The 143,501-nt window shown below is 45.8% G+C and overlaps 3 protein-coding genes across 3 annotated transcripts; 2 read left to right on the top strand and 1 right to left on the bottom strand.

The window, feature by feature from the left end:
• Nucleotides 1–47,325: 47,325 nt before the first annotated feature.
• On the top strand, nucleotides 47,326–53,342 carry LOC311153282 (histamine H2 receptor-like; the record flags this gene model as incomplete). The annotated part of the gene is given in 5 exon segments (XM_084204976.1): nucleotides 47,326–47,340; nucleotides 47,342–47,411; nucleotides 47,519–47,792; nucleotides 50,805–50,981; nucleotides 52,670–53,342. Coding segments are annotated over 5 exon segments (1,209 nt in total).
• Nucleotides 53,343–55,859: 2,517 nt separating this feature from the next.
• EIF2AK3 (eukaryotic translation initiation factor 2 alpha kinase 3) lies at nucleotides 55,860–98,747 on the bottom strand. Its single transcript, XM_084204318.1, has 17 exons — nucleotides 98,420–98,747; nucleotides 91,649–91,778; nucleotides 76,646–76,840; nucleotides 74,914–75,044; nucleotides 72,692–72,926; nucleotides 72,278–72,440; nucleotides 71,258–71,395; nucleotides 70,594–70,716; nucleotides 69,823–70,043; nucleotides 69,327–69,439; nucleotides 68,141–68,263; nucleotides 66,778–66,927; nucleotides 64,987–65,755; nucleotides 60,903–61,070; nucleotides 60,266–60,367; nucleotides 57,997–58,059; nucleotides 55,860–56,967 (listed from the first exon to the last, which is right to left on the bottom strand). The coding sequence occupies exons 1-17, from the start codon at nucleotides 98,680–98,682 to the stop codon at nucleotides 56,791–56,793; spliced, it is 3,264 nt and encodes a 1,087-aa protein (XP_084060444.1). The 5' UTR covers nucleotides 98,683–98,747; the 3' UTR covers nucleotides 55,860–56,790.
• Nucleotides 98,748–105,542: 6,795 nt separating this feature from the next.
• On the top strand, nucleotides 105,543–125,639 carry RPIA (ribose 5-phosphate isomerase A). Its single transcript, XM_084204768.1, has 9 exons — nucleotides 105,543–105,796; nucleotides 111,278–111,338; nucleotides 113,373–113,428; nucleotides 117,209–117,268; nucleotides 118,047–118,111; nucleotides 118,434–118,502; nucleotides 119,007–119,148; nucleotides 119,604–119,703; nucleotides 124,468–125,639. Exons 1-9 carry the CDS (start codon nucleotides 105,614–105,616, stop codon nucleotides 124,563–124,565), a joined length of 834 nt encoding a protein of 277 aa, XP_084060894.1. The 5' UTR covers nucleotides 105,543–105,613; the 3' UTR covers nucleotides 124,566–125,639.
• Nucleotides 125,640–143,501: the final 17,862 nt, after the last annotated feature.

Genomic DNA, 143,501 nt, shown 5'->3' with positions numbered 1-143,501 from the left:
CATAAGCAGTGATGAGATTTCAGCCATCCTCTGCTGATGGATGGTTTTTGAGGGATTATCAGGGACAAACAGTTGATTGTTTTAGCAGGTTACAGCACAATTGCCCAAAGATTTGGAGCACCACGACTGAGTTCACCAGCTGCCCTTGCCTTCTGCACGGAGGATTGTCTGTGCAAGGAGTTTGGCTTTGAGGGCTCAGTCCTGCAAGTGCTTTAGGTGGCTGGAGGAGAGCAACAGGAGCCCCGGATTTAGGCTGAAGAATGCTGCTTGTTTCTGCTCACAAGAAGTCATAAATGCCCCACCAATTTATCAAGAAAGCAGGAGAGAAGGATGAAATAAATAACTCCTAAATAACGAATAAATTTAACTAATAAATAAAAATGTGGAATGTGGCCACGCTGGACTGCTGCACTGCCACAAAAGTTCATGTTTTTACACCCAAATGGGTGGCTGACCTCCTGCTGACAGAATGGGCTGTCAACACTCCTCCCTTGAAGAAGAATCTCCTCTTTGCACTCTGTGTCCTGGTGGTGATAACCTCAATGGAGATTCCCAGATTAAACCCTGCCTCTTCCACAGGCTGGGGGTCCTGCTTACCCATCACTTCCCTCTTTCAACATCCTCATGGGGGCAATGAATCTTATTCCTGCCCCAAGGAGCACTTGTCAGGCGCTGGGCTGCCAGGGAGGTTTGTCCTCCTTGGCCATGTTTTTGTGCATGGAGTTGTTAATAGCTGGGTTGGTTCCCCCAGGTCCTGCCAGGGCCCAGGGCAGCCCCTTGCACAAGGGCAGCCCAGACCTAGAGAGAACTCTTGTGTTTCACAGGAGGAAAAGACAGCAAAAATGGTCACTTAGGGCCAAACTGAGGTGAAATTGATCTCTGCATCGTGTCCTGTAAGCAACTGCAGTCTTACTGAGACTACAAGATTGACTTTCCAGAGGTACCTCTGAGTACAGAGGGAATGAGCAGCAGGAATCTGCACATGCCAGGTACACAAATCTCATTGTTTTACATTATAGCTGAGATCCTTGGCTCCAGCTTAAACTCTTCCTGTGTGATTTTAAGGGATCTGAGCTCAGCTATCACACATTGGGCCCACTGGCAAATTCTCCCAAGGTGCCACTCAAACACATGAATGTCTGCCTTTGACTTTCTGGTCCTGGCTGATGTGCACTTTGCTTTGTGCAGATGTGGAGAGGCCAACAGCACCAGCACCCTCTGAATGCCTTCCTGGATGTTTGGAGTTGCCATTGCCTTGAGAGAGAGGGGCACTGCCATTCAGGTGAATGGTTTGAGCTCCTGACTCTGGGAGTCTGAGCCATCATCTCCCTGGAGTATTGTGAAAATAAACCAATTATTTAAGAGTAATTTCCTCCTGCAGGTGTTTGTTTGGTCTTCAGCACTACCTTGTGTCTCAGAGATGTGCAGACAGCTGCACAGAGAGCAGCCATGCAGGGCACAGCCTTTTCCACACCTGCATTAGCAAAGAGGAGGCAAAAAAGTTCTCTTGGAGGCAGAGGAAAGTGAGAGCTGCAAGTTTGGTTCCTCTCCACTTCTAATTGGGGTTATGCTGGCAACTATCAGCCCCATCTTTTGATATTTGGGAGGAAGAAATGGGAAACTGAGCAGCAGTAGTGGGCTGCCCCTGCACAAACCATTCTGGCAAAATGCCTTTTAATTTCATGTGAGCTGTGCCTGCGAGAAGACGGAAGGATCAAGCTATCATCAAGGAAGATTAGGATTTGGAGCCAGGTTTTGGAAATTGTCTCCTATCTGGGTAATGAATCAGACACCTTAGGTTAAATTCGGATCCTACTGAATAAGCATTTTCCTTTTTTGTGTTTACCAGGGCCAGGATTTCACCCCTAACTTCAAATATTCCCAAACACTGCTGTGCCTGGGCTTGGAGCTGGTTATCAGTGTTACATCCTAAAATTGTATCTCATTTAGTTTATGCTTGTATGGCCTGATTTTGCTCCCCATTATGGGGATTCCAATGCTGACTTCAAGATGATGGGACAGTCCTTTTTTTACTCTGCTGTATTAGAGAACAGAGATATTTTTAAAGTGATTCCTCTTAATTTTTTGTTACTCCAGGTAATTCTAGATTGCAGGCTTGGTTTCATTTACCTCAGAAATAGAATCCATTTTCTCTGCCCTGGAAGGAAGACACTCTCAAGGGCTTACTGATATTTGTGTGTTTGACTTTAAGGCAGAAGTTTGTTCCTAATTAATTGAATAAGTGCTTTAATCCCTGGCCTGAGGGCTTCCCATAGAGCATTAGCTGTATTAAGAAGGAAATGGAGTGTAATCCCTTTAATATAAGCACAGGAGAACATGAGAGTTTCACATTTCTGGAAATAGTTTCTTTCCTTGTTGCCTTATTTATTCTAATATAAATTTGCATAAAATGCAGTGAGGACAAAGGGCTTCTCCTCTTTCCTGACACCAGTGCAGAGCTGTCAGCAGCACACAACCCTTGCCAGAGCATCCTTGGGCTCACTGTAAAAGTGTGCAGAGGGAAATAACTCGTGGAATTCAGCTCATTCTGACGGTGCCTGTGAGCACAGGTCTGTGACTGGCTCTCCTCCTGGAGCTGAGATCAGGTGAGATCAGCTCACCTTCCTGCCCCATCCCCAGCCTTCACCACTACTTGCATCACTGTAGTGGCAGAGAATCTCATTTCTGAGCCAATGGCTGCACTAGGCTCATGAGCTGCTACAGAAATTGGACTCTTGGGTGAGATTCAGCTCATGAAACTTGATTTATTTCAGCCCCAGCTATGTACCTGCACTGGTCACATGAATTGTCCTAAATGAACCAGGAGGTCAGGAAGGGTCAGCTCAGAGGGAGATGTCCTCATTGTGTACAGCCAAAATTAGGCAAGACCAGTCTTTTGGGGAAAGACCAAACCTGGTCAAGGCTTGTTGTGTTTTAAGGACTAAATACTGCTCTGTGTATCTGGTGGGGTGTTCCTCCCTGTTCATGGGACAGAGTTCTCCATTTGAGCATCCCCTGCTGCCTCATCAAAGGAAGAGAATCGCAGCATCTGAAGTGTCTTCAGCTCAGTTCAGGTGTCCTCAGCCACCCTCTGAGCCCAAGTGGAGATCCCTGCCTGCTCTAATTCTGAGTGCTCCCCATCCTTCCATGCAGGGAGGTAAGGATGCTTTCCTTCTGCTCAGCACACTCACAAAGTAATGTCTTCTCCTCAGTTTCCCCACCTTTTGCTCACCTCTTCAGCAGGATTTGGGGGGCAGGTTTCAAGAGCTCACAAAGGGCAGGCTTTGTCCTTCTCCTGGCCACTTGTCCCCAGCATGGCTGGCTGCAGCTGGAAAAGCAATAGCAGCTCCCCAGCATGATTGTTGGGTGCCTTCTCCTCCAGGAAACAACGCCACCCCCCTCAGGCTCCCCTTCCTCCAGGGTTCTGATTTCAGTGGTGTCACAATGGAGTTTTCCCTCGACCCTGGAAACACAGTGACCACACAGGCATTGCTGGATCCCACCACTGATGCTCCTGCTGCAGGAGGGGTCACACCTGTTCCCCCTCTGGGTGATTTTGGGCTTGCTGGTGCTGGGATGCCTCCATCTCCTCCCTTCTGAGTTCCAACACTGCATCCCCTGAGGTGTCCATCTCCTTACGTCCTGCTCGGGTATGTTTTACTTTGCTGAGGTTGGCTGAAATCAGTCATACTTGGCCAATTTGAGTATTTCAGCCCCACCTGAATCCCCTTCCTCCTGCCTGTAGCCAGCTCCAGGTCTCCAGTTCCCTTATCCCTTGAGGTGGGATGGAGGAGGAGACCCGGTCTGCTGGTTTTTAACTGAGTGGTTTCTCTGGCCCAGGTTCCTGGTTCACCATGGAGATGATAAGAGATGCAAAGGCATGGAAGGTGAAGTACACACAGGACTCTCGTCCTCACTGGTGTTTCAGTAGTGGGTTTGGTGGGTCTGCTGGTCTGGGAAGATAATAGGAATTGGTGACAGTGGAATTCTGCATCCTGACCAAAGGCAAACATCGACCTGGGAAACCCGGAGTGAAATGTCAGAAAGAAAGGATGGAGAATATAAAATATATCCTTGCCCAATGTGGGTGGCTGGTGGCAAGGCACACAAAGCCCTCCCTAAGGTGCTGTGTGTTGCTGCAGCGTCCCCAATCACAGGGACATGGCAGCTCCTGCCAGGGCTGGCCAAGCCACCCCTGTGTGGTGGATGTGTTTGTGTGACAGTGGAGATCACAGTGACCCTGCAATCAGAGCTCACCTGCCCCAGCCCTTGCACTGATGGGTTATCATTGATGGGTTATCATTGATGGGTTATCATTGAGGGGTTATCATTGATGGGTTATCATTGATGGGTTATCACCGATGGGTTATCATTGATGGGTTATCATTGATGGGTTATCATTGATGGGTTATCATTGATGGGTTATCATTGAGAGGTTATCACTGATGGGTTATCATTGATGGGTTATCATTGATGAGTTACCATTGAGAGATTGTCATTGATGGGTTATCATTGATGAGTTATCATTGATGAGTTACCATTGATGAGTTACCATTGAGAGGTTATCACTGATGGGTTATCATTGATGGGTTATCATTGATGGGTTATCATTGATGAGTTATCGTGTTTAATGCTTCAGCATAGAAACAGCTCTGGAGCCAGCCTGAAGGCTCATCTCAGCAGCTTTCCTGGCTCCTCCAGCAGTGCATGCTGAGGGACAAAACACACAGCCAGTGCACTCTCTCCCTAAAATCCTCCCCCTGTCTCCCGAAACCTGCACTGCAGGGATTTTTGGTGTTAGTGCAGGTGTCACTGCCTTTGTATCCCCTGGCAGAGTTTTCCTCCAGTTTCCCCAATGGCTTTGCAGAATGAGCATTGACGTTAGCCAGCTCTTTAAATATGTGATAAGCACACAGCAAATGTTGCTGAGATGGAAGATGGAAGCGTGTGCTGATTTAACCTGAGTGATGCTGGACCTCAGCAGCTGATCAAAGTATTTCAGCAGCTCTGCCTGGGGCCATTTGGGCACTCAGAGGAGGGTTGGGGAAGGCAGGAGGAAGGTGTTTGTTGCAAGGGAAACCCTGGGACACGAAGAGCCCCACAGACCATTGCCAAAAGTGTGTAGGACCATCCCAGCCACCCTGCTTGGGGCTCTACAGAGGAATCGCCCTGTTGTGCTGGCCCCAGGTGGTCCAGAAGAGCAGCTCATCCTCTCCTGAGCTGCTAGGGACCATTTTGGGTTTGAAGGCTTCCCCCGAGGCTTAATGCTGCCTTGTGTTTGCTCCTCTCCCTCCCAGCTGCCCGCCGCTCTGGACAAGTACAAGAGCATCTACCGCAAGGACTTCTGCTGGCACGACGATTATCGCTCACCCATCCAGGCACACGTCCCGGTACCGCGCTCCTTCCCCTGCCCTGGATCCCAGCCCGGGCTGCCAGTTCCCCTCCCGGCCCAGCTGTGGACGGGGATGGTGCCGCAGGGGTGGCTGCTGTCCCCAAGGCTGCTGTCCCCAAGGCTGTCACCCACCAGCAGCTCCCATCACGCCCAGATGCCCTCGGCTTGTGCCCCCGTCCCTCCTGCGGGAAATCCCCCTGGCACCCTCCGGTAAAGCTGTTGGTGGGGAGTGATGCTAATTACACTCATTAAGTCAGGGCACTAACGAGCGCTGGCTGAGCCGGTGCCGGAGCCTTGGGCTGCGCCTGTTCCCTGCGGGGCTGCTGGGAACCCATCCCTGAGCGCCTTGAGGAGGGGGATGCCTTTGGGATGGAGATGGCTCCTTGCCCTGACACGGGCTTGAGAGGACTTCTGTGGAGAAGCTGGTTTTTTCTTCTTTTTTTTTCCTTTTTTTTTTTTTCAGTTTTTTTCCCCCCTAATCTCCTTGCAGTGCGAGCGACCCCCTGAGCTATTTAATCTGATTTGCCTCGCTCCGCCTGCCCTGGTTTAATTGCTTGTGGCAGCCCGGTGGGGACAGCTGCGTTTGCTCTGGGCCACTGCGGAGAGGTGGCGGGGGGCACCTTGGGCTGCTGCACTGCTTGGGGCTCAGAGGCTCACCAGAGAGGGGGAAAAAAGAAAAAAAGTTGGGGCTGGGGAGGAAAAGGTGGGGACAACAACAGAGAAATCATTGTGAGAGTGTGCACACCGGGGCAGAGGGGCACGCTGCCATCCCTGCCCGGGAGCAGCCTGGGGAGCTCTCTCTCCTCTCTCCTCTCCCTCTCTCCTCTCCCTCTCCCTCTCCCTCTCCCTCTCCCTCTCCCTCTCCTCTCCCCTCCTCTCCTCTCTCCTCTTCCCTCCCCAGCCTTAGGTGGCTGCTCTGTCTCCAGCAGCCCGGCTGGCACGGCAGGGTTTAACCCCTGCCTGCTGGAATGCACTTTCCAAGCCGTGCATCTTCATTTCTTTTTCTTTTCTCTTTTTCCTCTATTTATTTCATTTAAATTTTGGTTTTGGAAGGCTGCACACTTCTTTTGAGGTGCTGGTGTAGCCTGGGAGGTAGGAAGGAAGGAATCTGCCTGTTTCTCTTGGGTTGCAGCTCCCTTTGGCTCCTTGCTAATCCCCAAGAGCTGCCAAAGCAAGCTGTCCCACTGGGCAGTGTGATGATGAGGTACTCGGGAGGCCCAGGTTTCCCTCTTGGCCCTGACAGGATTTGTTCCTTTTTAAGAGGGTAAAACAACTGGGATGTTTTTATCTGCAAAGTTTTGGGCACTAACCTGCTCCCAAGGGGAAGGGGAACACCTTGGGTTAAGGAAGAAAGCACTGGCTGGTGAGCCATCCCCACCAGGGTCTCCTGGAGGCTCTTGTCCCTCTGGAGATACCTCTGGAGAAGCTCTGGCCATCCCCAGTGGGGGAAAACCCCAGACACAGGTAGTTCTGCAGCTCTGCAGCCTCCACCTGCCCTACTGTCAGCCTGGCAAAGGAAAAACCATTTGGGGATTGCCCTGGCAACCCTGGAGTTTGAGGGACAAACAAACCCACAGAGACCCAAAACAGCAACAGACAAACCCTGTGAGGATGCTCCTTGCTGGCCCAGCAGCCTGGAGTTGCTCACAGGAGGTGAATCCCTTTCTGAGCCCCTCTGGAGAGGCTGGATGCAGCAGCCACACCAGGATCCTCTTCAGCCTTTCCCTGACGTGAGCCCTGGAGCCATTCCTGCTTCTGCCAGGGCTCCCTCCCTCCCTCCCTCCCACTGCCCACCCAGGGCCCAGCAGAGTCCCAGGCTGTAAGATGGGCAGACAGAGGAAGCTGTGCTGGTTCCTGTGCTCCAGTGGGAGCCCCAGAGCTGCTCTGTGACTCCCCAGGGATGCTGACCCCAGCCCAGCCCTGCCTGCTGGACCATGCTTTAGCAGCTGCCCTCCCCAGTTCCTCCCTCTCCATTCACGCAGGATTTTTTTCTGCAGACACCTTCATACCCTCCTCTGGAGGGCCTCCCCAAGTGCTACCTGCCAGAGTGCCAGCCCTCTGACCTGGCCCCAAGGTGGGCAGGGAAACTGGAGGTTCTCGCCGAGCCCGTGCACGACCTGAGCTGCTGCTCGCCCCTTCCGCCTCCTGCTCCGACAGAGGAAGCTGAGGGTGAGCCCTGCTGGTGGCCAGGCTGTGTCCAGCTGCCTGAGGGATGGTCTGCTGGGCCTCTGCCAGCCCCCCAGCCCTGCCCTGGGCTGGCTGGGCACACAGGGATGGATGGCAGCATCCTGATGGGGCTGGGCTGAGCTGGGCAGGTTCACACATGGACACAGCTCCCTCTCGCCAGGAATATGCAGCTCGCATGGGTGTAGGGATCTGGGGTTTGGAAACATCTTGGTGCATGAAGAGCCACTTCTAGCAAGGGATTTATCTTCACCTCTCTTCATCTAGCTCTGCTGGGATAGAGGGAGAGGCGGTCAACCCCACAGTGCAGAAATGCAGGGAGGGAAAAGGGCTCTGGTTGGGTGCGAGGGGTTTGGGTGGTTCAAAAAACCCTTCTGCTAAGGCTGCCTGTCTGACAGCAAATGTGCTGGAAGGCAGCCCTCAGGCACACCATTTCACAGCTGGATTGCATGGATTAAAATACTCATGGAAGTCAGGAAAAGAAAAGGAGTGGTCACCAAGCATCATTCTGACATGCTCAGCCATCCCAAAGCAAAGATTTTCCTCCGAGTTCCTGCTTGAGAGGGAAGAGGGTGTCATTGCTCAGCAGTGCTCCAGAAGCAAACAGGAGACCTGGCCAGGGATGTCCTCTCTGTTCCCTGAGCTGATCTCTCCCAGTTGGGATGCCTGTGTCTGGATCCTTCATGATCAGAGGGGAGCAAAGACACGGCCATCCCCTGGAGCTTAGTGCCACCTGACAATGAGGTCAGCTGAGCCCTGGTGGGTTTTCCCTCTCCACTCCATGGAAGGAGGGTCTGGACAAGCAGCTCAGACAGATGTGTCTCCACATGGACTCCACTTCCCTCTGAGGGCTGCAAAGATCTCCTTGCCCAGCCCATCTGAAGCTGTCTTATGCTAATGACAAAACTCCTGCGGGCTCTTCCCTCCCTGCTCTCCCCTGTGTGTCCCAGCAGTGCAGTTTTTCTCCCTCTCACACACAGCCCTGCTGCAGAGGGTCTCCTTTTAGCAATGTGGAGGCAGTGGGCTCCTTCCCCTTGCTTTGCACCAACATAAATCCTTCCCCTACCCGAGTCATGAACCACTAAAATGGATGCACCTCAGCAGAGCTCTGCTGAAGGGACTGGGTCTCCCCTGATTTTTGCCAGCTGGGACTCCAACTGACCCTATCCAAAGGATTTGGGTGAGTAATTGATGGTGATCCCTGACTAATTCACCTTTTTCTCCTCCTGTGTCTCAGGGGAGTCGGTGCCAAAGCAGCCACCACCTACTAACACGGTCACCTACCAGCAGTTTGCCCAGGATCTGTACAAGGAAGTGCTGTTCAATGCTGATAAATACAAAAATAAGAACCTGAGCTCATGTATTGTAATGCAAGGTCAGTGGATGGAGGCTGTGGAAACTGCCCTGTGTGAATAACTGGTGGCCTTCAGCCTGGTTTTCTGCTTTTTAACATAATTCCAGAAGAGACTGAGGAGGGTGAAGGGAAAATGAGTGACACAGGAAGGGTTCACAGATCCCCTGGAACCATCTGCCCATGGGTGGGGAGAAAGCAGGGGAAAGAACAGTTATCTTCTAGAAGAGGTTGGAGTGTTGCAAATGGTGTTTCTTTCACCCCAATTTCCAGACAGCCCATCCCATGGACCACAGCTCAGTGGGGTCTCCCTGCAAATATTGTCATAGGACAGGAGCTGCTGCTGGGTTGCATTAACAGTCTGACATGGCCCTGCACGTGTGAGACACCTGTGACCTCAGCCTCAGTGAAAGCAACAAAAATACTCTACTAATTACTCACTATAGGAATATGTAATTTTTAAAACACCCAGAAAATCTCTCTGCAATGGGTGGCTCTTCTTTGTGTGTCCTCCCTGCATGTTTATCCCCACTTTGATCTGCTTGATCAGAAGGACACACACTGAGCTGTTCACACACACGAGACATCTCTGGAGACTCTGGTGGGAGGGAGATGATGCCTCTCCAAATAGGGATTTTTGGGGAAGATATTCCAGCAGATGTGATGGTCCTCAGTTAAGGGTTAAGTGAGCCATGAATCTCTTCCTTGTTTAGTCCCCGATGAGTGGCAGGATGGAAAAGAAAATAGTATGGGAAAATGTCTACCTGGTTCCAAGTCAATGCCCAGACAGGAAGATCACAAGATGCCATTTCCAGGTCTGCCTTGTGTGGCTTCCCTCACACAAGCTATAGAAAGTAAGGGCTGAATAATCTCATCTAAATGACCTTATCTACACCAGAGAAGCAATTCCTCCATTTTCCCTTGGGGAATCCCTTCATCATGGTAACTCCAACAGGAGAGCTGGAAGCACCAGCAGCCAATGGAGCTCAGGGGAAGGGGGAGCACTCAGGCTGTGCAATATAGGAGACAGAGATTAAAAAAAAAATCTTTAAATTATTTGGACTCTCTTTCACTAGACTGCATTGACCTTGATTGGAAAAGTATCTACACACAAGATTTTGTGCCCCGGAGAGGAATCTATGCTGGACTGTACACAGAGGAGATAAGGCCTTCTATTTTCCCTGAGGATGCCCGCTTCAATGAGTAAGGGAGAGGTGGGATGGGAGGAGAGGGTGGCTGCTGGGACTGGGGGACAGGCTAGGAGTAGGTCAGGGAGGTTTTGCAGCTGCTTGGCTTTGGAAGGTGTTTCTCAAGCAAATTTCTCCTTGTCCGTGTTATGCAATGAGTCCAAGGAAATTCCCTCGGAGACAAATCCACTCCCAAAGCCTGATCAGCCTTTTCTTGAAAAGTTTTGCCAGGGGGTTCATAAGAGTGGGGAGACAACTCCTGTGACAGCCTTATCCCTGTGGAAAGATCCCCATGGGGCTGGGGCAGGAGGCATGTCTCATCATTCCCATGCCCAGGCTTCCCCTGGGAAAGGGCTCTCTCCAATCAAACAGGGCAGGAGCTGTTTGCAACGTGACTCATCTGCACACTATGAACCAAACAGGCATAAACTGCTCCTCAGCTCTCATTTCTCACTGGAAAGGCAATTCCTCCCCGCTGCCTCATGCCCCCCACCTTCCCCAAACACACATATATTTCAGCTCTGCTCTGCAGATTTTAATCTGTGATCCTGGAGTTGTATGTGGGATGGAGACCGTGCCTGTGTAATGGTTGGTCCAGGTGGGAGAGGGATCCTGGTGACAGCCATGTGTGTTGCAGCATCTGCCCCATTCCTGATGGACACAGGCAGTTCCCATCTCCCCCATCCCACCTGAATGTGCTTTTGTTTGCTCCACACAGATTCCTGGCTGGGTGGCCAAAGACATGAACGGGTCTTCTAAATCGATGCCAAAATTATCCCAGAGTAGGTGGTGTAGAGAAACCTCTCCCTGACACCGAAAAGTTATTCCTTTTAAAGGGCATCCTTGCAGTATTGAGGGATAAGCGAGATAAACACCTAAAATGCCAAAAAATAATGAGAACAAATAACTTATTTTACAGTGAAATCAGCTATCCCCAGAGCTGTTGGTGAGGGGAGGCAGGAGGGCAGGCAGGTCCCTTGTCCCGCCGCACGAAGCACAGGGTGGAGGTGCTCTGCTCATGCCCTTCTCCATGTCCTCTGCAGGGGCCGCTGGGTGACTGAGTATGGAGACAGCTACAGCATCTTCCTGAAGAAGCTGGACTGGTCCTCTCCCATCTCTGCCCAGTGGCTGCCCTTCGGGAAGGACGACCGGTGGACGCCGCGATGGAAACTGGCCGGGAACTGAGTGCGGCCAAGGTGGCTGTGGTGAGCACCAGCATCATCCATTGTGGCCCTCAGGGCTGGGATTTCAGGGGCTGAGGCAATCCTGGGATCTGGTTCAAGCTACCATGAGAGCTGAGAGTTTGGCTGCTGGAATGTTCTGAGCAGCAGCATTTGTCCCAGCTCCGTGCGGGAGGGTTGGGTGAGAGATGACATTCAAAGGTCCCTTCCAACCAAAGCCATTCTGTGATTTTCTGGGCTCCCAGAAAGTGATTTTCCAAGCAGATCTAATGAGGAGAATGTTTTTCACCATGAGGGTGGTCAGACACTGCCTGGAGACTGGAGAGGTGGGGGAGATGGTCACTGGGTGACAAGGCTGGCTCTGAGGAGCCTCTTCTGGGCTGGCCCTGCTGCACCAGGACTCCTACATTATTGCACGTTTTTTCTGATTTCTTTTAGGATGTGTTGTTACCTGTGTTCTTTTAGGATGTGTTACCTATGTTGATTACAGCTCTTTGGCCCTCCAAGCTGCCTGTGTGAACCTGCTCATCAGAGACCCTGAAAGCCTTGGAAACCTCGTCACTACCAAACCCACCGTGTGTCTGTCTGATGTGAAATGTTTGGCAAAGACTTCTTTAAGTGCAAATTATGATTAAAATCTCCCATGAACCTCAGCTTTTATCATTGTCAGAAAATGTTTTTTTTGCAGGGACAGTGGAGGCTACAGAGCTAAAATCACCCTGGCAGTTTCAATTTATGTACTTTAAAGAAAACTTGATGGTAAAACTTTGAGCAAGAAGTAGTGTGTGTCAAACAGCATTGTTGGTGTTACTTTACTCTCTAAAACCGTGTCCACTTACAGGGAGGGAAATATCCCGTGTTGTTCAGGCCAGCTGAGTACCAGCCTTGCAGAGCTCCTTCCCCTCCTTTACATTTAACAGCTTATTCCAGATTTTGGACATCAATTTCAGCTAACGCTGGGCAATCGGGAATTGAATTTGCCGTGTCCGTTGGGGATTTTTATGTTCCTGGAAGGCTCAAGGCTGCTCCCAGCCTGAAGATGGCAATGGAGAGCCGCCGAACCCAGGGCTGGAAAGAGCTGACAGCCCTTCTGCTGCGCCTTTAGTGACCTGGGTCTTCTAAATCGATGCCAAAATTATCCCAGAGTAGGTGGTGTAGAGAAACCTCTCCCTGACACCGAAAAGTTATTCCTTTTAAAGGGCATCCTTGCAGTATTGAGGGATAAGCGAGATAAACAGCTAAAATGTCAAAAATAACGAGAACAAATAACTTATTTTACAGTGAAATCAACCATCCCCAGAGCTGTTGGTGACAGGACTTGTGTAGACACAGCAGCACACTGGTGCCTGCCCCAAGTTAATGATCTAAATCTACAGGATTTAGCAAAATGATGTCTTGGCAGGGCCAAGCTCCAAGCAGAAGATACAGGGAAGCAGAATGGCCAGTGCTTCTCAGAGCTGCTCTGGTGTGGGGCACTGCTGACCACAGCTCATGCAGCATTTGGGATTTCCACTGCAGCTGAGTGTAGTGGACTGGTGGCAATTTTGGAAGACAGAAACAATGAAACTACCTTTAACTTTAAAAATAGGGGGAAATACTTGCTTAGATCAGAGAGGAGACAGAGTTTGACTTCTTTGAGGAAAATGAGACCATGAGAATTGAGATGTTCTTTAGGGAAATGTGTGCTTTTACACCATTTAAAATTTACCCTGTGGCCTTACTGATAACTTTCTCTTGTTAAAAAGCATCATTTTCCTGTCTCCCCATGCTGGAGCTGGGCTCCTCAAACTGATTTCCACTCTGCTCTGCTGGGTTTTGCTGCACTGATGGGGGCTGTGTCTAGCTAAAGTTCTCAGAGCACATACACAAGGTAATATCACTAGGAAAAAGCAGATTGCTAAATTTTAATCACAACCATGGTGGGGGAAAAAATGGCTGGATAAGAACCTTGGGTTTGTGCTGTCAGGAGCACTAATGAGGATATTCAATCAGGCAGATGGATGCTGGGTTTGCTAAAGGGGTCCTTAAGTTTGTGCCAGGGAGAAGGAAGGAAGCTGCTGATGTTGGAGATAAATGTCCTTCCTGGTTTCTCTGGCAGCATCCTGGCTCAGGTGCTTCCCAGATTTGGAGACCAGGCTTGGAGATGCAGCTTTTGAAAGTTCAGCCCCCACAAAGGATCCAGCCTGTTGCATCCTCATCTCCTGCCATTCCTCTTCCCAAAATTTTCTTTCAAACCTTTGTTTCTCCAGCCCTCACTGCCCTTTCCAAACACGGGTCTGTGTGTCATGGCAGGGATTGCTGTAAGTGCTTTTCCCCCATCTCAACTCCCTGGGAATGGGAACTGTGATGGTCCCAAGGCAGTTCAAACACACCAAAAGGCTCTCACACCTCCCCAGGGGTCACTGCTGCAGGCAGGGGACATTCAGGCTGGGTGCAAATATATCCAGATGGCAGAAGGGAGCAGACACAGGATCAGGTTTTCAATTTTAATTTTCAAATTGCACCCAAGGCTTTTCAGAACAGGATCCTGAGGGACAAACGGTTAACACTGAGGAGCACTGGGGTCAGAAAGAGGTGAGAAGCTCTAGATAATACTGGCTTTACCTGAACACCATCCTTTTCCAGTCCTTTTTCTGCAGCACCAGGATTACACCAGCCATGAGCTCTACAGGGTTCCAAAAGTGATGCAATCAGGTTTTACAGAAGTAACAAAATCCAAGAGAAAACCCCTAAAACAACACAGAGAAACAAGTTGGGCATGGGTCAGGAAGTGGCTGGTGGAGATTAGGAGAGGTTTTCCAGGATCCTGTTGCCTCATTGATGCTATGGCTGAGGCATATTTCTTCAGAGTGTTTGGTGCTTCCCTGTGTCCAAAACAGAGGAACATCCCTGGATGGAGGCTGCTCTGGTCTGGGGAGAACTCACTGGAGCCATGAGCAGGTCAGTCAGAAACATGTTCCCTCTCAGGACACTCAGTTGGTCTCATCACAAGAAGCACAACTCAATGAATGTCAAATTTGCAGCTTTCCCCCCCAACTTCCAGCTTCAGAAAAAACAGGTTTTCATTAAGGCTGAAGTGATGCTTTCTACCTGAATGCCTTAGTGCCATCTCCTGGGTAGAAGGGGAAATTCTCATTTTGGAAGTGGAACTGAAGTCCCTTGGCTGTTCAGCCATTAGAATCCCAATTGGCATCAGGGCCCCACACTCTGCCTGGTCCTGCTGGGCTGCTAAAGGATTGTCTTGCTTGGGATTCATAATGGAGATGTCTGCTCAGGGAAAAGGATGCTCTGTGTTCATCCCTCATCTTCTTCACGAATTTTGAAGTAGCATTTTTCATCTTTATTTTTATCTTTTCTATTTCCCAGCATGGAAGCACTGACTGAGCTCTACATTTACTTCATGAGTCCTTTATGGAAAAATTAATTCAAAATTATCATGGGTTAATCCATTGATGACTTTCTCCACTTTGAATCTTTCTAGAACTCTCCACAAATTATCCCATTGTACATCAGAGGTGCAAAACATCCTTATTGAATGGCTAAATGAATTTCACAGTGCTGAAAGACAGGCTAAAATATGTCTGTGGTCATTCTGGCCACCACTACAGAGCATCCACTTCACCAAGGAATGACTGAACCCCCAGATGTGTTTGATGCTGCCTGCTCCCTGCATGGGAACAGGCAGAAATCCCACAGCAGCTTCCTTGGAAGAGCCTGCTTGGGAAGAACTGGTGATTTGTGTTGTAACAGGCACAAATTTCCAGAGGTGTTTTTACAAAGGTAATTAGAGGATTCATTTAGCCCAGCAGAACAAAATATTGGTGGTTGGGGTTTCAGTGGGGTGATGTGACATTTATAAAAGAGAAGCACCTGCAGTAAATGCTTGGGCACCTTCACTGCTCTGCAAACAGCACTGCCCATGAATGCCACCACATCTTTGAAGGCTGCAAGGACATTCAAGGGCTGATCCTCAGCCCCATCACTGAACAATCAACTTTTCCTCCTGTTTTGGACAAAACTCTTCCCATGGCTGCCACCCAACTCACAATTGTGCAATAAATCATTCAGCAAATGCTTCATGGTAACAGAGAAGGAGTTAATGATGCAAATCCACACCTGCTGCAGCCAGGTCAGCCCTGCCCTTGGCTCAGCCACCAGCCTGAGCAGAAGTTATAAGCAAAGAATTTGCCAATCAACACGTTTTGCTAAATTGAATTTTGTCAAGGGAGGGTGGTCAAACAACTCTGTGTGAGTGGTGGAGTTTTAATGGCACTTTCTTGGGCAAATGATGGAGTTCAAAAAAGCTGGAAACAGAGAGGAGTGTGAAAGGTTTACTGCGATGGCAGTCCAGAACAAAAGCAAGTGCCAGCCGCTCCTCCCATTTTCTCTAAAGTCAGGTCTTTTGCTTTCCAGACTCAGCTGGCCTCATGCCTGTTTCCACACTGTTTCTGTGCTGTTTCTTGGCAGCTCAGGTGCTGTTAGTGCTTGGGAGCAGTCTGCTGGGCTTGAATTTGAGACACAACCTTCATAGACGTCCATAAACCATTAAAAGTTCTTCACTGCCTTTATTTGAGCTTGCTTAGATGAAGAGGGTTTCTTTGCTTTGGTTAAAAGCCACATGAATCACGAATAGCAAGTGAAAGGGGATGTCTTGCTGGATGGGATGACTCTGTTTTTGGTGTACAGATCTGTCTGATGCTGCTGCAAGATAAAAGTGAGTTGTCTTGATTTCAAAAGACAGGTGCCTGCTAAGGAAGGCAGGAGCCTCCCCTGAAATGGAGAATGCAAACCCTCCCCACCCCTCCAAATTGCTATGAATTTTCAATTAAGGGGCTCTCAGGCAAAAAAACATGGGAGCAGGAAATAACAGTTCTTTAATAGGGAAGGGAAAAAAATAAAAGGATAAAATAAACCAATGCAATACACTAGAAAAACACTGACAGAGTCAGAACTCAACCCGACACCCTGTGGGTCAGGGTGTTGGTAGCAGTCCAGTTGGAAAAGGGGCTGCAGCCCTCCTGCAGTGTCAGGTGTGGTTCTGCTGGAGCAGAAGAAGAAAAGAGTGTATTCTTCCTCCACAGATCCAGTGGAAGAAGAGGCAGCTGCTGTTCCTCTGGGGAATCCAGTGGAGAAGCCGTGCTGGTGTGTCAGAACCTCCAGATTATATCTGGGTAGCAATGCTTGGCTCCTCCCTCTGGGCTCACATCTCCCAATGGGATGCTGCAGTTCTTATCAGCCATGCAGTGACATCCAATGGCTGTTATCAACAGATGTCCCCTCCCAGGGAAGAGTGATTGTGATCACTCAGAGAGGGAGATAAGGAGAATTACCCACCTGACACAAGACACCTGCCCTACAGATGATAACTGAATACCTCTTGCCTTGCAGTCTGTTACATGAGTTTACAGCTGTAAATGGCTGCAGCTATAAATGACTGCATGATGATGACAAGTCCTCTGCATGCACCTGTGCTCAGTTCAGAGGTGGCTTCCAAGAACTTTGCCTCCTCAGCTCTCCTCCTTCTGGAAGGAACCCCACTCCTGCTGTCAGGGCCCAGGGAATGGCCTGGAGCTGTGTAGGGGAGGTTTGTGTTGGATATCAGGAAAAGGTTCTTCCCCCAGAGGGTGGCTGGGCACTGAGCAGGCTCCCCAGGGCAGTGGGCACAGCACCAGCCTGGCAGAGCTCAGGGGTGTTTGGACAATGCTCTGGGGCACAGGGGGGACTCTGGGGGATGGGGCTGGGCAGGGACAGAGCTGGACTGGGTGATCCTTGGGGTCCCTCCCAACTCAGCTTGTTCTGTGATTCTGTGGTCAGCTTGAAAGCTGCTTGAAGGATTTGCCTCCATCAAATATAAACTATGCTGGCAAAACTGTAAGAATTTTCCACTGATACTATTTTATTTTTGTTTTTAAGTTACAAGCAACATATTCTGTAATATATTTTTCAGTTCTCCTTCCATAAGTTCAAAACAAAATGTTTCAACCCAGGCTCATGCTGACCCACATATTTTACTTTCCTCTTCATCTCCTTGGTCACTGGACCTTGAAAAAAATTGGGGTTTGGGTGGCCTGAGCCTTTCCTCTACCTTGGAACTCACTCTTGGACACATCTCAGGAGTTCTGGGATCATGTGGCCTTTGCAAACCTGAGCATTGCTGCCCTCCCTGTGAGCAGGGGTGATATCCAGCCAGGCCTATCCCCCTTAGGAGGAGCCACTCTTACATGGAACTAAGCCTGTATAAAATATTTTCCTTTATAAAAAAGCAATTGTTAAATGGAAACATGCTGTAATATTTGCAAATTCAGTTCTCATCCTTCCATGGAAACATCCAGCTGTGTGTGTTACTCAGCAGGAAAATGATATGCCAGAGAAATATGAAAAATAAGTAGATTTTATTTTTCTATGGGATAGATATCAAGGGAAAATATTCTCATGGGTGATGCTTGATGGCTCCTGGGGATGATGCTGATAATGAGTCAATTAATTAAGCAGGTCAGCAGGGCAAGCAGTCCCATGAGGAAGCTCCTGCTCTAACCAACATGTGAGGGTCTGCCAGGCTGGCAGCTGCTCCTTCCTCTGCCAGCAGCTCCTGAATTCCATCACTGCTCCCACTGTGAGATTTCACTGGATTTATCCAAGGAATGTGTGTATGAAAGACATCAATAATGACCAAAAGTGAAAACAAGCACTTGAGTGTTTCATATCAATCACACTGCCCCAAAAGCAGATACAGGCTGTGACTGATGTGACACCTTTGCAATCACCTGCACCTTCTTCAATTCAGCTGTGACAAAAACCTGCCTTACCTGGAGAGCCAGATCAGCTGCATTGCCCTGCAGGTGACAGAGGAGCTCCCAAAATCCCATTGCATCTCTCACTGTGGTGGTGGTGGGTCCACACACCCTGAAAACTGCATCCAAAGGCTGCTGAAAAAAAAATTCACTTATTTCAAGAGGCTGAGACTTTGTAAAAAAATAAATTAGGAAAAAAATTAGAAGTAAATTTAATAAAAGTTAGAGAGAGGAGACCCCTGATGTGACTCTTTGCAGTCCCACAGCTGAAAGTGCTCGCTTTCCCCATCGCCTCCCCTGCCCTGTTTCTGGCAGTGGTCACAGCTTCCTGCAATAAAATCAACAAACCCAATCTTGCTGCTACAAATCCCAGCCTGCAGGTTTGAATTCTGCCTTAGCCTGGCTTGGCAAGGTGCTGGTGCTGAGTTAGGCTTGTTCACTGGTGCTGAGTGCCAGGTGTGACAGGGCAGTAAAGGTGGCACAATAACAGAACCCTCAAAAATTGGGGCACTGGCTCCAAACAGAGCCCCAAACCTTTGCAGACACCACCACTGAGGCTTTTGGAAAAGTGTGAATCTTGAGAGGTGGGAAAAATTGCTTCAAGACTAGCAAAGAAATCAAGAAGTGGTGGAAAGCAGAAGAGCTGAGCAGCAGCTGGTGTGCTTGGGGAATTGGGTGCCCCTCTGAGCCCGTCCCCTGCTGCCTTGGAACCCAGCCAGTGCACATATCAGGGGTGGTGGGTACCCAGTGCTGCTTTGTACCAGTCCCCTGTTTGCCTAATACAAAATAAATGGGCTTTTTTTTTGTTCCAAGTGGAGCTGTGCAAGCCAGATGGAGAAATGCCAGCTCTAATTCTTTGGTTTTTCATACAATTCTTTCTGATCCCAATATGGTGGTTGCAGGAAAAACATCCAAGCTACATTTCTGCAGCTCTTGGAGGATTCTAATATCTGACTCCAGTGCTCTCTGGAGGTCACCCTGGTGGGACAGGAAGAGCATTGGTGCTGTGGCTCTGTGGGATGGAGAGCTTGGAGCTGCCCAGGGGAAGGGAAGGAGTGCAGGGTGTGGGAACCAGCCCATCCTGGCCGGGAGTGAGGTGTGGGGTGTCAGGTGAGTGCAAGGTTGGGAAGTTCTGTGGTTTCAGGAGCAAGTTGCTCAAGGTTAAAAGAAGTGTGGGAATAGTCTCTGGACTGAGTCAGGCCTTTTCCTTTCACTGGCACATTTCTAGCTTTTGAAGAAGAATATTGAAAAACAGAGGGACTGGAGAAAAGACAATACTTGGGTTTTTAGAAAATTGTAACCTTCTTTTTCCATTCAATCTTGATTTGGTTATCCACCTTTTTCAGGGCAGAATCAGCTGTCCCTTTAATCAACATAATCCTAACCATGCTAGCAGGGGGAGTTTGGTGAAACACACCTGAATTTTCAAATAGTTTTGTGGCCAAATCATTTTTTCATCCTGAAGGAAAACTGCACTGCAGGAGAACCACTCTTCCCCAAAATTTCACCTCTGGGAAGGAAGGGAAAAGCTCCTGAGTGTGAACCCCAAACTCCCAGGCCTGCAGCTGGTGGGGAAGGACAGATGGATGGATTTGGGATGCTGCTGGGCATGGGACTTGCACGACAGGACAGAAATCTGTGAGGCTGGAGATGAAACTCTCCATGAGTCACTCAGCTCTGCAATGCAGGTGCTTTCCTGCCACTCTTCCCTCGCTGTTTTGACCACTCTTCTGGGGATGACCAATGTCTGAGTCACCCCTCATAAAGCTGCTCCTGGATTCACATTTTCCACGCTTGCTGCACATCCTGTATTTGATGTTTTCCCATTCAAACACTGCTTGTTGGGCTGTGTTCTCCTCAGAGAAGGCACCAACCCACTCCTTCATTTGTGGATCACTCAAAACTTTGACCAATATGGAAAATAAATAATCTTGTCTGGGGAACAGCACTGAAAGCTGATTTTTGGGGGGTTGTTTTGTTTAGCATTGCGTTTTTATTATCTTTATTTATTGTATTGTTTCCACATTTAACCAGACTATGGAGAATGGTTTTGAAAGGAATCCTGAAGGTTCTTCTATGATGCTAAATCAGAGGGCCAGGGAAATCAGCTGAAGCCCTGGAAGAGGGTGGTCCATGTAAGTGAATTTGTGCTTAGCCCATGACTCAGCAAGACAAAGCTGCTGTAGAGGATCAGTGACAATTGGTGTGGATGACAGCCAGACCTGGCTGCCCAGCCTCGTGGCCAGGGTTTGGGTTTGGGCATTTTTCTCTTTAGCACTGTGTGGATGTTCCTCTGTGTGTGTGTGTGTGTACCTGTGTGTGTCCCAGCAGCTCGTGCACCCCACCTGCCAGAAATCCAACATCCCAACTCCTGATCAACCCCTTGTGCATCATGCCAGACCTCCTGCAGCCTGTCACCATCAGCCACTCTTCTGTCACAAACCATCCATTAATTCAAGGTTTTTATCTCCTTGTTTAACGCTCCTGGCAGAGCTCTGCTTTGGGAACTCAAGATTTAATAGTTGGCACCTTCTGGCTGCACTCCTTACTCTGTGCAGAACCTCTTACTGTGAGCCAACCTCTGCCCACCTTGTGATACTCTCCAGACATTATTCAGAGATTTATTTAATGTTGTTTCTGGTTTAACAACAACAAACACCCATCTCCTCCAGCCTGCACCGAGGAGTTTTTCTGGCAGCCTGGATCTGAGGCAGGATGAGCACATGTGTGACACAGCATGGCGTGGAGCATGTTTAACTGCTGCATTCCCAGATGGGGGCTGATGAGATCCATGAATAATGCCAGGAGCATCCCAGCAGTGCCTGCCTGCCCTCCACCTCCAGCTCAGCAGTGATTGCTTTGCCAGGCTTGGCCACACAGCACAGCACACTGTGACAAGGAGCAGCACTGCTCTGGGGAGGAAAGCTCAGAGCTTTAACCAGGGAACACAAATCTCCACTGGCAGCTGCTGGGAAGGATGAAAGTTTGACAAGAAAGTCTCACAGATATGTGTGCTCAACAGAAAGATTTTTGAATGTGGAGTCTGAAGAAGGAATAGAGATGGAAGCAAGTTTTGATATAGAAGAAAAGAATTGCTGAGCCAGTCTTAGTGGGTAACCAAGGGGGCAAAGGGTGTGTTAGTTAGAAGGGGTTTTTATGACTTAGAGCAAGGGATAAACCCACCCCAAACAAGAAGATGTTTTTACCAAGCAGAAAGAGAACACAGGCAAACAAGCCTGCTGATGTGGCAAGCAGGAAAAAATCTCAGAATTTTCCACTGCAAGAAAACTGAAAAACTTCTGGCTTAAACTGTAATGTACTGACTTTTAGTGACTGGAGAACAGTAACATGAATATGGTAATTATAGCAGTTATGACAGGCTATAGGTAAAAGTTAAGGTATAGATTGGTTCTGCTGGATTGAGATGCTCAGCAAAGAAAAGTCTATAATGCATTGTAACCTAAACTAAGGGTCTCCAGGCCTGCCTGCAGCTGGAGCTGACAGCTGTGGGCACAGCTCTGTCACCCACAACCCTGCACTGCTGTAACACCTTGGATACAATAAACTGCATTTTGGAGAGCTGCCTGGAGTCCCGCATCCCTCATTCCGGCAACTTGTGGAGTTTTTTTAGTGTGATTTTCTTTTTGGTTGTTTGGTTGGTTTTGTTTTGTTTTGTTTTGGGTTTTTTGGGTTTTTTTTTGTTAGGGTCAGAATTAAATGTGTGAGATGGTATTTTTTGTTCGGACTCACATGTTCATTCATTTTTATTTATATTATATTTTTACAAACTGTGAATTTCACAGTACTTTAACAAAATAAAAATGGAGCTTTATCTGTCTCTCTCTCTACAAGGCTTTTTAAGGATAAGTTGTCCAGTTAAGAAATGACACTTAAATTGTTTTTACTTTTAACTCAATAACTAACTACTCATGGCCCTCAGTGTGGGCTTTTTAATTTAATTACACAATACTACTTAACCAGGGTTCCAACAGCAACTCATGAAATCTGAATTTTCCCTCCCATTCCATGTCCAGGGTTACAGCACCTGGATGCTGCAGACGCCTCTTAGGGCTCACTGGTCACTCTGCAGTTATAAAGCACTTTCTTCAGTCAGTCCATTTATTAGTTTTTTTATTGATATTAGATGTTTATTAGTTTTTGTTTATATTATATTTTTACAAACGATGAGTTTCATAGTACTTTATCAAAATAAAAATGGAGCTTTATCTCTTTCTCTAAAAGGCTTTTCAAGATAAATTGTCTAATTAAGAAATGACACTTCAATTATTTTTACTTTTAACTCAGTAATGAACTACTTGTGGCCTGCAATGTGGGTTTTTTTATTTAATTACACAATACTGCTTAACCAGGGTTCAACAGCAGCTCATGATATCTGTGTTTTCCCTCCTATTCCTTGTTCTGTTCATGACCTTTTCCTTTTCCTTTTCCTTTTCCTTTTCCAGCTCAGCCAGGGCTGACTCCTGATGCTGGGATCTGGTGGTGAGGGCCATGGCTGGGAGGAAATGACACTTGGATAGTTGTGGAAAAGCATCTGAAAAGTTAACTCTGTCCATTTGTTCCAGATTGCCGGGCAAGAGGTATTCTGTTACCATCTGTAGGGCAGGTGTCTTTTGTCAAGTGGGCAATTTTCCTTATCTCTCTCTGAGTGATCACAATCACTCTTCCCTGGGAGGGGACATCTGCTGATAACAGCCATTGGATGTCACTGCATGGCTGATAAGAACTGCAGCATCCCATTGGGAGATGTGAGCCCAGAGGGAGGAGCCAAGCATTCCTACCCAGATATAATCTGGAGGTTCTGACACACCAGCACGGCTTCTCCACTGGACTCCCCAGAGGAACAGCAGCTGCTGCTTCTTCCACTGGATCTGTGGAGGAAGAATACACTCTTTTCTTCTTCTGCTCCAACAGAAACACACCTGACACTGCAGGAGGGCTGCAGCCCCTTTTCCAACTGGACTGCTACCAACACCCTGACCCACAGGGTGTCAGGTTGAGTTCTGACTCTGGCAGTGTTGTTCTAGTGTATTGCATTGGTTTATTTTATCCTTTTATTTTCCTTCCCTATTAAAGAATTGTTATTTCCTGCTCCCATATTTTTTGCCTGAGAGCCCCTTAATTTAAAATTCATAGCAATTTGGAGGGGTGGGGAGGGTTTGCATTCTCCATTTTAGGGGAGGCTCCTGCCTTCCTTAGCAGGCACCTGTCTTTCCAAACCAAGACACCATTTGTTCACCAAAACCAAGTTTGTAGCTGCTATCAGATAAAAAGAATGAAAACATTTGTTTCTCAATTTAGAAATAGAAATTTCTTCGGTTTTTCTATTTCCCAGTTTCTTACCAACTTGGAAAAGGCACCAATGGGCCCCTATTTAAAGGGACAAATGATGGTGAACAACAGAAACTAAATATTTAAAAAGCAAACAGGCTTTTTTTGCCTAAACACAGAGTTGGAAGGATAAATTTAAAACCCAAGCACTGAGTTGAAATAGGCTCTGTTTTATGTGTCAGAGTATGAAATGAATAATATAGACTGCCTCTTGCCACAGTTTTTTTATTCCACATTTATCCCTGCCAGGGAAGAGGGTGAATCATGGGAGGAGGATCAGCCAAGGGTGACACTGCCACTGTAACCTACAAATGGAGAATTTTTGAAGTATTAAGGGGCCAAAGCTCTGGCTGTAGGACAGTGGGCTGGGCCAACAAAACTGAAAAAGGAACAATTCCCACTAATGCTAATAGATTTCACTAATGCTAACAGATTTCACTATTGCTAATAGCATTTTTGAGTGCAAGGTGAGAGGAGAAACCCTTCACAAAAGTTTGAAAAGATTGATTACATTGTGATTTTTCTTTTGTCCCCCATTCAGGCATTAAGTGCTAGCAGTATTCCTGATTACAATGGAAAATTTTGTTCCCTGCTGTGGGGAGAAAAGTAGCACTGAAAGCAAAACACACCTGGCAGACACCTTGAATATGGAACATTTTATCAAGCACTGCATTTTTTTTTCTTTTTTAATTAATCTATTTCACAGTCTCAGGTAATCACTTTGCAACTTCTCAGTAGTCTTGACTTTCAAAGGAACTTTATGCTCTGTCAGTTTCTATACCCCTCTAAAGAGCATGGGAATGACATAAACCTCTTGGTCAATTGTCCAGTGCTGTCTTGCACTTCCCTTTCCTAGAAGGCAGTTACATTAAAAACATTCTTTGTTCTAAATGTAATTCTCTAAATGCAATTCTCCTGCATGGAGAGAGGAGTCTAGAAAATGTTCAAATACAGACATTTTTCTTCTTTGAGAAGATATGAGCCCTTTATTTTTGTTATAGTTTTGGCCTTACAGAAAAGCAATTTCACCTGAAGCTCACCTGAGATTAATGTATCTTTATAAAATATTCCCATCCTTACTTTGGAGATGTTTGTTTTTCACTGTACACAATTTGTTTTCCAACAGAACTAAAAGTATTTTTGTGTTTTAGTGGCATTTTTCATTTTCTATCAAAATCCCTACACTAAATCAAATTTATGAAGACTGTAAATGAGTTTTCCTATCCCTAATAACAAGCATGGAAAGCTGGATTTCAGACTCATCCCACTAATGGCAATTTTTTCTGTCTCCTGCTGTCCCAGTATGGGATTTTGTGTGTTTTGGGTAAGCACAAAACAATAAGAACACTGAAGATTCATTTTGTTTTAAAACCAACACCATTGTTCACCTCTTCTAGACACCCCACACCTAAGCCCCCTCCCAGGACACTGCACAGAGGAGGCCCTGTAACAGTTCATTTTATTTTATCTTTCTTTATTGGCTCTCTCCAGGCTTTTTTTCTTTTCTTTTTCTTTTTTTTTTTTTTTTGCCAGGCTCACTGCAGTTTTTTAGAGCAGTTTGTTTAAAACATGGATTTATCATTCAAGTGGTGGTGGGTGCTGGCTCAGATCAATTACTGCAGCAGCTCCTACATTAACAGAATTGCAGATATTGGCCTGGCAATCCACAGAAGCACGATGCCCACAGATGAAACCCTGCTTCTTTTTAAAATGACAGCATTTCTGTCACAGGGAGCTGGGGAATATGGTCAATACATAAATCAGCACGTTGGGAAAAGGAAATGGAGTTGCAAGGTTCTGCTCTGTGAGTTTCAATTCTGTGACTCAGGCAACTCACAGGCAAAGGTTCAAAATGTTATTGGGCTTCTGTTTGTAATACAGGGGCTGCCAAACTCTGCTGATTGCTGTTTTTCTTAATAAAAAGAAAATAAAAGGAGACATTTAATATGCAAGATTCTCCTTCTAATGCATTTTAATTAAAAACTTAATTGGTTTGAGCTAAGTATTTCTGAACTCTGGCAAAGTAAATGAATATTTAAAGCTCCCTTGGGGCCATCCTGACAAGCACAAGCCAGAAAAACAGGATTTCCTTTTACCAAAAAATAAAGGCTTTTAACAGAACACCATGTAGCACCAGCAGGCAGAAGTCTGAACTGGGCAGTGGTGAGGAATCTGATTTGCAAGGAGGTCTTTTCTCTTGCCAGAAACTCTTCTGTTTTCTGTCCCCTAACAAATGTTTTTATATTTTGTTTGGGGTTTTTTGGGGGTGGGTGGGGTTCTGTGTGGTATTTTTTGCTCTATTTAATGGAGTAGCACTTCCCAGGCAGTGACCTCACTGAAAAGCACTAAAATTGCTCTAATTAGAGCAATTTTTGGCACACCCTGGGTGTCAATTAAAAAAGGGACAGGATACAGTACTCTTCATCAATGCTCTGTGCAACATGAACTATATATTTAAACAAAAAACTAGAAAACCAAATTATCAGAGAAAAACCATCTTCAAATGCATCTTCATTTCTGCAATAATCTACATAAAATCTGATGAATTTACATAAAATCTCATCTATGAAGGGACCTGTTGCTAGAATGATGCCTTTTTTTTTTTTTTTTTTTTTTTTTTTCCCAGAGTTGTGGCTGCCCCAACCCTGGAAGTGTCCAAGGACAGGTTGGATGGGGCTTGGAGCAGCCTGGGACAGTGGGAGGTGTCCCTGCCTTCACCCCTCACCTCATCTGCAGGAAGGTATTTATCCCCCAAGCTGCAGGAAGGTATTTATGCTCTGCTCCCAGTTACTGGAGCAGAGAATGTGAAATGCTTTAAATTCAGTGCTCAGAGCCTCCCTGGGCTGTGCCCATCAGTGAGAGCAGCAGAAACTGGCAGCACCTGGTTGTGCTGCTTGGGAAGTCTTTGCTGCCTGTGGTGGTGGTTTCAGATCAGGTGGTTTTCCTCATTTTATTCCAGGAATAATGTGGGATTCGGGCTCCAGTGCCAAAGGACTCTGCTTCAGCCACAGTTTTAATAGACAAGCACTAATTTTTGACTGTGAATTTCTGTAAAGTGCAGCCCCTTCCAGCTCATTGCCCAAAGGCTCCTGGGGAGCCTCTGCCAGCTGTGATTTTTCTTTGGGCTGCCTCTCCTGGCTTTGGAAGGGGAGAGTTGCACAGCCTGAGTGACCAAGAGCAGGGAGCAAAGCTTTGCTGCAGGTGCTGCTCACAGTCAGACCCAGACATGAGCCAGAGCCTCCAGGAGAGCCTGGAGGTCACTCTGACCTTCATCTGCTTTTGTGGCTGCCCCTGGTTTGGGAAATGTCACCCTTGTGGCTATGGATGGTGTCAGATCTAAAGGGGGTGAGCGGCAACTTCATCACAAAGGTCAGAAAAATACAGTTTTGCAAAGAGAAGAAAATACATGAAATCAGCTTATAACCTGGTCTTTTATTACCTGGTTCCTTTTCCATATTCAGATTTTACTTCTTTACCTTTGTATAAACTGATTCAGTCAAGCTGCTAACATAAATAGCCTGGATACCAATTCTTTGAATCCAACCTATATTTATCTGGCATAGGTCATATTTATCTAGCACAAGTCAGTGTCAAATAAACAAATATAGCCTGGCTTGTACATGAAAAACAGAGCAACCAAAAATGAGTTTTGGTATTACAGAGTAGCAGTGGAAGGCAGACATATTGTTATGGGGAGAGGAGGGTTTTGGTGGTCCTGAGCAATCAGTCTGACACAGCTGTCAACATTTTTGGATTTTGTTCCTGAGCTGTTGGCTAGGGACAGCACCTGGTGCACCATTTTATGTGAATTCCTGGGAAAGAATTACTGAGCTGGGAGAATAGGGGAAAAGGGGCCAAAAAAGCAAATATGAGAGAGCAGTGAGATGATGCAGAGATCTGCTGGGTGGGTATGGCTGTCTGTGTTACAGATGGATATTGAGATGATTTGCTCTCACAATTAAAAGATAACTACTGTGTGAATATTAAGAAAAGCTTTAGTGATGTATGGTTATGTTATTGTAGTTTAGATGTTCTCTGCTCTCCCCACAGTTCCCTTTCCCCTGTGCTGTTGCCATCAGACACCCTGGGCTGTCCAGGACAGGCACAAAGAAGCTGCACAGGTGTCCCTTGCATGGGGCAGGTGGGAATGGAAAAGCTCAGGGGCGCTTATGGGGTGAGGCATGGCAACACCTGACCTCCAATGCAGTCACAAGAGAGCAGCTTCCAGTGATAAATGGCACAGAAGGGCTGAGTGACAGACTCTGGGAGGGGCCAGGGCTGGCTGATGCAGCCCCAGGGGTACAGAAGACTGAGCTCCATCTTGAAGATGAACCAGCTGTGTTGTATGCATGAGGGACAGTTCCCAGCTTTTCCTTTATGTAGTCCTTTTGTTGTATTTTTGTTGAGGTTTAATAAACATTTTTAAATTTTCAAAGTGAGCAGTTGTCTCTCACACTAGGGACAGCACCTGGTGCACCATTTTATGTGAATTCCTGGGAAAGAATTACTGAGCTGGGAGAATAGGGGAAAAGAGGCCAAAAAAGCAATCTTGAGAAAGCAGTGAGATGATGCAGAGATCTGCTGGGTGGGCATGGCTGTCTGGCAGGGCAATGTGCACACACTCTCACCCCCCAGCCCAGTTTCTGTTGTCCTCATCAGTGATGAGGATTTTCATTCCCTTCCCCACTTTCTTTATATCTGTTCCTGGAAAAGATGAGCTTTTGATGGATTTTTGTCCTGCCCCTGAAGAGCTGTGTGATCCAGCTCAAAGAAGTTCATCATCCTAGCAGACAGGATGTATTTTCCTCTATTCAGCCTCTCCTATATCCCAACCCACAGATGAGTTTCCCTCTCTCCTGCTCTTTCTGAGACCCAGCAGGTGCAGTTGTGGGGTGGCAGAGGGCACAGCTGGGCACAGCTGGGCATCCCCAGCAGAGGTGCCAGCATGAACACGTGCCCTTAGCAACCCACCAACATGTGCAGTGATTCCTGCTGCCCCCCAAACTGTTCCAATTTTTCATCTGCCTTCCCCAGCCTTGCAATTATATTCTATCCCTTCTCTTGCCAGAGAGAAAGGATAGAATATATATATAAAAATATATGTATTATAATATCTATTATATATAAAACATACCCATATATATTATATATAATATATTTATATCTAGATATAATATATAGATATATTATATATTATCTATATATAGATATATATCATAGATAATATACTTTTATATAGGGATATAATATAAAGACATATATTATATAGCTCTATATTATATATATAGAGACAGTATATCTACCTATAATATAGGTATAATATCTATCTATCTATCTATCTATCTATCCCCAGATTTAATGATCAAGTAATATTCATACATCCTGCCAAAAGAAAAATCCTTGCAGAATACCACCTGATTTCCAACACATGCTTCTTTAATCTCCCTGGGGCTTCCTTATCTTGGGAGCCAAGCAGCATTTCCAGAGAGTGATTTCCCATCTCAGAGGAGCTGCACGCTCCTCCTCCTGCTGCTGCAGACACATCCTCGTTTCTGCAAACTCCTCCACAGGCATTCAGATCAGGTGTGTGCTCCCAGCACCACCGCGGGCAATTATCCCCCCATTCCCGCTGGAACAGCGAGCCTTTGGCTGCTCTGATCAGCTTTCCACCCCTGGAGCTGTGAGGAATTTTGCAGCTTTAGTTAAGCTGAAAAAGACAAGCAATGGGATGGTTTTTTACATGCAAGTGCACGTTGCTTAACTCGTGTAAGTACAGTGGCAAGGGATGTTTTGTTGTACAGCTCTAAAGTACTTTGTAACTCTAATTATGATTTTAGATGTAAAAGTTTTGATAGGTGAAGTAATGGGGGTGGGAGGGAAGGTAAATCATGTCCTAAAAAAAACCCAAACCAAACATCTTCCACTAGACCAGGTTGCACAAAACCCCATCCAACGTGGCCTTGAGTACTGCCAGGGAAAGGGCATCCACAATTTGCTGCCAAAAAAAAAAAAAGTTTATAGTTCAAGCTTTGAGTCTTGTAAATAATTTTTAGATCCTCAAGTGAAAAGCCATAATAAAATGTGAAATATTAACCTTGCCAGGCAACATTTCATTCTTCAACTAATGAACCAAATCAGTAAACAAATCCTCTCCTAGATTCAAGACGAAATTCCTGGGAAAAAGAAAAATTATTAATTTGTTGTTGCTGGGCTCTTCAGCATAAGATACTCTACATCGTGTCTGTATTTATGCCACTCCACTGTCTCTGGGTGGGCAGTGATAACATTTGAAAGAATACCTAATTAAAGCTAAAAATAAACCACAGATCTAATTGTCAAATGAAAAAAGCACAGCACAGCTTTTCATAGAGAAGAGCACAATTTCCCAACTCAACATAGGATGGCCTCACATTTAAACTGGGCATAGTTCTTTTATTGTCCAAAATCTCCCTGTCCACATGAGTATTTCCTCCTGATTTGTAATTTTTTACTGTGAAACTTCTCCAAAAATCATGCATCACTGCCCCGATGCCATCCAGCAAGATAAAATCTGTGCTCCAGGCACATGGAAGGAGCTGGGGAAAGCACACAGTTCATTTCACACATTTCACACATTTCAAACATATTTCACAGCTCAGGAGCTGTCCCTAGCCCAGCCAGGAAATGCCGTGCATGTGAATGGGACTGAGAGCAGTGCTTCAGGGACTAAACAAGGCTTTAATCAAGGGATTAAACTTCAAAAATTAAACAGCAAGGGGATGCATTTTCAAACGGGACTGTAAAATTTAAGTGAGACTGGCTCTTGTCAGGACAAGTCCTGGTCCATCAGTGCCATGGAAGTTGAGGAAGAGCACTTGAGAAACCCTGTGTTTCAGAAATTCACTGTCCATCCCACTGTGAAAGGATGAGTTTCTTCAGAGTTCTCCAGGGTTTTCGAAGTAGCTTTGATTTTAAAAAAAGTTGTTGTCTTGGTTTGAAAAGACAGGTGTCTGCTAAGGAAGGCAGGAGCCTCCCCTGAAATGGAAAATGCAAACCCCTTCCCTCTGAATTATTATAATTTTGAAATTAAGGGGTTCTCAGGCAAAGGTATGGGAATAGGAATAACAGTTCTTTACTAGGGAAGAAAATAAAAATAAAATAAACAATGCAGTAATACAAAACAAACCACTGCCAGAGTCAGAGCAGTCCCTGTCCCCTGTGTGTCAGGGTGGGGGCACAGCCCCATCCCAGGGGGGCTCAGCCCTCCTGCAGTGCCAGCTGTGGCTCTGCTGCAGCAGGATCCTGCACAAGGGGGGAGTTTTCCTCTGCAGCTCCAGGGCTGCTGGAGATGGGCCTGCTCTCCCTCTGGGAATGCAGGGCAGGAGAAAGCTGCTCCTCTGGGAATGCAGGGGGCAAAGGCTGCTGTGCTGTTCCAACCCTCAGATTGTATCCAGGTAGGAATGCTTGGCTCCTCCCCTGGGCAGAGCATCTCCCCATGGGATGGTGGAATTTGATCAGCCATGCAGGGACACTCACTGGCCATGGACAGAAGATAATTAATAATTAATGGCCCATGAACAGCAGAGATCTCCTGGAGGGAGGATTAGCTGTGGAAGAGATAAAGAAAAAACTGCCCAATGAACAGAAGAGAGCTGCCCCAGCTCTGACAGATGGCAATGGAATACACATTGCCTTGCAATCTAGAGCAGCTGTCTACTTATTAAAGCCTCTTTGTATCAGATCCATCATGTCTGATGTTCTGAGACTGAGACTTACTCCTATGATCTCATCTTCTGCTCAGCCCAGGGTGCTCCTCTGTGGCTCTGGTCTGCCCTGACGTGCGCAGAATCACAGAACCATGAAATGGTTTGGGTTGCGAGGGACCTTAAAGATCAGCCAGTTTAAACACCCCTGCCATGGGCAGGGACACCTTCCACTGAAACAGGTTGCTCAGAGCATCATCCAACCTGGGCACTTCCAAGGTTGGGACAGGCACAACATCCCCAGTAAAACTGTGCCAGGGCCTCAACAACCTCACAGTATAGAAGGTCCTCCTAACATCCTCCTAACCCTGCCCTCCCTCAGTTTGAAGCCATGTCCCCTTGTTTTGTCACTCCATGTCCTGTCAAAACTCCCTCTCCAGCTCTTTTGTAGCCCTTTAGGTGCTGAAAGAGGTTCTAAGATCTTCCCAGAGTGCCCCCCTGTTCTTCTAAGTTTTTCTAAGCCTTCTGATGTTTACATTTTTGTAATGGAGTTTCTCACGCACTTTTCATGTAAATAATGATTGTTTTGCACTCCTTTCTAGAAGAAGAATAAAAAGACTGTTAGTTTAACCAGTGTAACTAGAGAAGTAGCAATTTCATCCTCCAATCCATAATCAGTTTTCAAAGTCCATAAATATTAGAGTTCAGAAATAAACTGCCCTCTTTTTACCTTAAACATCTCAGCTGATGCTTGTTGCTCATTTCATGTCCTATTGAGACACCAGAGCCTTCTCCTCTCCAGGTGAGCACCCCCAGCTCTCCCAGCCTGTCTCCACAGCAGAGGGGCTCCAGCCTCTGAGCATCCTCCTGGCCTCCTCTGGAGTGGCTCCAACAGCTCCAGGTCCTGTGAGGTCCCAGAGCTGGACACAGCACAGCTGGTGAGGTCTCAGGACCTGGTGTAGCCCCAGAGCAGAGAGGAAGAGGTGCTGTAGAACCCAGCAGGACCCAGAAGGGCCCTGGTCTTGTAGTGGGGTTGGTGAGGAAGGGAAATGCATTTACTGTGCACCCTGGTGAGGGTGTCCAGGGTCCCACTGTGGTGTAGCAGAAACTCTCCTCCCACCACCTGGTGCAGGACAGGGATTTCCAGCCTGGCTCCTGCACAGGAGGTGCCCATGAAGATTTATTTCAGACAGGGATCTCCTCTTTTACTTTAAAACAGGAGGCCCAAGTGATAAATGAATAAAGGGTTTCACAGCCATTAATTTAAATTACAGGCTCTGTTTCTTCATCTCTTCTGGCTGTACAAATGGTATCAGCCTGCAGCAGGGATTGCCACTGAAGGCACTGGATTGTCCTTTAGTGTTTTGTCTCCTGCCATGCTTCCTGCACACAATAATCCCAGATGTCCAGTGAAATCTTCCTCCCATCTTCTCCCAATTACTCAGCCTAATCCTTGCCAGCCTGTAATCAAGCCAGGCAGCCTTGTGAGACACTAATGTGTTCTGTGATTGTAGTTTGCTTGCCAGCATTTATGACATTTGCAGACAGTGGTGAGTCATGCGAGACAAATGGTTAGTGCTATCTGTTTTTTTATGTATGTATATAATTAGATTTTTCAGCATGACAGAAAAGAGCCCCTGTCCAGCTTGTCAAGAGAACAATAAAAAGGAAAAAGAAAATTTTCTTTGGCAACTTATTTCAGCTGACGAGTGGTTCCGATGATGTTTCTCTTTTTTTTTCCCCTCAGAGTTATACAATAATTTCAGCACTGTTGCTAGAAATACACAACAGAGCCAAGAACCAGGATTGTTGGAGGCAATTAAAATATGGCAGCTATTCAAATAGATTCAGTGTCCTGATACAGCATGTAGGATATCCTGAGTTTTCTCCTCCAGTGGTTTTGTCTGTGGGTGTTTGTGCTCTCCTCTCTCTCAGGACACTGTTTTGTGTATCAATGGTGTCTTTTCTTCCAAGATCAACAAAAGCCTTTGCAACTCCCCTTGCTGGTCTGTGCAGCAGATCTCTGGTGTCTCCTCAGTGGGATTTCTGACTAGAATTATAATTTTCTCCCTCCCTCACATCTGACATGGTCTAATAGATAGCACACAGAACCAGAGGCTTTGCCTCAGACCATGATGTTGAGTCATTGTGCAGTTTTTGGCAGGCAGTGAAGGCTTAAAAAATGTCCACTCATTTCTGATGACTCAGTTTGAGCATTTTCATACCTCTTGGGCTTGAATTTTCTGGTGGTCTTTGAGAACTCAAAGCACACACTGAGCTCAACCCTGCTGCAAGCCCAACCCAGTCTGGATACTTAGGAATGGAGGAGCCTGTAATTAGAGAGCACTTTGGGGAATGTTACTCACTGGGTTTCAGTTTGAGGATAAAAATACCAAGGTTCCTTCTGGACAAAAGGGTTTCTGTTTGCACAACATGACAATCCTCAGGTGAAAATGCCATGGTGTGAACATGGCAGGGAGCGTGACCACGGTGAAACCCTGACCCTCTGATACCTGGGACATGCCCTGTGCAGGGAAAAACATTTTGCTTAGAAGTGCCATCAAATTTCTGGGGAGATCTCCCACACAAATAAAAGTCATCTGCCCAACAGCCACAGGGAGATAAACAAGCCACTTCAGAGATGTGAGCAAGCAATTCCATGGGAATACCCAGCAGATGTGTGCACACTGCAGTGCAAGAAATCCAGAGCTCCCAGAGAGTCTCCTGATGTCTAGCAGCTGTAAAAATCATTATTGCTTTCAGGTAAACTCAGGCACAGCTCCCTGCCAGCCTTGGATACCTCTGCTTGCATTACAGGATATGTCTCTGCTGGATTTTCAGCTGGTGTGACGGGACAGTGCTCTGGCAGTATCAGATCCATTATCCCTCTCTGGGATGGAATGCCCAAGGTCTCCCCTAGCAGTGGTGAAGGTTCAGCTGGAATTGTTCACTCCTGTGTGGAGTGACACCAGAGTGTGGCTGAAGTGAAGCTGCAAAGAACAACTCAGACATTCAAGAGCACTCAGGAGCTGTCGCTGCTGCAAGTCAGGAGGCAGAGCTGAGCCATTTCTTTGGATGTGCTTTTAGGGCTTATGAGCCTCAAACTCTTCTCTAGCTCCAGGGAAAATCCATGACAGAGCAGAATTTGGACACAAAATTTCATGTTCTGATTAACTCAGTTCAGTACCTACAGCCCTGCAGTTTGGAGGCTGTCAGCAGAGTTCTGGGGACAGTGACCAGAGGTCCCTCTGGAAAACACACATGGCTGGTTTGCACCCATGGGAAACTCATGAGGAGTGACAGAAAAAAGATTTTGGAACTAATTTTCATCATCACTTGTGGTATTCACACACTCTTTGAACAGAGAGAGACATAACCTTCTCTCCCAGGATTTTTCCTGGGGAAGGCAGTGGGAAAGCTGAGAGAGAGAAAACAATTCTTATCTCTACTTGCTGCTCCTGTTGTCTGGCACATGTGGAATGTGTTATGGAGATTGTTTACCAAGAGTGATTTGTTAATTGGACTCTGGTGATGGTTGTTTGGGCTGATTGACCAATTATGTCAAAGCTGTGTCGTGACTGTCTGGTAAGGGTCACGGGGTTTCTTTAGTAGTATAGTTTAATATTAGTATAACATGGTTTATTATAGTATTAGTGTAATATAGTATAGCTCAATAAAGCATTTGTTCAGCCTTCTGAATCACTGGAGTCATTGCCTGTTATTCCCTGGCTGGGGGCTGCCTTGAAGCTGTAATCAAGGAGTCAGAGTTCAGAGGAGTCAGGGGCTGTTCTCAGCAGTGCCCTGCAGAGCAGCCCTCTGCACTGCCCTGCTCTGTGCCAGAGGTACATCAGCATCCTGAGCACCAGGAGAGACTGGGCTGAATCCACACCAGGCTGGGAGATGCCCACAGTGTTTTAGGGTTTGGGTTCTGAAGATTTAAAGTGTGATTGCTCTCCTTCCTCTCCCAGTGGGATTGATCCAATGACCCCAAATTGCCCTTAAGACCAGAACCATTGAGCATATCCATACAAAATTCCTGATATGCACAAACACCAGCTCTCATGAGCCAGTTTATATTCTGAGGACTGTTTTTCTTTTATTTTTTTCTATAATTCTACAATTGCATATCCATCTTACTGCCTCGAATTAATGGGTGTGATGATAATAAATGTCTAATAAACTATCTCAGGCTCCAGTAATTCCCATGGATTTCACCAAGAATGTTTTGAGTCTCTCTAGTTCCCTTGATAGTGGGGAGGATCCTGATTTTTTAGCAGTGTGACACAGGCTGCTGTTCAGCTGAGGCACACCCAGAGACATGGAGATTAAAAGTGGTTTAAAAGTGTATCAGCATAAACACTGCTGGAAGGTAATGGGAATACCTGTATTATTTATTTCCAGAATATCAATTGCATACTGTTAAGACAGAAAAAATTAGGAGTGCATATCCCCTAGATATCCATTGGAAAGAAGAGAAACCACTTTTGGGGTCTGAGGGGCAAGTGGAAGCAGCACAGAACAGCTGAGCCTGCCACAGGCAGCAGGAGCAATCATTTTAGGAGTGATTATGTCAAAGTAGGAAGATACAAATCCCACCTGAAAAAGAAAATATAAATTAATATAAATATAAATTAATAAAAAATAAATATAAATATGGGGCCTGATGAAGGGAGAAGGAGAGAGAATTTTTCAGGTGGAATTCATCAAGCACAAGGAGTGCCTCAGATACTGCAGCACGTAAGATACTGACAAAGCACAACCAGGGAGAATAGCAGGGATGGTGTGTCCAAGGAGCTTTCCCTGCCTGGCTGGTGACTCAAGAACTTCCAGAGGGATGAAGTGAGAGTGCCAGAGCAGCCTGGCACAGAGCACAGCCCCAGGCAGCTGCCTCTGGGCCCTGGGGCTGCCACACAAGTGGTCAGCAGGCACCTCCAGAGGCTTCTGCTCAGAAACCCTGTCAGCCAGCAGCATTAGGAAAGAGCTGTTTAACAGCCCAGACAGCTGTTTGTACAGTTCCACATCTGGCTAAATCAAGCAAATGAATGCTCCTTTCTTCCTCCTCCTTCTGATGCTGCTGCCTTAAGAAGGAGCTGGATAAGAGGCAGTGTTATCAGGACAGGCTCCCCCTCAAGAGGCAAACACCAAAGCTGCCACCCTCCTGGGGCTATTTGCCCAATGCCATGTGATTTACAGGTCCATTTTATCCATCATTCTCTGTGCATTTTGTAAATCTCTGTGCACAGTGGGGTTATCACCTGCCACAGCAGCATCTCCACTGCTGAACCATGAGGTCTAAATCCCACCAGGTTTCCTTATGTGCTTCTACTTGGCAACACAACACGTTGGCCTGAGCTCCTTCCCTCCTTCTCAAGGGATTTAACAATGCTGTCCACGTGGCCACAGAGTGTAAATGAAGCCTCAAACCATTCCTGAGTATTCCCTGCACCACCTTATTTGCCAGTCTAAGGAGCTGCACCTCAGTGTCTGCATGTCTTGGTTTAAACAGACAGGTGTCTGCTAAGGAAGGCAGGAGCCTCCCCTGAAATGGAGAATGTAAACCCCTTCCCTCTGAATTATTATAATTTTGAAATTAAGGGGCTCTCAGGCAAAGGTATGGGAATAGGAATAACAGTTCTTTACTAGGAAAATTAAAAAATACTAATTCAATACTACAAAAAATCAAATTAAAAAAAATGAAAACAAAAGAAACAAAGAAACAGAAAACAAACCACTGACATAGAACAGGCCCTGTCCCCTGTGTGTCAGGGTGGGGGCACAGCCCCATCCCATGGGGCTCAGCCCTCCTGCAGTGCCAGCTGTGGTTCTGCTGCAGCAGGATCCTGCACAAGGGCTGCTGGAGATGGGTCTGCTCTCCCTCTGGGAATGCAGGGCAGGAGAAAGCTGCTCCTCTGGGAATGCAGTGGGCAAAGGCTGCTGTGCTGCTCCAACCCTCAGATTGTATCCAGGTAGGAATGCTTGGCTCCTCCCCTGGGCAGAGCATCTCCCCATGGGATGGTGGAATTTGATCAGCCCTGCAGGGACACTCACTGGCCATGGACAGAAGATAATTAATAATTAATGGCCCATGAACAGCAGAGATCTCCTGGAGGGAGGATTGGGTGTGGAAGAGATAAAGAAAAAACTGCCCAATGAACAGAAGAGAGCTGCCCCACCTCTGACAGATGGCAATAGGATACACACCCCCATTTCCAACCTAAGACAATTTTATACAGGCCTTTTATCAAGTCCTAAGAACTCTCTACAAATCTGTTTCTCACACCTGTTCCAGCCCCTGCACCACCTTATTTGCCAGTTTTTGGAGCGGGCCCTCGGTGTCTGCATAAACTACTCTACTACTTCTCAAAGTTTTAAAGATCAAGCTGCTTTTGACACGTGAAAGGATCCAAAATGTGCATTTCCTATTACCCTCCTTGTTGTAAAGGCCAGAAAGCTAAATAAACTCAATTTCCCCTCATTGCTCCCTTTTAATGTAAATATAATGAAAATATAATGTAGAACCAGAACCACAACAACCCATGAGACAACATCCCAGGAAACCCTGCTTGACAATACCCTTGAATTTCCAGTAAATGGTAAATTTTGTCATGCTTTTTTCTGATGGTTTGTGACATGCTGACAGGTGAATTGATCACATTGATATGAGTAGCTGACACAGCATTTGCAGCACTCTGTCCAGGCCACTTCTTCTTGCTGTTTTCTCTCTCCTTTGTCATTTATTTTGAGACTGGTGCTTTGGAAGAGCTGCAGTTCTTTGCTATTATTCTCTACTCTATAAAAACTCAATTACTGGAGCCTGACAGCCTGCCTGGAATCCAGGAGGACAAAGCAGGGCCCAGCCAAAGGAAAGCCAGGACCCAGCTGTGCCACCCTCTGGTACCACAGAACCCTCCCAGCTCCCAGGGATGGGCAATTAACAACAATTAGGGAAAGATGCAGCTTCCTTTGGGAGCTTTGGAGCAGCTTTTGCTCTGAATTCAAGGGAATGGGGGAGAAGGGGGTTTTGGCAAGGCCATGTGCTGGTGCTGAACCTGGTGGATACAACCCCATTGCCAGTCCAGGCTGGGGGATGAACAAACCGGGAGCAGCCCTGACAAAAAGGATTTGGGGTCCCTGCCCACCACAGGGGGATTGGAACTACATGACCTTGAAAGGTCCATTCTGTGATTCTATGGGTCTACAAAAAAGTAGGTTTTAGGAAGGTTCTGTCAAAAAAAAAAAAAACAACCCAAACCCCACCACAAACTAGATGTTATTAAAAATCACAAGTTTTTTCTTGTTTCTGCAATTTAATATATTTATTATGCTTTAAATGGATTAATAGGATACAAAATATAATTGATATAAAATGTGTATATAATATATATACTTTAGTTCTATTTGTTGATGTTTGTTTGTCAGCAAATGGAGAAATAAAAGACCTTGGTACAAGCTTTTAAGTAAAACTTCTACCCCTTTGCTTATCTTCCCTGGTCAGATGCTCCTGTTCGGTTCAGTGGCATTAATGGAGTGAGGAAGGAGATCAAAAAGTGGCTTCAAGAGCTCAGCTTTCAAAGAGGCTGGTGAACCTTTACTTCAGGTTTGAAAATTGTTCTTTTTGATCAGAAATAAAATCTTTTGCTCAAATTTCAAGTTTTATTAAAACTTTTAAAAATTAAATGTAAATTAGAAGACAACTTTAAACACAATAATTTAAAATATTTACCTCAAAGTTGTCAAAGCTGTTTTTTTCAGAAACACATGGAAGCTTATCTTGACTAAAGTAATGGAATCAATGTAACTTGACAGAAAACTCTGGTTCACACATTACTTATTTCTCCTGCTTTATAGAAAATATTTTGTTCTTATTGAAGGAAAATACAGGGATGAGGGTGTGTTTGCCTGTGATATAAACCATCCTCCTTTCCTTTCCTTTCCTTTCCTTTCCTTTCCTTTCCTTTCCTTTCCTTTCCTTTCCTTTCCTTTCCTTTCCTTTCCCTTTCCCTTTCCCTTTCCCTTTCCCTTTCCCTTTCCCTTTCCCTTTCCCTTTCCCTTTCCCTTTCCCTTTCCCTTTCCCTTTCCCTTTCCCTTTCCCTTTCCCTTTCCCTTTCCCTTTCCCTTTCCCTTTCCCTTTCCCTTTCCTTTCCCTTTCCTTTCCTCCCATAATTTAAAGTTTTTCAAATGAAAGATTTAATTAAGTTTAAAGGGCAATCTGCTAATTCTGAAGCAATGAATATGACACAAAATGACCCAAACATGCTCTTCCATCACAGTTTGGGTGTTCATGTCAGAGACAAGCCTGAGAGGCCAATTGCCAGCCAGGAGCTGAACTATTCCAAGGAGAGGACAATAAATCTGAGTTTCTTTACTTTCCACCGACCCTGATCAAGAGATTTCCTTTTGAAAAAAGGAAATACATTGAAAAAATCCATTGAAAAAAATTCTACAGCGTCATTTTTGGTGGTGGGGAAGCCAGCTTTCAAAACCTTTGCAACAATCTTTGGAAAATAAATAGAAAAGGAGCCCGACGTGCCGATGGCAGCAATTCAGTGTGAAGAGCCGATGCCTTTGAGCGGGATTTGGGGGTTGTTTTAGGACAGGAGCCAGGGCCGAGGGTACACCGCACTCCTTTGTGTGCGACATTCACCCCAGCACTCAGAGAACCCGGTTTTTACACTTGTTCTTGCCGAGCTCATTTTCTGCCCCTGAGCCCCCCGAGGAGCCCGAGAGGCGCCGGCGGCTCCCTGAGCCCGGACCGGGACTGGGACTGGTCCTGCCAGGCCAGCTCAGCCTAAAGAACTCTCTGCCCAGCTCCCAAAATCCAGCACCCACCATCCCAGCCCTGCCAAAATCCGTCCCAGCCCTGCCAAAATCCGTCCCAGCCCTCCCAGCCCTCCCAAAATCCGTCCCAGCCCTCCCAAAATCCATCCCAGCCCTCCCATCCTCGGGGACAAGGCACATCGGAGCTGGCCAGGTGACATCCCACCAACCTCATGCCAGAGGTTCTTTCTCCAGCCCGGGATATTTCGGATTTCTCCCATTTAGTTTATGAACAAACCACCCTGTTTGGCAACAGGGGAGCCGAACCCGCGGAACGCCTCTAATTCTTTATTATTGTTTTCATGCGTCGGGTCACCCGCGGCTGGCGAGGGGGAGTGGGAAGGGCTGGTTTGGAAGCAGGAGAGCAGAGAGAAGCGTTTCCACGCGGAGCCCCGACTCCCGGAGGGAGAGAAGGAAGGAGGAAGGATTCCCGGCTGAAGCCCCGTTTCCCGGAGGGAAGGAAGGAAGGATTCCCGGCTGGAGCGGGAGGAGCGGGCGCTGCGGGGCGGAGAGGGAGGGGGCGGCTCCTCCGCCTGCCTCGGTAAGTGCTGCCGGCGGAATCCCCATCCTCATCCTCATCCCCATCCCCGGGCAGCTCCTGACAGCCCTTCCCCGGCCAGGGCTGCCGCTGCTGCTCCCCGCTCCGGGTGGGACCCCCTCTATGGCAGGCTGCCCCAGGCACGTCCTGAGCCCTCTGCCCAAAGGACACCCCCTTCAAACACGGTCTCCCCCTCGGGAAGGGTTCCCCCCTTTTCTTCCCCACCTCCAAGACAGATTCCCTCCGCGGGCAAGCCCCCAGCCCCTCTCCGCGCCGACCCCCGCTGCCCGGGGCTGATGCTCCGCAGCATCCTCGGCGTGTTGCCCTACCTGGGCCCGGGGGTTTCGCTGCCCTGGGGCTTGGGGGTTTTGCCCCAAGAGGTTTGGCGGGTTTCACCCCAGGATGGGTGGATTTGGCACCCCGGGGCTGTGGATTTGCACCCCGGGGGTAGGGTCTTTGTACTCAGGGCTTGGGGGGTTTTGCACCCCAGGGCTTGGGGCTTTTCCAACCCAGGGCTTGGGGGGTTTTGCACCCCAGGGGTTGGGGGTTTTGCTCCCCAGAGGGTGCGGGTTTTGCACCCCAGGGGTTGGGGGTTTTGCACCCCAGGGGTTGGGGGTTTTGCGCCCCAGAGGATGAGGGTTTTGCCTCCCCAGGGTTTGGGTTTTGGCCCCCCGGCTCAGTTCCCGATGCCGGTGAGCACCCCAGTGTTTGCAGCGCGGGTTTGACCTCGCCTTGAGTTTCGCTGCTGCGATGTCGCCCCGGTCTCTCCTCTCTCCCGGGGCAGGCAGCGGCTGCCAGACCTGCTGTGGCTGTGCAGGAGCGTTCCCGTCTGCCGGGGGCTGATCCCAAACGCTGTGCCGGCTGTGGATGAGGATTTTGTCCTGCTTCGGGGCAGGAGCCGCCATCCCCACGCAGCCAGGCTGGGAGCGGCTCCGTGGGGAGGGATCCGGGCTGGCCCGAGCCCCGGGTACCCCGCGGCTGGGACAACGCGCTCCGGGCTGGGGACACCGCTGGGCTGCTTCAGCCGACACTTCCCAAGGTAAGGATGCTGGGGTTTGTCGTGTTCCCGACCCCGCGGCTCTCCGAGAGGCTGTAGGAGCGCAGGTTTGGGGGTGGAAAGAAATCGCGCCCTGGGAAATGCTGTCCTTCGATGGGAAAGTCGGAGAGAGGGAAGGAGAGTCAGTGCAGGGGCTCGGTCGCTGTGTTGTACTGGGGGGAGCATCCCCAGGCACTCTCCCCCTCCTTTATCGCCACCCACAGCCTTCCACAGCCGGACAAATCGCTCGCACAGTTGGACAATCACCGAGCTGCTGCAGTTTTCCCATGGGGAGGAGGAGGGAAAGGTGTGCGAGGTCCTGGGGCAGGCGTCGTTCCCTGCTGGCTTGTGCCTGATTCAGCAGAGCAGCAGAGCCTGGCAGCAAATAATTCCCAGTAATATATTTCCAGTTTTCATCATTCCTCTAAGATTTTAAAGTGCAGCCAGGCTTGAGATTGCAGAGCTTCCTCCCTCCCCTGTTCCTTGCCATCAAAATATGCCTTTCTCTGATGAAATTAACCTTTTGCTTGGGATTCGTCTGCTGAATAAATTAGGTCAAACTTTCTGGATATTAAAGGGGAACAGAAATGGTGGAGTTGCTTTGCTCAGGCAGCCTCAGAGCAGAATCCAACCCACAATTTTTTGAAAGAAGGTAAAACCATAATGTAAAAAAGAACAAAACAACCCAGTGCAAACCCTAAAGCATCTGAGATCCCCAGGAAACCTGGGAAGATCCCACATCTTGGTACAACTGGGCATTTACCCCTTTGGTTTAAGAGGGCCCTTACAGGAAAGACTGAATGACTGATGCTGTAGAGAGATTGGGCTGTTTCAGCAGTGTGACCACCCGGGCTGCTGCAGCTCACAGGAGTATTTCAAAGCTCCAATATTTCAAGGTGAGGAAGTGCATCCCTGGGAAAGATGGCATTTCCTGATTTGTCCCAATAATTTCCACAGAGAGGTTAAGATGGCATCACCCCCTCCTTCCCTGTGCTGACAATTCTCCAGGCAGTTTGAGAGCAGCACTTCTTAGTTAACTTATTTAATTTAGCACACTTTAGATAAAGGTTGGCTTCTCAGTCAGAGGCAAAAGGATCCAGACATCCACCTTGGGCTGCTTGGCTCTGGACTGTGGATGAGATTCCAGGGACATTGCCCAGGGATTCTAAAAAGGGATCAGGAGCAGCAGGATCCTGTTGTCTGCACCCTGAATTAGAGTTCAAGGTTCAAAACTGAAGTTTCAAGAATCCATCACGCCTTGTTTTTATGGTTGGAGAAATGGATGTCAGATAAAGACAGCCTTATTTCCAGTCCCTCAGCCTTTGTGTTGATAAAAAGAAAAAAAAAATATGACACAAGAGTGTGTTGTGAGTGTGGGCACATCTGCCTGCTGGTTTTGTGCGCTGTCACACTCCTGGATGTGTCCTGCATGAAGGATAATGCTGCTGTGAGTGTTTCACTGGAGGAGACCTTTGAACCCAGGCCGGTGGCTGAGATGGTGCTTGAGGAGCACAAAGAGCTGGCAAAGAGGAGTTCTAATCACCGTGTCCTAATTCTGCTCCAAGTTTGAAAGAGGTGTGTGTTCACAGAGCAGTGTGAGTAATGATCTGCTTTAATTAGAGTCGTTCTAACGCTGATACAAACTTAATGACCGTGTGGGAACAGCCATTCTTTGCAGGAAGGTGTCACTTCAAAACCTTCTTGTTACATCTAAAAAACCCCAAATAATTAGTCCAGGATTCTCATCTATCATTCTCATCTAACCATGAACAAAAATTTGATCGTGATTTTTAAAAACCTGAAGACCAAACGTTTTAAACTTTAATTTTCAACATAGATATTGTTTTTGGTTTTTTTTTTTTTTTTTTTTTTTTTAAACATTGATTTTTCATCAAACCTGTTCATATCTTAGGAGCTTATCCCAATGCTGCATGCTCTCCTGGGAGAACCTGGAGTTCACTGGCCATGTCCATGTGGATTTCCCACCTGTATCCATGTGGATTTCCCATCTCTGTCCATTCCCTGTCCCTGTGGATTTCCCACCCCTGTCCCTGTGGATTTCCCCTCCCTCTGTCCCCAAGCTGTCTGTGTGGAACACAGGAAGGAGAACAGCCTGAACGATTCCTTCTGCCAGGAAACGTGGCTGCATTGAAGCCCAACTGTTCCACAGGAGCTCATCCAGCCTGATGACACCCTCAGTGGAGCTGTTAGAAAGAATGGCACAGATTATCCTCTTTCTTAGCAATTATGGGAGAGCTGGAGAATCGATATTTTATTATTTTATTTTGTTTTATTTTGTTTTATTTTGTTTTGTTTTATTTTATTTTTATGGGGTGTTACCAGGATGTGGGATGTTGTCCAAGGAACATTTTCATTAGCACTGAGGTACTTAAGACACCCTGCAGACTTTCAGCAGTGCTGGCCCAGGGGGCTGCCTGAGATGATGTCCAAAAAACTTGCTTGTTCTCAGTGTTAGAGGAGCAGGAGAGTTTCAGGTCTCAGCCAGTGGCTCCCAGCTCCAGTGAGGAAGAGCTTTCCTTCTTTTTCTTTTCTAGACAGCTTGGGTCTTCTCTTAATTTTGCTTTTCATTTTTTATTTTTTACTTGAGAGAAAGGAAACCATTAAATCCAGCAAACAAACAGAAGTCAGGGGATGGAGCTGAGGATTCTGAAGGATGAGCAGGTGCATGAGCTCATGATTACATCCAAGGACAAGGTCACTATTGCTCTCAGAAGATGCAGCCCAGCCTCACAGTTGTGTAGGAATGCTTGGAAGAAGTCAGCAGGTGGAAAACAAACACCTGGCTGGAGTAGGCTGCTTGGAATTCTGAAAGGTTTTCAATATAGTCCTGCATGGTGGGGCTGTTGAGGAAATGTAACAGTCCTGAGTTAAGAAGGAAGTTCCCTGTGTGAAAAGATGTGGGAAATAGATTTTTGGAGATCTCCAAATCCATTTCCCACATTAGAGTGCTTGTGTGAAAGGTGGCATGCAGGAGGGGTGAGTGCATGGTGAGCTACAGGGAGGTCAGGGATGCTCTTAACAGGGATTGGGGTGGGATGTGTGGGGTTCTGGAGATGGTCAGTCATGGAGTGGGGATATTTACAGGCTAAATAAAGATTAACCAGGGCATGAAGGATAATGTCTGACTCCATTAAGTGAAAAAAAGTTTTTATGAGACTCATTGAGCATTACAGTGGAAGAAAGAATTCAACTGAGGAGTGATGGGGATTTGAAAAGATGGAGAGAACCTAATTTCCGAATTTTGTGCTATTTTCCCATCTAAAGCAGAGGATTCTGGGCAGGAACAAGACCTTTGGATGGCCACAGCCCAGTGGAAAGGGCAGCTCAGTGCCACTCAAATCAGCAAATCATGTCAGGATGGTGGTGAAAGTGGAGCAGGACAGAGCAGAGATCATTCCCTGAGGTAAATCCACAGAGCATTTACCTCTTGGAGCTTGTTTGGAGTTCTGGTCCTTCTCAGAGGCTCAGAGGAGCAGGAGGGATGGGCAGGAATCCTCTGAGTCCCTGTGAGGAATGAGCAGGTCGGCAGGTGAGGAGGGAGCTGGTGGGGAGTGACAGAGGCTCAGAGTGGCACTGAGGGCTGGGTGGGGATGGGCTGTGTGATGTCTCTTCCAAGGCAGGGACCAGAGGCACCCAGTGAAGCTGGTGGCAGGCTCAGGACAAGCACAGAGTGTCACCAGCCAGGGGCTGTGTACATGTGTGAATTCTTCATCACTCAGGGTCACCAATTGTGACGGTGATCACAGGGTCTCAGGATGAGGGAAGAGATGAGAAAGTTGGCTCCATGTTTCAGAAGGCTGATTTATTATTTTATGATATGTATTATATTAAAACTATACTAAAAGAATAGAAGAAAGGATTTCATCAGAAGGCTGGCTAAGAATAGAAAAGGCTTGGACTGACTGAGACAGTCTGGACAGCTGGACTGGGATTGGCCATTAATTAGAAACAACCACATGAGACCAATCCCAGACCCACCTGCTGCATCCCACAGCAGCAGACAATCATTGTTCACATTTTGTTCCTGAGGCCTCTCAGCTTCTCAGGAGAAAAGATCCTAAGGAAAGGATTTTTCAGAAAATATCCTGGCTGCATGTACAAATCACAAACGGGACAGGACTGTTGGTGTGTAAATGTGCCTTTAGTTGTTTTATTTTCCAGCATCAGTCTCATTCCATGGTTATGACAATGGGAAGATGCCAGCAGCTCACATCCCAGGCAGCAGATTAAGAACTCAATGTTACAGCTCACTTTAAAAGTTTTTTGATCAATCACACAAAAAGCAAAAGCCCATTGACAGTAATTCCATCCAACCGCTATAAGCACACGTACCTTTGGTTAAACCATGCTTGTTTATTTCAAATACAATACCTGCTTGTAAGCCTTGAAACACAATGCACAGAGCTCCATTATCAAGCTTAGAACTTCCTAATATCTCACTAGATAAACTTTTCTGCAGCTTAGGGAGTTATTTTAGACAGACATTAATACACAGACCATTTTTCTATTTGTCCTTACTTTTCTACTTCTTACATCATTTTTCTGCTGACCTATCTCATGGCTACTGCCTAGCTCTAATCACAGTTCTGCTGTCTCTGAGGCTGCCTTCTGCAGCTTTCCCAAAACCCTCTGATTTTAGGATTCCCACACAGAGGTGTTCCTTGCAGGGTGCAGAGCTGAGCCGTGGAAGTTGTTGCTATAGGAGGTGATGGATGCTAAAAGTTTGCTGGGGCAGAGGAGAAGCAGGACAATTTCATGATTCAGAAATCATTGAAAACATCTTAAGAGGTAATTCTGGACCATAGGCTGCAGGAAGGACAAAGAGATGTTGGGAACATTTTTCTGCCTTGTTCTTACACCCATCCTAAGACAAAGTTTGGCCCCTGTGAGTTGAGGCAAGTTGGGCTACAGGGATGTTATCCAGGCCCACCCTCACACTGCACTCAGAAGGATGCCCTGGAGATGTGGGATTGACCTGAGGGTACTGTGGAAGCAGATCCTGATCACAGGAGAAGTAATGATATTTATATATAACAATTTTTCATCAGGAAATATTTCTATAACTCTCTTTTCCCCACAAGTTTTGTCTTTGTGTTCCCTCAGCTACACCAGTGAGCTTTGAACTGGAGTTTTTGCAGGGCATCATTCCCACCTTCCCACCTACCTGTGGCACACTTTGTAAAGTCTGGAACTGAGCTGTGGACATAAGCATGTGGATTTCCCCAACAGAAAAAATCCCCAATTAAGGAGTTGGGAGCATCCAGGCACAGAAGGAACATGACTCTGGGGTCAGGGCTGCACCTGAGACACCTCAATGTGATCATTCTCCAGCCCAAATCATTCTGGAATTCTACAATTCTGCTCCCTGTGGAGCTGCTGGCAGCCCTGCTTGGCTGGAGGATGGAGCTGCCCACTGTGGTAGTAAAAACCCCCTGAACTTCAGAGTCTGAAAAAGCACCAGGACAAGCCAGGGCATAGCACAGCCTGAACAGGGGGGCTGTGGAAGCAGCCAGGCTGGTCTGGGGGTGGCAGAGATGGTGATGAGAATATAGAGCCACAGAATGGTTTGGGTTGGAAAGGACCTTCAAGATCATCTAGTTCCAGCCCCCACATTATGTGGACTTGGCATGCTGCTCAATGGGATTTAGCCCAGCTGCTTTAATTTTTGATTTCAGTTGTTTTCTTTTCCTCTCTCTGCTCTCAGTACATTTCTATTTTTTTCTGGTCTCATGCTTCATCTGATGATGCATTTTCATTTACAGGAGGGCTTTTAATTGCTGTGAAGGACTTCAGTCAATGCTTCACATTTATCCTCACCCTCAGGATTTCAGACACTTCTAATGGGCTGCTAACCCAGGACACAGGCACAGCAGGGCATGTGGATTTTTCCTGGAGCAAATGAAGCACAAATATTATTTCCATCCTCCCTTTCCCACACCTACAAATCACCACTGAGGTAATCCTGCTTCTCCCCTTTCGTCTCGTTCAGATTTTAACAGGGGGAAGATGCTGACGGACAGGAACGGATCCTGGCTCTCCAATTCCTCCTCTGCTGCCTCCTCCTTTGCAAGGGGAGGGGTGGGGCTCCAGGAGGTGCTGGTGGGGTTTGTCCTCACCCTCATCGACGTGGTGACCCTGCTGGGGAACACGGTGGTGTTCCTGTGCCCCGTGGTGGAGAAGAGGCTGCGCACCGTCACCTACATGTTCATCATGTCCCTGGCCACGGCTGACTTCCTGGTGGCCTGCCTGGTGATGCCCTTCAGGTGAGGAGTGCCTGGGAGCAGAGGAGGACAAATGTCCTTTCTCCCTGCTCTTGGAGCAATTGGCACCCTGCTATTTTCTGAAAAATCCTCTTTGCCCAGGATTTTCTCCTGGGAAGCTGAGAAGCCTCAGAGAGGAATGAAAACAAAAATTATCTGATTGCTGCTCCTGTGTTTGCTGCTTTGGAGCGTGGCTTGGACATTGTTTACCAACAGGTGAATGCTTGATTGGTTCCATGTGAATTGTTTTTAATTAATGACCAATCACAGCCAGCTGTGTCAGGACTCTAGCAGGAGTCACGGGTTTTTATTATTCATTCTTGTTTAGCCTTCTGATGTATCCTTTCTCTATAGTTCAGTATAGCTTTATTATAGCATAATATACTATACTATACTATACTATACTATAATATAATATAATATAATATAATATAATATAATATAATATAATATAATATAATATAATATAATATAATATAATATAATATAATATAATATAATATAATATAATATAATATAATATAATATAATATAATATAATATAATATAATATAATATAATATAATATAATATAATATAATATAATATAATATAATATAATATAATATAATATATGCTGCTCCTCTGGGGAGTCCAGTGGAGATGCCGTGCTGGTATTCCAGAGCCTCCAGATTATATCTGGGTAGCAATGCTTGGCTCCTCCCCCTGGGCTCACATCTCCCAATGGGATGCTGCAGTTCTTATCAGCCATGCAGTGACATCCAATGGCTGTTATCAGCAGATGTCCCCTCCCAGGGAAGAGTGATTGCGATCACTCAGAGAGAGATAAGGAGAATTACCCACTTGACAAAAGACACCTGCCCTACAGATGGTAATAGAATACACCTTGCCTTGCAATCTGGAACACTTCACTGTAAGAAATAGCTTCCTCCTATCTATTTTGAATCTACTTTTAGTGATGTTTTACTTCAACAACAAAAATACAAAGGGGAGCAAAGATGAGAGCACGGCTGGTGCTTTGTGCCCCTCCTGAATGTCCTGGTGCTGCCTGGTAGGGAGCCCTGCCAGCTCCTGTGGGCTGAGGAATGGCCCCTGCTGGCTCCACCAGCCTTGTCCAGCCCTGCCAGCACAGGGGCTGCTGTTCCTCACTTTCCTCCTGGTTTGGCTTCACATCTGTGCTGCTCTTTTGGATTTCAGTTTGCTCCTCAGGTGCCAGGTTATTGTGTGCCAAAGGGAAGGAAATGATCTTAGGAGGCAGTTTGGCTCAGGAAAATGTGGCAGAAGGGAAAAACAATTTTGTCCTTGGTGTCTTAATTTCATAAGAGTAAGATTTTTCTTTTGTTCCTGTCTTGTCTGGTTTGCAGGGGTGAGCTTAGCTTGTTGCCTGAGTACTCCAGCCAGTCTGTCATTTCCAGGCTGAATATTTCCAGCTATTCTTTGTAAGCAAAAGGGCAAGGCAGGGGTGACTTCATTGTGTGGGTTTTTTTGGCTTTTACTACTCCTTCTTATCCAGCAGCATTTCCAAGCTGCAGAGACTTTTTACCTCAGAGAAGAGGGGTCAGGTATCCATCACCCCATGATGTCAGAACATCTGCAGGCCAGGTGTGTGCAGGTGAGAACTGGGCACCTGCTCACCTGGGATCTGTGTGCAGGGCTGTCCCCACAGCAGCACATCTCCATCTGGGAGGGCAGGGCACGCCACAGGCTCTGCAGCATCTCTGGGGGTAAGGAGGGCTCTGAGGAATGGCAAAACAGCCCCCAAGTCCAGTGCTGAACCCATGCTCCAATTCTAATGCCTCATTTCCCTCTGCAAAAGAGCCATGGAACCTTTCCAAGTGTGTGCTGTGGGATCCTCCATGCTGCCCATGGTGTAGGGACAGGCTCTGCTGTGGCTTGCTTGGATTTTTGCATGGAATCCCACATGACCAAGGGCTGCTGAGGGCTGGGACCCTTCAGCAGCACTGCCCCCACCTACAGCAATTGCTGTGCTCTGGAACAGCATTCACAGGTCGGTTTAGTGAACTAAATGTGTGTGCTGAGAGGAGATGTAGATCAGGCATTGGTTTCTGACATCAGGTTGAATCTTTCCCCCTTGCTGGACACTGCAGCCCTGGGCTCACTGTATTTTCCCAGCAAGCTGGGAAGCTACAGGATAATTAAAGCTTTGCAGGACTAGGGAGTTACTCATCAAATTCACTCTCAATGGTGATTTAAGCAGCACCTCGGGAGCTGCAGAAAGCTGGAGAAAGAAAGAAGCAAATGGCATCTCAGTGAACGCTATAGAAACATGCCTCAGCCTTCCTACAGCTGCCATATGTTCCTTCCTTCACTGCTCACTTCTCACAGGCCCCTCTTGACTTTGTTAGAAATATTTTTGGTACTGTGTCTGTTTTTGCTGGTGTGTTTACCTTGCTGAGGCATTTATGAGCCTCATAAGGTACAAGCTGCACAGGCTTCCTCCTAGGATGTTGTTGTTTTGTATTTATTTTAACCAAGAGTGGAAATCCTTCCTGGGTTTGAAGCATTGGATTGGGTGTGAAGTGAGTTTCTTGGAGATGTCCCATGCCCCAAGAATTGGGGAGAAATCATAAAAGACTGTGCTGTGCCAGGCACTGGGAAAATGCTGTGATAAACAAAGCTGTGCAGATAAATTGGGGGAGATTTGTGGGGCAAAGCACCTCTCTCAAGGCACTTAGGCTGCAAGAAGCACAGGTTTGCTCTTGTTCAGTCATGCTCTAGATGTGGGGTGCTGGCACTGTCATATTTTTTGGAAAAATCCCCTTGCCCAGGATTTTTCTCCTGGGAGAGAAGCCTCAGAGAAAAAGGAAAACAATATTATCTGATTGCTTCTCCCTGTTTTGCTGCTTTGGAATGTGGTTTGGAGAGTGTTTATCCAACAGGTCGGGGTTTGATTGGTTTCATGTGAATTGTTCATACATGTGAATTGCTCATACACCTGCAGGGACCGCACAGAGAGCCCCTCCAGCTCTGATTTCCGCCTGTTTTCTCTCCCAGCATCATTTACGAGGTGACAGGGATGTGGCTCTTTGGGAAGCTGTTCTGCAAAGTCTGGATCTCCTTCGATGTCATGTTCTGCACTGCATCCATTGTCACGCTGTGCTTCATCAGCCTGGACAGGTACTGCTCTGTGGTCACCCCCTACCACTACTCCAGGAGGATGTCCCGGGGCAGGTGAGTGCAGCTGCTCCTCCTTTTGGCTCCCTCCAGGCTGCCACTTGGCCATGGCCTGTCACTGTCATATTTTCTGAAAAATCCCTTTGCCAGGATTTCTTCTCCTGGGAAGCTGAGAAGCCTCAGAGAAAAATGAAAACAATAATTATCTGATTTGCTTCTCCTGTGTTTTGCTGCTTTGGAATGTGGTTGGAGATTCTTTATCCAACAGGTGCTTGTTTGATTGGTTTCATGTGAATTGTTTTGGCTTAATGACCAATCACGGTCAGGCTGTGTAGGGACTCTGGAGAGAGTTTTTCATTATTATCTTTTAGCCTTCTGTCTGTATCCTTTCTCTATTCTTTAGTGTAGTTTTAGTATAGCATAATATAATATAATATAATATAATATAATATAATATAATATAATATAATATAATATAATATAATATAATATAATATAATATAATATAATATAATATAATATAATATAATATAATATAAGCCTTCTAAGAACATGGAGTCAGATTCTCAAATCCTCCTCCGTCCGGAGGACCCCGAAAATACCACAATGCCCTACCTTGGTCTGAGGCTGGATGAGCTGAGATCATTCAGGTGCTGCCCAGAAGCAGAGTGATGTGGGGAAAGGAATTTTCACTATTTAAAACTGCAGAAAATGCTTAATGTGGTGTAGGAGAGGACAAGGAAGATGCAGCTGAGGGGTGGATGGTGCTCCTGGGAGAATATGTATTGAGCTAAGGAAGGGTTGCAAAATGGGGTCGAAACCAGTGATATGGGCTGAGATGAGCCTACACGTTTTTCCCTGCGCAGTCATTTCACAGGAATTTCATAGGATCACAGAATGGTTTGGGTTGGAAGGGACCTTAAAGATGACCTTGTTCCATCTCCCTGCTGTGAGCAGGGACACCTTCCACTAGACCAGGTTGTTTGAGCCTTGGCCTTAAACATTTGCAGAGATGGGGAAGGACTTTGAAGAACTTCTAAGGACTAGGTGAAAGGAGACCCAGGAGGATGCATGTAGCAGTAGTCCTCCCTCTCTTAAACTCACCATCTTTTCTGAAGCGATATTCAGGGAAAACAAGGAGAGTTCCTGAGCTCCCATGAGGGTTTCATGTGAAAGGCTGAAATAAGCACTGCAGGGTGGGGAAAATCATCTGAGGGTGGGCAGAGAGGATACTGCAGCAGTACTTTACAACACGGTGGGTTCAGGCATGTTTTCCCCACTGTCACTCTTGCTGTGTGTGATTTGTGGATCACAGGCAAAGAGAGGAGGGGGCTCTGTGGCCCCCCTTGCAGATTCTGCCATGTGGTGTCCATCAGCTCCATCCTCATCAGGCCCCAGAGAGTGAGATAATGGCCAGATACTAAAGCTGAAAGCTAAAATATCTACGTGCTGATGTTTCAAATACTAACAAACATCTGTAAAACCTTTCCTCATCTTTTCTCAGCCAGCTCTGAGAGCTCCTTAAGCTGACCCCAATTCTGTCAACTACAGACCAATTACCCAGTTGTTAGAGATATGCAAGTCTGGACTTGTTACAGTCCAGCTTTTTCCCTTCTCCACGCCCTGCTGGACTGCTCAGCAGCGATATCCCACACAGGTTACCATGGGGATTGAAATGTACTGGATGTTCTCAGCCCAAAATTACTCAGACCCTCCCTCCCTTCTGCATCTCTTTCCTTTTGCAGATGCATCGTGATGACCTGCACGGTCTGGGTATATTCCTCCCTCATTTCCTTCCTTCCTGTCATGCAAGGCTGGAATGAGATCCCCGGGGTGGACTTTGATGCAGGCAGGGAATGCATCTTTGTCACCAACTGGGTTTTTGCCATCGTGGCTTCCGCCCTGGCCTTTTTCCTCCCCTTCATGGTCATGTGCAGCATGTACTTCTTCATCTACCGAGCCTCCCGCCTCAAGGCCACCCGCATCATGTCCCAGACGTTGGAGATCCACTACCACCCCAACAGCAAGAGGCAGAACCACCTGCAGCTGGAGAACAAGGCCACGAGGACCATCAGCATCATCATCTCCGTGTTCGTGCTGTGCTGGCTGCCCTACTTCGTGCTGAACGTCTGGCTGGCGGCCAGAGGCAGCGACTCCACCAGCACCGTGCTGCTCAGCACCTTCAAGATCATCACCTGGCTGGGCTACTGCAACTCCACCATCAACCCCCTGCTCTACGCCTTCCTCAACAGGGACTTCCAGCACGCCCTCAAGAAGCTGCTCCTGTGCAGGCGCAGGTCTCAGGTGGACGTTGGGGAGGACATGGTTTCCATAGCCACGTTTTCCAAGACTGCTCCAGAGCTGGAATACAGCGCGGCGGTGCCCAACGGCGCCCTGAAGGGCAAACCCAAGTCATAGGGTGCAGCAGCAGTCGCTGGAGGTGGTGATACAGAAAGTGCTGGAGCACGTCCCAGTGGAAGAACAAAGGGTAGGAAAATAGGGGAAGGAGGGGCTGGAATATTACAGCTGGGGACAATACAACAAAGATGCATTTCTTCACCTTCCACAGTTTCAACAATGAGGAACTCAGATATTTTAGGGGCAATTTGTTATGTATTAATGGAACTAATTCATTCCTGGATAATTATTTTTCTAATGAGCATTTTCTAAGACAAACTCAACCTTCATGTTGGGTAAAAAAACCAGTATGGTACAACGTGACCTTTGTGCACATCTTGGTGATTTATGTCAGGTGGGACAGTGTTTCTTATCAAGGCACTGTAGCTCTTCATCTCGAAGTTTCATTACAGATTTGACCAGTTTTAGTAACTCCACGTGTGCCAGTCTCTGTATGGAAATTAGAGGAGGGATGTGCTCACTTCCTAAAGAAGTACCACTCTGCAGCCTGGGCTGTTGCTTAGGGTTCAGCTCATTGGCTTCTGCAACACCTGGATATTCAGAACTTTCCATGGCCTTCTGTGAATTATCTGTGGGTTTCCTTGTTAATTCTGCAAGGGGACATTCCCTGTGGCAGACCCCAGGAGATGACAAAGACTTGCTGTAACAGCAGGAGCACTGCAGTTTCAAAGCCACAGGTGGCTGAAGATGGGATGTGAGCAGGAATTATTACTTGTGTGTACACTATGGTATCTACCACAGAGACATTAAAAAATCATGATAATTGAAATGATTATTTTTACTACTCCCAAGTGCTCGTCTGGACTTCCAACAGCACTGTCTCTTGCAGGAAAGGCACAACTGCCTCACTGAAGGGTTACTCTGAAAAGCTAGCAGGGGACTCCTCAGAGGCAGCAAAATGCAGTAGGACCTGCCTGGAGCAGCTGAGCTACTGAAGATACCAGCACAAGGGTCAGGAGCTCTGTCTCAAGAGCCTGGTAGAAAAAACAGCCCTGACCTGGGGTTCAACAGTGGTTCTCCTGTGAAATGACTCTCCATGGAGAGGGTGAGGTGTTCCAGGCCCTACAACTTCAGAAGCAACATGGAAGTGGTAAATACCTACACCTTCTTCTGGGGGAAGCGTTCCGTGGGCACAAGGACAGGGCAGAAATCCTGCTGCTGCCAGCCAGGTTATTTTGATAGAACAGGACAAGGAATGGGGTTTCATTCCCAAGAGCCATGGGGAAGGAAAGGAGCTGAGGGATGGCAATATCCTGTGAAAGAATGGAACAGCACAGCAGAATTCCAGGCCAAAGCTCTTTTTGCAGGGCTGTTAGCTCGCAGCTATCCCAGTGGAGTGTTCTTCCACAAAACAGCTGGCAGGGAAGTACACATCATTCAAAGGAAAACCTCCCAGATTAGAGAAGAGCCTTTCTCTGTCAAACCCTGGAGCAATAAGGGACAAAGACAGGGACAACACACTCCAGTGCTGAGAGAAGCAAAGACTGACCAGGCAGTTCAGAGCTGAGCATGGCCAGATGCTTTTGTGGCTGGGCAGGGACCCCACAGGGGAGGACTCATCCACCCCTTTGAGGGCAAATGTAACATCCCAGAATATGCAGGCACACCTGGTGTGAACACATATGCCAGTTCTGGTACTGAAATGCTGCAGGGCCCTTGGAACAGGCAGTTACCCACATCCATATATACAGCAAGTTAAAAATACCTTAATCCTCATTTCCTGTGCTCCACCTGTAATCACTGAGCTAGCAGGGAAGGCAAAGAGGCTCCACACGTGGCCATTTCACTGTGCTGCTGATGCAAACAGGGACATCCAAGAGAAGAGGACACAACTTTCCTGTTTTAACCCAGCTAAACACAAATTCTGTTCCTGATCAGACACTCACTGCAGCATTCTGGTTTCACCTGGACAAGCCAGTATCTGGGAGAGTTATCCAAGAGGACATGGAAGACAATCATTGTAATCTACTTCTGCCTTATCATAAAGCTGCAGGGTGTCAGCTGGTTTGACTGCTGTCACAGTGTCACACCACAGCAGAGTCATCCCCAGGAGGATTTGAGTCCAGTATCTTTTTAGGAAACTGTTCTCAGACACTTGAACAAATTTAAGACTGTAAAAGAGAAAAATAAAATTGTACAAGAAGAGCTCTAACAGCATAAGAGTTATCCCTTCTCTCCTCTCTGCTGAGCAATTGCATCTATAATCCACCCAGTTTAGAGCTTAATTCCCTCCTTTCTCCAGATCCTGCCTCCCTTCCAAGCAGCACACTGGGCTTTGCGTCATCACACACGCTGTGGCCAGTGTGAGACAGGGAAGCAAAGGAAGTTTCAGGAATGCAGAGCCCATCCTGTTCCCACTGCACAGGGCTGCCATCTGCAGCACACACGGATGCAGGCTTCCAACAGAAGCGACTACTATTTTGTCTTATAAATAAAAAAAGTTTATTAAATCATTTAGACTTGAAAGAAGTCACAATAATCAATGCACTCAACAATTACAGCAAGTGCATCCTGTACACCACCAACCCAAATGGATTGATTCTGTATTTTATAAATAAAAATTAACATATTTACAGTGAGAAATAAAAGCATGGCATTAGGCAGTTAAATTAGCAGATTACACAAATGCCCACCAGTTGATGTTTTTTAAAAAGTACAAATCTACAAGATTACATACGACATGTATGACTTCATTGTTTTAAATTTTCAGAATCACAACATTTTTGTACATAATTTTGACTATGGCTCTTCCAACCACTGCCTATAAAACCCCCCATTTAATGGCAAAAAGCCCTTTTTCCTTCTCTACAGCTTCATCCGTGTAAGATGCATTCCCTAAGATCTACTGTAGTGCAGAAGTATGAAATTATTTCCTCTAATCACAGGCTATGGACAGTGACAATATGTACAACTATGGTACTTTTTTGCTTTAAAAATAGTGCAGATTCCCAGTTTACCCACCAGGGACAAAAATGGAGTCAAAGTTAATTTCAAAATCATCTTCATTTCACCAAAGAGCAAGTGACCCGGATAGACACTCACTAGGCTTAGAGACTGTAATTTGCTCTATAAAAATACAGTATTTTAATTCTATTTACATGTTACAGATCTCTCACTCACCCAGCAAGCTGACATTTACAAGCTGCAAAAAAACCCAAGAAACCCCCCCCAAAAAAAGGATAATGGAGCACAACATTGGCAAGCACAGCAGCTGGACCTGTCCGCTTAGGAGAGCAAAGGTAAGGAAAATGGAATGTGAAAGGTTTGGTTACTGGGCTTCCTTGGCTGTCAAAGTAAACAAAATTCTGTCCAACACGTCTTATACATTAAACATGGCAAAAAAAGCTGAAGTAAACTATTCCCAAGATAAACATTCTGCATCATAGGATCCTTCTGCTGAACAATCCCTGTGAAACCTGCTGAGTGGAAGAAGTGATCCTGAGGATAGTTATTTGCTTGGTTGTCTGGAATGTTTATTTCCTGATAGGCTCATTGTCCGTGACCTCTGCCTGAGCACGGGCTTGGGTGGGAGCTCCAAGTCTTCAAAAACGGGATTTTCTATGATTGCTGCAGCCTCTGGTCGTTCAGTGGGACTTGGAGACAGCATGTCCTTCACCATGGTGTACTGAAAGAAAAGACAACACATATTAGATGAACCAATCCATGAACTCTTCCTCCTTTCATCTCCTGGCTTCAGCTGTGGCTGTGTGAACTAGTGGAAAGTATCCCCAGCTGCTTTCTGAGTTATTTGGTTGTTATTTGGCTCAGTAGTTAGATGGGCACTAAATATGTTAAAATGTATCACTGTGCATCTCTTAAAGTATCTTTACTGTCACTGGACTCAAGGTTTAATAGAGTTACAAAAAACTTCACATTATTTGCAATCAAAATGAAATATATGATACATAATTTATATGTAATTTTTAGATTCATGTTTAGCCATCACATATTTAGCCACACAATTTTTCTCGTGGCAAATTGGAATTTTTCCTTTAGATATACAAGTAGTCTGAATATTTGTTTCAAATTTAATCAGAATTAGTGTCCTGCTCCTGCTGAGCACAGCACATTCAGCTGTAGAGCAGGAAAGACTGGTCTCATTTGGCCACTGGTCTGAAGCTACCCTGAACACCTGAAAGCACCTCAGCTATTTTCCAGGGAGGTTTTGTACATCACCTCCTCTTTACCTGCCACCACATCACTTTACAGACCTGACTAATGAGAACACAGCACAATTTGCTCCTGTGATTTCCCTCTTGGGAGGTCCAGTTTTGGAGGGGATTCCATACAGCCACGGTGCTACCATGAGCCTCTCCTTTACCTGTCTGAAGCTTTGCACTTTCTCTTTGGGAATATGGAATTGTTGCAGGAAATCATGACAGGATGTATGTGAAATGAAAGACTGTATGTGACAAAGGGAAGCCAGGCAAAAATGTATTCCTGGAAGAACACTGTGACAGAAGTGTCATTGTGCCCATTATTGCAACATTATAGCTTTGAAATGTAGAGAAGTACTGGGATAGGGAAATGCATCTTAATAACATGAAAGCTACCTGGTTTCTCCATTTTCACCTACAAAGCAACTGGAAAGCAAAGGAAAAAAGCTACAATTCTTAATGAAAAGGCTATAATTAATAGCATCAGCTGTACCTACCTCTTGTGCATATTTCTGAGTGAACAATGGTGGAAAATTCAAATTTCGAACATCACTTAAGGTCTGTAAAAATATGAAGAATGACATGTAACTTTTCCAAAATATCATTCCTTAGTAATATTACCCTACCCTTCAAAAATATGCAAATTATGCAAAGAAATCAGCCTGCTGGAAAGAAAATCCTTTGTTTTAAGGTGTTGCTTTAATGGTTAAAAATCACCACCTAGTTGAAGAGGTGAGTTGCTGCGTCCTTAGGTATTTGAGCCTGCAACAGGAGGAGTTGTGCTACAAGAATTGTCATCTTTGCAGTTTTAAATCAGTCAGACAGATGAACTTTCTCACTTTAGCTGAACAAAATCAACAAATCTGTGCACCACCCATAACTCCAGGATGGCCTACACCAGTATTAAGACACATGAAATGATTGTCTCTGCATTACCAATGTAAGCACCTGTCTTTGTTTAACATTTAAGGAGGAATGAGAAGATTTGTCAGCAGTTTGGAAAGCAGTTGTGTTGGGTATTTCTGTGCTCCTTTCATACAAAGGCCACTGGCTCCATCTAGTGACAGTGTTTTTCCCACGTTCAGCCAGAAGTACAGTATTTAGAACTTCCAATTGTTTTTGAAGGATGTCCTTTTACAAAAGTTTGAGCACAAAATACAAGAGTTCTGAAGTTAAATCAAAATTAATTTCACTATTACTCTACTGGAAATATAAAGTGACCAGTTAATAGTGATGGGCAACAGCCAAACTCCTGTTCAAGAGAACTGAGTTTGATGACATTAAATGCTTCAGAAAACTTTTCTCATTTTCTGTCAGTTCAGTCTGCATTTAGTGATCTGTTTTCCAGCATGTCACTTGGAAATAAATTGCACTGCTCTGCTACTGACTAACTGCTCACAGCTTGAGACAGAGGCGGCTCTCACGCTCCACCTCTGGGGATTTTTCCAGCCAGTTGTCACAAATTCCTAGAATTTGCTGGGTTACTTGGTCAGGCAGAGCATGTTTTGCTTCAGCAAGCAGTGCTAATGCTTGGCTGATGCCAATGAAAACCTCAGTGTAACAACTTAGAAATAACTACTGAAGTAGCCAAACTCCAGAACCCAGCAATGAAAGGGCAGGGGTTTCTTTTTAGCAAAAAGAGTGAAATGACAGTGAAAATCCAGGAAAGTCAGGGCACTCTTTTAACACTCTCTTCAAGTAAAAAATTCAAATTAGATGGAATTTAGGTTTCATTCTGATCACTTGCTTTGCTTCTATTCTTAGGAGAGAAACTGGAAGGGCAAAGCCTGTAATCACTGCTGCAAGAAATCTGAGAATCCAGGATGGCTCTTTTCCAGGTATTTTGTTTCAGTAAAACTGATTTAGAGAAATTGAAACTGATTTCAGTGCCAGAGGTTACAATTAAACACCAACTCCTCCTCTAGACTGTACTCTTTGTTTCATTAAAAGCCAGAGCATCTTAATCAAGAGAATGGAACAGATGAAGCACTTGGTCAGGCTGCTGTTCAAGCTGCTTCTGACTCTGCTAAACTCACTCCATCTTCACCTGAGAATGTAACGCCCCCAAGCACATTCAAATGACAAATATAAGTTTTAATGACTCTTTCCTAAACAGGTCACTGGTTGTCACAGAGGAGAGACCTCTCTGGTTGTAGCCCCTGTCCTCCATGAACTTGCTCCTGAGCAAGATGGATCTCACATTTTAACAGCAAGCAGGAGCTGTAATGCACCATCAAACATCCCAAATTCACATCTGCTGCAATGAATGGCAGCAGTTATGGGAAGATTGTGCTTGAAGCTGAGCAACACTCACAGCTCAGACTCACTATAGGAAAAGGAACAGCCATTTTTCACCAAGTGCTCTGGGTGAAAAAGCACTGCAGATGCAAATGAAGGAAGAAATAATCAAAATGCACAGCATGGCTCCAATTCTTGAATCAAAACCAAGCTGGTAGGCTTAAAGTCACAAGCTATATTTATTGCTTGAGTTCTTGGATATTGTAGTTCAATAGTTTCTCTTGGCTTCACAACAGAGGAGCTTTGTAAAGAAATTAAAGCCTCAATTCAACCACACACATTAGGAAGACTGCACTTTATTTTCAGTGATTCAGGGGGTCTGTAATAGGCTGATAAAGAAGCTGTGCTCCTAGCTGCAAGGCTTTTCTCCAAAGAAAACAGGCCAGGAACCTCTCGCCAGCATTTCACCAAGCAAATAGCTGTTTTATACAAATGCTCAAACTGAAGATAACCCAACATCACACATACCTTGACCCTCTCCATCTGTGTGCTGAAGGGGTAGAGCAGCTCAAAGAGAATCAGTCCCAGAGAGAAGATATCCACCTTGTGTGAATAGGTGTTGCCACAGATCTGAGAAGGCAAAGTCAGGGTCAGGGCAATCAAGCTACTGCATGCAATTCTCTACAAAGTAAACATCACCCTTGCAAGTTCACCTGTGCAAGTCACCAGCCCTGTGCAGAGCTGGAAGCTGCAGCACAGGAATGTTGGTGAACTTCAGCAATGAGCACCAGGGAGCAAGGTTCTGATCCTCAGCTCCTCTGTACCGCAAAGCAAAATGTTTCACCTTACTTAACCTCATGCACAAGAGTGTGTCCTTCCTCAATTAAGTGGAATTTTTTACAGTTACCTTCCTATACTGCATTTAAAGCAAGAAAAATGAATGCATTCAGTCTGAATAATTAGCCACTGTTTTTGCTATAACAAATATATACATTTAAATATTCATTTTGGAATTCAATTTAGCTCAAAACTCTTATTTTGATGAGAAAGAATTTAAGTGACTAGATTGCAATGGTTTACTAGGAATGCCTGATCTTTGAGCTCCCAAAAATTCAGGGCTCTTCTGGGCACTGCCAAGCACAGCTTGAGAGAAGAGAGCACAAACCTGTTCCGGGCTCATGTAGAGTTTGGTCCCTACTTGTCCTGTGTGCCTGGCATAAGCTGGCATTGGGGTCAGAACTGATTCCTCCTCCTCATCTTGGTCCATAGCAGTCACCAGGCCAAAATCCCCAACCTTTACTATGTCATCCATTGTGAAAAATATATTGGAAGGCTGAGAAAACAGAGAGGTGAAAAGGAAAAAGTAATTAACAAACAAATGTCTGTGTTTCAGTGGTTATAACACTTGGTTCTCACTCAAAGCTGTCAAGGTTAAAAACACTCATTAAAGTGCTGAAGAATAGCAGTTAAGAATTCTAACTATTCATGAAAAAGGAATTTCTCCTGCATTATCCACTGTCTCTCCCTGAAGCTCAGACTGCTCATTTCTTGTCATTCAGCAGAGGTTTACCAGCAGCACACAGCTCTGCTGAGGAACACACACAGAGTCAGCACTGCTGGGAACAGCACAGGTAAGTGATCCAGCCCACATGACGCTTTCACACCACATGCTGCAGTTCCATCTCCTGGGCTTTTGCATTTTAGTCATTAAGTGCTAAAGTAGTTTGCTGGATTACTAACCAGCCCACAGCACATCATCTCAGTGTTCAATTACAGATGCAATGGGAACAAGGTCTGCTTTTCAGTGTAACTGAGCATTTTAGCATGGAAACAGCTGTTTGCATAACAGAATTAGAAGTTTGTTTTTGATAGCAGCTTAAGAACTTTGCAATTCATAGAGGCAGCAACAGTGATGATCTGGCTTAACTCTCCTTTAGCTTGTTTGCCACACACCTCCATCCTTGGCTTAGCCTACTGATGAAAGAGACTGAAACAGAGCTCTCCCTTGGTCAATGGTGTACATCCAAGACAATTTTTCAAGAACTTTGCCTCCTGGCTGATAGAACAGTGCCCACCAAAAGAATGATTATTCCCTTGAAATATAACCACTTCAGCTGGTTACAAATACAGACAAATACAGAGTTTGGGGGGAAGAACAGACTGATCCTGCAGGGGGAATGAAGCAGCCGGATGCTGCACAGGGCTGAGCTGTGAAGAGGCAGGTGGGGCTGGGCAAGGTCCTCTCAGAGCTCCTGGGCCCTCAAGGCTGGGAGAACATGGGCTGTGCTTTGCTGACATCAGCCCTGCAGCAGGAGCAGGCAGACAGACAGACAGAAGGCAATAGTTTCCCACAAGATAAAGGACCATGTTACAAAGTCCATCTGACTTCCTCAGTTAAAGATAAACCTGTGTGTGCACAAGAAACAAGACAGAGAAAAGGACTCTTTTCTGAGGGAAGCTCTCAGGAAAGCACAAGAGAAACAGTTCCACAGTGCCCACATCCTGCCTCTGCCTTCTGAGCCAGGCCTGATCCCCCACTGTATTTCCCTGTAATGAATGTCCAGCCCTTTGGAGTCACAGTGCATTCAGGACACAAAAGCCACTGCCCAGTAAACCCACAGTGTCTCCAGGCTCTGGCTGAAGCATTTACAGAACATCCACCCTCAGTGCACACCCACAGGGTTAGAAGTTTTGATATCAGAATTTTAATGCTCAAGGAATAAAATCTTCATTAGGAATTTGTATCCTATTGCCTTGATCTCCATTCTCCTCCTACAAACATAGAAGGCAAGATTTGTCTTCTTCCTGGGGAAAAAACTCCTTGTAACAGAAAGTTTATTTTAATACTTCTCTGGCTGGACACTGACTGTCTTTGAACAGGCTGCCACATAGTTTCTACAAATAAGGGGAATGGACTCTCTGCTATTGCAAAATACCAGCAAAGAGAACCATCAAGGTCACATTTAGGAGAATAAAAAAGCCTAAGGCAGAAGCACCTTTATTTAAATACTCAGCAGAGTACAATCAAATATAACCACCCTCTAGTTTAGTTACCTTGCCACCTGCACAAAGAAATTTCTCTCCATATTCTTCAGTCAGAAAAAGAATTCTCATTTTTTCACATGAATAAGCTTCTCATACATCTGGAATACTCTGTTTAATTCAATTAATGCTGCAAAATGTATCCAAGACTGTTCTTGCAGTTCTGTGAAACTGATAATTTCTTTTGAGCTGCCAAGCATGACCGACAGCTTATCCTAGGAATAACAGTAAATTCACTTGACAGGCAGACTTTTGTTTCTGCACTTCATTTTCTTCAAAAGAATTTGAACTCTGACCTCTTCACTTGCCCACATAAATTCCTGCCATCTTGTCATTGTGGTATCCCTGATTAGCAGGAGCCTAATTAATGCATTTTAATGTGCACTGTTAATTTAAATATTTAGATTACTTCTTGGATCTTTTAATATGCCCTTATAGAAATTTATTTTCACACAGATCTACCAGCTTTTGTTGGTGCCAATGGGAGCAAGCACTGGCCTCTGCTATCACTGAGCTCTGCCTGTAGCCAAGCCAAAGTAACTTTGCAGGTTATTCAGTTGTTGGTCCTGGCACCAAGTCAGGGCTGCATGACCAACCTCTTGGCCAAATTACAAAACTAGATGAGATCTCTTCCTAGGAGCTTCTGAAAAGTATAGAAAACAATTAAATAAACTGGCTGTTATTTTGACCAAATTAACACATAACAGACAAATAAACTTTGGGATCCAAGAATAACATCTATACAAGCACAGAAAGTTTCCTGAAGGAGGAAGGTGTTCATCCAGAGAGATTGTTTCCAAGTTATAGCAAGTAAACAAAATTAAATCTCTTGTTCAAACTGCTGCCAGCACTGAACTTTTAAGATGTTCCAACAAAACACTCCCCACCTGATTAAGACAAATACAGTTTTAAGAGCAGAGGTACATAAAGTTTACTGAACAGTGAGCTCAGTGAAGACTGCAGAGGGCTACACCTGACAGTACTGTTAAGAAAGGTTATTAATTAACATGTCTAGCAATGAATTAGTACAGGGATTTAATTACTTTTATGGTCAGTTTCTCAAGCACTAAAGATTTGTCAGATAACTGGTTCAAGATAATTGCCTAATGCTGATGGGAAAAGAAAATACTTGGAAGGGCTGTTAGGGTTTTTCTAACTCTGACATTTCCTTTGAGGATTATTTAATTTGAACCTCCTTTTACTGGCACATCTGACATGGTATTTTTTAGCTTTTGCTTCTGCTGATGCCAAATTACCATCTGAGAAGCCACAATCATTTCAGAAATTACTCCACTGAGGGAGGCTACTAGTGCCTCCTCAAACAAGCAGAGAGAAACAGAACTGTCCACATTTGGCAAAAGGGATCAATTTCTCAGAGGTAGGGCTTATAAAACTAACTTTGGCTGGGCTCTTTAATTAAATTTATTTATTTGGTAACACATACTGACACTTCCAGTGCTTTAAGTTAGAGCAAAATCAGGCACTAGCATAGAAGGATCATGAACAAAATGAAAGAAAAGGTACAATTACTCCTGACTTCAGTTACACTAAACACCAGAGGTGCAAATCACCTTTCCCAGTCCTCCCTGTGTGGATGCTATGAGACATGAAAAATACTGTGAATCTTTCAGAAAGCTTCACTGTGATAGCTGGCACTGGCTCACAGCTCTGCTCCAGGACAGTTTACATTTCAATTCCAGAGAACTACTGCTTAATTTTTACTTTCTCTAACCAAGAGTAACACTGCTCCTTTTAGGCTATATTGCTATAGAAAGAAGGAAAATACCAGAATTAGAATCACAGAATTATTTAGGTTGGAAAAGACTTTTAAGATCAAGTCCAACTACAAGCTCCACACTGCCAATTATCTGCTACACTTGAAATACTAGAACAGGATCCAAAATAGATTTGTCATACAGCTTAGCACTGAACAACCCTGTACAAAGAACATGAATTAAAAATACCATAGGACAAATGCCACTGATCTGTGCCAGGTACAAGAAGTCTTGCTGTAAGAAAGACTTTAATTGCAGTAACAAGTGATGAATATTTATTTCCTGGAGCACTGCACCTTCAGATTATTGCATAGACATTAATTCAGCTTTTTTAACACCCATGCTGAGGTCACTGAGAGGAGTCAGCTATTTTGGCAGGCTTTGTCTGCAGTGCCACATTCCTCCCACACACAGCAACCTATGGATACAAACCTTGAGATCCCTGTGCATTAATCCTTTGCTGTGCAGAAAGTCAACAGCTTCAGCAATCTGCAGAAAGATCTGCAGACACTCTGTCCTTTCCCTCTCCTCTATGGTGCATCTTCTGCTCATCCAGTCTTTAAGGTTCTCTTTCCGGCAGAGCTGCATCTGGATGTACAGATACACCTTTGGAGAGGTGGGTTTCACTTTTTCTGCAGTGTTTTTAGAAAGATCCAGGCTTAAACTCGTTGGCCTTGGAGGAGAAACAGAGAGGGGACTTCCTGAAGCAGATTTCTTGTTATCAGATTCCTTTGTACTTTTCCCTTTATCCTCAAAAGGACTCTCATTATGTGAAACATCAACTTTATCTTCCTTACTGGAGGCATTTCCACAGCCAGAATCCTCAAACACAATAGAGGAGGAGGTCCCTTCCTTCAGATGTACAACAGGAACAGCTGAAGAACAAATTTCCAAGGAGGGTCCCAGCTCATTACTGTTGATGGTACTGTCTTCTATATCACAGCCTGTAAGGACACTATCCTGAAGGTTTAATAGTGGATCTTCTGAGTGCTGCAAGTCCCTGTTGTCCGTGTCAGAAAATTCCAGAGGGGAAAACTGGCTTCCAGATGAATCTGACTGACCACAGGGTATCCCCACAGATCTCACCCTCTCTGATGAAGCTGCAGTAACTTCAATGTGTTCCTTTGCTGAAAATGGCTCTGTTGTGATCTTAAATGATGGGACATCCATTGGGCTAGGAGAACTGAGTGGCCAGTCAGTGCTGAAAGACAAAGTAGAGAGATCAGTACTAGAGAAACTGTAGTAGATTCCAATAATTTCACTAGAAATGCACTTCTGAAAACCCAGATTTTAACAACTGCTACCCCAGACACCTGCATGATACTGCAACAAGGAGTGACTATCCAAGTGTGGGAATCACCAATAACCAGGATTTAGCATCTGTGTCTTAGCAAGAATAACGTTTTCTCATTGAGATAAAAGTGTTGATAAAGGAATATTTAACAAGCTCTACTGCCTGCATTCCTAATGTGCAATCAGGCTCATCTTCAGTTTAATCCAGCCCTTTGGAACACGCACTGCAAGGACTATTTAAAGTGCCTTGGAAGAATTACAGCTGTGAAATGTTAATTTGATGCCTGAAATATAAAGGTCGCTGTACTCTAAAAATTGTGAGGCATGTTAAGATGTTATTGTGAAACCACCCAGCAGTCTTGTATTAGGCCTCATTCTGGAAATGCCAGCATACACCCACTTTTTCCTCTCTCTTCACGTTCTCTACCTCCTTTATCTAATTTTCCATTTTTAACCTACTTCTACCAAGCTTCACAAATCCTCAGTCTGATTATCCCTCATGAATTTCTAGTGAAATAAATTTATTTAATTCTTGGAGTACTGTATCAGGTTCATCTAACTCAAGACAATGAAGAAGAAGAAAGCAGTAGAAAGGAACAAAGAAGGCAGAGATGCCAAAGTTTCCAACTGAATCACAGCACCAATGCTCCAACCTTCCAATCACTAAAAGATTCACTTACACATGTTCAATTAAGAAGCACATAATGTTTCCTAAGCTGAAAGAAGGACCTTAACACAAGAGAGGACCCATAAATTAAGAACTTTATGCAGAACTGTGATATATTTTTATCTGTTCAATTGAAAAGTTGGCAGGAGTTGACCATCTCTCTCCCAGACAGTCTCTCCATCTTCCTGGATCCTCTACCAGTTTTCTAGTTCTCTTGACACACAATCTCCAATTCAATTGTTAAAAAGAGCCCCATGAGTTACCTTTCATCTTTTAGCCACTGCTCATCCATCTTTTCCTGCCATCTCTCAGGGGGAGCTTCCAGCCATGCATTGAAATACCGAACAATCCCTGGATGCTCAAGCTTAGCCAGAGCCTTGACTTCCCTCATCACCTTCTCACGAGCCAGCTCCCTGTGGTTTGGGGTGAGGAGAAGAGACATGGTCACAAAAAGCAACAGCACAGCACAAAAATTTCTGCAAAGGAATTTAATCAAAGCTGCCCCAGTGTACACCAGGCCAATAGCATTGCTTTTCACATCAAAACAAAAATATGTCTTAAATTCCCCAGAGTAACTCCTTTAGCTTATAAGTGTGGAGGAACAGAATGTGCTCATAATGGCTCAATATTTAGTCTTCCCTTTTCACATAATTACAGGCAGCAAAAACAAGAAGAAATTAATCTTCCCCTTAACTGTTCTCCAGGATAAAAAAAAAGATTTTAAAGAAATATTCTACAGGGATGTAGAAGACACTGACACACAAGACAGACAACAATACCTTAGTATTTGTTTTTTAACTGGCAATAGGTAAGGAGGTTGCATAAGGACTATTTCTGTTCTGTGGACAGGAAAGCAGGCAGCCTCCTGTCTTACTGACGGAATTTATCTCTCTTCATAAGACTGTAACTGGATCAAATTAAGTCTGATGGTTTTATTTAATAGCTTTGAATATGCTTGGAAAAGATGAATTTAGGCTACCTTAAGTTTCTGAACAAAACCTTTAATCTTAAAGAGTTAGGCTTATTTAACACATTCAAAAAAATAGTAATTCTAGATTTCATAGCTTTACCCCCTCCCTCTTGCTGTTCTAACTTGAGATTTTCAGCAGCAGTGTCTCCCATCTCCCACTAAAAGGAAGTGCTGCAAGTTCTGGGTAGGGTAATCCAGCAGCATGGCTTGACCACCTAAGACTGAGAGAAAAGGTTGGGGTTGTGGGACCAGAAAATGAAAAAATTGGGCAAATGGAGACAAAAAAGAAGGCAAGGGAGAGAGAAAAGAAAGAGGAGGTGGAGTAGGAAAGGTAAGGAGAGGAAGGAGAGAAGCACATTAACAGCACTACAATAACTGGTCCTGTTAGCAAAGGCTCCATTCACCAAGGAAATCCCTGTGGAGCAGCAACCCCACAAAGGGATCTGTGATGCAAGTGTTTGAGCCAAGCAGGTCAGCTCTGCTGGGACTGCATATGCCAAATTCTCTGTGCCAACACTGAGACAGCCCCCCGTTCCATGAATGTCATTCACCCTAATGAAATATCAGGGAAATCAGTTCAGGAGCAGATGGCTCTGTGCAGGATGGGATCCCACCATTCATTCATGATTCCGTGTCCCAACAAATCCATTCAGTACCTGTTGGGCAATCGGATCCTCTTGATGGCATAGTTGCAGTCATCTACTTTATTTCTGGCTTCAAAAACCACTCCAAAACCTCCACGACCCAGACACTGGATTGGTTCAAAATCTGTCAGATATCTGGGAAGAGAGGGGTGTGAGGAAGGGACAGAAGAAGGGAGGGAGGATAGAGGAGAAAAATGCATTAGTATAGATAGAAAAATAAAGTCATTTATGACCATGACTGAAGTAGTTTTGTACAGGCAAAACATGTGCAGAATTTGGTCTTTTTCCCTGCTCACCCACTGTGAGCAATTCCCTATCTATGAAATGGATGGGTGCTAAATCTGTATTTATGCAGAGCCTATCACAGGCCAGCAGGGTCCATTCTGCATGCACTGGACAAACTGGAGAGGTTTTTCAGAATACCAGGTTGCATGCCTACTGGATCCTGAGTATATAGCCCATGTTTCTATAGCTGAGTATTTTCTAAATCATGATTTAATCCTACCCCAAGTAACTGTTTCTGCAACTAGCCCTTCTAGTCCTGACATTTTCCCTTCCTCACCAAAAATCAATCAATGCAAAACTAGCACAACATCCCATCCAAAACACCACTGTTCTTATATATGACTACTTTTCTTACTCCTCCTCATTTTAAACACTCCAGTTCTAACTTTCATTGAGTTACAAATGTACAGGAAATGGTCCCTTTTGCTCTCGAGCATAATGACATGCCCCTATTAAGCCTTCTGTTTTAACCAACTCCTTTGTAAAACCAATAAATGTTTTATTTCAAGTTTAGACTGTTTATTCTGCAGAGTATATAAGATGTCATCTGCTTCCATCTGCAACTGCCTTTCTCTTCCTTACACCATAAACACAGGAACAGATGGAGTAAACACTGATTAAGAACTACAATGATCAATCTCCCATTCTGCTTATCAACAAGAAGTATGAGAGCAATACTTCTGATCACATGAACCTGTTGACTCTCTGGAATTTCTGAGACTAATCATAACTGCAATCTCCCATGAGTAACGGGGTCACAGAGTCCTTTGTGCCAGTTGCTGATTATCCTGGGAAGCCTGAGGACTGGGAGTTCCTAGGTGAGAACAGGTGACCACCTACTCTTTCTATCTCCAGAAAGCATTAGTAGCCACTGATTAAACACCTTGTTTATGTTGTGTTGAACAGACCTCACCTTGACACATATCCAGAGTTCTTGGCATCACTCCAGCTGTTGTCTTTAATGTCTCCACAAGTGGGCTCATACTTACAATCTGTCTGACACTGTGTTTCAGACTCCTTCCGCAGCTAACAAGGATTTCCAAAACAAGAACAAAACAAACAAACAAACAAAATCAACTCCTTGAGTGCCTGAGCCTGGTTTGTACCCTAGATATGGCATTAAATAAATATCTCCAGACACGTCAGAAGCAGTCTAATCTGCTTGCTGAAGCAGTTAAGCAAATTGTATGTGGCAGCTGGCAGCCTTCACACACAGATTAAACAATAAATTTAGGCTTTTGATTTTGTTATCTCATTAGTTATTAACTTATTAATATTACTCATTGCAGAGCCCAAACTGACAGAAACAGCTAAAAGAATTCCTTCTGTATTTGGGATTCTGAAAAAATGACTCTGATTCTGAAAATGACTCTGATTCTGAAAATGACTCTGATTCTGAAAAGACTTACTCTGCTGTAAGGGTGGGGGTGGAAGAGTTTGCGCACAATGAAGGTGGTGGCCACGATACAGAACAAAATGGTGCCAACAATCTCCTTCCACCAGTGCAGCAGAAGAACAGGATCCTTTTTGCGAATGTTCTTGTAATTTGTGTCATCAAAAAATCGAACCGTGATCTGGTTGCTGCGCTTGTTTCTCTCCCTCTTGTAGTAGGGTAAGTAATAACCATTATCTGTGTATAAAACACACAAAGAGAACATAGATTTATACTTCTAGGTATTTACAAAACAACTTTGGCTTCTCATTAATAGGTCTCCTCAACTGACATGACATGGGGTGGTTTTTTATTTCCATAATTTAAATAGCACCAAAGCAAATTCAGTTAATTAAGTTTGTGGACAGTAACTAGGTCTCCCTAGCTTTGGACCAGAATATCTTCCATATGGAAAACTTGTGACAACCACCCTGAGTCTCCAGCACTGCCAGTAAATGCTGGAAAAAGTAATTCCCAAGATTTTTCCACTCCAAACAACTTTCAAGGGCAACAGCAGCACACACAACAGCTCTTCAGTGGCAATTCCTGGTACTCTGCTGTGCTTTATGTGGCACTAATTGTACCTACATTGCAATCTGGAAATCCTACTTTGGGCAATAATTTCCTAATTCAATAAATATTTTAAAAAATACCCATATTTAAGGTCTAGCAAATGGTCATTTATTGAAAATCCCAGATAATAAAAGCTGGGTATTTGAAACACTTCAAAGTCTGGAAGTTCACCTACCATATGGGTACTGCAGAACTGACAGTGCTCCATTGCTGTATTCCTCATGAGAATACTTGTCATTGCTGAGACACTTATCAAACTCATCAGAGCCCACCAACACTGGAGTCCTGGAAGGAGACTCTAAGCACAGAATAGACAAAATTCTCTGAGCTTTATTTCAAGTACAGACTGCTTATTCTGCAGAGTATATAAAATGTCAATTGTTTGTAAAATTCTGTTCTCACATTAATTTAAAGAGAACTTCAATTGCATAATCTTACAAAATGCCTCTTGAATCAGGTAATGAGAAGTAAATTTCATAGAAGGAAACATTAAGAAAGGTACTTTAAGGTAACAGTTACTTAATAATTCTCCCCTTTGACAAGTCAATTCACTCATATTCACATCACTGCAAAAAACTTTTTCCTCTTTTTGTTGAAAAATTTGATTAAGAAGACCCAACATTTAATTACTAACAAAGACTCTGTCAAATCCATAGTAAAAGAAAACAGACATTAAATATTTGATGAGAAAAAAATAAACACTTCATAAAGCACAAAGGTATTTCTGAAATAGTTTACAGTTGGAAACATCACACTAGTTTGAAACATACTGGAAACCAGAAAAATGCCCTGTCTTTTCTGAGCTAAGGTAATAAATTAAACTCTGAATTGTTACTTACGGATTAAAGGTTTCCATTTGATTTTGGGAAGAGGAATAATTGCATTATCATTCCTGGATTCCAGAGCCTTTGGGTTGGTTGGGAATTTCTCATAAATTCTGACTGATGATTGAAGATACAACTGGCCCCTGAACATACCTAAGTAATAAACAAGGAAGTGTATTACTCTTTAGATTTTGTTCTCTTCAGCCCTGGAATAAAACTGTCCAGTCAAAACACGTGGTTAACAACATTTCTGAAAATATTCCTTCTTATTCTGAGAACCTGAGATACTGACTCTGATTGCTAAGCTGGATGAATTCCAGTAATATCTTCCCTCTGTTCTAGGAAAGCAAGAGTTCAGAACATCTCATTTTTACTGCTCCAAAGCTGGTGCTACAGGAAAATGCCAGTAATTTTTAAGAGCTATAAAGGAGTTTGGGATTTGCAGAAGTAAGACCTCATTCAAACTTCCTACCCTTGTTAATGCTGCACAAAATAGCCATTACCAGGAAGGCTGCAACAATCTCTCTTCTTCCTAGTGTTATTCTTCATCTGTTAGTCTAACCATTAACTGGAAAGCTACGAGGTGCAAAGACTTAGAGAAAAAGGCTGAAGGCAAACCAAGTCTTAGGAAACTAAAGCACATTTACCTCCCAGAGACAGACAGCTGAGGAGGAGAATCTCCAGCCACTCCATTTCAAATTGTCACAAACCACATCCAATGGATCCTGACAGCTGGATGAAAACTAAGCCATGTAAAATCTTATCTGAATTTTTCTCACAGTATGTTTCTGCAATCAGTGTACAAATTAATGGGCAATAAGGCTGCTTTATTAGCTGCCAACCTGTCTTATGAAGTTTCAAGACTTTTAGTCATCTCCAATGTACTGAAACTACAAAGCAAAGAACATTTCAGAATCAAGATGGAAAAGATTTATGGGTTTGAAATCTACCAGTACAAAAAGACTTGCTTTACTACAACCTCAACAGAGAAATGAATAATGTTTACTACAGAAAATGCTGCAGTTGGTGTCTCACCCAAATAGACACTGGATTCTGTGGCCCCTCTGGCAGCTTCCACAAGATCTTCTTCATCCTCTGGTACCTCGTTATTTGCTGTGTAAGTTGTGTCATCAAACAGACTGATTGGAATTACTTTGCCATCCTTAAGCAGCCATGCAGAAGCAATTGGAGTGCAAAACTGAAGAGGAGAGAGGTAATTGGAAAATGAATGTTGTATTAATGAGCTATTAAATAAGAATAAAAAACAAAGTGCTTAAATTTCTTGTTTAAATTTTTGTAACAGATGCAGCAGCTCAAAGTCAGAACTTCAGTTAAAAAATTACAAGCAGATGTGTGCTCCTTTACAAAGACAGTGCCTGAAACCAAAGATGAAAGACATCTTCAAAACATCTACTTTTGTGATATTTAATATTCTGTCTTTCCCCCTACCTGGTATTCCCATTCCAGATGTCCTCCTCGTCTGTTAAAAGCCATCACCTTCCAGTCAGCCACAGAGACCTTTATCACTGTGTCTTTCATCATAGCTTCCTGCTCATCCACCTCTGAAATAATTTTTGTTTCTTCTTTGTTCATAGTTGATTTAAAATCGCTCTCAATGTATCCTGCTCTAGTTTCAATATCTGGGACATAGCGCAGCTCAAAGTGACCAACACTGAAATTCCACCTCAAAGAAAAAGAGAAAACCTTTGTAGAAACAGTTTTTATATTCCAAGGAAGCCCCAAGTCCTCTGTGCAGAAGTTTCCTAAACTGAATTATATGTATTTGGCCCATATTTTCACAGTAAACTCTCAGACTGTCAAATGAACAAAACTGTACCAGGAGGGGAGTACTAATCCAGAACAAAAATCAAACAAGCTGAGAAATGTTGTCCAACATGATGGGTGAACTGAGAAAAAAACTGGTAAAGTAGGGCCAATGGCACTTAAGGTTTAGTGTATGAAGGGGGAAATTAAAATCATCGAGTACTAGAGCTGGGTCTTCCTAGTAAGAAAACATTCTGTAGCTGATGAAAGCAGCAAGTACAAAGCTGTTAGGAAGCAGCATTCTAACAAGCCATTTTTCTCTTCAATTATTAAGTAGATTTAACTGGAAATGTAAGATTTTTCAAACTGGGAAAGGGACTATGATTTTTTTGTTTAACCCCAAACACACCCTAACATAGGTCCCTTGACAGGTACTGCATGAAACCAGGACTGCTCATGTCCCATAGGTTAACACCAAACAAAGACAAATGTATAATGAAATGTGTAAGGAGCACCGTTTTCTTGCACAGCAAAAACCTCTTCAATTCTTGTAAACCTACAAAGATACAGACAGGAAAAGTGTGGCATGTTTGGACAGCATGAAGGTGTAAGTATTTCTTGAACAGTATATTTGGGTGCCTAAAGCTTCTTATCAGTCTGGCAACTACCAGGAGCCCGAACTGGCACTTTAAAGAATTTATACCCTTATGGTAAAAGTTTGGCATATTTTATACATTCAGTTGATTTATTACAGACAAAACTTTTTTTCCTCTGCATTAAAACCCCAGATGTTTCCTACCCATTCTGTGTTACCAGGAAAGCAGTTCTGTTTCTCACCACAAAGAGGAGGATTCTGGGACACAAGACTAAATACTATGGTTTTGACATACCTCTCCTGGCTAATATCTGTCTCCAAGAAACACAGAAACCAAGATTTATCCTCTCAGACATCTGATCTGCTACTGAGTTCTCATTAGGTTCTCTCTGATAGGCTACAAATTCACAACTTGTCACATCCTGCTGCAAACAGAAGAGGGAGCAGGGGAACAGGGAATGACTGATTCTCCACTATGTTGCTGGGCAGTTACTTGTATCTATGTACAGAACCCATATTTTTAAGTCTGTTTTATGAAGTGGGTTTGGTGTTTTTTTTCCAGAAAATATGTAATTTTCTGTAATTTTACAGAAATCTTGATGTATTAAAAGTTCAATATGACAGCATTAGAAAAATCACAGATTGAATCAGTTTCTACAGCTTAGAAAGAACAAACCACTGACATTATGGAATGAACAACATGAATTTAAGAATGGTTTAAAATAACAACTTAAAATGAAAACTTAAGATATCATGTATAACCCCCCTACTCTAAGGCAGTTACCATTTGTACAAAAAGAACCTTAAAGTGAGTAGTTTATAAGAAGACTTTCAAACTGTCTCCTCTTGTACAAAATCAGCAGTTAGAACAAACATTAGAGTGACATTTGCCCTGTGCAGTACAGCAGAGACAAACTTTTCTGAGGTGTGTCACCCTGTTCTTCTAAGTTCTTCTAAGCCTTCTGATGTTTACATTTCTGTAATGGAGTTTGTAATGCACTTTTCATGTAAATAATGATTGTTTTGTATTCCTTTCTGGAGGAAGAGAGAATTAATGGACTGTTGGTTTGACCAGTGTGGCTGGAGAGGTGGCAATTTCATTCTCCAATCAATGGTCACCTTTGGAATTCTATAAATATCGGAGTTGAAAAACAAACGCACTCTTTTTTGCCTTAAACAGAGCATGAGTGTCGCTCATTTCGTGTCATACTGCACCAAAGGTGAGCAAGGACGAGGGAAGCAATGTGATCTGATTCCCATCTTTTCTGCCTCACCAGCTCTACAGGACTGTTCCTGAGCAGGTCACACTCACTTCTCGTTGCCACTGCGTGGCCCCACAGCCCGGACGGTTTTCTGGGTGCGGTGCAGCAGCAGCGTCTCCTCCTGCTCGCTCTCCTCGTCGTCCCAGCGGCGGCAGCCCACGGCTGAGCAGATGTACTTCACCTGAGAGACAAGGCAGGCTCACATGTGACACTTCAAAACAAACATCATCAACAGCAATATTCAAAGCTAACAATCCTTAGAGCCTGCTCCTGGCTGGCAGGCAATTTGGAACTCCATGACTTTAGATGTTTGGCTGGAGGGATGTTGAAAAGCCTGGTTTAAGAGATAACGGCTTTTTAGAACAAAAACTTTCAAAGGATTCTAGAAAGTTTACAGTCTGTGGTATTTTGACTACCACTTGACTGTGTTTTGCATGTACTTCTAACAGAAAGAAATCTGAGCTCTCTCTTTCTCCACAATTTCTATGGACATCAAAAGAACATTCCTGCAAGACCCACAGCATAATTCTGCTTTCATGTCATATTTATCTCAGCATAACTCTATCAGCTTCAAATGAAGTACTATTGATTTATATAAAATACCACAAAGCCTTCCCCCTTTGCCTTGTCAGTTATCAAAAGGAAAAGAAAACCTTAATTAACTCTCACAGTCACAGTTTCCAACAGTCCCAATCTCAAACAGAACTTGCATTATATGGGCAATGCCAGAGAGATGAAACTGCCCAAACTCTCAGGAAGGAAGAGTCAGGCACTGTTTCCTCTAAGAAGCAGCTTTGCTACTGTGAGCATAAGGCAGGAATCAAAACAGAAATGAAAATTTCCTCTTTTGAGCACTGAAGGAGGAGGAGGCTGTTAGTGCACAGAGCTCTCTGCTACCTTTAGTGAGGAAACTAAAAAAGGCATTCATGAACTCTGGTTTGGGGTCCAGGCTCTTTATCATTAGTGATTCCACACCATACCACAGAAGTGTTCCACATTAAAATGTATGGTGAAAATAAAAAAAACAAACAAACAAAAAACCACCCTGATTTTGTTGAAAACAAACACTGGGAACTTTAATTTTTTTAACTGAATCTATTTTTAACTTGTTTTAAAATGCAACATTTCTGAATTATCAAATGTCTGTTCTTCACTACACAAAGTATTTACAAGCACTTCAGTGACATCTGACATTTAACTTAACTTTTAAAATATAAGGAGGACTTCTGATAGTAAGCACACTGACAACAACTTAAAGTCCCTAACTTTTGCATATGTTGAATTTTTTCTGTTCTCAGTAGCTTGGAAAATCTGAAATTAGTTTAAAAAAAGGTGTCACCTAAAGCATTAATTGATACACAGTGAGCTGAACTGCAAAGTCTCCTTCAAGCAGAGCCAGATGATAAAGCTGAACTCCTCCCACAGAAAGGCATCATCCCTCTTATCCTCTCACTATGCTCTGGTCCCTTGTGCTGGCTCTGGCACTCCTTGATCCCCTGCTACAGCTAACCCAGCACAAAACTAACCTAGCAAAAAGTGAACAGTGCTCTGCTGGGTTAGCAAATGGTGAGACATGGGTTATAGCCAGCACAGGGGCCCAGCAGGAGCTCCCAGGCAGGAGGAGATTGCAAGGCCATGCCACCTACTGCAGCCCACGAGGCTCAGGTTCTGTGCCCTGCATTTAAACTCCTGAGCTGCACCACAGTTTAAACCTCAGGAGTTACCTGTTTGCAAGGCAGAGCTCAAAACACACAGCCACAAAACACCTTTTCAGGCTCTTACCTTCCCTGAATAGGAGCTCAGCCCATAGGTGGTCAAAGACTTTCCCCCAACCAAGACAACATCCTCGCCGAATTTGTAGGATGACTCGAGCAGAGACTCAACGGTGAAAGGAACGGCCTCCATGCTCCCCCGATCCCGATCCCACTGGAACAGGTCCCCATCCAAGGAAGGGATAATGATCTTGTTTCCAAACACCTAAAGTAATTGAATTCAAGGTTAGCTGTTGCTTTGTTTTTTGAAGTTTTTCTAAGCCTTCTGATGTTTACATTCTTATAACAAACTTTCTTATGCACTTTAGGTTAATAACTTGGTTTGTATTTTTTTAATAGAAGAAGAAAAATGTGATGAACTGTTGGTTTGTCCAGTGTCATTGGAGAAGCAGCACTGTCATCCTCCAATCCACTGTCACTTTTAAAAATCTATAAATATTAGAGTCAGAAATTAAACACCCTCTTTTATACCTTAAAAAGTTGCATGTCCGCATCATTTTATTTTGTGTCCTATAGCAACAGTTAGCTATGATTTAACCGTAATTTTAATTATTTACAACCATGATTTAAAAGCACACAGACCCCAAATGGCAACAGAAATGCTGTATAAGCAAGGCTAGTGCGTTATGCTCCAGTGTTCCAACGGTTTTGTATCTCAGAGTCCTATTAGTTTTATATCTCAGCATCCTATTTTTCAAAGTTATACTAAAGACAGAAAACTTTCAGGCATTCAAATCAAACCCATGTTTCTCTATTCTTAGTTTAAAAACAGTTCAGTGTGTGACACTTCTTCAAAACATTTGAAAGCTCGATGAGTTGACAGGTTTCATCCAAAACTGTAGAAAATATGATGTGGGTTGAAGCATTCTCCAAGAGACAGGCACTGGTTAAAGTGCAAAGTTTTGCAGATTATTTGGGATAGTTTCAAAATAGAGTAACTTTGAAAGTACAACTAAGGCTGTTTTCATGATTAATGTCTATTTCAGAATATCCAACTTTCTGTAAAGCAGAGGGAGCAATTAATACTGAGATCAGAGCTCACATTTCACCTTTGCCTCTCCAGACAGTTAAATCTGACTTCTCCTTGGAATTTCCTATCTTTAAGCACTGTTCCTTTAAAAATTGCCTGGCTTTTCCCTAAACACACAAGTAAGGAAAAAAATCTTCACTGGGATACAATATTTCACCCATTACACAGAGATTTTGCAGGAGATCCTAGTTCAGAAGTATGAGTCATTGTCAGTGAGTACTGAGGGACTTATTATGAAACTCATTATCAGCATGATGGACCATAACTAATGCTGTGGAGCCACAGTGGCTGTGCACATCAAGAACACTGAGAAACTGTAATCCACATAATCTTAGCTTCTGAGGATATGGATTAACATGGGAGATTTTACTGCTTTTTCAGAACCTCTGGCCATTTGGGCAATATTCTTCAACATAATTACATTAAATTCGTATACTTGACACATTAGGAATTAAAGACTGCTTCTGGTACATGTGTATTAGCCACCCGGAAAAAAATGTTCCTGCTCAGACTCCAAAACACAGATGTGTATTACAAAGTGGTACAAAAGATGCAGGAAGGTTTCTTCTTGTTATTATTGCTGGAGCTACTGTGAGGATCTGAAACCACATCTCCTGCATGATTCAAATTCCATGTAACATGGAATTTTTATTCCTCTTACTGGGTGAGAGTCAAGCAAACAGCATTCAGTAAAGTTGGGATTCACCTGAACAGGGATTGAAAGACAGATGTTGTACATGTATGCATGTCATGACTAGTATCTCCTCATACACTTATTCAACACACCTCATTTACAGAGAAATTCAGGTGGGTTACTCCACACTGCTGGTATTTAAGGTCCCTAAAGGATCCAACACCAATGCTTTCCAGCTTTGAAAAGCCTCATGATGAGAGAGAGAATTGAAATAAAAACTCCTCTCAGGAGCACAACGTGTAATTGAAGAGATGATAAAAATAAGCTCCTGAGATTAGCTGTGAAGCTCTTACAAAGCAAAACTAGGTGTGTTCTTTCCCTCAGATATTTACCATATGGCAATAAAGGCCAAACGTCCTGGAAAAGACATTGCATGTGACACACAAATGCTGCATTATGTCCTACTACTGGGGAAGAAAAATAAACACACACAGCCCTATACACACACACAGAAATAAACCAACAAAAAAGGAAATATCATGGTGGGGAGTGGGGTATGTCATTTGTAGAGATCACCTGACTGGTGGAAAAATAAAGCAAATAAGGTTTGTATAAACATTCATATTCAAGAGCAATCTTGTGGTCTTGAGAAACAAGAGATTGAGAAGATTTGGAAAACACATTTTTAAACCCAAAATGCTAGTGCCAAAATTGCAGCTGTAACCATGCTGGAAGTACCTTGTTAAAACATTCAACACAGAAGAGTAATGCCACAAAACGTTTCTGTAATATATTCTTTCAGAAGCCCATAATAATTCTGATGACAACTTTTAGCCCGTGCAGCTGTTACTTTGCATTAACAAATCCTCTGAATGGATCTGCACATGATCCATACACATGCAAGTAGTCTGAAAGCCCAGCCAGTATGAGGTACTCTGCCCCAGGGGCTGGAGACCGTTCCATGGTTTGTGAAGAATGGAGACAGGGCTGTAAACTGCCCAGGAATTGCTGCTGAGCAAGGAAGACTGTCTGTGGGCAAGCTCTGGGGACAATGTGACACACGTCACCTTGCGCGCCTGCCCTGTCCCAAAGCTCTCACTCCTGGGCCCGAGTAGGAAATTTTCTCCCAGCAAACAACACACACACATTGGCCATTTCTAGGAACCACACCCGAATTTCCAAGATGCATGAAGCTGACCCAGCAGCACACACCTGTATACTCCCCAAATATGGATCAAATCAGGTTATGGCTTTGAAAATTCCCTGACAGTGGCGCTCTGCCTGCTCCAGTGCTGAAACCTCGGTCCCCTTAAACTGCAGAGGACAGCTGACACTGTTGGGCAGCTCTGCTGACCACCTGCCCGTGCTCCCAACCTTGAAGGCATCCACAGGAGCAGCACGTCCTGGGTGACATTGGGAGGGAAAAGCTGAGAAAAATCACAGCTGCTGTCCATGAACACATCAGCAAAGGGAGCAGGGGCAGTAGGAAGAGCTGTTGCATTGAAAGTCAGTGCTGGAATAGGAGTGGATAAGGTTAATCTGACCCTAAGTGCAGGTGAGACATGTGGGTTACTGACCATCACAAATGAGCTATTTCACTACAGAACCAGAACAGGGCGGGGAAAAAAATAAATCACCTTCTTTTAAGATGACTTTATTTATAAATGGATTATGTGACACAGTGCTGACAAGAGGTAGCACCTGATAACCATGAAGGTCTTCTTTTAACAAAATAGCTTTATTTGAAGAATGGGACAGGCATGCAAATGTGCCACTTGCAGGTGCCCACATACATGTGTAACAAAAGGCATTTGTGGCCACTTGTGGTGACATCCGTTTTCAAAAGAGCAGTTCAGCCAGAGGCTTTGGAAGGACATTAATAACAACAACTGTCTGAATTATGCAGCTCATTCTCTAGTACATGAGAAGCAGAAAAGGGACTTTCCTTGAAAGTACTAGCAACTAGCATCGGCATGCAGCTCAGGTAAAGGAATGACATCACCCTGTATCTCAAAAGCATTACCTCATCTCCTAATCCAAGGAGTGAGTCACCCAGGCAGTCAGCTGCAAATCTCTTGGCACAGAAAATGTAGGTTACCACGATGCACTTACACATTCCTCTGATCTGTCAATGTAAATAGCTATTTGTTCAGCTTCACTGGTCAGCAATATGGCACATAATTGTTAAGTGGCTCGTCTTTCAGAAGTAACACTTAAAAAAAGCCCCCACATTAACTACGGAGCCCTAAACGAGCCGCTGCTCTTTTGCTCATTAAGAGTTTGCAGCCCAAGTTCTCCATTGGCTCTGCGCGGGGCTCTGCAGCCCTATCAGCGGCGCGGGCTGCGCAATCTCCAGGCCGACGGGTGAGGTAATGCAGTTTCTAAAAAGCTTCCACAAAAAAGCAAAAAGCCATAACGATCCGGAGTGGCACACGCTTCCAGGGAATTTGCTGTCTAGACTCTTTACTGGAAAGGAGGGCACCGTACGCCAGGTGCCACGGCAGGTTGGTCGGTGCAGGAAGCCGCTGATTTACAGCGGTGCAGAGAAGAGAAAAAGAAAGAAAAGGAAAAATTGTGTAAACAGAGATCAAAACAAGCTGAAGTACTAAAGCTTCCAGGAGCTGTTTAACAGCAAGCGCGACATTCTACCCCCTTCCTAACGCTCTTTATCGTCTGAAACAAAAATCAAGCCTGCTCACGTGCAGACACATCTGAGCCAAGTCTGGTGCCAAAACAGTCAATATTATTGTTTACAGATGGGCTGGACTATCTACTGACTCCAAGGAAATAACCACGCACAAGTGAAATATTATCCTTAAAATAGGATTTGATGTCTTTATGTTTTTCTAACACTTCTGCTTGTAGTTTTCAAATCTTGCTGTTACTATAAGCTGCAAGAACTCCATTCCAATTACTAATTAACTAAGATCAACCTACATGATCTGAAGTGATAAGGGTACCAGTTTTTTTCTCCTCTATGATTATCCCTACAATAGGATCACTGTAACAAACAGGATCAAAGCCAGCATCAAGCATGGTTTTAAGAAAACTACTTCTCACTGAGAACTATGTCTTTTAAGCCTCTTTAAAATTAATCTAGGCAACATATTAAAAGTCACATATGGCAGCTTTATTCAGAAGGGTAAAAACAAGAGTCTGCACAAAGAAATCTGGGAAAGTCAAAGCAAGCTGGTATGCTCCACATTAAAAAAACAAACAAAATAAAACCACAAACCCATAGACAGTAACACAGGTATTACTGTAATTGTTTACAGATTTTTCAGGTGATAGATATAGATATACATACACACACAAAATTTTTGAGATGTTGCTAATTTGGGCTAGTCTGGAACTGATTTATTGTCTGCTCTTTATTAGCTATGCCTGCAGGAAGGTTATCTGCACAGAGCCATGGGCTTATGACTTCCTTCCAACAGAAGAGGTTATTTCTCCTCTTCACCTTCGATTTCAGGATGCTGATTCATCTGTTTTGCCTCCAGCTACCTGCAGAAATCCTGAAGCACAGGGCACTGTAAGGATGACAACGTACTCTTACTAACAGAGAAACCCTCATCAAACAGCAGCACACTGGGATGAAGGGGCCAACCAGGGTCTTCGAACTTCTGAAAGGCCCACAGCATCCCCACTCCCTTAAGAGAACAAAGACCCAGACACAAGCACATCTTTTGAAAAGTTAAGCTATTCCACTGCCTAAAACACTGGTAAAAGGCAAAGTATTCATCAAAACATGGACTGTGCAACCAGCCAGGAAAAAGAAAATTGACTGTGAAAGGAAGTCAATGATTTAGATCAGTAAAACAACCTAAGACATGTTCAAGGGCAATGAGGAAGCTGAGGCAGGAAATACCAACTGGTTATTTGTTTGTCCAGAGAATTTTTCTTTCTTGTGAGTGCCATTACTTCTGATTGTTTATGAAGGGCATACCTGTCCTGACCACCTCCTGTGCCTGTTAAGCACTGAACATGCCCAAACCATCTCTGAGCTCAGGACTGTGAGAAAGGCTGCACCTGGACCTCAGATAATCAGTATTTTATTGAGCTGTTTACAGAGGTGGGGTTAGGTGGCCTTCCTCCCCTGCAGAGCTGAGAGCCAGCCAGTGCCAGGGCGGCACATCAGAGAAGCCTGGGAAATAGGTTTCATCTCAGCTGGGCTGTGACAGCCTGAAAGAGCACACCAGGTCTGCACAGCAACAGTGAGCAGAGATGTTTCTCACAGCTCAGGCTGATTTTAACCATCAGGCTGTACAGCTCACCCAGGAACAGTTCACAGCATCTCTCAAGTGACCAGACCAGGTCCCTGACTTCTGCCTGCATTAAGTACCTTATGACATAAGTTTATATCTATTACTGTCTTTCTTCTCCTTCCATCATTCCCCACACTCCACAAACTGGTAGTTTCTATTTCATTTTTCATGAATGCATGGAAAAGAGTAATAAATTCAACTTTCGTGGGCCTGTATTTTCTGGATGATGAGTGTGTGAAGTGATGCTGTAACCCTGTGCCTGGATGAGTACTAGAGAACTCATTTCAAAACTCCTTTCCTCTCTCTCTTCAAAGCAACACCTGCAACATCCTCCCGACAACTTTAATAAAAGACTAGAGCTGGTATCTCTGTCATGATTCTACACTTCAGATCTTAAAATCTGATCAGGTGTAAGCACCAGGGTCCTAACAAAACTGTCTTTTACACAAACAGAGTAAAAAGCAACAGATGACAGCAGCACAGCAGCTTGAGACTTATACTCTCCTTTCCAATGTCAGGGGCACGCTACCTTGTTCAGCTTGAGTTTGCCCTTAAAAGAATTATTCCTGCTCTGCCCTCCCCAGAAGGGCCATAAAGGAAATCTGAGGAACTGCAGTGTGCTAACTAGACCACCCCAGCTTGAAAAAAGATCAGGAACCCAATACTGTTTGCTGTGCAATCACACAGACCCTTCCTCTGAAGACAAGCAAACTGAAATACCACAGTTACTTTAATCACAGTCAAACAAGACTTGGGGTTTTGAGATACAGAGATGCCAGCCTGCTCTGCTGCCATGGTAACAGACTTTTAAAAACTGTTCTCCTTAATAATAATAAAAAAACCCAACTGCACAGTGCTTTAAGAAAGACTTTATTTTGACATTATTCCATCCCCCTCTTTTACATGGCAAGTTTTATTAATAAGACTGCAAGTCTTCTGAAACTTAAGCGCAGTGCTTTCTGAGACACTGAGAAACTGGTGCTGCTGCTGCTGCGCCCATCACTGACCTCCTTGAAACTAACAGCACCTCAGGGAGTGGATTAGTGCAGAGAAACATTATCCAAAGCCTTGCCTTTCTAGAAACAGGCCCTACAGAGTCCATCAGCCACCGTGGCAAAACTGGTACTTATATTTAGTTTCCAAGGCAAGGCTTTGGTAGTGGGGGCTACAGGGGTGGGAAGAATCCCACAGTGGAGCAGGGGGAAAGTGTGAGGGGTCCTCCTCTGAGGAGGAGGAAGTGGCAGAGACGAGGTGTGATGAACTTACAGCAGCCTCCACACCCTATCCCCCTGCACTACTCTGGGGTGGAGGGAGAGAAAATCAGGGTGAAGTTAAGCCTGGGAAGAAGAGAGGGGTGGGGGAAGTTGTTTTTCAGGTTTGGTTTTATTTCTCCATATTTATTCTGGTTTTATTGGTAATAAAACTGGTTTCCCTGAATCAAGTTTGCTTTGTCCATGGTGGTGCCTGGTGAATGATCTCTCCCTGCCCTTATCTTGAGCCATGAGCCTTTTCAACAGATTTTTCTTTCCTCTGTCCAGCTGAGGAGGGACATGACAGAGTGGCTTTGGTGGGCACCTGGCATCTATGCAGGGGCAATAGCAGAAGCTTCTTGTGTAGTTAAGGAGATCAGGATTCAAACTGATCTCTGCTGGACCCTGTGTGTTTCTTCCCCTGGCCCTGCTTGGATAGGATGGTTTTGCAGATAAGGACACTGAGTCCATGTGAGAAATTAAGTCACAGAGGAACTCCTACAGGAAAAGAGCCCAATACAGGAGGAGAACAGAACATGGCAAATCCCAGTCTCCTCTTTCAAGGATGTAAAGAAAGAGTGCACGAAACATGCAGCGAGTCTGACAAAGATTAATAGTTACCTCCTTATGGAGCACAAAGTTCAGAAGAAATTAGGAAATGAGATGTCAGTGGCTGTGCTGCTAGAGGAATGATTTGCTAAACTTCTAAATCGCTTAACCCTCGAAATGGGCCCTTCTTTATATAGATAAAGATATAGCCTGAAAGTTAAAATAGGCTCTAGGGCAGAATAAATTACTTTTTTGTGTATTGTGCAGCTGAATTCCAACTAAGTTATCCATTACCTGAAACTGATATTTGTCTAGATACTAGAGTTGATCCATTTTAGTATCTGTAAACACCAGAACTGCTAAACAGCCAGTACAAAACATGCAGTGGGCTATATGCAATTAAATTACAAGCTCTCTTCCTGCCCATATCTAGACCCAGGAGGGGGAAGGGTCCAGACCACAAGATTTGCAAGAAATGGTTGAGGGAGCTGTGGTTGGAAAAAATAGGAGGTTCAGGGAAGACCTTATTGCTCCTTACAACTACCTGCACAGAAGTTTTTAGCCAGATGAGAAGAGTCAATCTCTCTTCCCAAGAAACAAGCAATAGGACAAGAAGGAATGAGCTCAAGCTCCATCAGGGAAAGTTTAGATTGGCTGTAAGGAAAACTTTCTTCACTGAAGGGATGGACAGGCATTAGAACAGGCTGCCCAGGGCAGTGGTGGAGTCACCATCCCTGGGGAGATGTAAAAGCCTTGTGGATGTGCCACTTATGGATGTGGTTTAGTGGTGACCTCAGCATTGCAGGGTTAACACTTGACCTCTGTAATCTTAGAGGTGTATCCTGACCTAAACCATTCTGTTATTCTACTATAAAGAGAATAAAAAACCAGAGACAATGGTGATGGTAAAAAGCCTTTCCAATATTTCGAGCATTTTGACTATGGCTGTGATCATGAGATGAAAGCTGGTTGTACACAGAGCACTGTGAGAAACTTTCCTGGCTTTGCTCAGGGCAGAGCATCATCTGAGGATCTGGTATCACACAGGCCACAACATCCTGCTCTGTAGCTGCTCTGCGTCCCCTAAGGGAAGCTGTCATCCTCCAAAGCCTCCTTAGAGCAGGGGAAGGACACGTGTCATCAAGGCAGCCACCAAGCTGCAGCTACAGGAAGGCTTTTGGGTTTTTTAATTGAGCAGGACACCAGACAAAGAGGACTGAAGATGTGCAGTTTGGATAAATAGATAACATCACTTGCCTAAGCAAAAGCCCTATTTGTGATAATGGTATGATGGTGCTGCATCACACTCACCACCAGCTCACCTCAGGCAGCTGTCAGCAATTCCCCTTTTCCTCAAGTTTACCATTTCCTACTAAAAAAAGTTGGTTGTGTTTCCTATAAAAGCACAGCTATCAGGGTACTTTAAAACAATTAAGTCTTCTGCAGATGACTTTTTATCCACTAAACAACATTAGAAGTTTATTTTCAGGAGAATTTTAAATCATGTTTTAGTTTCATCAAGAAAGCAACAAAAAGCTCTACTCAGAAATCCACAAGTCTCTCTAGTGAGGTTTCCCAAGCTTCCCACCTCTTCATGCACATATATGTGTGTGTTTCCAGCAACAGAATTGAAAGAACCACTCATGCCATCAGGAATGCTAATACATCCATGCAGTTAAAGAGTGGTCACATCCATTCTCTTCCTGCAAAACACAGGCTCCACTCCTCCTGATGGCCCTTTAATAAGCCTTTGAGCCTAATGCCTCAATTGGAATTAAAATTTATCTTCCTTTGAAGTACTATTCTGGACACTCACTTCTTATTCATTATGAGCTTTTCCAGGACCATTTAAGACACTAATCTGTCTGTCTCTACCCGCAGGCAACATGGAATCACATTTCCTTCCCCTGCAGTGGAATGGAGATGGCAGCTGATTCCCTGTCACGGGATATCTTCATACACAGTTTTCTCAGTTTTAAACTGGTTACCTCCAACCTTCAACAACAAAACGACTGTTATCAATCCCCAAATCTTGTATTTCATTTAGCACAGTTTAATTTCATGTCTGTTAGAGAAAACCTCTACGACTGAGAACCAGCTGATGTGCCAGTCTTCCTCTGCAGGAATGACACCTCCAACTATCTAAGCATCTGGTGGGTCTACATGTCTCAGTAGTAGACAAAAATAAAGGTCACTACAGGACACTAGAATACTCTCCCAGACAGCTAAAATGGTACCAGTTTACCTACAAGGAAATGTATTTTCCCCAGTTTAGTCACCTCAATAACCAGACCACTGATTTACACTCTGCCTGCTTGAGAAGTGTGGCAATTCAGTGGCTTACATCTGCTCAGAATGTATATACAGCCAGAAAGTAATTTTACAGCATGAATAGATAGTTTTAAAATTTTTTTCTTTCTGGAGTAAAACTGTCCTTTGAAAACCTTTTGTACACACTCAAATACTATTCTATGCATATGAAAATCTGACTCTCCTGTGAGCTGCCTGGATGGTACATGGAGACTCTTCCAAGTGCTAAGCAGGAAAGATTGTTTCTGTTGCTGGCATATCCCATTCCCGATGTTTTAAAATGCCCCCAAGATTAAGAGTTAAAATTACTAACAGTGAACTAGACAGAGGCATTCATGTTAAAGCAGAATTCAGAACAAAGACCATTTTCTAAGAATGTCTGTCTAGTTTGAAAAGCATCTCCTTTTTGTTTGGCCAGTGAATGTTAGCAGAGTCAGAACAATTTTATGCAGGATTAATATAAATTCCTAATATTCATCACTGCATTTAACAGCTGCTGTAATAACCTCTTCAGTGAAAACACTAAGTGTCTGACAGTCTTAAGTGTTCCCCACCCATATCCAAGACAAACACTATCAGCTTTTCCTTGGATGATATTTACAGACAGTGACTCAACCAAAAAATAACTATAATAGAAAGCCATGAGCCAAACAAACACATAAGTTTTATTCAAACTAATAAAATACTGCCATAAGTGGGTGGTGAAACTTTCCTAATTCTTTCAAAGACGCTGTTAAATTATTTACTCTCCCTGAACCTCTGGGAGGGCACATAACAGAATTCACAATTCAAGCCCCTCAAAGGGCATTTTGACCTCTTGCCTTGCCCTGACCCATTTCAATGTGGATTTTGCATTTTCCTCTATTCCAGAGTGTAAGAGGTCAAAGGATGGGAATTGCTGAGTTTCCTCTTGTGTTCCCAGAGCAACCCAAGACAGATCTGGGCTCTTCTCTGCCTTGTCTGAGCACAGAGGCTGCCCTATCCAAAGTGCAGCAATGTGCAGGCAAGTCAGTACCTCAGAGTCCCAGGTGTCTGGACACCTCACAGCAGAATTCTGAATTTCTTTGGGGAAACCAAAGCACTGAAAATTTGGAAGGGGTAATGATGCAGATAAAGGGAAGGAAAAAGAACGAAGATATACTCTACAAAAAATGCACTCACTACTGGAGTTTTTTGAGATTTCAAAATACTTTTCCAATTCACTGCTCTAAGCAAAAAAGGAAAAATCTGCTCAAAGTCTCTATGGGTTCACTTCATCAACAATGCAGTGAGTTTTCTGATGACTTCAGTATAAAATTTCTTCACCTCTCCATATTTCTCTTGAGAAAAAAAAACTGTAACACTAGGCTATTCAATAAAAATACGCCACTTCTATGTCAAAAAAAGATAACACAGATGTCTAAGTTTGTAGAAAAGTTGATTTTATGTGGCTATCACAATAAAAAGATATATTTATGTTTATATATCTATATATACATATATACACATAATGAAATACAAAGGTCATGAGAGTCTTTATTGGAATAAGGATGTTGACAGATTTGGTGACATGGCATAATCAAATTATTCCATTTTTCCAGGATACAGTGGTATGTTTACCCTGCTATAAATGTCAGCCTTGTGAGCTGAAACTGATTTTGTCCCATGATCTTCAATGTCTCAAATAAGGAAATAAGATGCTTACTTAGGGATTAGTCTGTAACAGCCCAAGCCTACCAGGTACTTTTATTGAGTCCATCCCAGTGTAGCCTCTGCCCAGAGCACTGAAACAACTCTGACTGGTGCCCATTAAGTAATTTAGTATAAAGCTTGCAGGTAAAAGAATTAATCATCCTCATCAGCAAACTATGTGCTGTGAACCTTTCCCACTGCTTCTGAAGCTGTTCTCCCTTTCACTATAATTAACCATCATTATTTCAACAAGCTGCTTCTCCCAAAAGTATTCTTGTCTAAGTATGGACAGAGTGTTAATTACAAACCCAAATCTTAAAGAGCAAAGTGTTTTTATTAAAATTAAGTTCCCTTTTAGAAAAGTTGTGATTCAATGACTTTACTGTGAATTTCATCAGGCAATCTTTATGTGCAGGTAACAGGAAAACTTGGACTTGTAACCAGGCTTCTATATAGAGAAAGGTTTTCCATTTTACAACAATGGATGGGGAAAGAGTTTTGAAATTCTCACACAAGCCTGAACTGCAGAGTCAACTTTTCAGCATTGGCACCCTGACCATGATTTGTTTATGTTGGAGCTTAGAGCCAAGGAAAGAATTTTAGCATTTTAGTTACTCAGACACACAATTAATACTGCAGCAGCCTTTCCTTTCTAATTGATCTGGTTCACATGACAAATGATGAACATCTCACTTGTCAGTGTCTTAAGCAGTAGTTTCAAGATCTGAAGTGTTTGACAAAGCTGCTGGAACATTTGAAATTTCACTGCCTCACTTTCCTAATTAACACACGAGCTCCAGACAGCCAGGTTTGACATTTTACAGTTAGGTAAAGGAAGTTAACTACAGTTCTGTTAAACACTGAAAGTTTGAAGATCTAAGGTCTATTCTTAAAAGGCACTTGGGAATTAAATTCATGCTTTTGCACCAGGACTTGGAACTACAGTTCAATATAGTCACACTTGAGATAGTTAAAAAACCCTCATCAAAACAATTAAGAGCCAGCATCACACACTTTCCTTGCTCTGAAAGAACACAAATCTTTGTCTCTGCAAGTGTAACAGAGTTTCTCATCTGCCATTTCTTGCAAGAAGATGTAATTCAACAGCTTACATAATGTTACTGTTTTATGATGAATACTGTGGTTGCTAGCACAGAAACCTTTGTTACTTCAAAAATGCTGGAAGAGGAAGGGAAAGTCTCAAGACTCAGTTTGAGAGACTAAAACTCAACAGGTGACATGCCCACATCAGTATCTTGACCTAAACCAGAATTTTCCAGCAATTTTAATAAGGTGAATTACTCACTTAACTAAGTATCTAGATTCACTGCATGAAGTCTTTCAGCTGATTACTGACAGCAGATTAAGTATTTAAATATTTAAATGCAGTTTATTCAGAGTATTCATCACTTTTCATCATGATTCTTGTTAAATTCTGTCTTAACAGCATTTGTTTACATGACAGTAAGAAGTCTAAAATGGCCCATATTCATAACACTTAACAGCTTTTAAAAGTCCAAAATGACCTTTTCCTTCCAAAATTAGTTATCTCATAGGCTCTGCATCTTAACTGCCAAAATCCCTCAGTGTCTTTGGCCACAGCTGTAGAAATAAAACTATTTGAAAGCCCATCTGCAAGTCCAACTTCCTCTATGCATAACAAAAGCTCTTTAAAAATATATTTTTATGACTGCCACAACCTACTGACTTATAATCACAGAAGGGAATTAAACACCACATGGACGAACTACAATTTTTGTTGTCTAAACCCCAACCTTTCATTTCTACAGTCATCCCATGTTGGAAAAATATCAAAACCCTGGACAGACAGTTGAGTGACAAAATCTGTATTTGCAAAAACACTTCTATCATTAGAAATGCTTGCACTCCCAAAATCTTTAAAAACATGGACCTGTGACTTAACTTGTGAAAAAAACAAAGTTATATTTGCACAGATTTCAAATGTGTGCTTTTCATAACCACTGGTTCTGTTTTCAAGTGGTCATCAGAAACTATTTGCAGCAACAGGTAACAGACCAGTATTTTATGTATCTACTGCTGAGAATATTTGGGAAGGATCACACAATCACTGACACCTTCCACCTCACAGAGCTCTTTTACAGTTCTCCTGTATTATTTTCAATTCTCTTAAACAATTCAATGCTCTTAAACATATTTTGGGGGGAAAAGTTCTTCTTTCCTACAGTGTTTTTTCTAAACCACAAAAATACACATGAACAAATCTCACAAAGCTGCATCCATAAATAAAATTCTCAGAAACAAAGGAATGTGAGTAAACATTCACATTACTTCTGCAACCTGAGATACTCATTAGCAGCTCTCACAATACCACAGCAACAGACTACATCTTTCCTTTGCCTTCTTTACACCAAAACAGAGGTCATGGCCACAGATAGCAACAAAGCAGGAAAGTCATGCAGTCTGAATAATCCTGAACTCAATTTTCATTCTTTGATGCTCATTGTGCAAAAGCATGATACAGGACTGGTCATCAAATTCATCCCTGACAAGGAAGGACTGTGTACTTCTGTGGTGTGTTATCATCCCAAATTACCTGTTTGTTGGGGTTTTTATTCCTCCTAATTGTAGGGGAGAATGAATCAGAGATCTCCCCAGTGCAGGAAAAAAAAAAAAAAAAGGCAAAAAACTTCCTTCTAATTTTTAGCTTAGTTCATTGAAACTGATGGGGGCCAACAGCACCAAACAAGAAACTCAACTCTAGATTTTTTTCTTACAGTTCATCTGCAAGAAGTGATGCAACCCTCTACCACTCAGTACTTCAGGGTGACCTTCAGCACTCTGTTTAATTGCTAACACATTCTATTTCACAGGCAGCCTGCTTATCTAGTATAAAACACCCAAAACAATCCTTTGTTCATTTATTAAGTCACAAGGACTTTTGCTTTTCTTGAGGGAAAAAAAAAAGCCAGTACTTGCCAAGACATAGCCTAGTAATACAATGCAGATGATCCTTTCATTTGCTTGAAATTACAAGTAACTTGTTTTCAATCAGCAATTACACACAATTCCCCAACTCAGTTACATCATCTAGTTTGATAGTTATCAAATACATCAATCCCAAGGCTGAAATGCTGACACACTCCAGTTTGAAATGGCAACATGATGTAAGCACTCAAAAAAAAAGTTTGAGAACAGTACTGACAAAGTTTTATAAGTGTTTGCTCCGTTATTTAACATCTACCAAACAGGGAGGAAGCTGCATTCTTTTATTACAGACAACTCCATTTTAAAATATTTAGTCAGAAAAGAAATTAAGCCTTACCTCTGGTTTACTGAGGCTGGATGACACAAGAGAACCTGATCCCACATCCAGATCCCACTGTTTTCTCCCACTGTTTTCTGGATCCAGTGCAGCAATCCGTCCATCCAAAGTGCTGATAATTACTAGAGATCTGCAAGGTGGAAACAGTCACAGTCAGAACTGCAGCAGGATGGACTTCCCCTATTAGCTGCCTTTTATGCTCAGTAAAATCCAACTCCAACCCTTAAATGAAGTCTCTATATTCTGCAGAAAAGCAATTCAACTGGGTAGCTCTACCCAGACCAACAATGGAGTAGAAGAGCTGAAGTCTCTGGCTGGATGTCAGAAACTAAATTTCCATGTTGTAAGAGATTTCAGAGTTCAGATTGAGGGGAAGGCAGTTGACTTTTTGCTCTTGCATGCAGATGTTACCACTACAATACTGAATGAGATCATCTTTTTGGAGATATTTATACAAACAGTATGGATCCCACTTCTTCCAGTCCCTTCCAAACTGAGCTTTAATACATCCTTTCAAAGCAACCTAAACCTGAAACTATTAACCTAACCAACCAGGATGTAAGAAATATTAAGTTGCAGCGAAGTTTTCAATTGTTCTGGATTAAACATCAAATTTCTCGGATATTTTGTAAATCTCTGAATAAAACAAGTCCCTCCAAAGGCACAGACAGGGCACTACAAAAAACTTCCAACACCTACAGACCATGAAGAAATGAAACTGGGCTTTGCAGCTTGGGCTTTAAGTAGCCTGATGTCTGGAGATGGAGGGCCATGGCAGGCTGGCTGCCGATTTCTAGAGTGCCTGGAGCTCCTCAGTTTCAGAAAATCTTGTTTCTTACAGAGCTGTACAATTAGAATAACCATTTCTGGTTGGGCTAGAGCTCCAGCATTAAAATAAACAAACAAACAAAATAAACAACACATCAGAGATAAAGCACTGACAAGGCATTTCAGAAGAGCTTTTTTTTTTTCCTTGAAGATTGTTTCTCTCTGACCTGAAAAAGCTGAGATTGTTTTGTCAGTTTGGCTTGCAGCAGCTCACCAATCTTCAAAGGCAGAGGGAGTAGAACTTGATCACTTTACAGGCTGCTTGCACTGAGGGGGGCTGGATCCAGTGACCCAGAAGGACCTTTACAGTCACTGATTTCAGTGAGCAAACAAAGGGATGGGGAGACTATCCAGTTTCAGGTGAGGGTGAAAGGGCAGGGGACTGGAAGTGCACACACAGACATGTATATTAATTACTTTAAACAATAAGGGACAATAAATTATTGTGTAGAGCTCTGGCCAAATATATTCACTTGTCCAAAGTTAATGGTGTAGTAACACAGAATTTAGGGAAGAATTTATGGGGGTTCTTAGTTTGCTTTAAGGAGGGAAAACTGAAATTGTGATCTAAAAACATGTTCAGGGAGAGTGGCTCATGACATCACCTCCAACAAAGGTCATGTAAAACAAGGCCATTTTACATGTTAAAGCAACCCACACAATTTATAGGATTTTATAATGCTTATAGCACTACACTACTAATAAAGAGAAAAATAAAGATATCTTTAACCTTTTCCAAAAATGCCATAGCAGCTCCTACTTCTGAAGGTGGCCAAGCATCACGTTCCTCAAAAAGCTAAGTTTAAGAAACTGTAAGAAAAATACCAATTGTGCAAATATTTGCACAGTAGAAGACATAAGTTTTTATAAGCTGATAACAAACGCTTTTTCCAACTGCATAGAAACGTAGACTGGGTTAATAATAAACCAGATTGCAGGAGATTGACTATTTTCAAGTACTGTAAACAAGTGCTCACACACTAAAGGCCTTGGACACATATTTAACACAATCTGTTTGCTTTATGGTAAAGCAATTTATCTGAAACCCTCTAGCACTGCATAAGAAAATATTATTCCAAGTGGGTCTACTTAAATTTTATGTTGATCCTCCTGACAACTAGGTTATAAAAAGAGGTAGAAATGCAGCTAGAATGAAGGGGATTTTGGCAGCCATACTGCAGAGAAGACAAATCCTAAAATCACACTGTGAAATGTTTTCTTCCTGTGTGCTCCCATTGTTTTCCTTTATCTAATTCTTCCTCTTTGACTTCTCCCTCAAGTAACAAATGTTTCATGCCTTTGTATCTTACATTTCTGTATTATCTTTCCCCACCAGATGCAAACCTCAGCCTTCCCTAGGAGTTACCTCACTATTTAAGGCCCTTCAACACCACTCAAGACAGTAGTTTTGGAATGTGTACCTGCACCCTGACCTCCAGCCACCCAAAGGGTGCTGTAACCACACTTCAGTTTTAAGTTTAGTTGATTAGGAAAGAGGAGGGGAGTGTGGGGAACCTTTGTGCCAGCAGCACACACTTGGAGAGACTGGTTTAACCGACCACTTCTGCACACTGTAAAAATCCTGACTTTTCCTGGGTGCAGTGGCACTCAGGGTTAGTCCCCAGCTGGAGAATGGACTTTGTTTCACCTACAGTGCACTCACTTCCATGAGACAGAGGAACACAACCAGCCCAGCTACAGCTAAAGCTTAGGTGTGGCTACCTTTAGAACTGGAACTAGGTGTTCATCCATTTCTCTCTGCTTTTTAAATAACTGATTCATTTTCAACTAAATAGCCACATTCCTGGTTCCAGCTTCATCTTGCTCTTCAGTGATACCACATACCAGGAAAAAAGTGCTAAAACTCCTTACTCTTCTGATAAAATCCTTCATTCCTTACTCTGACTTAAAATCTCAATACCTGCTCTGCTCTTCTCTGATGGACTCCAGTAAGTGAAAACACCATCACTTTAACTCTGATTGATGTAAGAGTTGAAATTTGTGCCCAACACTCTCTTAAGAGTTACACTTTCTCACTGTCAGATTTTCCCTTCCTTTTCTCTGTGAGATTCCTGCCTGCAGCTTTGTGTACTGGGAACGTGAAGTGGTGACAAGAGATCTTTCTGTTGCTCAGGTAGTCTAGTCAAGCACTAAATTAACACATTATGATAAAAGCAATTTAGGCAACTACTTCAAGAAAATATTTCAGAGCTTAAAAACAACCAGGCAGGTGACTTGCTTTTTGTCACCCCACAGTGCCACTGTGGGCTCACTGCAGTGTATTATGGCAATTCTTACATCAAAATATTAGAAACACAAGAAGAATACAGCCACAGTTCCAGAACAGAGTCCTTTCAGCCACCTGTTTGCCAGCCTTTGCTGTCTCAAGATGTCAGGGCTGCAATTTTTGTAATTCCATTACATTAAACTGAAAAAGCATATTTTTGATGTGTCTTTGGACTAACTGATTGACAAACTGAAAGCAAAAGGAATTCCTGACTCAGTTTCTCTTCTGGTTAGGCCTGAAAAACTCTTTCATTCTCTAAAAAACAGCACCTTATTGCTGGCTTTATTAACATCACTTCCTGACTGGGGTAAAGCTGAAAGACTGCCTTGACCAAAGATGCCATCTTCCAGGAATACACAGGTTTTCTGAGAACACTACCAAACCAGTTTCCCTTCTGACAAGGGAAAACACAAAATACTATCTATTTTAAGGTCAAAAGTCGCAACTTTAACACCAAAGAAGTGAGGAGGATAGAGACAAACAGCATCAAGCCTGTGCCAATACTTGTTGACAGTAAATCTTAGACTATACCAGGGAGTGAATCACATGACAGGGATATAAAAGAAAGAAAAAAAAACAAAACCAAAAAACAATGACCAACACCACAAAATTATATTTCAATAGTCTCCATAAGTCTGGACCAGAACAAAAAAAGGAATTTCTCAAAATGAAGCAGTCACTTAAATCCTGGGATCCCTCCCCTGAAAACTGAACATCATTAAAATGAAGTCCTGCTCTTCTCCTTGCCTTGAGCTGCTGGTCCAGAATATATTGTGACGAAGAAGAAAATCCCTTCTGGGCCCTTACAGATGGCCAACAGCAGGACTAAAGCAAGGGGCCAGTTCAGACAGCATACAGAGATAGAAGTAATCAGAGCAGCTGGCAGAGAACAAGCTGATGCTGTGCAGTGAGATTTTATTTGCACTTTGTCACTATGAAAGCACATCTGGACATATTTCCCTGACCCCAGCCATCTAAAAACAGCCTCTGTTGCTGAATGAAAATGTTTTCTTACCAGTTCCTATCCTCTTTTGCTCACAGACAGGAACTTGTTACTCCAGGACAGTGATAATGTCCCCCCTTTAAATTATGCAAAATAAGTACTGCAAACTTCCACATACACTGACAAAAGGCCAGTCCTGGGCCTTGAAACCTTTGTTAGTGCCCCACAGTGATCACAGCCCACTTTGGGAGATCAGGAGGCCTGAGCACAGAGGTGTTCTGCCTTACAGAAGTGAAGGTATGATTTACCCACAAAGAAAAGGGCTAAGATAGCAAGGGAAGTTGTAGACAGGACAGAGGAGGAACAATTCTTTAGTTTACCCACACCCTTTCACTGCCCCAAACTTTGCATTTATTCAAGTAAGTTGTTTTTATTAGAAAAACAAAGCAGAACTCGGTGTCATCATGGTACATTTACCACTGTTCCTGTTTCAGTTTAAAAGAATCATCAAACCCTCAAAAGTCCATTGGAACATTGCAAGTATTACTGTTTGTTGAACTTGCACTCTAAGCAGCTATTTCAACAGCAAACCCTGCATGTCTGTATATCAAGAGCACAGTAAATCACTAATCCTTCTGTTTTCTTTTAGAAAAACAAAAGAAATCTTCAAACCAAGATGATGATATTCATTGCCTACAGCAAAGACAGTTGGGGTTTTGGTTTTGTTCTTTTTTTTCCAGATTATATTGACCTCTCTATTGCCTGTGTATTGCTGAAGAACAATTAGCTGAGATGACTCGAAATCTCAGAAGCACAGATTAAAAAAATAAATGCACACAAACATTATGGTCAGGCAGCCATTCTATTTTTATTTGATGACAGCAAATCTGTTCCTACATACTAATCAATTGCAGAGCAGCTACATTTAATCTCAGGCTTAATTTACTACACTGAACATCTTTAGTGTATTCTTCTTAGCTCTAGAAGGCAAACAGAAAATATATTTTTAAAAATTTCCTAGGCTAAACAAACAAGGGTCCTATCAAAAACTGAATACAGTAGAATTGCAATAAACCAGGTGGTATTTTGATCACCTGATAAACAAAAGAATGATCCTGTTGCTAACTGGTGAGACTGTCCTCCAAGAAAACACAGTGCCAAGTTATCAGCTGGTTGCTTGTTTTAAGTGAATGCTTGGGCATACTAAGAACAAGCTTTGGGCTATTCATTTTCATGTTTTCAAATACAGCAAGCATTTAATCATGCTGTTCCCCCTTTAAACTCAGGCTGTGGCTTATCATGTCTTTGTTAACAGCCAGTTCAGGAACAGACTGGAATCAGCTCAGTAACATTTCTGCACTTGAGTCATTCATCTAAGTCTTCCTTTTGCTGGAGCTTCTTGCCACACGCAGTTATTAAGAATTTTATTTCCCCTTCTTATATTCTGAAACTTGTTCATCAATTTGCCGAGGATGTTTGGCTTCCCCTCAGGCACACCCCAGTGGCTGCGCTGAACAGACAATTAAGTACTCAGGGGGAACTGCATTTTCTTTAAAACAAAACGATGACAGAAAAGGACAGCGTGCTCTGAGCAACTGTGAGCTGCGGGTATTGGGAAGAGTTTAGACTCCAGATGCTTTAGGGTCTCCTTCCCGCAGGCACAGAACTGGGAGCAAGGCAAGGAAGGGATCGAGACGTGGTATTTATTACCAGGGTAAGCAGACGGGCCAGATGTCACATAGCGTGACATCCGGCAGCTTGTTTGTCTAAGAACTAAGACACCCTTTCTCCTTGCTAACAACGGCGTAAAGAACAAGCACCTCAGCGCTGGTGAGGTCCCGAAGTTCCTTTTCCTCGTTGTCGCTGCCTCGCCCTCGGTCCAGCCTGTCCATCCCTGTAGAGCTACTCCAGCCCCAGCACGGGACTCATCCCTTCCACCCCTTGTCCGTGCACCTGTCCTCCGGCCCTGGGACACTTCCCTGCGTGTCCTACAGTCCAGCCCCACGCACCAGCCTGCGATACCCTTATTTCACCGCTTTCCCAAGCACCGTTCCATCTACGACAAGCCTACAGCGCAACTCTGCCTCCTCCCCGCTTCCCGCTCCAACGCTCCCGACCCATCCCAGCGCTCTTCCCGTCCAAGGCCACTCCTGCATGGGCCCGTCCCCACACACGATCCCCGGGACGCTGCAGCCCTTTTCCCACGCACTGCCCCCTCCTCAACACCCCCAGCTGCTGATTCCTAGCCCAGACACAATCGTGTCCACCGCAGCATCCCTGGACACCGCGCCCTTCTCCCGTGAGGCGCTGACCCCCGCCCAGCACCCCCACACCGGAGCCGAGCCCCCTCCCCAGCCCCTCCCCGCTGGGACCACTGGCCCCCACGCCAGTCACAGACACCCTTCAACAGTCCCAGACACTGACCCCCATCCCAATCACTGATACTCCCCGTAACCAGACCCAGACACTGATTCCCGACCCTCCTCAGCCTCCCCAGGCACTGACCCCACCTCAGCCGCCCCACACCGCGCCTCATCCAGTCACTGACCCCCAGCCAGCCACCGATCCCCCTGAGGAACTCCACCCCCGACAGCCATCCCAGGCACCGACACTGTCCCTAGCCAGCCCCAGGCATGACCCTCACCACAGACACCGACCCCGCACTCTCACCGGGCACTGATCCCCACCCCAGTCACCGCCCTCCCGCGCTCACCTGCTGCCGGTCCGGGCCTCTCCGCTGCCCTCAGCGTCCGGCTCTCCGGGCCCTGCAGGGGCCACACCGCCCTCATCGTCCTCCACTGTCACGTCCGCGGAACCAGCGGGCAGAGCGGCGGGAGCGGCGGCCGCCCCCAGCCCGAACGCGGCCTCCACAGCCGCGGCATCGCTCGGCGGCGGCTCCGGGCCGCCCGCCGCTACCCCGAGCAGCACCAGCAACGCGAAGGCGGCCAGAGTGCTGCGGCCCCGCGGCCCCCGCATGGAGGGGCCCGGCTCGCCCGCCGCCGCCACCCGTTAGGACATGAACGCCGCTGTCGCGGTCGCCGCTGTCGCCGCCACAGAATGGGCGCCCGCCGCGCGCGCAGCCCTGCCCGCCGCGCCACGCCCGCCCGCCACGTACCGGCACCCCGCGCGCACCCGCCCCTGCGAGGCGGACACGCACTCCATTGGTCGGCCGCCACGCCGCTCAGCCCGCCGCTTCCTTCTGATTGGCGCGCCCGGAGGCGGGGGGCGGGGAGGAGCTGGGTGTTTGTCAACAGAGCCCGCCGGGCCAATCGGAGCCACGCCGCTCTCTCCCCCTCCTCTACCGCCACGCCGGCCAATCGCCGAGCGCATGATTCACCGGCCCGCTCGCCGATTGGCTGCCGCCTGGCGCGCGGGCGGCGCGGCCCCGCCCCTTCCTCGGCCGGGCTGGAGACGTGGCTGTTCCTCGGCGCCGGCAGGGCGGGGCCAGCGGCGCGCACCACCCGGCGCGGGCGGGAGGGGGGCGCAGAAAGTGCCTCCCCCCAGGCCGGAGCGGAATGGAGCCGTCGGGCGGGAAGCGGGCTGTGAGGGAGGGAGCGCCCGGGGGCGTCCAGGGAAGTGCGGACACGGCACTGGGTGCCCTGGGGCTGTCGGACAGAGGCGGGACTCGGCCAGCTCACAGGTCTTGTCCAGCAGAATTGATTCTGTCATTCGGTAGTGCCCCCCGGCTGTTTGGGCGGTACAGGTAACCCTAGCCCTGGTACCGAAATGGGCCCTGTGCTGACCCTAGGTGACCTGACCCCAGGTGACCCCACCTTTCTGAAGGCTTTCTGTGCCCCCCCACCCCAGCACACACAGCCCCAGGACCGGCAGCCCCAGCACTTTGGCCAGGTGTAGCAGCCCCAGAAAGCCCCTGTGGTACCTTAAACTCATGTTTCCTCCATGTGTTCACAGATCTGTACTGGGAAATTGTGAATGGCCCGTCCCTGGAAGTGTTCCAGGCCAGGCCGGATGGGGCTCAGAAGAACCCGAGCTAGTGGAAGGTGTCCCTGCTGGAACGAGATGGTCTTTGAGGTCCCCTTCCAACCCGAGTCATTCTGTGAATCTCTGTTCATGGTATACTTGATGTAAATGATACATATAATTGCCCCCTTCAGGGTTAGTTTTCCCCCAGTTTTTTCCAGACCCAGTTTACCAGATCTTTAAGAACAAACCTTTGTCATCCTGATGGTACCACCCGACTGATGAGGATGTCATCTGCAAATTGGATTAGGGCTGATTTTGTATTTACTTCCAAATGACTAATGAAAATATTGATTACATATGTGTGTAGTACAGCACATGTGATCCTGGAGGGTCCTATTAGATGTAGCCTTATTCAATAGTGATTTATAACCGCTTATAAAAGAATAATCTCTGTGACCAGTGTTTAATGTATTCTTCACTGATGCTTTATTACCCTGTTTAATTAAAATATTGTGCAGTTCTCAGTTCTAAGTAAAAATGCTTTTAAAAGTTTATTACAGCTTTCCTTCCTTTCAGAGGAAATTGAATTATTTGTTGTCTTTTAGAAGCATGAAATGAGATTTCTATTAGACCTCTGACTGGCATTACTAATTCTTTAATGAGTGACACAACACCCTTTTTTTGTGTTTATCCAGAACATTATCCATAGATCTGATGTTATTAAACCTACATTTCCTCCATATCATGCAGCCTCCTTTCCTGAAGACAGGCACCAACCTGGCACTTTTTTAGCCTCCTAGAATTGCCCTGGTCAATCAAGGCTCACTCAAGAGGAATGTCAACATACAAGGGGTGTCTGCAGTCAGCTGTTTCCAACCTCCTGGGCCAGAGTTATCCCTGGAAGACAAGAGCTCCACTGGTCACTAATGCACTGAAATGAATCACATCACTGTCAGGTGACCCCCCACACATGTATCTTCCTGCTTCTCTACAAACATAGATCATAAATGTTCATTGAACACTTCTGCCTTGTTATTGACATTTTAATCATGTCCATCTAGTAATGGGCCTGTACCATTCACTTCTAGGGTTTTCTGGGATTTAGCCTTGCCAGCTATGGATTTCCTTTGATGTGCTTCACTTCCAATAACTACTCTGCTTCTCACAGCTTCTTATTTATACCAACACTTTCTTATTTCCTGCTTTCTCCATTTTGGCTATTTCTTTTTTAATTTTACTCACACTCTCCAGTCCATTAATAAAACAAGAGTTGTTAATATTTTTTTTTTCTCTCTTGAAGTTGTAGCTCTTTGATTGCCCAATAAATTCTTTAAAAAGAACTCATAAACGTAATTTTTAGACTTATACCTACATTTTTCTTCCTGCTTGTACTCTTATTTTCTGATCATTTGGAAATACAGCTCTTTTAGAGCAGCAGGTGTATGCAAACCCAGGTCACAAACACTGCTCCCCAGCCAACCACTGAATTGCAATCCAGGGATCTTTGTTTGGGCTTTTTTACTTCCCTCATTATAACAAAGTCCAAAAGAATTTACCCTGTGCCACATGCCAAATGGCACATGTCATTTTTAGTAACTGAAATGACATTTTATTACTGCACCCATATGTTCTTGTGCTACTATTTTCTTTATTTAGATAATCCTCTCTCTTGAGTGTCTACCCTTCAGATGTTTATAAAGAGTAATCAAATTCCTTGTTTCTCTAGGCAAACCAAGCCAAAGGCTTTTATTCTTCCCATACACATTTGGCTCTCTGCTCTAACTTGCCCTCCCCTGCACCTGTCTCCATTTAAATTCATTTTCTTTTTTGCATGGTGATGTTTTGAACAGTCACGTTGAAGGGTAAATTTAGTTAAATTTTAAACTCCGTTATATTCCTAGACAATGAAGAAAAACTGATTCCTTGCCATGCTTTTTACAGTAACTTATCTCTTGTCCCACCAGTTATTTGAGGGACTCAGAGACATAACCACAGACGCCAGAAACTTCCAGAATATAGGGATATGTCACGACTAGACTAGCACTTGTACCTTTGTGCTGGGTCATGAAGGTTTATTACCCTTAAGGCAGAACAACAAGCACCCCGTGTCAGTGTCCCTATCACGGCCATGGGCATGACCTCATTCTCTCGCCTTCCCTCCCACCCCCGCCCCAGAGCAGCAGCCTCCCAATCGCAGCCTTTTATTTTGGGGAGGATCTGGCGCTCCTCACCAGAGTATCCTTCTAGACTCCTCCTAGATTCCGTGGCACCGAGGAATAATGAATAATAATCAGAATGCAAAAGCTCTTATTTCTCTTGTTTTGGAAACATTTCTCCGAGGGATGGACAACGTTATTCTCGAATCCTTATGACAAACATGGCAGTGCAGCCCTATAATTTTCTCTCTGTATTAAAATTTTTTGCCAACAAAACCAAACTTCCTGCTTTTTGCAAAGCATGACTCACATCCTCCATTCTGTTTTGACTGACATAAGAGATCTATTTCAGTCATATGACAATAACTTTGAATCTGACTAGCCACTTCTGTGGAAATCAAAGCCAGTTCTTGCAGGATGGATGGATGTTAACAGGAATGGTGTTTTACATAACTCCACTGAAGATCTGCCTGCTTTTCCCGAATAACTTGCTCCTGGAAGAGGGAGGCGCGGCAGTGAAAGCCCAGCGTGCCACCTCGTGGCTGCCCTGTGCCCAGGGCCGTTCTTAGCGCCTCCCTTTTCCAGGAGAATCCAGACCTCCCAAAATCTGCATATGTTGTAGCTAGCATACTGGCACCCCTGCTGATGCCTTCTCACAAGCAGAATAAAACCGAGTAATTCTTCACCCGACAGATCAAACCAGAGACAAGCAGGGAGACAGGTGTTATTCAGAGGAAATGTCACTGAACTGGAGTTTGCAGGATAAAAAATTAGGTTGCAGGAATGTAAATTGCAGGGATGTGACAGGCTTGGAGTGATGCTGTCAACCAGAAAGAGAGTTTGTCTGGGAAATCTCCATCTTCCACTTGGTTTCACCAGTGTGTTGGTAAAGTTTTACTTTCAGTTGTTGGATTTCAGTTGTTTCATGTCTAATCAATGAGAGAGGAGTAGTTAATTGGATCTACACATCTGCCACCCAGAGGGGCTGTGCCTTCACCAGGATTTCACTCGGGGTGGAATGCACCGTTCCAGCTGGTTTAGGCTGGGTTAAGCCTGCCATGGAGGATGGTCCCACAGCCTTCCCTCTCCCAGCTCATAGATCTTGCTGCCTTCCTCAGGAAAGGTCAAGGAAAACTGACCTTGATTTTTTTGGTTGCTTTACCTTTCAGAAAGAGCAGCTCTCTGCCAACACATGGAAGTAGCAGGAAAACATGGCAAGTGATGGACCATAAGGGGGGAATGCTCCTTTTTTTTTCTTTTTTCTTTTTTTGTTTTCCTGTCTTAGACTAGGGCAACTTAAGCCACTTAAAAAACTCCCTTTCAGAGAGATATATGAAGTTTGGCTGACCCACTTCAACCTCACTCACCTAGCAATAAGAAACCGCCTTTTCTTGCCTGGATGGCAAGGTGAATCAGCACAGGGTGATGGGAATGCCAGCACCAGCTAAACTGTACCCAGGCTGCGTGTGGATGGTGACTGAAGGCAGTGAAGAGCAGGCTCTTCCCTTTTTGTCAACAGCAAGCTGTTATCTCAGCTACCATGTAATTTTCCTACCATGTAATTTCAGCCTCAGATGCAGAATTCAGCACCCGGAGTCACGCAGTCGCCCTGACAGCCTGGAAGGGCTGAGCTGCTGCGTTCCTCAGTGTGGTTTTTGTTGGGGTTAACACCTCCTAGCTGCTGTTTGACAGGTGGAATGTCTGTTCAAAGCAGGTTCAAACACCTCCTGGCACTGAAGCACACAGGGTGAGAGTTGGCTCCTGGAGAAGCTTTGACATGGGACAAAACCAGGCTTGTATAAAAGGACTTTGAGCTGTTTGCAAACAGAGCTGGTTGTTGCTGAAATTCACAGAAGATCTGTTTCTAAAATGCCCAATGCCAATTTTTAGGGCACAGGCAAGGCTCAGCACAATAAATGAAAGATTTTCTGCTTTCACTGGAGCTGTAACTCACCAACAGATTCAGATAAATTACTAACAGAAAGGTCATTATCTAGAAGTGGAAATGTTTGTGTTTCCCCAGGCACTGCAAGATGTTTTCAAGCCAAAGCTATCAGCTGTTGCTGTGAGGGTACAACAGGGTTATCGCCCCACACTTCTGCACTAACACTCCCCACAACAGTGGGATTTGAAAGAAGCCCAGGATGGGCTTCCTGAGTCAACATAAAACCCTAGTGGCTGTTCTTCATTCAGTCAAATACTTAGGATATGGAACAGAATAATTATAGAATTATAGAATCATGGAGTGGCCTGGGTTGGAAAAGATCTTGAAGATCATCTTGTTTCAACCCCCTGCTGTGGGCAGACACCTTCGACAGACACCTTCGACTAGACTAAGTTGCCCAGAGCTCCTTCCAATCTGGCTTTAAACACTGGGGCAGCCACAGCTTCTCTGGGCAATCTGTTCTAGTGCTTCACCACCCTCACAGTAAATTTTCTTCCCTAATATTTAATCTAAACCTCCTCTCAGTTTAAAGCCATTCCCCCTTGTACTATTACTACCTGCTCTTGTAATGTCTCCCCAAGCTCAGTCAGCTGCTCCTTCAGTTTTACCCTTCTTGCAGCATGGAAGAGCACAGTGCTTGGGTCTGATTCCCTCTCAATATATATCCCACTAGATGTGTGTATTTACCCTTTAAAATGGGTAACTTGCAGGAAAAATCGTTGCCAGCTGGCAGAAAAACACGAACCACTGCATAGAACCACGTGCTGCTCTTAAAATCGAGTCACCTGCTCTGTACAGAAAGGTAAGGCCTCACCGAGATGAGATAAGCCCGGGCAATGATAATAGAGTCTTTGTTGAAATCCCACCCGATTGTTCAAGGGCTGATGTGCTGGCCGAGGGAGAACAAAAGGAAATGTTTCTAGTCCTTGAAAATCACAGCAAAATCAGAGGTTGGCAGCAAAAGCAAGCCAGTTATACACAGAATTAGAAAAGAGAAGTCAGCGGCAGCTTTTCTGTTGAGCAAATAAAAAGATTATTCTCTACGAATTGTGGCCTGACCTTGGAGTGAGCAGTAAAGGGGTAAATACCTGCAATTCTCATCTCTCTTTGTGGGATTGCAGCCGGAGAGAAACTGAGGTGCTTGTGAATGGTCCTAATGTGGCTCACAGGAGTGAAAATGCTGCTGTAGAGGGACTTCAAGGTTGCCGTGTCTCTCTAGTATGTTTCAGAAACAACTGCATCGAGGTCAATCGAGGGTAGAGGGAAAAACTATGGCAAATAAAAAACGGCTCTGTGTGCTTCAGGACAGGAGATCTCCGTGGGGTTTTGTCCTGACCCTCCTGAGGGTGGGGTAAGGACTAAGTGCTTGATACCATGTGCCCAGAGGGCTCCTGCCATTTTTCAGGTCCATGTTGTTACTTTCGAGGGAGATCGTGCTAAAGTTTAAGTGAAAGTCCAAGAAAGGGTCTTCCTTCAAACCTATGGAAGCCCGGCTAGAGTTCCAGTGACTCCCTGAGCTCAGTGCATTGCCTGGCCTCCTGCAGGGACTCCCCCCGCCATCCTCTCTCCTCTCCCAGCACTTCCCGGTAGGACACCGCGCATCCCTCTGCTCTTTGTGGAAATGCCTGAACGTTTCCAGCCTCTGGAAACAGGTCTCTCGGTACTTAGCAAGTACTCGGTACTTACACACCGACACAACAAGTGGCTCCGGCTCTGTCTGGCATTGTGGGAGCTGTAGTTCGCCGCTCGCAGCACTACAAGTCCCAGCCTCCTGGCGGAGGAGAAAGAGGAGGAGGAGGCGGAGGCGGAGGAGGAGAGGAGCCGGCACGGCCCAGGCCTGCAGCCCGTGAGGAAGAGCCCCCCGGGGGCGGGCCGCGCCGGCATGCGGCTCCCCGGCCGGCTCGCCCTGCTCCGGAGCACGCCCCTGGCTGCCCGGCCGCCAGGGAGGGTCCGAACGGGGCGGGCGGCGGCGCGGCGCGGCTTCTCCCGCGGGCGGCTCGGCGGCACCATGGCAGAGGAGGCCAAGAAACGGGCCGCCTTCGCCGCCGTGGACAAGCACGTCCAGGTGAGGCAGCCCGGGGTGCTGCGGGGCGCGGGGGGCTCGGAGCCCCGGTGCGCGGAGCGGCCGGAGCGCGGGGCGGCCGCGGGGTGCGCGGAGCTTCCGGGAGCGCGGACGGACCCGGAGTGCACGGAGGGGCTCCGGGCTGCAGGGACCCCCCTAAGCACAGAGTGGCTGCAGGGTGCTGGGGTCCCCCAATGCATGCAGGGGCCACGGAGTGCATGGAGCGGCTCCAGGGTGACGGGACAGGCTCTGGGCTGCCGGGACCCACAGTACACGGAGCAGCTCCGGGGTGCCGGGACAGGATCTGGTGTGACGGGACCTGCCAGGGCACTGGGGGGCCATGGGGTGCACGGAGTTTCCCAGCGCATGGAGAGGCTCTGGAGTGCAGGGAGCCCCCAGTACACTGAGAGATCCCGGAGCGCAGGGACAGGCTCAGGGTGCCGGGACCCACCAATGCACGAGTGGCCACGGGGTGCGTGGAGGCTCCCAGTGCACGGCCGGAGCTCGGGGTGCACGGAGCGGCTCCGGGGTGCAGAGACCCCCTCCTGATCCCCGGACGGAGCTCGGGGTGCACGGAGCAACTCTGGGGTGCAGAGACCCCCCCTCATGCACGGAGCGGCCACATGGTGCACGGCGTCTCCAGAGACAGGGACGGGCTCCAGACTCTGGGGTGCTGGGGCTCTGAATGCACGAAGGGGCCGTGAGTTTCACGGAGTCCCACGGTGCACGGAGCAGCTCCGGCGTGTCAGGACTCCACAAAGCACAGAGCGGCCGCGGGGTGCGCGGATTTTTGCAGCGCATGGAGCGGCTCTGGATTGCAGGGACAGGCTGTGGGGTGTCGGGACCCCCCCAGTACACGGAGCGGGAATGAAGTGCACGGAGCATGGACAAGCTGCGGGATGCACGGATCCCCCAGCACACGCAGTGGCTCTGGGATGCCAGGACTCCCCAAAGCACGAAGCGGCCACAGGGAGTGCAGAGTCCCCCGGTGCACGGATGGGCCTTGGGACGCATGGAGCGGTTCGGGGGTGCAGGGACACCCCAAAGCACAGAGCAGCCACGGACTCCCCCAGAGCACGGGTGGCCCTGGGTTCATGGAGCGGCTCCGGGTGCAGGGACAGGTTTTAGGGTGTTGGGACCCCGCAATGCACAGAGGGAGTGCACACAATCTGTGGTGCACAGATGGACCCTGGGGTGCACAGAGCAACTCTGGGGTGCTGGGACCACAAAAAACACAGTGTCCACAAAACATAGGGGTGCATGGCCAGAGCCAGGGCTGTGTGAGGCAGCTCCAGGTGCAGGGACAGGCTGTGCAGTGCCGGGACTCCCCAGTGTATGGACTGGCCATGGAATGTACTGAACTTCCCAGGGCATGAGTGGGCTTCAGGTGGCACGGACTGCTGCAGTGCACAGAGCAGCCCCGAGGTCATGGATGCAGTGGGGGGCACTGAGAATACCCCCCAGCTTGGAGCATGAACAGTCCTGGGTGCAAAAAGGGACCCTGGGGTGCATGGAGGGGTCCTGCTGAGCCTCTTTCTCCTTTGCTTTGGACTTCACTCCCTTTAGCTGAGGCAAAGGGTGAAAACAGCTTTTCCCTCCCCAGTGTGTGCCTCCCTAGCAGCAGCTTCATGGCTGATCCAGCTCAGCACTGTCTATGCCGAATTTGGGGTAATGTCTTGCACCTCCAAACTTTCACTGTGCACCCTCCTGCGAGCTGGGCTGTGGTGGGAGTTCAGGCTGATGCCAGGTACTGCTCTTTTCTCCAATTCCAGGATGCACTGCTGCTACACCCCATTTCTGAGCACCCAGGCAAGGAGCAACATTCCCTGACCAGGGGATTCTGTCTTGTCTTCTGCTGGGAGGGCAATGCAGCCAGGGCTTGAGTCAGCCCCATGAATGTCAGATAGGGCTGGAGCTGCCTGAGGTTTGGCACAGCCTGGTTGGGAAGCTCAACCATCAACGGTTCCAGTCCCGCAGGGGTTTATCGGTTCTGTGCCAGCCCTTTCGCAATAGCAGTGCTGAAATCGGCGTGAGGAGTTCCTGCTAAGAATGTAGAGATTAGCAGTTAGCAGAGAAAAAAAAAATCCCTTTTCCTTCCCCCTTTGCTGGGGTAGTGTTTTGAGGTTCAGTTGCTGATGGTTTCCCTTGTGTCCCATGGAAGTTCTGCTTGTTCTGCAGCCCCGTTCCTCTGAGCAGTCTGCACTGGCCTGAGAGCACAGCCACATGCTGTGTGAGACCCGGCCCTGCCAGGCTAACACCATCAAAATTGATCAGTCTGTGAGATGGGGGGGCCTGGGGGCTCTGGCAGTTCCCTTTCTTACTCAAGACAAGCCCAAAATTGTGCATTGAGGGGTCGGAGGAGGAAGGACTCATCTCACAAGGTGTGGAGCTAAGACACCACTGTTGCTGTGAGGTGTCATAAACGGGGGCTCCTTTGGTTTGGGGTAAGACCAGTACTTTTGGACTTTAACAGCAAAATCGGTGGCCTTTGTGCTGGTTTATGGCCAGGCAAATTTAGGGTAATGTTTCTGGCTGTGTCCCAGCTAATTGAAGTTCAATGTCCAGGCTGTGATGCCAGTTAAGTAAATTAGGCAGTGTCTGGGGTAACACCCCAATGCTTGTGCAAGCTGACTTCAGGAAATAATGGAGAAGGAGCTCAGAGTCACTGTGGGCTCAGAGTCACTGCCCAGGAGCTGGATGGTGTCAGCTGTCAGTTTGCACTGGCAGGGGACAGCTGCTGTTTGTGATGGTTACCTGTGTGTTTGCTTGTTAGAGCTCTCAGAGGGCAGCAGCGTTACCTCTGAAAGCAAAGATGAGGCTTCCCTTGCACAGCAGGGACGTGTGGGAGACACCAGGGTTTGGTTCTGCTGGACAAATCTCTCTTGCTTAACTGTGCCATAAATGTGTGACACTGAGGGCTTGGGGCTGGTACTGGATGAGGCTCCTCCCGTGCTATCCATCCCTTCACACCCATCCCTGCCTTGCCAGGACAGCAGCTCCTTGTGTGGCAGATGTAAACCTGGGTGTGGGAGGGGGGATTAGGAGAGGATAACTTTTCTGGTTTTATTTTATTTTTTATTTAATTTAAGCTAGATCTGTGTGTTTACCCACAGCACTTGTCCCTGGGCAGCTGCAGGAGCAGAGTTCCCCAGCTCTGGGGGGGACACTGAGGTGACCAGCCTCAGAGGGCATGGGCTGTGGGGCTGTGACAGCGTGGGGGAGTGGGACTGGCACAGGGCTGGGGCTTTAGAGCTGTAAGCTGCTTGGGGAGAGCTGGCTTTGTGTTTATACAACACCTCTGGGGGCAGGCCCTGCCAGCACCTCTGTTAGAAATGAAAATGCAGCTACTGCCCTATGTCCTACTGCCCCAGAGAGGACTGAGCAAACTTTGGGCTTTGCTCTGTATTTATCTACTGCTTTTAGATGGAGCTCTTTGTTCTCTGACCTTGGAAGCTTAGGTGGGACTGGCCAGTGCCTGTGTGCTGCTGGTACTGCTCCATGTGTGTTGCCTTGCTGGCTTCTGTGGTGCTGGGCAGTGTCTTTAGGCCCTTGGGTTGGCTGGGAAAATGCTGTGGTTGTTGCCCACTTCACCTAAAAGGGTCCTCAGCTGTGCTGTGGCTCAGTGTCTGGGTTTTGTTTGGTGGGCTTTTGGTAAACAACGTGAAATGTAATTTTCTTTGCATGAGGTGCTGCTCCTCAGTGCTCTGCTTCTCATCAGTGTTTACCCTGCCCCTGTTTTTGAAATGTTTTGTGGTTGGTTTTGCCCTTGGTTGGTCTGGCTGGGGTTGGAGCTGAGGAAGGAGTGGGGGGAAGGCTGGGGCTGTGACAGCACCAGTTTAGACTGATTAAAAGTGCTGCTTCACCTCTAATCACTGATAAATGGATGGGCTGGGACCCTTGTGAGCTCTTCCTGCTTCATTACAGTGGAGTTGCCCAGGCTGAAGCTTTCCCCATCCCTTTAGGGTACCCAGCTGCTCCAAGAAGCTGTCCCACCCTACAGAAATGAGGGCAGAGAGAAGAAACTGCCTCTCCCCGGGTCAGAACAAGTCTTTTGGCAACACTGGTACTGCCCTTGCCCTGCCAGCCTCTGCACAGCTTTGCTTGCCCCTTCCTTGGCTGGCCTTGCTTGGCTCTGCCTGCTGGGTGGGTGGCACGGGAGCCTCAGGAGCTGTTGGGTGTCTGCTGGCCACGCTGCAGGTGTGCAGCAGAGACCTGTTGCTGTGCCCAGCTTTTGCAGAGTCACAGGGGTTTAGTGAGGGCTGGGATGGAAGCTGAACCTCTGGTTTTGGAGAACTTCTGTTTTCTTTGAGCTTTTAACTCGCAGAAGGAAGAGAAATGACTAATCCTAGGGGAGTGTGACCTGTCTTGAACTCACCTTTGCAGGTAAACTTGAGTGACAGCAAGATTTTAGCTGGTTGAAGTGCTGCAGGTGTGGCTTTTTCCACAGCTGCCAAACTCTGGATTTGCTGCACATGAGGAAAGAGCTCCAGATCTGTCTAATGTCCAAGAGATAATGCACAACAGCTCTGTGCCTGCATCTCTGGTTGTCTTCATATGTTCCTCATCTGAAGTCTCTGTGGTGACTCTGGGCCTCTTTAAGTCAATTTAAGCTTTGGATCCCATCCAAAGAAAATGAACTACACTGAAAATGGGAAGTGCAGAAGGCTGCAGGTCACTTACAGGGGGTGGGAAACTGAGTTGATGATAAACAGAGACTGACGTGGCAGAGAACATGTCTTGCAGAAGTACCACAAGTGCACCCCTCCACCCTCAGCCTGCAGCACCTTTTAGGAGTGTATCTGTGTTCCAGGTGACAGGGCAGTGATCCTTCTTAAATCAGGAAGTACACATAGAAAGGCCAGGATGGAGCTGTAGTTAAAATTTCATCCTCTTCAGCGCGTGCTGCCGGGCTCACCCACATTCCAAGTTTTGCTGGACTCTCCTATAGGCAGCTTTACACTCTGTTCTGGAAAACATTCTTTATTATTCACAGGAACAGCTGCTGTGCTCTCTGCTTTGGCTGCTGGTGCATCTGTGCTGTTTACTAAATGATAGGGTTGGCAGCAAATGCAGCCTTTTACTGTGTGGCTTCCTTGGGAGATTTTATCTTGAGGTTGTTTCCCTTCTTCCTCTGTGGTATTGTCTGAAATTCACAGCTTTCCGGCAGGAGAGCTTTCATGGAATGCCAGCAACCACCAGTGAGTGTGCATTGAACACCCTGAGATCGGACTGTGCTGGTAATTAGCAAGCACATGTCCTTTAATGAGAGGCAGAGTTGATTAAAATCCCTTGGCCACAGACCACGGCCGTGCCCTCGCTGGCACAGCGTGTTCCCTGCCTTGCCTGCAGAGTGCTGAGATGCTGTGTCCGCGTGCATCCCTGGACAAGGCTCCTTTTGCATGTGTTTATGGTGCCAGTTTTACTGGGAAAGTGGAGTCTGGAGCCACCAGTGACAGCATTCCTCTGTCTGTCTTTGATTTGCAGAACAATCAAGTTCTTGGGATCGGAAGCGGATCTACGATTGTACACGCGGTGCAGCGATTAGGTAGGATGCTCCCCTTCCCGTCCCTCCCACCACAAAAAGTTCCCTTTTCCATCTGTCCCAACTACTTGAAAAGCAGCCTAAAATCACCTGTGTGCTGACTTAGAGCTGATGCCTTGGGTCTGTTCACTGGCTGCTCTGTCCTGCTTGAAGCTGAAGGTTAAAACTGGGCCTTGGGCTCCAAATTTATAGCCTGAGAGTCCTGAGGAGGTAATGATTTGCCACCTGTTCCTGACAGCCAGGAAAAGCTCTCCACTGGCACCCACCACAAACTGGAGCTGAACTCCTTGGTCTGGTTCCAGCTTTGCCAGCTCTGCCCAGTGCTGACTTGCTGTGTGGCTCGGGGCCATGCAGCTGCTCTGCTTCCTTTGGCCCGTTTGCCTGTGGCTCATTTTGCTCCTCACATCCACAGGATTCACACTGAGGGCCCTGCTGAGGTGTAATGAAAATGAGGAATGTGAAATCCTGCTGCATTTTATTAGTGTACCCTGCAGCCAGGTTTACCTGCTTGCTCCAGGTGCAGGGCTTTGCTCAGGGAGTGATTCAGAGAATTTCAGCAAAATATTCAAGTGAGGCAAATGCAGTTTTGCAGAGTGAGTGTGAGGGTAATTACTGTCACGGCTCATTACAGAGGGTGCAGAGGTTTCAAGTTCCTTTGCAGGGCAGTCTCAGCTCTGCTTGTGGAGGTGCTGAACTTTGGATGTCCTTGGATGCATAGCAGAGCAGCCGTGGGGCCATGGTGGGTTGGGAGTGCAGGATCAGCCCTGTTGTTCTTGGGGGTCTTGCTTGGGTACAGAGGGGGAACCACAGAATCATTAAGGTTGGAAAACACCTCCAAGATCCTCAAATCCTACACAGCACCACTGTGTTCAGCACCAAGCCATACTCCCAAGTGTTACATCCACACCTCCAGGTGTGAAGGTTCCACCACTTCCCTGGGCAGCACAGGTCTGTGTGTCCCACCTGGGTGGCTCTGTCTGTCTGGGGAGTGCCTGGTGAGCTCCAGCTCCCTTGGGCAGAGCTGTCCTGCAGCCCAGAGCAGGCTGAGTTCTGAGCACAGCCCAGCCCTTCACTGTGCAGGGACACAGCAGGGCTGGGGCTGCCCCGGTCACCCATTTCCCCACTCTGTGTGTGATGCACTTCATTGTCTGGAGCTGCTGTTCAGCCTTCTGGGCTTGGCTCAGTACTGCAACCACTCCCTCCCTGAGCACAGAATCAGTCTCTAAATAAATGCCTATTGTATTTGGAGAGGAGTGGCTGTTCCAGGCTGCAAATTCTGGCTTTTCATGTCTCCTGATTGCTTTAGAGCTGGGATGTGGCTTGTAAGAACATCCAGCCTCATGTAGTGCTTGTTCAATCCTTCCAGCAGCAGCACTACCTTGGAGCAAGTAGCTCCTGTGCTTGCTCTGGTGCACGAGCTCATGCTGGCTCTTGGGCTGTTGGCTTGTGCCTGGGTATTGTAATTACTAAAATAACATTTTATCCATTATGATATCTTAGTAATAGATTTTAGTCATTTGAGGTTAGCCTGGGGGAGGAAATATTTCCTTCCATTTAATGGAATACTGTACTTTATTAGTTCTTTCCCTGCTATATATTTAAATGTTCTATAATAAATTAATGTGATGTCCCCAGGGCAACAAGCCAGCAAACCTTTCAGACAGCTGCTGGAGCTCTGTGTTTACATGGAGAGCAGCAAAAACCTGTGTAATGGAGTGAGAGAGGGGATGGGGCCGATTTCCCAGGTGAGGATTTGCTGATGGGGCTCCTCTGCTGCTGGAGACATAAAGGTTAATGGCTCATGGTGGCTTGGGCTGGGCCAGAGTGGGTGTTGAAACATTTCTGTTGAAACTGAGCCTCAGCCTATGGAGGGGGCACCTGTTTGCATTTTGAGCGTGACTGAGTTATTTGCAAGCCAAGCAAGTAATTGCAGTGAATCAGGGAGGGCTGCACTGAACTGAGGTTTCTTAAAGAGAAAGTTGCTGTGTTTTTGCCTTGTGCAATGAACAAACCAAGGCTTCTGCTTTCTGCCTGCAGCTGAGCGAGTTAAGGAGGAGAACCTGACAATTGTCTGCATCCCTACATCCTTTCAGGTGAGTGCTTTCCTCTTTTGCTTCCTGCAGTCCAAACATTCCTGCAGGGCATCTCCCCCGGGCTGTGGGAGGCCACCTTGCCCCTCTCTGGTCCATAGTGGTGTGAATGAACCAAAAGCACCAGTGTGGTGCAGCCTACAGAAGGACCTCCCAAAGAAAGTGATGGTGCTGTGTTACCCTGCCCTGGGAGGTGTGTTTGGAGCCAGTGTGGTAGGGCTGGTTGTGTCAGGGTTGGTGTGTGGCTTCCTCTGGATCCCACTTGCAGGAAAATGCTGCTTAGTGGTGAACCAGGCTCACAGTGCAAAGCTCACTGGAGACACTTTGTCTCCTTAGAGTCTGTATCAGCCCTGGCAGCTGTAAAGAATAATAGGAAGCTCTTGTGTTTTTAGCAGGAGCTTGAAATGCATCAGCTGGATTTGATAAGAAATTGCAGAAGAGAAATTGGCTTAACCTCTCGTTTGCTGTGCAGCTTTTGCAGGAATTGGTTCCTACCAGGGTAGATGTTGAGAGGGCTGGAGGGAGAGGGAGAACCTGGCTTGGTGGTGGAATACAGATCTGCTGGGATAGCTTCTGAGCATCTCCCATGCCTTTGTCAGCTGGCTTTGGTCTCTTTGCCTCTACTCCCTGAGGGGAGGACGTCCTTTTGGGCAGGCAGAGGTGACACAGTGGGGACCACCTGAAGGGTCTTCAAGGCTGGGTGGCAATACCCCAGTGAAGGAGTTGGGTCTGTGTCCTTCTCATGGTCCTGGGGACTGTACTTTTGTCACACTCTTGTCACCGTGAGGGTGGTCAGGCAGTGTGGCAGGCAGGGCAGAGCCTGTCCTGTGAGGTGTTCAGGGACTGGGTGGATACAGCCCTGACCAACCTGGGAGCTGACCCTGCTCTGACCTGGAGGTTGGATAGAGACCAACCTGAATTATCGTAAAATCTTAGGAAAACCTAACATCTTCTTACCCTGCAGTTGTTTAGGTGTGGGGGTGACAGGGCTCTCTCTTCCCAGCAGTTGTAGGTAACTGGGGTATGGTGTAAGGTGCTGCAAAGGCCAGAAAGTGGAAAAAAAATAATTAACCTATATTGGTACTTCTCTTGATGGTCTAGACTGTGGTGAGAGTCTGTCTTTGATCTGTCTCAAATGATTCCCACCCTGAAATGCCATGTCCCATTTGAGTTTAGGAGAAGTGCTGAGTTCAGTCATTAGTTCTTAAAGGAAATACTGATGAAGCTCTTGTAGTGTGTGTGGGCTGGAGCCTGTCCTGCCCTGAAATGTTGTCATAGTTCCTTTAACACCACAGAGTTTCTTACCAGTAAAACAAAAAGCTGCTGTTAAAGGGAAGAGAGGGATTGTACACCATCAGGAGCCAAAATTCCCAACATGGGGCTGCCTTGTATCTCCTGCAGTCCCTTAGACCTCAACCAATTCCAAGTGGAGCGTTCCCAGGTCAGCAAAACAGCATTTTATTTTCACTGTGTGCAGGTGTAGATGGCTGCCTGAGCTCACTGGCAAGGAAGAGTTGGTTTCAGTGGGCTTTTATACTCCTCCCTTCCCTGTTGTCAGGGCATTAATCCATCTCCAGCAGTAAAGCTAGAGCAGGGTAAGTATCAGTCCTGGCGCTTGCGTTGTCTCTTCTCACCGGGACGGGAGCACGGAGTGGGACTGCTCCTGTGCAGGGCTGTGCAGACACCACCACCCCTTCTCCTCGGTATGGGGGCTCTGCTTCTGGCTCCCACTGCTCCCATTGCCTAGCAAGCAGAGCCTGGAGAGGGCCAAGCCACCTTGTTGCCACACTGCTGACTCAGCCTGTTCAGGGTCTGGCCTGCATGTGCAGCACAGTGTTTTTCAATGCTTGGAGTTTCCCAGATCCCTGAAATCTCCTTTTGTGGACACCATGTGATGAATGCCAACCCACTGATTTTTATTCCTATCATTTTGTGAGTCCTTAGGGCCCCACAGCCCATGGGTGTTAAAACTGCATGCTATGAAATGCCATGATAAACTATTCAAATCTTATCTCATTGCCAGGAGTGCCACCTGCTAATTCTAATGTTTCTGGCATGTCAGTACCTGTGACTGATGCACTTTGTGGGTAGAATTCAGGGGAATCAGCTGATCCAGGCTATTGCACTGGGGTTTCTTGGTCTAGCTGCAGCATGGTAGCAAGTTTGGACTGAGCAGAATCTGTGCAAGGAGGGAATCTCACTTGAATGATGATTTATAACATAGAAAGTTCAACCAGTTAGAGATTCTGCAGATGACGCCGAGTTGGGTGGGAGTGTTGATCTGCAGGGGGGCAGGAAGGCTCTGCAGGGGATCTGGACAGGATGGATGGATGGATGGATGGATGGTTGGATGGATGGATGGATGGATGGATGGATGGATGGATGGATGGATGGATGGATGGACGGACCAAGGCCAAAGGTCTGAGCTTCAGCAAGGCCAGGTGCTGGGTGTGCCCTTTGGCCACAACAAGCTCCTGCAGAGCTCCAGGCTGGGGGCAGAGTGGTGCCCAGCAGAAAGGCCCTGGGGGTGCTGGGAACGTGAGCCATGGTGTGCCCAGGTGGGCAGGGGGGCCAGGGGCACCTGGCCTGGGTCAGCAATAGTGGCAGCAGGAGCAGGGCAGGGATTGTCCCTCTGTACTGGGCACTGGTGATCACACACAGCTGGAATCCTGTGTTCAGCTTTGTGCCTCATGGCAAGGAAGGCACTGAGGGGCTGGAGCTGAAAGGAGTGGAGCTGGGGAGGGCTCTGGAGCATGGGTGTGATGAGGAGCAGGAGGACTGGAGAAAAGGAATCTTCTCACTCTGCACAACCCCCTGACAGGAGGGGGCAGCCACTCAGGCTCGGTCTCTTCTCCCAAGTGACAGATGACGGGACCAGAGGAAATGGCCCCAGGTTGTGCCAGGAGAAGTTTTGGTTGGATATTAGGGAAAGTTTCTTCACTGGGAAGGTGGGCAGGCACTGACCAGGCTGCCCAGGGCAGTGGTGGAGTCACCACCCCTGGAGGAATGTAAAAGCCAGTACATGTGACACTTGGGGACATGGTTTAGCAGTGGCCTGGGCAGTGCTGGACTTGGTGTTAGCAAACCTGGCTGAACAATTCTGTGGTTGCCTGTTCAAGCTGAGGGACTGAGCCCAGGGCAGCTCTGGGTGCCCTGTGTTGTGTTACCACTAGAGGGAAACAGCCACTGCAGGAGAGCTAGATCAGAGCCACCAAGCAGCTCTTCCAGCAGCTTCCCACACTTTTCCCACGAGTTGTGCATTTGTTATTTACCTTTCAGCATATTTACAATACAAAAATATTTTCTCTGTTAGTTCCACATTGCTGTGGTGTAAATATTTAATTTTTCAGCCACATTTTTCAGCCAGAGGAGATAAGAAGGGCTGGATGGGTGTGAGGGAGAATGATGTCCAAGCTGAAACAACATAGGATTTAAAAATTCCATATCTGCTGTAGTGCTTAGATACAAGTGATTCCCACCAAGCTGATGAGGCCTCCTGCTATTTAGTATGGAGACACCCAAACCCAGCAGTTCTGTTGCACCAGCTGAGCATTTCAGTTCAAATCAGCAGCAAGATTTTCTTTTGATTGAACTGCTCTGGTGTGGAAGCATCATTTTCTCCTTGCTGTGTGTTCCTGCTGCAGCCTCTCCACGAGCTCAGAGTGGAGCAGTGGAGCTCTCCCAGGGAGGCTCCATCCTTGCTGCAGCCAGGGAAGGACACCAAGAGTCTGTTTTCCTTTCCTGCCACTGGTAAATGCTGTTTGTTCTCTTCTTGGTGCACAGGCTCGTCAGCTGATCCTGCAGAATGGTTTAACACTGAGTGACTTGGACCGAAATCCAGAGGTAAGTGGGGCCACAGAGCTGAGACCTCAGCTGATCTTCCTCTCACCTGGTCCTTCAGAAAGCATCCAGGCTCCTTAGTCCTCCCCTGAGGCTGAGTTTGGGCAGCCACACTGCAGAACTTGAGTTGGGACAACAGGAAACAGCCTCAAGTTGTGCCACAGGAGGTTCAGATTGGATATTAGGAAAAATTTCTGCACTGAAAGGTTGGTCAAGCACTGGAGCAGGCTGCCCAGGGCAGTGGTGGAATCAGCATCCCTGGAAGTGTTCAAAAAACACAGATTTGATGCTTAGGGACATGGTTCAGTGGGGACCTGGCAGGGTTTGTTGAATGCTGGACTCAATGATCTTAAAGGTCTTTTCTAACCTTAATGATTCTATGATTTGAACAGGTTTAGTTGATTTTCCCCCCAAGTTCTTTCTTAGTTCTTGTCCCTTTAGATGACAGAAGGCTGCTGGGTTGTGTTGCCTCCAAGTGCTTGGCATCTCTTCCAAGAGGAGGCCTGAGACAGGGAAAAGATTTTTCCTGGGAAAATCTTGCATGCTGGTCCGTAAACAGCAGCAGAGGCCAAAGAGATGTGCCTTCAGGCCAGCAGTTGGCTTGGCTTTCTCCTCCTCTCCCATGCCTGGGGGTGTTGGAGGGGCTTGGGTGGTCTCAGGGTGTCCTTGGCTGGCCCATCTGACACTGGTGCCAGCTCTGGGGACATTTGTGCCTGCTTGGGACACCCAGCCCTGGAGCTGCCCAGGAGGGCTCCCACAGCATTTCCTCCTCTCCCCACAGCTTGATGTTGCCATCGATGGAGCAGATGAGGTGGACTCTGACCTCAACCTTATCAAAGGTGGCGGGTGAGCCTTGCTGTCTGTCTGTCTGTCTGTCTGTCCCAGGCTCTGAGCATCCCTGTACGGCTCTGGGTGTGTCTGGGCTGGGCTGGAGGGGATCCTGTGCAGGGCTGTGTGTGCACCTACAGTGTGGGATGGCTCCTGGCCAAGGCTGCCAGGGACAAGGGGCACAAAGGGAGGGTGGGGATCAGGAGGATAAGGTGTGGGGCAGCAGTAGCACCAAAACCAGCAAGAACATACTAGAGGGGACTGGGTTTCAAGGCCATTAGGCACAGTGAGGAGCAGTCTGATGTTTTCTGGTTTTGTTTTTATTTTTTCCCCCTTGCAGTGGCTGCTTGACACAGGAGAAGATAGTTGCAGGATTTGCAAAGTGCTTCATTGTTATTGCTGATTACAGGTGAAGATACTACTGTTGATAATACCTTTCTCCTCCATGGGAGGTTTCAGATGGTGCTGTGCCAGGCCATTATTGTCATTCCAATGGTTACAGGAGAGCAGGAATGGGTGGAAATGAGCCTGGCTCCCAGTATTTCAGCAATTCAATTTATCTTTTTTTCTTAATTTTCAACTCAGCAGGCCTGCTTGGGAGTCAGCAGAGCTTGTGGGGAAGTGGCAGTTCTGCTCTCTGAGCTCAGTGATTGTCAGCATGGGATTAATTTTCCAGCCATGGGGCTGTGGAACAAACAACTCCTGTTCTGCTTGTCCAGAGCATGTCAAAACAGGGCTTTGGAGTGGATGGAGCACAGTGCATTAGACTGGCTCTGGCTGCACAGGGGGCACACAGGGACTGACCTGTGTCCTCCTGAGCCTTGTGCCTGAGGGCTTTGCCAAGGGGCTGGGGGGCTGTTAGTGGTGTCAGCAGTGTAATGTCCAGCACTAATCCCACCTCATGTGCCCTCAGGAAAAAATCTGACAGCCTTGGAGAGCAGTGGAAGAAGGGAGTTCCTATCGAGGTCATCCCCATGGCTTATGTCCCTGTCACCAAAGCCCTGACCAAAAAATTTGGCGGTGTGGTGGAGCTGCGGATGGCTGTTAACAAAGCAGTGAGTGTCCCTGTCAGCCCTGCTTCCCCTGGGCACCCACCTGAACCTGGGCAAAGGCAGCACCAGAGGGGAAATCTGGGCTTTCACTCCCACAAGGGACATCTTGTGGAATTCCTCCTTATTGTACTTTTATTCCTGGATTGTGTATTTATGTGTTCAGGCTGCTCATTGAAAGCCTCTCTGGCTGTGACTCCTAAAGAAGCATCCTGGAGCAGGGAGCAGAGGGATTGCCAGCCTGGGTCTGGGGTGCTGGGGGGCTGCAGGGCAGTCTGAGCTGCCAAAGAGGGTCTCCAGTTGGGAGTGATGGTTTCACTGACAGGTTTATTGTGAGGACAGCCCCAGTTTTTGTGAATAATGACTCTAAACCACTGCTGGTCCCAGTGAGGGCTGTGACAGTCCCTGGCTGGGATCAGGAGACACAGGGCTCATGCCATGACAACTGGGTTTGCTTCCAGGGCCCTGTGGTGACAGACAATGGGAACTTCATCCTGGACTGGAAGTTTGACAAGGTTCACGAGTGGGGTGAAGTGAACTCTGCCATCAAAATGATACCAGGTGATGTCTGAGTTTTTAAAAACCACAGAAGTGGCTGAGGTTTGGTGTGTGATGATAAGTAACCTGGACTGTGGCAGCTCTCTCCTGGACATGAGGAAATGTGTGTGTGTATTTGCTGCCCTCCTGCAGGTCCCTGCATTTGTTTCAAGCATTTGCTCAAGAGAGCAGTCAGCTCAACTGGCACAATTGTGCCCAAGGGGCTTTTCCCACATGGTGGTGAAAACCTGGAGTGATGCTGGTTGATGTTGACACTGTTTCCCATTAGGCACAGCAGTCCTGTCCTCTTCCTTACTCTCCTTGTGCCCATTTAGAGAGGGACTTTAGTGGAAACACCAGTGCACTGTGGAGGGAGGGTTTGCACTGTGCTCTGGTATTTTCCAGGAGCTGCTTACAGCTCTGCATCCCATTCCCACTGGGAAGCCCTCCCTGCTGGCCTTGCTGTGAGGATGAAGTGTACTCAAGCTCTTGCTGGGCTCAAGCAGCAGTGGCTGAGTGCTGTTTGCAAACAAAACAGCCTCTTTGCAAGGACTCCTGCCTTGCATGAGACCTGCTGCCCAGGCAAGAGCTGCCTCTGGACCCTCTGTGTCTGCCCAGGGGCACAGGCACTCTCTGAACTTCAGGGAAGCAGCATCTGGATGTCTTTCTGGTTATCTTGGCAAAGCCTGTCCCTCAAGTCCTGCCTTCACACAGCTGCCTTCACTGACTGCTCATGTGTTGCCAGAACATGCAGGAACAGGTTGGGATCTTGTTGCACAAACACCAACATCCCCACGAAGCAGCCATATGTTGTCCTGGCTCCACAACTGCAACACCAGGCCAGGCAGAGGCTCTGGGCAGTGGTTTTGCTTCCCTCAGTAGTGCTTATCACAGAATCACAGAGTTGTTGGGGTTGGAAGGGGTCTCTGGTGGTTTGGGCTGCCCCTGGTGCAGTGCTCCACATCCTAATCCAGTCGCTGCCCATGGCTGTACAAATCTCTCTATCATTCGAGCTGTGTCTGGGCAAGAGGCAGACAGTGCCTGCTTGCTCTGCACAGCAGGAGCTTCTTCCCTGCATTTCTTGTTGTTTGAGAAAGGAATAGTAAATAATGGGACCTGTTTCCTGCTCAGAAATGGATCTGCTCAGGGAAAAAGAGTTTCTTCCCTCCCCAGAAGTGGATGAGCCAAAATGTGTGGCTGTTAAAGCCTAAATTCAGTGCTGGTAGAACGATTTTGGCCACTTTGTGCTTGTGGTAGCCCTTGTCTCCATTTCTATCCACCTTCCTGGCCTCTGGCTGTCTCAGTGATCACTGTGAAGTTAGGAGCACTCTCACAATAGGACACAAAATGAATGACATGCACAAGCTGGGATGTCCAAGGTAAAAAGAGGGCAGTTTATTTCCAAACTCCAATATTTATAGACTTTCAAAAGTGTCCATGGATTGGAGGATGGAATTGCCACCTCTCCAGCCACACTGGTCAAACCAACAGTCCATCAATTCTCTCCTCCTCCAGAAAGAAATGCAAAACAATCATTATTTACATGAAAAGTGTGTGAGAATCTCCATTACAGAAATGTAAATATCAGAAGGCTTAGAAGAACTTAGAAGAACAGGGTGACAGAGCACCCCATAACTAAATGCAATCAAAAGGACATTTACAAATGGGCTACAAATTGCAGAGGTAGCATCAGAGCTGCTGAGTTTTAACATTTGAACAAATGTTAGCCAGGTGATCTCTTACAGTGAAGTCTTTCAGGTGAGTTTAAAGGCAGAGGGAGTGAGTGATCCCCAGTCCTGTGGGTATGTGCAGCTTCCTCTTGCTCCCATGGGTCATCAGATAGCAGAAAATGCTTTTCTCATGGTTGTGTTGGTGCAACAGTGGTGGCTGGGGCAGCGTGAATGTCGTGGGAGCTTTGGGAGTTGTTCCTCAGTCTCTGGAGAGTTTTTGCTGGAAGTGCCTGCATGGAAAACACTTCCCAGAAGCTCCCAGAGCAGCTGATCCAGGTTGGACACTTCTCCAAACCTCCAATGAAGGCACTGGTGCTTTTGAAGGAGCAGAACCACAGAGGGCAGAGCAGAGGACACAAGTGTCCACCACATTTCTCTTCACAGAGAAAAGCAAGGCACAGTTCTTCCCAAGAATATTTCTGATTTCACATTCTCTGAACCTCAGAGATAGAAAACACAATTCTTATTTGCTGTGCCTGTGTTGTGCCAGAGTAGAATGCAATGTGGAGATTGTTCACCCAAAGTGATGGGGTTTTGTTTCCTTGGCCTATCAGGCCCAAGTGTGTGTGTGTGTGTGTGTGTGGACTGTCAAGTGACAGTCACGAGAGTCAGAGCAGTTGTGTGCAGAGCTGAGTGCTTGGCAGATTCAGTTTAGATGTAAGGAATAGAATAGAATAGAATAGAATAGAATAGAATAGAATAGAATAGAATAGAATAGAATAGAATAGAATAATTAATTAGCCTTCTGATAAGATGGAATCAGATGCTGTGGTCTTTGTGAGGGTCCCCCAGGATGAGGGAAGAGATGAGAATTTGACTCCATGTTCTCAGAAGGCTGACATATATCATATCACATCATATCATATCACATCATATTATATCATATCAATCATGGTATACTAAAGAAAATAAAGTATACAGACAGAAGGCTTAACAAAAATGATAATGAAAACTTGTGACTGACTCCTCAGAGTCTGACACAGCTGGCTGTGATTGGTCATTAAGTTAAAACAATTCACAGGGAACCAATCAAACATGCACCTGTTGGTAAACAATCTCCAGACCACATTCCAAAGCAATCTGATAATTCTTGTTCTCATTTTTTCTGAGGCTTCCCAGCTTCTCAGGAGAAAAATCCTGGGTGAAGAGGATTTTTCAGAAAATATGACAGTGACAAGATGCATCATTCCCTCCCCCTGGTGGGGGGTTCCCTGCAGATCCTATACCTGAGTGCAGGTGGCAGTAGCTGTACAGGGTATCAGTACTCACAGGGCACAGAGTGCAGGGTGCTGGCTGTAGCTGTACAGGATACGGGTACCATACAGGGCACAGAGTGCAGGGTGCTGGCTGTAGCTGTACAGGGTATCAGTACTCACAGGGCACAGAGTGCAGGGTGCTGGCTGTGGCTGTAGCTGTACAGGGTATCAGTACCATACAGGGCACAGAGTGCAGGGTGCTGGCTGTGGCTGTAGCTGTACAGGGTATCAGTACCATACAGGGCACAGAGTGCAGGGTGCTGGCTGTGGCTGTACAGGGTATCAGTACTCACAGGGCACAGAGTGCAGGGTGCTGGCTGTGGCTGTACAGGATATCAGTACTCACAGGGCACAGAGTGCAGGGTGCTGGCTGTGGCTGTAGCTGTACAGGGTATCAGTACTCACAGGGCACAGAGTGCAGGGTGCTGGCTGTGGCTGTAGCTGTACAGGGTATCAGTACTCACAGGGCACAGAGTGCAGGGTGCTGGCTGTGGCTGTACAGGGTATCAGTACTCACAGGGCACAGAGTGCAGGGTGCTGGCTGTGGCTGTACAGGATATCAGTACTCACAGGGCACAGAGTGCAGGGTGCTGGCTGTAGCTGTACAGGATATCAGTACTCACAGGGCACAGAGTGCAGGGTGCTGGCTGTGGCTGTAGAGGATGTCAGTACTCACAGGGCATAGAGTGCAGGGTGCTGGCTGTAGCTGTAGCTGTACAGGATGTCAGTACTCACAGGGCACAGAGTGCAGGGTGCTGGCTGTAGCTGTACAGGATATCAGTACTCACAGGGCACAGAGTGCAGGGTGCTGGCTGTAGCTGTACAGGGTATCAGTACTCACAGGGCACAGAGTGCAGGGTGCTGGCTGTAGCTGTACAGGATATCAGTACCACACAGGGCACAGAGTGCAGGGTGCTGGCTGTGGCTGTAGCTGTATGGGGTATCAGTACTCACAGGGCACAGAGTGCAGGGTGCTGGCTGTGGCTGTAGCTGTACAGGGTATCAGTACTCACAGGGCACAGAGTGCAGGGTGCTGGCTGTGGCTGTGGCTGTACAGGGTATCAGTACTCACAGGGCACAGAGTGCAGGGTGCTGGCTGTAGCTGTACAGGATATCAGTACCATAACAGGGCACAGAGTGCAGGGTGCTGGCTGTAGCTGTAGCTGTACAGGGTATCAGTACTCACAGGGCACAGAGTGCAGGGTGCTGGCTGTGGCTGTACAGGATATCAGTACCATAACAGGGCACAGAGTGCAGGGTGCTGGCTGTAGCTGTACAGGATATCAGTACTCACAGGGCACAGAGTGCAGGGTGCTGGCTGTGGCTGTAGCTGTACAGGGTATCAGTACTCACAGGGCACAGAGTGCAGGGTGCTGGCTGTGGCTGTAGCTGTACAGGATATCAGTACCATAACAGGGCACAGAGTGCAGGGTGCTGGCTGTAGCTGTAGCTGTACAGGGTATCAGTACTCACAGGGCACAGAGTGCAGGGTGCTGCCTGTAGCTGTACAGGGTATCAGTACTCACAGGGCACAGAGTGCAGGGTGCTGGCTGTGGCTGTACAGGGTATCAGTACTCACAGGGCACAGAGTGCAGGGTGCTGGCTGTGGCTGTACAGGACATCAGTACTCACAGGGCACAGAGTGCAGGGTGCTGGCTGTAGCTGTAGCTGTACAGGATATCAGTAGTCACAGGGCACAGAGTGCAGGGTGCTGGCTGTGGCTGTACAGGGTATCAGTACTCACAGTGCACAGAGTGCAGGGTGCTGGCTGTGGCAGTAACCAGCGACCTCTCGTTCTGCAGGCGTGGTGGAGACGGGGCTGTTCATCGACATGGCCCAGCTGGTGTACTTTGGGATGGAGGACGGCTCGGTCAGCGTGCGGGAGAAGCCGCCCTGCTGACAGGCCCTGCCCGAGGGACCCGCCCGTCCCGCCCGTGCCAAGCCCACGTTTTGCCTTAAGGAGCGGCGGCTATCGCAGGAGACCCGCGGGAAAGCCCATCAGGATCTGCTGATGTGATACTGAATGTCTCTTTTTTTTAAGAAAAACAAACAAACAAAAAATAGATTCTATTTATATATATATATATTTTTACTTTACAGGAATGTTGTCTTTTTTTAATGAGTCGTCTCAACGAATTGCTTTAACGTTTTTATTTTCTTTTCTAAGAAATACTTACCAAAAACATTACTCCCTGGTTTTGTGTTTGGAGGTTTGGTTTGTTTTTTTTTCCTTTTTTTCAAAGAGAACTTGAACCCTTCTGGTTGCTCATAGCACTTAATGATGGAGGTCAGAAATACAATCCTAATGCATTGTTCCTAATTATCCTGGCTGGAAGGGTGATGTATGTAACAGGAGCACATCCAGTTGGGACCTGCTGATGCCTTATTTGGAACCTTTTTGGTTCAGTATTTTATGCCTTTTATTTTTCTATACCACTGTTTTTTAATAGTTCAGGATGTCTGGTTGTCCTCTGTGCACATGACAATTCTCTGAGCCTAGGGTGGTCTCTACATCCCCCTCTCTGGGAAACTTATAAGGGCCTTTTGTGGGCTTCTGTGTGGAGGAGACAGTCATCTTTTGAGCCAAACTCTGCTCTCATTTAATTCAGTACCTCTGATTAAAGTCTGTCCTGTAGCTGGAGATGTTTGGGACTTTTGTCCTTTTAGACCAAGAGCAGAACTGGGTGCTTGATGAAGCTTACAGGAGCATATTTTAGCAGCTTAGGGCAGCATGGAATAGTGTTCAGTGGCAAATGATCTGGTTTGCAATGAAGGTTAATTATCACCCCTCGCAGCTGGTGATTTGTGGAAGGATAAAACAGAACGCACAGGAAAACGGAGTCTTCCTGCCTAAATTCTCCATGTGTAGCAGGAGAGAGACACTCGTTCAGTATCTCATTTTTGGTGTGTAGGTGCTTTGCATGGTTCTGATGTCGAAATGCAAGCCCTCTCTTTGTGTTTTAGACACTGAAATAAAGAGCTCTTATACCAGACTTGGTGGTAATTTTGTTCTCAAAGTAACTTATTTTGTGAATAATGGGATAGATCACGGTCAGACCAACTTCTGCTAACTTCCCCTTGCAAGAATCCCTCACCCTGGCCAAATCCACCCTTTCTGCATTTGATTTCTTTTTGCTTAAGGTAAATGAATTATTTAAAATGAACCAAATTATCTGGTCAACACTTCTTATCTGCAGCTCTTTCCTCAGCAGGCGCTGTCTTCAATTTGCACATCTAAAACCTGTGCATCGATATCCAGCTCTTGTATGAGCAAACTGCCAGCAGCTTGCTGGAAACACTGGGATTTCTTTTCCCACAAGCCAGGTGCTGCAGAAGCCATTTGCAAAGCCCTAGCTCTGGCTAGGGGCTGTTCTCAGATGCTCTTGGGCTCCTAATGTAATCCTGGATAAACAGAGCAATCGAGCACAGCTTTGTGCCCAAGTGCCTTCTCACTCAGTGTGCTGCTGGAAATGAGATTAGCAGGAGTGAATGCTGCTGTTGACTCTCCTCTGCCTGAAATCAAACAGCTCCTTCTCAAAAAGCCAATAAACCCATTACTGCACCATTACTTTCTGGCCCTCGACCAGCTGTGATCTCATTGAGCTTTGTGCTTAGCAGGGGCTCCATAGCCTGGAGATGGGCAGGTCTGATTCTTGAGCTGCTCTGGGTGATGGGGTAAATCCTGTGGGGGCTTTTGCAGCAGATTCCCCTGCTGGGGTGGGACTTGGAGTGGGTCTTGGGCTGTGGGTTATGGGCACTGTACCACACAGCTGGAATTAAAACCCCTGGAGCAAATTCAGTGTCTGAATCCTTGTGCAAGCTCCCCCAGCTGACATTTGCAGTCAGTAGATGGAGTTTATCTTAAGGGTCTCTTGGGAATGGTCATGTCCTTTCCCTTGGAGGCTGCCAGGCTCCCTCATCTGTCATGACCACCCTCATCTTCATCTGCCAGCACATCCAGGTGTGGTACAGGGAGTCCAACCCCTCCTGGGGTGGCTTTGTGCCCCGGCTCTGCCCTGTCACCCCTTACACTGATGCACAGCCCCCTTCCTCTGATGCTCTGCTGCCTCGCCACAAGCCTGTTTGAAGAAAGTGTACAGGCAGCAGAGGTGTTTCTAGTCCCTGGTCCTTGCTTTTCCAGGCTATCACCACGATTCCATATGTTTTTGGAGAGGTAACAGCTCATAGATGGGCATGCTGTGCTGGATCTCCAGCTGAGGGCAGGCACTGCAGCTCCCTGTCACCTCCTTGGGCAGAAGCAGTGCAGCTGCTCCTGAGGGCTCCTGGACCTGAGTTTGCTGAATTTGATTTCACCACCTTGGCTGGTTTCACTGTGGCATTTGCTCTGGGCTTTGTTTTTTCAAGGTGCTCCTCAAAAGAGCCTTCAGAAGCTTTCAGAAACAGGCTGCCACTCCTCTCCCACCCTGCTCTCTTGCACCCTGGGAAGAAAAGCAGGGATATATTTTTAGAAGATAAAAATTGCTATCAAAAGCAGGTGGAAGGAGGTGTCATTTTACACCCAAGGCAGGCTGGTGGTGGCTATTTAGGGTGCATTCCTGCAGTGGGTTCTTTACCTGATGTGATCCAGCCCCCTCCTGTTGCCTTTTGGGTTGTGCATGGTGAGTAATGAAGGGAGATTTACCATTAGCTCTCAATTATGGATTAACTTGGCCCTGGAGGAAACAAACGTTTCAAGAAAGAGCAACAGCAGCACTAAAATTAATGAGCAGCCAAGGTAATGAAACACTGGTCCCATTCAGGAAAAAAAAAAAGCAATATAAATATAGTAAGAGAGTGCATCAGATTCGATTTAATTAACCTGTGGTTAATAGGTTAAATAATTAAGATAAATTAATTAAACTAACTAGAAAGAAATTATGTGTTTTGTTAAACCAACTCACCTTACTCCATGTTATATAGAAAGTATTACTATTTATCAAGTTATTATAGTCAGTGTAGGATGGGGCTTATGATCTGACATAATTACTGATCTGAGAAATGTGACACAAAAAGAGGTGAAAATAATTAAGCAGGCAGCATAGAGGATCTGTGCTCTGGGTATTAAACCAAACAATTACAGCTAAAGTGATGAGGAGAAAATCAGCACACCATAACCAGTGATAACAATTAGCTGTGAGGAATATTAGTAAGCTGTAATATGTATTAATATCTTTCAAACATAAGGCCTCATCCATTTTTCAACTGTGTGGCTTTAACAAAAATGGTGTAATGACACTGTCTGTGGTCCAGCTGCACCAGGAAAGGAGCAGGAAAAGGAAAGATGTCCTCATTTTCAAAGTGATTTTTCAAATTTATCCAGCTTTTTGAATCCTCAAAAATGTCTTTGCAGCTTTATTTCACTCAGTACATCAGCAGAAAGGTGATGCATTTCAGGTTAAAGATTAACTTAAAGACCTAAAACTGCTGGGTTTTTGTACTGACAACTTGTGAACTTTATTCACCTCCCCTTCCAGTAACTTTAACAGGAGTTTCATCATCCCTGTAACTCCATAACCTTGGTAGCTGGGACCAGGATTTTTTTTTTTTCAGAGCATGAGACTTTTCTGTTTGTATTTTTACACCTACCAACACAAACACTTCTTACACTTCCTTGATGACACTTCCAGCCTTGTGAAAGTCATGTCAGACCATCAACATTAAATGTGGTGGGCAAAACAGTAAAGGATCAGTCACTGGGTTTGACTACAGGAAATTACATAAACTATTTTTTTAGTGGAAACAGAAGATTTTGTACAAGAATGTCTGAGTAAAAGATAAAACCATCAATCATGTTGAAAAGCAAAATTCTTTTGATGATTTCTGTTTTTTCTGGAAGTCAGTAACAGAAAGATGAAATTCAGCAGGAGAAAAAAAGTGACTATTAAGCCAAATAGCTCAGATCTGTAAACCTCCTGACACATCAATATCCAAGTTCCCTTGGGGATGTAGAGTTAAAAATATTCTTAATCACACTAAATTCAAAGTTCATCTCATGCTGTATTGTTAAAATTATGTGCACATGAATTTGATAATGCAAAAAAACCCCACAGAAGCTGAAGTGCCTGCTGACTGCAATGATCTTTTTATTGTGCACCAAACTCTAAATTCCCTCATGGTGGTCTTCCAGTGCAGGATTAATTAAAGAAAATACTACATCAAGTATCCTTTCTACTTATAAATGTCTCACAGGTTTGTGTAATCTCCTACTGAAGCTATTACTAGAATGCCTTATAGATCAAAATCTCTAATTAAACATTAATTCCCTTAAAACATTTTCAAAGCCTTAATTTCAGTAACTTGCAAGTTTTATTTGCCTGCCACAGCATGCTGGCTTCTTGTAATCAGTATTTAATAACCTGTACAGTTTAATCCCAATGTAATGTATTTGGCAATGACAAATGAAATTGAAAAACCCTGCTGTAAATCTAGATGATACGCTGGGATGCTTTTCTTACTATCTTAATTTATTGCAGGGAAAAAAAAGAAAGTCCTGCCTCCCTTTAACCCTTAAATGAGTATTATTTTTTGAAGAGGAGATTATAATTCTTTCCTTGATTTTTATATGTAACTTAGTGAGGGTTGGACCAGATCAGTGAAGAGTCAAATCCAACAGCTCATAAGTAATGTACCAAAATCTTGTCTAATTGAAGAGCAAGGAGATAATCACTCTTCTCCTGAGAGGGTTTTTGGGGTATGATCCCCTGCATATGAGCACCTTGGGCAAACTCAGCCTCTTTGCCACAGACCACCCCTTTTTGGACAGGGCACTTGCAGGTTTCTCTGCAGGTCAGCTGTGGGCTGTGGTTTATCATTTATGAAATGTTTCTTTCATCCTTATTTGAGAGCTCAAGCAGCACATGCTGACCCTGGCTGGGCTTTGGGGGCTGCACTGAGGGTTCCTGCTCAGGCTCTGTGTTTTTCCTCTGGATGTGCTGCTGTGATAGCCCTGGCTATCAACAGCCTCTTCCAGCCTCCTTCCAGAGGTTCCCCAGCAGCCCAAGGCCATTGCTGCTCCCTCATCTGATCCTTGGGAGCTGCTCAAAGAGCTGCTTTGCTGTAATTCATATCTCTGATGCCCACAAATGCCCAGTGGGCTTCATTTCCAGCTCCTGGGATGCTCTGCCTCACCAACACTGTTGTCTCAGCACCAGTGAGGCTGGCCAAGAGCTTTTATCACTTTTAAAGCAAGTCAGCAAGAAACTCTTAGCAGATTTAACACCCTCAGCTGTGGAATCATTAGAAAAAAAAATCTTTTCTGCTCATTGGATTGTACAGCTGGAGGTTTTGCCACATGTGACAGTCACAATCACATCAAAACATTACTCAGAGGTTCAGTATCATTTCATCCATCCTGCCTGGGCAATTTCTTGCCTTTTCTGTTTTTCAACTAAATCAGTTTTGGGCCATGTATAAAAGAATAAAAAAGGTAGGATTTTTTTTTTTTTTTAATCAGATGGACATGTTTTTAAGCTCCCAGGCAGGCAGGCACAGTTCCATGTTCCCTCTCCACATCTGAGCTTGGCCTGTGTTGAGTTGTGAAGAAGGAAACCCATCTGGTTACTTCGCTGGGATTTTTTTCCCTGGAGTAAATCTAATACCTGAGCCTTTAAAATCATGGATGTTCTAGAGACAGTGAACTGAAAGTAAAGTTGATGATATCTCCCATATCCCAGGTCAGCAGGGAATATTTCATCCAAGCTCCTTTATCTCAAGTGACTTATTTTCATTTCAAGTGCCCCGAATTCTGGACACCAGTCAGAGGATATTGCTCATTATTGTTCCAGCCAGGACACGGCACACTGGAATAATTCTTTAAGGGCTCTCGGACACTGCCAACCCAACCACCCTGGTCCTTGTGGGGCAATTCCACTGGCCAGATGTTACCTGGGAAAAGAGAGGTCCAGGAGAGTCCCAAGACACGTGGATGACAACTTCTTGGCAGAGGATCTTGGGGAGCTAATGTGGAGAGGTGCCGCTTGTTTCCAGAAAGGCTCTCAGGGTGAGGTGGTGATTGGTGGCTGTCTTGGCCACAGCAACCATGAAAACACTGATTTTCAAATCTCTGGTGCTGCTGGAACCCATCTGGGTCCTGAGGTGGCTCACTGAGCACTGCTGGCAAATCAGCATCTTCTATTGGCATGTCCTCCTGCAGGAAAGGTGTTGGGTGCGTTGAGTCTCTGTGCAGTAACGAGGAACAATTATAGTGAACAAGGTGACCCCCATGGCAGGGAGAAATGATGAGGAGGACCCCATATTATCAGAAGCCTAATTAATTACTTTATTATACTATATTATATTGCACTATATTACCTTACATCTAAACTGAATCTGCACAAGGACCCAACTCAACTGCCCAAAATCTTCTGACTGTCTGACAGTCTGCACCACACTTGGCCCTGATAGGCCAAGGAAACAAAACCCCATCACTCTGGATGAACAATCTCCACATTGCATTCTACTTTGGCACAACACAGGAGCAGCAAATGAGATAAGAATTGGTTTGATCATTCTTTTCTCTGCTTCCCTCACTGCTTCTCTCAGGTTCAGAGAATATGAATCCCACTGTCTTGGTTTGGAAAGACAGGTGCATGCTCAGGAAGGCAGGAGCCTCCCCTGAAAGAGAGAATGCAAACCCTCCCCACGCCTCCAAATTGCTATGAATTTTAAATTAAGGGGCTCTCAGGCAAAAGATATCAGAACAGGAAATAACAGTTCTTTAATAGGGAAGGAAAAAAAATAAAAGGATAAAATAAACCAATGCAGTACACTAGAACAACCCTGACAGTCAGAACTCAACCTGACACCCTGTGGGTCAGGGTGTTGGTAGCAGTCCAGTTGGAAAAGGGGCGGCAGTCCTCCTGGAGTGTCAGGTGTGGTTCTGCTGGAGCAGGGGGTCCTGTAGAAGGGTGTATTCTTCCTCCGCAGATCCAGCGGAAGAAGAGGCAGCTGCTGTTCCTCTGGGGAGTCCAGTGGAGAAGCCATACTGGTGTGTCAGAACCTCCAGATTATATCTGGGTAGCAATGCTTGGCTCCTCCCTCTGGGCTCACATCTCCCAATGGGATGCTGCAGTTCTTATCAGCCATGCAGTGACATCCAATAGCCTGTTATCAGCAGATGTCCTCTACCTATGGAGGAGTGATTGTGATCACTCAGAGAGAGAGAAGGAGAATTACCCACTTGACACAAGACAACAGCCATACAGAAGGTAATAGAATACATCTTGCTTTGCAATCTGGAACACCCACAGACAATGACAATTCTCCATAGACCTTTGCAAATATAAAAAAATTTATTGACAACTGCAGTATCCCAATGAACTGATTGGAGTCTGGCAGTGGGCGCTAATCATCCAGCGGCAGCTCCATGCAGGAGCACCAGAGCAGGATGCACAGAGCCTGCAGAGCCCGCCGGGAGGGCTGCCCGTGCACAGCCTGCAGCTCCCCGAGGGTCTGGGCTGCCAGCTGGGTCTGAGAGGAGCACGGAGAGCAGCAGGGGCTGCCCGGGCTCTGTGTCCCTGCTGCCGGCACCTGCTCGTCGGAGGCAGAAGGAGTTACTGTCTTTGCCTCCTCCTGGAGGGTGTCCCGCTGGAGCTCCGGGTAGTCGGGGTTGACCCAGACCGTCCGGATTGTGATCCGCCGCCAGTTTTCCTGCGGGGGTGTTCCGCTGCTGCTGTCTTCCCCCTCGGATGATTTGGATGTTCTGCTGCTGCTGTCTTCCCCCTGGGATGATTTGGAGGTTCTGCTGACTTCCCCTTGGGAAAGCTCTCGGTCCATGTAGGTTTCCCCTGGGCACGGCCGGAGGGGATGGCAGACTTCCGCCTGTTCCTCCTCGCTGGACCAGGACTCCCCGCCGGGCTCCGGTACTTCCAGCAGCGACCCGGGCCCGCCGAGGCTCGGGGCAGACCGCGTGGAGGATGAGGGCCCTGGGGGAGAGCGGGGGCTCTGCAGGGGTGGGACACGGCTCTGTGCCCCTGCTGAGGGCACCGCCTCGCCCAGGGCTGCCGCCTCTGCCGCCTCCGGAGGGGCGTGAGGGCAGCGCTGCTCGTCCTGGGGCTGCCCGGAGTCCATCTGTGGGACAGAGGAGGCCTGGGGTGGAGGGGCTGTCTCGGCACAGCTCCAGCCCAGCCTTGTGCCACCACCAGCCTCTCCATCCTGCCCCATTGCTCATCCTTCACCTCTTCACGCTCGGCAGCCCCTGGGTGGGCAGGGATTTGGGATTCACCTTCTCCCCGCTGGGTGTGTCTGTCATGCTGTCCTGCAGAGTTCTCGGGCGGCTGCTGCCTCCTGAGAAAGGCGCTCTGGGGCAGTGGCACCCAGCCGTCTGTGCCCAAACCCCCCCTCCCCCCCAAAGGTCACAGTGGCCTCTGGGCACAGCAGGGCCCCTGTGTCACAGAGAGCCCCGGAACACGCCTCTGTCACAAAGGGACACAAAGGACACTGTCACACAGGGACACCCAGCGAGCACAGAACCACCAGCACGGGACAGCTCCTGCTCTCCCCTCCGAGCCCCTGGCTGGTCTGAGCCCACCCCTCCCGCAGAGACCCTCGCTCCGGACTCCTGATCCCTCTGCATCACCACTGACTTGGCCTTGCGCCTGTTTTCTCTGCACGCCTTCATGGGGGCAGCTCACATGGGGCACCATTCCTACAGGTGTTCTGTGTTTTAACCCAGCTCCTCCACTCAGCTGCCTGAGTGGTGCAGTCACCAAGTGCCTAATGTGAGCTCTTGAAGCTTATTTCAGTCATCCAGTTTGGGAACATTTTTATAATAATAATTTTATAAGGTTATAAAGGGGAAAATAAGCTTGGTTTGGTTGATGAATGCTTATAAAAACTCAAACTTTTATTGATAAATAATACTCAGAGCTCCAAACCGAATATTCAGTAAATGAGCCAAAAAAAAAAAAAAAAAAAAAAAAAAAGGCTTTCTAGTCTTCATTTGACTAATTTAAGAGAAATAGATAAGATAAAACCAATGTGTGAGAGACAATCCACATGTTGCTGTTCCTCTGTGTTGGATGGCTGCCCTCCCCAAGAAAAATTCAGTGCAGAAATTCATGTCCCAAGGCCAGTATTTATTGCTTGAGGAGTAAGTGAGGTATTTCAGGGATGTCATTATTTACAGGATCAATATTGCTATTTAGCCAGATGGCTGGCCAAGCACAGACAAACACTGTCTGCTATAATTTTTTTATTTGTCTATTGATCTATCTCTGCACCCATTTTGCTGATCAAACAGATGGATAGAACAGGACCAGGAACAACTTATGCCTAGTTTTCCCACATCAGTAATAGGATTTATCTCACATAACTTCCCACTCAAAAGCTACATGAGCTTGGACAAACCTGGAGCCTTATGGAAAGAGCAAAATGGATTCACCTCATCTATTTTAGGCAGAACCCCTCACCTCCTGGGGCAGCCCACCCCAGAAAAAAGTGATCCACATCCCCTCCTTCCTACAAGTCTCTCAACACCAGAGAACTTTAATAACACTTGAGCAAAGTGTTGCATTGCTTAGAGCAGAAAATATGATTCTATGAGGGATGTGTAGAAGTGGAAAGGATGGCTACAAGATTTTCCTGAATTCAGAATATTCAATGGAGGATACAGAGAGATTTTTTCAGATCTGCTCAAGCATACAGAGTACCTCATGTTGGCCCAAGCTGTTGCTTACTTGCTAGGAAAACATGATCTAGTTAAAGGTTTCTGATCAGAGGGTGACAACCCACAGTGAGGGTTCCTCACCTCCACACCAAGCAGGAACAGCTCCAGTGAAGTGGGTGGAGCTGATGAACCAGAAATCACTGTCAGCTGCAGATGGATTCCCAGATGGAGAGGAAAGATGTTTTGAAAGATGGAGTGAAATGCAGTTTTAAAAATTCAGGTGTTTCACAGAAGGATCCCTGATGAGACACATACACTGGGCTTGTTCTGTGCAGAGGTGTGATCAGGGGGAGGATATGGAGATTAATGTGCTGAAAAATTCCATGGAACCTGTGTGGGAGTGGGGGATGCTTTCTGGGAACCAGCCAGGTCACTGCAGAAACATGACAGGTGATTTTTGGAGAGTGAGATGAAGCCAAACCACTCAAATTTGTGTTATCTCCTCATCACAGGGATGGTGACAGTGGCTGTGCTGGGGATGGGGCCGTTTGCCAGTCACTCCCCACATCCAATATCAGCCCTGTCATTGCCTTCATCACCCACAAAGGTCTGATTTAACACACTCAGGTGCCAGCAGCCAGGTTGCTAAAGAGAATTTCTGGGTTGTGACCAAACCTGACCAGCCATGGGGCTGTTTGTTTTTCAATACACTTCCAAGAAGACAAAAGAGATGAGCCTCTCAGTTTTCATCTGGCACTAGTAGCTGTCACCCCTGCCGATAAGCAGATGGTTTGAAACCATCCTGTTTTTCTGGAAACAGGCAAGGCCTCTCCAGACAAACGTATGCAATGCTTGGGAAATTCAGCCCAAACAGTCAAGGCAAAACACACAAGGAACCTTTATTGTCTTGAGGATGATCACTTGGGGTATCTCTGATACTGCTCCAAGCCCTGAGGATGGGCTGGTCCAATGGGCACAGCTTGGGAAGCTCACCAAAGGGAGGAAACCTCCATGGGTCTCACAGGGTGCTTCCCAGGCTGACATGGGGCAGAGGAGGGGCTCTATCTATCTATCTATCTATCTATCTATCTATCTATCTATCTATCTATCTATCTATCCATCTATAGCTATGTCATCTATATCTATATCTATCTATATTTATATCTCTATCTCTCTATCTCTATCTCTATATCTCTAGCTATATATATCTATGTATCTATCATTTATATCTACATCTAATCTATATCATCTATATCTACATCTAATCTATCTATATCATCTATCTCTATATCTATATTTATCTATATCTATCTATATCTACATCTAATCTATATATATAATCTATATTTATATATCTCTATATCTATCTACATCTATATTTATATCATCTATATCATCTATATCTATGATTAATGTTTTCATCTAGGATTTGTTAGATTGATTTAGAAAAAGCTGGGCTATGTATTGAGGATGGGAGGTGGTTGAAAATATTTCTCTTCTCCCTTTTCTTCCCTCTTTTCTCCCAGGCAAATTGTGGGCCAAGTTTCTCTTCCCTTCAGTCACAAAGGGAGTTGGCATCAGGCTTGGAAGAGCTGTGATTTGGTGTCATCTCAAAAGAAAGCACCACTGAGTCCAGCAGAGAAGCTCATTTAGCAAAGCCTGTCAGCTTGAACACTCTGGCCTCAGCTGGTTTTAGGCTGCATCTGAAGTCAGATGGACAAAGCATTGCTTTAAAGTGACAAAGAGGAATTTGACTAAAAACACTGTAATAATTAATCTTGTGATGGGCAAGTCATGCAAATTAGGTGAATGTAGAGAGGCTGGGAACCCTCTGCCCAGGCCTGAGGCAGTTCACACACCTTTGTGCCACTCTGGATTCCTGTTACAGTGGAGAGATGTGAGTCCTCACCCATGGTCCACCCCTGCTCTGCTGTCCACCTCCTCCTCTGCAGTCCACCCCAACATGGAGGAAGCACAACCACTTAAAACCTCACTTTTCAAATATTTCTTGTCCTGCGCAAGTAAATCCAATCAAAATCATATTTTGTCACACACAAGTGTGTTTGATGAGCGGTGCTTCACTGTGGTCTCCTACAGGACCTGGGCTTATTCTAAACCTGTCAATAATCCCAGTGAATTTGAACACTGCAAATATTTCAGTTTGAGGGTAAATGTGCCTGGGTGTTTCAGTGGAGTGTGAGAGCAGACAGCTAACACTCCTCTGGGGCTAACACTGAAGTGGTGTAACCAAGCAGAAACCCCACTGAGCTGAAAAATGCCCCTTGCTCAGGAAAAGCAGGCTCCTGCCTGTGCTTCCAATGCCCTGTGATGGGACACTCCCAGAGAGATGGGAGCACCTCCACTGGTTCCTCTGGACCCCACTGCAGGTCTGACTCAAGGCTCACTCAAGGTAAAAGTGCCATTGATTTTCTGTGGGACTTTAAATCTGTTTTCCCATTAAATGCTGTCAGCTTTTGGAGAAGGATATGAACTAATTTAGCTGAAATTCCTGGACTTTGCCATTTCATGTCCATTTTAGAGACGAAGTTAAATCAGGTTCATCACAGAACTCATCAAGCTGAGCTGGAAGGGACCCCCAAGGATCATCCAGTCCAGCTCTGGCCCTGCCCAGCATCATCCCCCAGAGTCACCCCTGTGCCCCAGAGCATTGTCCAAACACCCCTGAGCTCTGCCAGGCTGGTGCTGTGCCCACTGCCCTGGGGAGCCTGCTCAGTGCCCAGCCACCCTCTGGGGGCAGAACCTTTTCCTGATATCCAACACAAACCTCCCCTGCACAGCTCCAGGCCATTCCTTGGGTCCTGTCCCTGGGCACAAAGCAGAGATCTGCCCTTCCTTTTCCCCTCACAAAGAAGTTGTTTCACCATTCAGCACAGTGAGAACACCCCCACCAAGATGTTCACTGCTTCTTGTAAGGTGCTGTTTTTCTGACAATCACTTTTGCTTTCTTTTTCTTTGTACTTTTTTATTTGTTTTAAGTTTGGTGTTTTTTTGGTTTTTTATGTTTATTTTTTTCTTCTGATTTTTGTTCTTTCACCTTCAGGGAATGCTTTAACAGCAATTTCACAGGAATTCAGTTTTGGTTTTGTTTGCAATAATTGTTGTCACTGGAGTGAAAAAGGAATCCACAGGAGCAATTACTGGTCATGAGAGAGTGAATAAATGAATTAATTATCTTCAGCTTTGCTATTATTTTCATGCACATAATGATGGCACAGGCTGGTGCACTGACTACAGTGTGTTTAGGGGAGGGAGAAAAATTCTCTAAAAGCCTGTGGGAGATAATTAATTTGAACCTCCCCCCAAAACCAGTGTATTTTTTTTTTTTTGTGGCAACCTCAGTGCCAAGACCTGAGGATGAACAGGTTCCTATGGATGACACCAGCAGAGACAGAAATCGGATTGCCTTGGGAACAGAGGAAGAATATTCTTCTTTGACCTTCACATGGGCTGAAGCAACTGTGCTTGCTCCTTCACCTTCCAATCATTTGCCTCTCTGCCACAAGCTGCTAAAATAGGGCAGAGATACAGCCAGCCTCTGTGGCAGTTTGGCATCTAAAATTAGCTCCTGCAACAGAAAACACCTCGAGTTTGGCCTGATTAAGTTCAGTTGATGTTATTGCTATTTCTTCACTATTTCAGTAGGAGGAGGTGGGTGGCTGCTTGTGTGTTCCAGGACCATCAAGCATCAACAACAACCACAGTGACAACACAAATGCCATATGCTATACCCAGGGAAAGTGCAAGAAAGTCACTGCCAGCACTGAAATTATCAGAATAAAGGCAAAAATAATATCATAATATCCTGTGGTCACTTTGCTTTGCTGTCTCCAGCACAGGGTTTGTGTTCCACATCAACTTCTTCTCCACAGCTTTCTGCTGTAGTTTCAGAGGGTCAGGGTGGTCCTGCACACAAATTTCCTTCCTATCAAACAAACTGCAGAGCCTTTTTTGCCCAAAACCAGAGGATTTGAGAAACACAATTTTTTTTTTCCTCAAGAAAAGTGTGTCCTATAATACCCTGCACTTCCTGACAACAAAACCTTGGTTATGCTTAGTTGTCTTTGTATTTTGTAACTCAGTTAAACCTGCAAAAGTTGTTCTTCAGCCGGGGCTGTTCAGGAGGGAGCAGTCAAACAGTGAAGCAGCTGTGACATCTAGTGGTGTTTGTGGCTGTTACAATGCACGGAAAAATCCGGGAATCGTGGAATGGTTTGGGTTGGAAGGGACCTTAAAGATCACCTTGTTCTAACCCCTGCCATGGGCAGCAACATCTTCCACTAAACCAGGCTGGTCAGAGCCTCATCCTTGAACAATTCCAGGGATGGGGCAGCCACAGCTTCTCTGGACAATGAAATATATCTACCAAATAATATTAAAAATGAAAAATAGGTATACATAGTGAAAAGTGATTTTGTGCTTTAAAGGATAAATAGCCAGAGGGATCTCACAAAGGTCTCAAGTGCTGCCATTGCAGTGCCTTCACCACTGCTGCTCCAACTTTGCCTGCAAGGATGTGAAATGAGGATTACCCCCTGTGGATTTAGTTTAGACATTTGTAGACATTTTGTAGACATTCAGGAACTAGTCCTGAAGCAAAGGATTTCAGTGGAACATTAACTTGGTCCTGCAGAACTTTGCACACTGACATTGCTGTGTCATCAAATTTTCTGCAATTTTTGCAAAATTAAAAACCTCAAATAAAGATCTTCCCTTTAGAAGACATCTGGGTTCTTTTAATGCTGTCAGTTACTTCTGCAAGGACAAAGCTGGCTTCAGTGTAACAACAAATTAGAACAAAATTCTTTTTTTCTTTAGGTGAAGACAAATCCTGCCATGGAATAAACCTATATTCATATTTTATTCTGGGGTTGTTAAGCCTACAGAGAAATGGTGGAGCCTAGAGAACTTCTAATCTTCATCAATTCCACAGTGCCTGAAAAGAAAAGCAATTTTAGTGCAGAAAAATTCCAACAGATGTGTTTGTAAAGCTGCTGTGGCCAGCTCTGGGATTTCCAGACTGCACGTGACCTATCTGACCACTGAAAATGAGCTGATGGCATCCAATAAAAGGGAGTAAAAATGTGTAATTTGGCAGCTCAGCACTTCTTAAGGTGTTAACACATATTCAGATTGGGCAGGGCTCTGAGAAACTTGGTCTAGTGCAAGCTGTCTCTGCTCATGACAGGGAAGCTGCCTACAGGACCTTTAAATGTTCCTTCCAACCCAAAGCATTCTATGGCTCTGTGATGCAGAATTAAATAAGAGTTGCAACTGAACTTCTCTTTGTGCCTTTGTGTGTGTGTCTCCAGGAGAGGTGGGCGAACATCACTGGAACTAAGGGAATAGCCCCAGGAGACTGCTGGAGGGACAAGTTTGTCACCTGGGGATAAGAAAAGCCACCCCAGAGCCCTGCCCTGCCCAGCCCAGCTGTCCTGCAGTGACCCAATCAACCTCCCTATGAAACAGCTGATGACAATGATGGGGGAACAGGGCAAAAGGGAAGGAGCTGGATTTACTCCTCTCCCTGGTGAAGGTGAACACATTGTTCCATGTGTTTGTGACTTCTGGGGACATCAGACCAGACCTGATCTGTTGTAGGCTGTGCTACATGCAGCCAGGTTGAGACCTTCCTCTTGGCTGTGGGTTTTGGGTGCTTCCAGTCCTCACCACTCTCTTATTTTCTGATGCTCATGATGTTCAGAATTATGGCTTTCATAAACCCCACAGGAGTAAAAAAAATCATTGCTTTATGACTAATTATACAGAGACACATGAACCACAGGATTTCAGGGATGCTGAGGTCAAAAGGAATGTGCCTATTTCCTCTGCTGCAGTTCTGGCCCTTAGATGTCAGGGTTTTATCAGCTTTCAGCTTAACTCCTGCTGAAATGCACCCCACAATCCTGAAACCTTAAAAACCAATGTGGCCTCCAGGGAAGAAGACTTGAGTTTATTTATCACACAGGGATTCATTGCTATTCAGTGAAGTCTTTTTCAGGGCAAAGAATTAGGATTGGAATGAAATGGTTTCTAAGGCTCCTTCCAATTCAAACCATTCCATGATTCTATGAAAGAATTAACAGCCAAACTCAATTCCTGACAGCAGGGAGACAAGCCATGGCCAGAGGCTTTTCTGGCATATGCATTTCAAGGAACTTGCATCCCATTTTGCTCCTGCATTTCTCTGTGTGGCAGAGGCTTTGCAGGATCCTGTAACCTGCTCCAACACCAGGAAAACCCCATGCAGTGTCTCTGAGAACAGAATTTGTCCCAATCTGCTGTTTTCCCTTTGTGAATCCCTCCCATCTTCAGGTCTGCTTCACTCCTCCTTACCAGGAGTGCAACCTGATGATCTGGAAGTGCAGGTCTGCAGGATGTGACCTTTCCCAGCTCTGTGGGGCAGCCCCAGGTCTGACAGCCCTGTTTTCAATAAACCAGATCGCTGTGCTTGGCTGCCCTGTCTCCAGCAGGGACAAAGGCAGTGGGAGGCGTATGGCTGCAGCCCAGTGAACTGCTACAAAAACCCATCAAATGTCAAGCTTTTCTCTAAGACCTGGAGCTGCTGAAGCATTTCTGGCAAAATTTACTGAATAAAATGAGTAAGCTCTGATAAGCCCCTGATATGTGAGAGGCAGACTTGGTTCAAATCACAGAGCAAAGGAAAAAAAAAAAACACTATTTGGATGAAGATCACCCCAAGTCTTTGGCAGCATCTTCCTTCCAGGAGAAATCCAAGCCACAATGGACCTGAAAGAATCATTTTGGGGCCAGCAGGCTGGAGGTATCCATCCTTAGGACTTCCCACTGAAGTGCTTCTGATGTTGATGTTGTGACCACAGTTGGTGCCAAGCTGAAATCTGATCTCCTGTTTGTGAAGCACTGTAGAAATGTCAGCCTCTTTAGAAACACCAAGCCATGGCACAGCTTAGGGGACAAGGGGTGTGTGTGTGTGTGCTTCTTTATTTTCATTTGGCATTAATAATACTGAGCCCCCCCAAAGTAACTATACTAATAGTACCACAAAAGTTTGCAGGATTTTTCAGAAGCAAAATATAGAATTTGTTTGCTGAAAGCATAATGGGGAGTGCACAGAACAGAGCAATTGGATGATCCTTTTCTTGCTCCACCTACACCCTCCCTGCCATAACTTTTCACTGGTCTTTATCTCTGCTCTCTGGACTTATACAAGTCCCAGCAAAGTTAATTTCTAACTAATTCCTCAGCAGATGCTCTCAGCCATAGCTCTGTTACTGAAAGCCACAGGCTCCAAGTTAAAAATAAAGCAGGTTAAAGCACAAGTGTGGCTAATCTGTCCAGAGGGAATCCTCAGCTCTGAATTTCTCTGTGCTCTTTTCAAAGGAAAGGAGAGCAGTGGTCCAGCTCCTCCCAGTCACTTTCCCAGGGCTGAGATGCTGGGATTATTTTTACTTACAGCCTATAAATTAAAGTATAGAAACTCACAAACTTGTCTGTGTTTAGAAGGGTCAGCTCCCCTTAGCTGCTGGAAGCTGGATAGATGTGAGGCCAGGTTTAGCTTCACACTTGGGCTCCTGCCTTGATTCCAGGGAGATGCTGGGGAATGACCAATCTGTTTGCACATCTCTAAGTTTCAGTGATAGGAGGTGATGATGCCACTACAGCTAACAAGACTCATGAGGATTTCAGGCTGCTGGGTTGTTTTATTGAGGGTAGGATCAGACACCAGACAGCAATCAGACATCAGCTGATGGCAGAAATGAAGGTCCAGAGTCATCAGTGAGTGAGTAAGGGCTGAACCAGCTCAAGAACTTGTCCCTGGTTTAGCAATTCCTTAAATATAGGTTTCCCCTCCAAGGATGGCCTTCCTGCTGAACCCTCCCTTCTGGAACCTGCATTTCTCAATGGGATGTCTTTTAGCTCTGGCCAGCACCAGGAGACAAACCTGCTTCAGATTCTGAATGGGAAATCAGGGGTGTATTTGATGCTGTTAAATACCTGCCCACAAAGTCCATTTTGTGCCTGTACCGACTGTGCAGTTTGTAGAGATGCCAGCCTGAACACAACCTCAAGTTTTTTAATATGTCTGAGTTTATTGTACGGATCAAGTGTGTGACTCCTGCCACACAGTTACAGAAGGGTTTGGGTTGGAAGGGACATTAAAAACCACCTATGTCCAAGCCCCTGCCATAGGTGGGGACACCTCCCACTAGGCCAGGCTACTCAGAGCCCCATCAAGTCTGGTCTCAAACACTTCCAGGGATGGGGAATTCACAGCTTTTTGGGCAACAAGATTATCCCAAAGGATTTCTGCCTGGTGGGAAGCTCACCACAGTGTTTGTGGCATAAGGGGCTGCAGTCCTAGGACAGTGAGCCTTTGGCCACTAGAACTGGGTCTGACCTGAGCTTTGTGAGGCAGCCCCTATCAATGCTACCTGAGTGTTGATAATTGCTGCATTGTTTCTCTCTGAGCTGAATGGTTTCTTTCTAGGCAGCTGAATAAATCAGCAAAATAAATGTTGGTGGGACAGTGTTCTCTGACAGGAACCAAACTACTGCATTAAAAGAATTGAAAATAAGTTTATTTTTCCTCAATTCCATGTATGTCTGGCCAGCTTGTTTCTATACCCCGAAACTTCAAGAGTTAGAGTATGATGCCTTGCATTAATGTTAATTACAGAATCAAGACTTATACACAATAGGTTTTGAATGCAAATGACTGAAGAAATATTTCTGCCACTGAGGTTTAAAAAAACCCAAGCCATCAAACCAACAAACCCTACCCTCATCTAACATGATCCTATTAAAAACACTAAAAAAGTGAAACGTTTCTGCATAAAGAATGACGATGCATTGGCAGCTAACTCAAATTCTATATCTCCACATGAGTCTTAGTGAAAGCCTCAAGGAAAAATTGATTTGGAAATGGATCTAGGTATAAATCTTTTAGTAGTGAAGATGTTCCTTATAAAATCAGTGTGTGTGTCCTCCTAAGGGGCTACCTCACAAGAAGCTTAACATTTGGATGCTTCATTCATTACAGCCTCCTTCCAGCCTCAGTTTTAGAGACACAATTAATTAATAAATCAGAAGAAACTAAAGTATGACTTTGCTTATTTTTGCTCTGAAGCAATACTTTGTCTCTTCTCAACCACTCCCACAGCTCTCCCCACCCCATCTATGTCCATAAATACACAATTATATGTACTGGTTATATTTACAGGAATGTTTCTG

Source organism: Fringilla coelebs (genome assembly GCF_963513975.1).
Source record: "Fringilla coelebs genome assembly, chromosome: 4".
NCBI lineage: Eukaryota > Metazoa > Chordata > Aves > Passeriformes > Fringillidae > Fringilla > Fringilla coelebs.
Note: the sequence above shows the minus strand (reverse complement) of the source record. Positions and strands in the feature narration are given on the sequence as shown.

What these genes read in the sequence shown, in the direction of transcription:
- RPIA (XM_084204768.1), top strand. Translation starts at nt 105,614, where the DNA reads ATGCGGCTCCCCGGCCGGCTCGCCCTGCTCCGGAGCACGCCCCTGGCT. An exon ending in GGATGGCTGTTAACAAAGCA is followed by an intron (nt 119,149 to 119,603) that starts GTGAGTGTCCCT and finishes GTTTGCTTCCAG; the next exon opens with GGCCCTGTGGTGACAGACAA. An exon ending in TGCCATCAAAATGATACCAG is followed by an intron (nt 119,704 to 124,467) that starts GTGATGTCTGAG and finishes CTCGTTCTGCAG; the next exon opens with GCGTGGTGGAGACGGGGCTG.
- EIF2AK3 (XM_084204318.1), bottom strand. Translation starts at nt 98,682, where the DNA reads ATGCGGGGGCCGCGGGGCCGCAGCACTCTGGCCGCCTTCGCGTTGCTG. An exon ending in ATCTGGAATGGGAATACCAG is followed by an intron (nt 72,441 to 72,691) that starts GTAGGGGGAAAG and finishes TCTCCTCTTCAG; the next exon opens with TTTTGCACTCCAATTGCTTC. An exon ending in CTCAGAAATATGCACAAGAG is followed by an intron (nt 56,968 to 57,996) that starts GTAGGTACAGCT and finishes CTTTTCTTTCAG; the next exon opens with TACACCATGGTGAAGGACAT.